This window comes from Magnolia sinica, chromosome 6, assembly GCF_029962835.1.
Source record: "Magnolia sinica isolate HGM2019 chromosome 6, MsV1, whole genome shotgun sequence".
NCBI classification, from domain to species: domain Eukaryota; kingdom Viridiplantae; phylum Streptophyta; class Magnoliopsida; order Magnoliales; family Magnoliaceae; genus Magnolia; species Magnolia sinica.
In genome coordinates, this window is record NC_080578.1 from 86,553,334 (window position 1) to 86,657,817 (window position 104,484).

At 39.2% G+C, this 104,484-nt stretch overlaps 1 protein-coding gene and 2 long non-coding RNA genes across 3 annotated transcripts; all 3 read left to right on the forward strand.

Annotated features, from left to right (window-relative positions):
* The first annotated feature begins 27,002 nt into the window (after positions 1-27,002).
* Positions 27,003-97,414, forward strand: LOC131249002 (uncharacterized). The gene is made up of 6 exons (XM_058249542.1): positions 27,003-27,292; positions 94,706-94,861; positions 94,954-95,081; positions 95,187-95,366; positions 96,390-96,644; positions 97,121-97,414. Exons 1-4 carry the CDS (start codon positions 27,037-27,039, stop codon positions 95,310-95,312), a joined length of 666 nt encoding a protein of 221 aa, XP_058105525.1. The 5' UTR covers positions 27,003-27,036; the 3' UTR covers positions 95,313-95,366; positions 96,390-96,644; positions 97,121-97,414.
* On the forward strand, positions 34,828-38,599 carry LOC131249005 (uncharacterized). The gene is made up of 3 exons (XR_009172594.1): positions 34,828-34,966; positions 35,056-35,177; positions 37,343-38,599. It is a non-coding gene; the product is annotated as an uncharacterized LOC131249005 (long non-coding RNA).
* On the forward strand, positions 71,996-73,099 carry LOC131249007 (uncharacterized). Its single transcript, XR_009172596.1, has 3 exons — positions 71,996-72,065; positions 72,155-72,276; positions 72,394-73,099. It is a non-coding gene; the product is annotated as an uncharacterized LOC131249007 (long non-coding RNA).
* Positions 97,415-104,484: the final 7,070 nt, after the last annotated feature.

Here is a 104,484-nt window from a genome sequence, read left to right on the forward strand (position 1 = left end):
GTATATGTCCAGCAAGATCGACTGTCCAAATAGTGGGCCGCCCGTTAGGGATGGGGTAGGTTGAAAGACTCAGTGATAACCCAATTGGTTTCACCGTTTATTCTGGTCCATTTGCTCCAATCAGGCCGGTTACATAACGGTATCAATTAGTTTTCGAAAGCTTGTAGGATATACCATTCTTCTATAATTGATGATTTATGTCTTTAAACTTTTTAATAATTTATGCAGGGGCCAGTTATGTGGATCTTGGGCATTCGATGCTATTAATATGCATGGTTTCTATAGCAGACCTTTCCCATCTAAGATAGTTGTTGGGGTTGAAAGATACATTACCCTCTTCAAGAAAACGAGGAATAGCCCTACAAGAGGCCCAGTTCGTAAAGTTGGCCCTATACGGTATGGACATCGAGCTCTGAAAAAAGTTTGAAGCCATGAAGTTTGAATATCTTTTCGAGCTCTCTACCCATGCTAACAAGTATGAGTGGATTCTTTATGAGGATAATTAAAGGAATGCATTGCAAAGGACTTATTATCTGGACCTTAATTACGATTTAGTTGTTGTTGAGGTAGCGGCTAAGAGACCGTTTATTTATCCGACCTAAACAAGAAAAGACGTTTAAACCCTACAGGAATGGATCCTAGGAAGAATACCTCTAAGTTTAACAAGGAGTGTTCTTTAGATATTACTCATGGTAGTGAAATTTGTGACCATCTTCTGGAAACTAAATTTATTAACCTCCTGAATTTTAAAAAGTTCCATCAGCTGAATATTTGAAGTGTTGTGCAGATTTGCACAATCCAAGAGATGAAGCGGGGCTCTATCGATTGGACCGAACTGGGTTTCGGTCTAACCTACAGAATGTAAGATTTGTTAGGAGTAGAGCATGACTCTAGCGGTCCAACCAAAGGTGAGTTTGGTCCGACTGACAGATACCGAATCTATTGCACATTTTTGTGTAAGTTAGGGTATTTAAGTCTAGTTTTGATTAGAGCTTTTAAGATACAAGTATTTTCTGGGTGAAAGAGCTTTATACACTTGTAAAGGCATGGGAATGGATTTTTCTCAAGGTCTAGGATTTTTCCTAGGGTGTGCATTACAATGGGAGATCGTATTGCTTCTGTAATTTGAGAAGGTAAGTGGTGTAACTCTAAGGTTTCAATTATGTTGGAGATCTTTGTCGCTTTGTGCCATGGTTTTTTCTCGCAATGGTTTTCCACGTAAATTCGTGTATTTGTAATTGTTGGATTGATTATTTTCTATTTTGATTGTTCTATCTTTGTTGAACGTGCTTTTGCAAAGCGCAGGATTGACAATAGTATTATATTCGAATTTTTAATATCCGGGTTTATTGTGAGTTCGAAATTATAATAAAGTGGTATCAGAGCGTTAGGTTAAGGACGTTTGGAAATTCAGTGAAGATTTCAAGGTTGAAGTTTGATATAAAAAAATTCGATGAGAATAACAATTTTAATTTATAGCAACAAAAGGTTAAGGTTATTCTAGTGTCATAAGGGTTGAGCAAGACATTATTGGAGACTAAATTGGAGAAAATGTCGAAAGACGACTTTAGCGAACTCGGGAAGAAGGCTATGAGCATCATTTGCCTATGTCTATCGAATGAAGTCATATACAACGTTTTGGACAAGGAATCAGCCCAGAGTATGTGGAAGAAACTAGAAGTCTCTTACTAACAAGTTGTTTGTGAAGAAACAACTTTATGAGCTACAGATGAAGGAATGATCCAATTTTCTAGAGTATATGAATTCGTTTGTGAAGATATGTGACGAGTCATTAAGGCTCGGAAAGATGATCAAGGATGAAGATAAAGCGTTACTACTTCTAGTATTGCTTCCTACATCATACAACCATCTCGTTATTACTCTACTATATGGAAAGAGTACACTGAAAGTAGAGAAAGTCATCGCGGCTCTCATGTCTAACGAGGTGAGGAAGAAAACAAACAATGAGGATTCTCAGGCGGAGCGGTTAGTTGCAAAATGGGGTCAAGGACGTGGGAGATCCGTAGAACGATCTTCATCTAACAAGAAGAAGTCTAGATCGAAATTGAAGGCTAATGATGGATGCTTTTACTTTGGTGTGAAGGGGCACTTCAAGAGAAACTGCCAGAAACGGAAGGATGACCTAGAAAGAAATAATAAAAAGAACATAGACAAATCGTCTGGAGTAGAGCAAGAGAGCTCAGAAGGAGACATCTCGATCTCCTCAGGTACGAGTCATCTTACAGATACATGGATACTCAATTCGGAATGTTCATATCATATGTGCCCAAATAGGACTTGGTTCGATACCTACAAGTCCAATGATGGTGAGATTATTTTGATGAGGAATGACACTACATGTAAAGCCAATGGAATAGGGACCATTAATGTAAGGATGTTTGATGGAGTCGTACAGACTCTTAAGTGATGTCAGGCATGTCCCAGATCTGAAAAAGCACTTGATATCCTGGGGTGTTCTAGATAAAAATGGATACACATTCACCGCATCTGGCGGTGTAATCAAGGTCACTAGATGTGCAATGGTGTTAATGAAGGGACATAAAACGATGAATCTGCATCATAAGTTAGTTGGGAGCACAGTTATAAGCAATGTTACTACCACCCCACTCGTAGAATCCGGCACAAATGACACAAATCTATGGCATGTGCGATTAGGGCATATAAGCGAAAGGGGTATGGTGGAACTCTATAAACGGAAACTATTAAATGTAGTTAAGCTGTGCAAGGTGGATTTCTACGAACATTGCATTTATAAGAAGCAATACAAGGTAAGGTTCAAGATTGCTACACATGCGAGAACAGTGTGCTTAATTACATAATTTCAATGTCTAGGGGCCAGTGATTGTACCATCTAAGGGAGGAGCACACGATTCTTTATGAGCTTCATAGATGATTACTCGATGAAGATTTGTCTCTACTTCTTAAAGCACAAGTCTAAGGTGTTCGCCAAGTTCAAGGAATGGAAGGAGGAAGTAGAGAAACAAATGAAAGACATGTTAAGTGTCTCAGATCAGATAACGGTACAGATTATAAAGAAGCAGAATTCTTGCAATTTTGGAAGGAATGGGGCATCACAATGCACTTCTCAACTCTAGGGACCCCACATAAGAATAAGATGGCAGAGAGAATGAACAAAACTCTATTGAAGAAGGCGAGAAGTATGCAATCACATACAGGGCTGTCTAAAAGCTTTTGGGCAGAAGCGGTTAACATGACATGCTTTATTGTGAATCAGTCACCATTTATAGCGTTGGACTTCGAAGTTGAAGAGGAAATTTGGACAAGTAAGGATGTTGATTACTTATGATTGAGTATCTTTGGGTGTCTAGAATATTTCCACGTGCAAAGTAGACAAAGGATGAAGTTGGATCCCAAATCTAAAAAATGCATCCTTATCGGGTATGAGAAAGATGATAAGTGTAACGTCTCAAATTTTCACTGTTTTGGATTTCCAAAAACCCTTGAAAATTTTTCGTTATAATTTGCTCACGTTGTTACTAACTGACCCTTAATACTCGAGATGAGCCTATACACTGGTGGTACCGGATAAGGACTTGTGATATAACGTCGGTATCCTAACTTTGCCAATATGTTGTATGAATTGAAAATTAATAATCACTTGACTAACTATGCACATCAATTGCATTGCATTAGATAGGATGTTACGATTTGGCATTGAAGTCGCTTGAGAGGGAGTGTTGACATTTACAAAATAGGCATTGAAGTCGCTTGCGAGGGAGTGTTGGATTGTAAGGTGCATGCACCATTCCATAATCTCATTCGTGCATTTAACAGGAGTATTTAGGAAATGCTTGATTTTTTGTTTATCATTAATTGTGCTAATTGAGTTGATAACATGTGTAACTTAGAACTAATGAAACCACTGAGTTAACTACTCACTCCCACATGGGACGATCTTTTAAAACACCAACCAGACGATGTTGTTGATGTATGTGCTATCGAGATCTCCAATGGGTGTACTTTATGTGTTGATTTTAGGTATGTATATTGTGGATTGTATAATCCTCATTTGGGCGAATACTACTTTTTCTATTGTATTTTGACAGTTAGTCTTATATTCATTAATTTTTGTTATCTCTACCTTGCTTTGGATTCGCTAATTTGAATTGCACTGTTCTGATCGCTCGTGTGCGAAATGAATGTGAATCTGAATGAGGTAACATGTACATTTTCATTTGGCTCATACTTGGGAACTCGGGACCAGAGTCTCTGTACTCAGGTGCCGATTTTTAGAGCGTTACAAGGTATCATAATCATATGATGTAATCCTAAAATATGTTCCTTAAGATTTAAATGATGATGCGAATGGAATGACACAAATAGCTGCAAGGCTTTGACTATCTGAAGTAATGACAAAAAGATTACTCATGATCTAGAAAATATCACTCTCATTAGTCCAACAAAGAAACATGACCATGGAAATCTCCTCTTAAAGTTTTCCAAGACAATTGGAGGTTCCTCAATCATTCAATACCTGATCAGGCCGAGCAGTAGACTTAACCAATCTATTAGAAGGATTATCCGATATTATTTTTTCCTTGACAACAACCTTTATTGTAAAAGCATCATCGATCTTTTTCTAAAACATTTAGAAACAGATGAAGCAATGATCATAATGGGTTAAGTTCATGAATGCATTTGCAGAGCTCACCAAGCAGGGTAAAAAATGTAGTGGCTTATTTGTTAACAGAGCTATTATTGGTCGTTGATATTGAAAGATTGCATGAAATATGGCATAGGATGTCAAGCCTGATAAAAGCATAGGTCACTCTAGGACATCCTAGTTGTAGAACACCATCATATTGTCAAACCATGGCCTTTTCAAATGATGGACCATTAACTTGATTGGCAGAATATTCCCCCTTTCATCTAATCAGCATAGCTTTATAATCGTTGTACCTGACTACTTCAACAAATGCATTGAAGCTAGACCGGTGAAAGGGGTAGGCTAGGAGGATGTAATCGACTTTATATAAGAAATACATTATTCACATATTTGGAATTCCAAAATGATTACGGTTGACAAGGGAGCCACATTTTCGGAGAGCTAGGTAAAAGCATTCGCAGAAGCCTGTAAATTCAAGTTCCTTATTCTATTCTATGTTATGCTCAAGTTAATGGTCAAGTCGAGTCGATCAATAAAATTTTGAAAACTATGTTGAAATGCATTATGGTAGATAACCCTTGGTCATGGAACAAGACTTTTTTAGAAGTTCACATACTATCTCTCTGATTAGGTTTTTAGCATTAACTTACCCCATAAGAATTTATCAAATTAATGATGATCGAATTAGAAGAATTGGATCATGTCAAGACACGGAGTTTGGATTCATTAAAAGTTCAGAAGACCATGATAGCCAAGGCTTATATATATAATATATATATATATATATATATATATATATATATATATATATATATATATATATATATATATATATATATATATATATATATATAAAGTGAAAGAAAAATCATTCGATGAAGGAACACTTATATGGAAAACTATCATTCCTATTGGTACTAAGAGCCTCATATAGAAAGTGGTCTCCAACTTAAGAATGACCATTTATGGTAAAGTAAGTATTACACAGAGGTTTTTATTTGTTGCAAGACCTCGACAGTTAAGAAGGTAGTGATGTTATTAACGACCGTTGTTTAAAAAAGGTACGTCCTTAATTTGTGGGAATTTATGCAAAGACACACCAAAACAGCTGAAACACCGGCAAAATAAACATGCAAAAGAAGGTTCATCAATAACTATAGGCTCGAGTGTAAAAATATCTCTCATTCAAATTGATGAGATAAGCTTCATTACATCCACTATATACTTAAAAGAGAGAGCTTTGTAAACAATAAACTACAACCATCACCTAACCCACTAAAATGACAAAACTAGCGGTTACACCAAAAGCTAGCAAAAGTCCTTGCTAGGGACAAAAGAAAGTAAGGATGAGGTATTTTTCTTTGGCAGATTATCCAAATTTCGACTGGCTCAAAAGAAGGGGAGCCCATAATAGTTGTTGGGACAAGTGACAAGCAATCCTTTAAGCTTTGACCTTCGCACATAAAAGGTGTTGTTCTTCCACAACGTCATTTTATGGCCAATTTAATGTGTCATTCATAACATACAACATATAGTAGGCATGACCTTCGGTAAGAAACAATAAAAGATAAAGTTTAGAGAGGCAAGTATGAGCTTTTGCCAATGAAGTCCAACTTGTAGTAGTTGTCGATTCTTACACTTGCAAGTAATGACAGAAATCATGGCAAGCAATTTCCAACACAGAAGGTTGTGCATGACTATTGTTGATTGTTAGGGTGCCACGTGTTGCACGCTCATATAGAAAGCAATAAAAAGGTACTCACGGAGCATGAAGAGAATGTGGGAATCACAAACACTTGTCTCCAGAAGATGTGTGTCACGCTAGGATATTTAGATATGTATGTACAACCGAAACTCTAAAGGTAGTCATACTCTCGACGACACATGGTAAACAAGTTAGAGTTGGGCACTGGACGACTCGATTTGTTCGACTTGTTTAGACCCAACTTGACCTGAACCGAGTGGGTGAGTCGATCCGAACTGAGTAGACTTTGTCCAATCCGAAGTCAAAACGAGTCGAGTTCGGGTCACCCAGTAACTCGACTCAACTCAACCTGAAATCTGACTCGATACTAACTGGAATCGATCTGAAACCCGACTAGTACATATATAAAAAAAACCTAGATTTGGTGTTTTAGATCTGAGATGTTGTGTAGTTGATGGAGAGGTTGCCATTCCGGCACATGCACCTAGTTTTTGAGCTGTGATTTCAGCCCACGAATACCCGTCGCACCCGACCCGACTCGATGCTGACTCGACCTGACTCGGTACCTGTGACCAGGTCAGACTCGGCCCGGGTTAGTTCAGGCCAGACCCGGACTCGGATCGGGTTAGGCATGCTGGCGTACTGACTCAGGTTGAGTTCTGGTCAGGTATATTTCAAAATTGGGTCGAGTTCCTGACTCAAGTTGAGTTCTGGTCAGGTATATTTCAAAATTGGGTCGAGTTAGGTTAACCCTAACTCGGTCCGACTCGACTTGATGCCCAACTTTAAAACAAGTATAAGCTACATATACATAAAACACTCAGAGAGCATGCGTAACCTAGTATAAGACTAAGGCATCATACATAGTGACACATGGCCAGATCTAATTGGCCATACGTAACTATATATTCATAAGCGGTAGGCTAGGAGAAGAAAGCCATTTAAAAATAAAAATATGATGATACACATCATCGTAATGGTTAGTTGGTCCCATCTCATAATAGAATCATATCAAGCTAAGGCCGTTAATTGATCAAAACATCAATCCCGAAAGCTAAGGAATCATGTGCAAGGCCACCATCTCACCCAAGTCCATAAACCAGCATATAACAAAGAGCTCTAAGCCGTCGCCAATTATAACGCCCTGAAAATCGAGGGTCGAGTAGAAGTCCAACTCTCGAGTTCCAATGCATCACTTATGTAACATATTTAATGATGATTAAATGTTGTCTGTATTAGTGCATAAAACATGAATAAGATTAAGCCAAATCAGCAAAACATAATCCAGGGACAGTTGTAATACGCAAGCGGAAGACTGAAATGAATATGTATAACTTTATAAACCAGTATAAGTCCCCAAAGTATGTATGCATTGCCAGATCAATAATTACATATATTGTTTCAAATTACAAAATGTCAAAAATGTAATAGTCCACCACACGTATAACCCTAAAGCCCCGCCGATCAGAACGGTTTATGTTAACCTGCCTGAATACTGCATATATGAGAAGGCATCCTCATCGTCTACGAAGTCTGCCTCTGCCTCATCAATCGGGTCTCCATCTGCAGCTAAGACAGAGTCTGGTTGGTGTTTAAAACATCGTCCCGTAACGTGGGAGTGAGTGATCAACTCAGTGGAACAATAAAGCAAAGGTTAACATGTTCTCAATTCAGTCAAGCAGTAATGATAAAGCAATACAATCAAACATCCTTAAGTATTCTGATTAATGCAGGAATGGTTTGTATAAATGATGCATGGCCTGCACTCCCTCTGCGATCTTCATTTAACGGTCGCGCATGTTAGTCACTTCCTCAATGCTCTGCCCAATGCCAAACGGCACATGCAGTGCGGTGCATGAACGTGATTACCAAGTTCTTATTAGTCCTTTTTATACAGCAGGATTGAGAAGCTAAGGTACCTCCCTTATATCAATTTCCAAACAATGATCCATTCTAGGGTCGTCAATCCTAGTAAGTCTCATACGATGTTACGGTTCTAGGTCGGTGCAAAGGGCTCGTTACCTTATCAGTGCAGCCTAGTAAGAGCTCGTCGCCTCTACGCAGTCTTAGGGTACGTTCGAGGTCACTACAAAGGGCTTGTCACCTTATCAGTGTAGGCCGACAGCTCGACTACAATGTCTCATACCATCGTATTCGGTTCACGAGGCTGTGTTGCTCGCTGGATACTACCGGGAGGCTCGTCACCCCAGCGTAGGTCGACAGCTCGATCACGGTGTCCCATACCATCATGCCCGGCTCATGAGTCTTAGCGGATCGAGGTACCAAGGTTAAAGGAATTTTCACTAGTGAGTTTGGTACCTTAGATTCAAGCAGTAGCGTCCATACATGTGAACATACATCGGGTCAATCGGGTTACTTGACGAGCTCGACTAGTACGAGCGCATGTTGAGTTGACCGACATGAAGTGCGTAAGCATTCCGTGTGGCCTAACCACTGCCGACATCCCAAGTATGGCTCGGATTCATTGATCACGTCCTATGTGGTGAAACAACCTCAGCCACTTATTCAGTGCCTGTTACCGATTGCCTGGACTATTCCGTAGTCTCAAACACATTCATTTATAACAGATAATCATACAAGATAATCAGAACAGTAATGGATCAACAATTCCAATCATACAAGCACGTGAGCATTTGATGGATTTCAACTTAAACATGAATTCACACATATGCAGTCCCTAAATAAAACAGACAAAGAATATAAGTTACATGGAGGAAATCATACACATCGTTAAGGTAGTTGAGAATCTCTCCTCCACGCCCATATAAAGTACAATTTATTACACATTTGTTCATTCAGACATTTCTACAAACACTTAGACTACATATTCCAATATACATAACGTATACGACCCTTTTGCCAAGGAATTGTTACACATACAACTAGCATAAACACACAACAATTAATCATGACAAACACACGTTCAAATTCCATACGTATACGACCCTTTCTACAAATACATGGAATACACTAAACTCCATATAGTTCATATATATCTGAAACGCGAAACAAACATCGCATTTGGCATGAGAAATAGCACCCACATCAGTAATAAACCATTAACTGATATTGAAACCTTGAAAACCATAGCCTATATGTTTATAGTCTGCACCTTACGCCGGTAAACGCGTATCGGATTCGTTTTAGACAGTTAGCCTTTGTCAACGGCGGATTGGCAACTTATAACATGAATTAAGTTAGTTATTTCATAACTTACACTATCTAGAACCCTAAAACAGGTTAGGGTTAGGTTTGCTTACCTAAGAACGGAATCGGAATCGCCTGTATAGCGACACAGGAATGGTACTTGAGTGCGTGGAATAGCGGGATCGAATCCCAGGAAGAATCTCCAACTCTCACTCTCACATTCTCTCCTCTCTCCCCTAGGGTTTCTCAAATTCGTATGAGGTGAGAGAGAGAGAGGGTTTAAGGTCCTTATATAGGCCCAGGACTGATGGAAATGGCCCCAGGGCCAAGGTATACTTAGGTTATATCCAAAGGGCGTTTGTTTCAGCCCATCGGAGCACTTCTGGTGGCCCCTTTTCCATGTGCGGTCGGACTTAAGCTCCCTAACCATGGATCTAGGTCGGGCTGAGCTTTCGCTCCGATCAACCATGGCGGACCAGTTTCATTTTAATGGTCACCGGCACTCGATCAGGGCCACAAGTGCATCGACATGTGTGAGACATTTCTCCTGATCCGAGGGTGTATTTGGGTTAGATTCTGACGGTCTGAATCCTTATATTTGGCCCGCAAGTGACACGACTCAGATTACTTAAATTCGAATTTTATTTCTAAATATTTTCACATTTCTCACACACTTTGCTCCGGGCTCAAGTTGTGCATTTCTAGACACAATTAAGACTTGATTTTCGAGGGGTTGTCAAGTCCAGTCATGCAGTCATAATTGTATAGTTTTGCGGTTATCGGACTTTCGACGTGCCATCCAGGTCCGATACTAAGTTTCCAGATGCTTCCAAGAGTAACTGGGTTTTGAGTTGGATTCTAGATTTCAGGGGAATGTAGCGTCAATGATTTTGCACGGTTTGGGTCTTACAGATCATATTTAAAGTGATCAGTGCTAATTTCATAAGTACTCTAGTTTAGCACATGCTAACATTAACCTAATTTCTAAAGGTTTTAGTTGCGGGTGATTTCTGCCTGAGGTGGTACTTGGGTCTTTGTATGAATTTTTCCGAGACGTTACAATCTACCCCCTTAAAGAAAATTTTATCCTCGAAATTAGTACCTTTTCGTACTCCTCGAGAATCTGAGGGTAGTTCTTTCGAACCTCGGCTTCTATCTCCCAAGTAGCCTCTTCTTTCGTGTGATGCGTCCACAACACTTTCACAAGTGGAATAACTTTGCTGCGCAACACCTGTTCCTTCCTGTTTAGGATACGCGTCGGCCACAGTATATATTTAGCGTCCTTGCTTAACTGTACCTACTCCCATTTGATAATGTGGGAAGGATCGGGAACGTATTTCTTCAGCATAGACACATGAAATACGTTATGCACACTCGCAAGTAGAGTGGGCAAAGCAAGGCGGTATGCTACCGCACCCACTCGATCAAGTATCTAGAATGGGCCAATAAATCGAGGCGTAAGCTTCCCCATCTTGCCAAACCGAAGGACTCCCTTCATAGGGAAAACTCTAAGGAATACATGGTCTCCGACCTCGAACTCTAGCGGACGCCATCTCGTATCGGCGTAGCTCTTGTCTGCTCTGCGCCGTCAGAAGTTGGTGCCTGATAATGTCGACTTTCTCTGAAGTCGCCTGAACTAACTCCGGGCCAATCAAGCTCTTCTCGCCAACCTCTGCCCAGCAATGCGGTGCTCTGCACGGGCACCCATACAAGGTCTCATAGGGAGCTATGCCAATACTCGCCTGAAAACTATTGTTGTAAGAGAACTCTGTATAAGGAAGACAATTATCCCAACTGTCCTTGAAATCCAGTACACGGGCCCGCAACATTTCTTCTAAAATCTGATACCCTCGTTCTGTCTGCCCGTCAGTCTGTGGGTGGAATGCGGTACTGAACTTCAACTTTACACCCATCGCTTCCTGGATGCGAGTCCAGAAGATAAATGTGAATCACGTGTCTCGGTCCGACACGATCTCCAAGGAAACTCCATGCAGACGTACAATCTCCTTGATGTATAACCTGGCCAACTTGTCTACAGAGTTTGAAACTTTGATAGGGAGGAAGTGAGCCGATTTCGTCAACCAGTCCACGATCACCCAAATGGAATCATGCCCCTTCCTCGTCTTCAGTAGCCCTGAGATGAAATCCATAGAGATGAAGTCCCACTTCCATTCAGCTATGGGCATGGGCTGAAGCAAACCAGGAGGTCAAAGATACTCTACCTTGACCTGTTGGCACATGAGACAACGAGACACGTAAACTGCTATGTGAGCCTTCATATTGTCCCACCAGTACGACCTCTTCATATCACGATACATCTTCGTACTGCCTGGATACATAGCCATCCTTGAATCGTGAGCAGCCTCAAGAATTTCTTTCCTCAAGTCAGGGAGATTCGGGACGCATAGGCTGCCACGGTAACGTAAGCCTCCATCCGTACCAACTCTCTATTCAGTGTCCTCATCGCTGCTAGCCTGTTCTCTCATCTTTTCCAATAGTTCATCGTCTGCCTGAACTGGGATAATCCTGTCATCAATGAGGGGCTGCACCAGAATATGTGCGATGCCCTCATACGGTTCCCCCACCGTGAGTTTCTGCTTAAAGTCTCACACAAACTCTATTATGTCCCACTCTGCTACCATCAACAGAGCCGCAAACGCCAATACCTTCTTGCGGTTTAGTACGTCTGCCACAAGGTTGGCCTTACCAGGATGATAAGAAACCTCGAACTTGAAGTCCTTCAAGGTTTCCATCCATCGCCACTTCCTCATATTTAGGTCCCGCTAAGTGAATATGTATCTGAGGCTCTTGTGGTCGTAAAAGAGCTCGAACTCCTCTCCGTAGAGGTAATGCCTCTAGATCTTCAAGGCAAAGATGACGACAGCTAACTCCAAGTCATGCGTAGGGTAGTTTTCCTCATGTTTCCTCAACTGTCGCGACAGGTAGGCAATAACCCTGTCCTTCTGCATCAAAACACCGCCCAATCCGACGCGAGACACATCCGTGTATATCGTATACTTGACCCCTTACTCTGGCAATACTAGCACAGGGGCGGATGTCAACTTGTCTTTCAACTCCTGAAAGGCTGCTTCCGCCTTTTCATCCTAGGCGAACTTCAGATCCTTTCGTGTCAACTGAGACAAAGGTCTAGCTATCTTCGAGAAATTCCGAATGAATTGTCGATAGTAACCTGCCAAACTAAGGAAACTCCTCACCTCAGTAACCGAACCAGGCTGCTTCTAGTCCTGAACTGCGACTACCTTAGCGAGGTCCACAGCTATCCCTTCGTTGGACACCACATGTCCCAGGAACTTGACTTTTCTTTCCAGAAGTCGCATTTCTTGTACTTTGCAAACAACTGGTTCTTCCTCAGAGTATCCAAGACTACTCACAGGTGTTCCTCATGTTCTTCCCGACTCTTAGAGTATATCAGGATGTCATCAATAAACACAATGACGAAATCAGAACAGAAATGGTCGAAATACCTTGTTCATCAAGTCCATGAACACAGCCGGAGCGTTCGTAAGGCCAAACGACATTATGAGAAACTCATAGTATCCAAAACTGGTCCTGAAGGCCGTCTTCTGCATGTCCTCATCCCTGACGCGCAACTGGTGATACCCCGACTGCAAGTCAATCTTCGAGAAATACTTTGCCCCCTTCAGCTGATCAAACAAATCATCTATCCTGGGCAAAGGATACTTGTTCTTTACCGTCATTTGGTTCAATCTGCGATCATCAATACATAATCGCAGAGATCCATCCTTCTTCTTTACAAACAACACGGGCGCTCCCCATAGAGACACGTTGGGTCGTATAAAGCCTGCATCTAACAGATCATCGATCTGTTTTCTCAGCTCCTCCATCTCACACGGAGCCATGCGATAGGTCGGAAGAGATACATGTGTCGTACCTGGCACTAGGTCGATGGTAAAATCAATTTCGCGCTGAGGGGGTAGTCCAGGTATCTTCATGAACACATCTAGGAACTCTTGGACCACAGGAGTGCCCTCAAGCACTGGACCATGAGTGTCCTCTAGCATGGAAGCATAACAATCAAAGCGATAGGGCCAACTGACCTGCGCTGGGAAAGTAAAAGTCGTGCCCTCTGGTCCATAAGCTATCACCACTTTACAATCGCAGTCAATCTCTGCCTTCATCTCTGTGAGCCAATCCATACCGAGAATGACATCATAATGATGTAATGGGGTGACAATCAAGTCGAGGAGCGCTGTCCCGCTCCCTACATCTATCGAACACCCCTTACAGATCTTGGTAGCGTCCGAGAAAGTTCCTATAGCGGTAAGGATTCTCACCCCATCCATAGGACTAGTTTCCAACCCTAGCCGCTTGACTGCTGCGCACGATATGATAGAGATAGTGGACCCGGTGTCCACTAATAAAAAGACTGGAGTACCTTGGATATGTGTTGTAACATCAAAAGCCATAGGTAGCGTAGGTGCTACCTCTAATGCTTCAGCTGTAAGTGAGTGCACTCGAGCCTGCTAAAAACGGTTGGGCTGAGGTACCATAGGCCGTTGAGGCGGCCTAGATAGAGGTACGGGTGGCCGGAATGATGGATGAGCTGGTGCCGTGCGTAGAGGTGGTGCCGATATAACTTGGGAAAGCTGGCGGTTGACCCTCTGGGGTGGTGAGAAGCCGTTATCCCTCATCCTGGTGAAGCAGTTCACCTCCGTGTGGCCTGGCTTCTCGCAGTAGGCACACCACACATCAAGTCACCTCACAGGGGCAGGTGAAGCCATCAGCCTTGGCGGCGAATCTGCTTGTGGCCTCTTCCCGAGGAATGGTCTGCTCGGAATCTCTGGTCGCGGCCAAGGAGCCATCGGTTCTCGCATACGGGACTGCCTGTCCCCGTCCTGCTCAGCCCTCATGGACATGCTCACTAGCTCAGAATAGCTAGGTATGCTAGCGCAGCACATCTTCGAGTGAATATCTGGTCGTAGGCCCTCAGAAAAATGCCGCATACGCATCGGCTCATCTATCAAAATCAATGGGGCGCACCTGCCCAACTCCGTGAACATGTTCTCATACTCTGCCACTGACATCTCTCCCTGTCTAAGCGGGCTTCCCTAGCAGCCCGATCAGGGTCATGCCCCGCTGCCGTCGGAGGAGAGCTCTCATCCGTGTCCTAAGCCTCCACTTCTTCTTCCTGTTCTTCTTATATCTCTTCTCTGCTTTCTTCCTTGCTTTCAAACTTTCACTAGCCATCTCATCCTCACTCTCATCGAGTCGGGCTTGTCGCTGTCGTGGCCCACTTTCCATCTGATTGAGAGTAATCTTGTTGATGTAATGGATCGACACCGGCACTTTCGCCCCAAGTCTATAGCCAAACTCACGTGCAATCTTGCATATGAGTCGCCCGAAAGGGAGCAAATCAGACGCTCTAGTGGAGCGTGCAGTAAGAACTATCTGTCGCAGAACATGCGTAGGCACGCACAACTTCTCTCCCTGTCCTACTTGGTACAGGAAATCTACCATAAGATGGGTGCACTCGCTACGGTGTGCTCCACCTGGGGTACACGTTACGTCGAGATGTGGTGGAGAGCGGAAGTCAGTCCGTCATTTAGTCGCTTAGGGAGGTGTGTCTAGGATTCCAAGGTGAGCGTTGCACAAGGAATCGCTGTGGCCTAGGGGCATTCCCTTTTCAACAGGTGCAACTCGTTCAAATTCTTCATCGCTCATGCAACTTCAACCAAGCGGCATCTTACATTAAGAACTCGAGCTTCATTTACCCAATAATTGTGGCCATCCGAAATACACATTACCACTGGAATCATGACAGGAAACGCATATGAGCTATTACAAGTAAAGCTGCAAACATTAAGACAACTAACAAACACAAACACACTATTTACCTACGATACTACTAAGCTCTTAAACATTGAAACACAAACATTCTAAGATAGCAACAAAGTAAATTACTGGGCAACGACATGGACGACTAGACATCTGAGTCTGGCGACGGAGGAGGGGCGCCCTTATCCTGCAGGCAGCACAAGATAGCCTTCAAGGTGCGAGTCACCTTCTTAAACTTGTGCTTCATAAGGGCCCAGACATCGATAATCTCCTGTCGCAAGGCAGCCTGGCCCTCCTCAAGTCGAGCTAAGCGGGCTTCCCTAGCAGCCCGATCAGGGTCATGCCCCGCTGCCGTCGGAGGAGAGCTCTCATCCGTGTCCTGAGCCTCCACTTCTTCTTCCTGTTCTTCTTCTATCTCTTCTCTGCTTTCCTCCTCGCTTTCATACTCTTCACTAGCCATCTCATCCTCACTCTCGTCGAGTCGGGCCTGTCGCTGTCGTGGCCCAATTTCCATCTGATTGAGAGTAATCTCGTTGATGTAATGGGTCGGCACCGGCACTTCCGCCCCAAGTCTATAGCCAAACTCATGTGCAATCTTGCATATGAGTCGCCCGAAAGGGAGCGAATCAAACGCTCTAGTGGAGCGTGCGGTAAGAACTATCTGTCGCAGAACATGTGTAGGCACGCACAACTTCTCTCCCTGCCCTACTTAGTACAGGAAATCTACCATCAGATGGGTGCACTCGCTGCGGTTGCTCCACCTGGGGTACACGTTGTACGTCAAGATGTGGTGGAGCAGGCGGAAGTCGTCCATCATATTGGTCGCTAGGAGGTTGTTGTTTGGATTCCAGTAGGCCAGTTGTCCACAAAGGAATCGCTTGCGGCGATCCCTTTCACGTGCACTCTTCAAATTCTTCTCGCTTGCATGCACTTCACCAAGCGGCATCTTCATAAGCCGAGCTATCAACCCAGCATTAATTGTGGCCTCCCGATCTCTACCTACTGGGATCTTGAACTGCAAGGGCTCCAACGTAGGGCGTAGAAGGCTCAGACTGTGCCCACATTTGCACGGTACTCACCCTCGAACACAGGACCCCACCCGGCCTCAACCAGGCGATCCATCACCAGATATTGCCCAAAGAGCCTCTCATCCACATGAGCTTCAAAGAGGACCCCGTGACCCTGAAATCTCCCATGAGACATATCCGTTAGGAGGATCCTTCCGAGGGGAGCCTTGGGATTAAGCTCCCGCTTGGTCCGTATCTCCCGATCGACATTAGCACTAGTAGCAAAACCTCTAGGCCTCCTTGAACGAGTAGGGCGACTAGGCCCGGCCTCATCCGTAGGAGTCATCGAGAAAGTGGCCGTAACAAGCTCGAATAAGGCCACGGAAAGGGAAGAAATTAGGGAGATGGGATGGTTGAATGGGTTCCCACTACTTATTGAAGCACACAATGGTATTTGTGTGTTCAAGATGAGAAGGAATGAAGAAAATATAAGAGGAATTGTTAGGCTTTGGAATGTTGAGCTACAAAGAGGATTTGTAAGCTCAATAAATGGGAAAAATAAGAAGATGGAAGGTGGGTTTCGATGTAAAGGGTGGAGGGGTATGTGTGTTGAAGAAAAATGATGAAATGGGTGGATGAAGGAGAGATTTGAGAGAAATACCAAAGCTTTTGAAGAAAAAGGAAATCTTGGAGGGGAAGATTATGAAGGGGAGGTGTGTTTGGAAGGTTTAAAATCAACCCAACACACGTCAGTGGGCCATACAGCGCCCTAGGAGCTTCGGCCCGAACCGGCCCGCCTGGCCAGGCCTCGAGGAACCGGCGAGGTCCTCGCCAGTCTCTGGACATTCTGGCGATGCCTCGCCGGTGGGGCGAGGTCCTCCTGCCCCCTGGACTCTAAAAACATGTGGGACCCACCCTGGGTCCCCCTGGAAGTGTTCTGTTTGGCCCCCCGACTCCTTCTTGAGTCGTTTCGTGTCATTTCGTGTAATTTCTTATGTAACCTCATATTTTCTCGATTGTTGAAGGCTGGGAGTGGGTAAATCATGGTCTAAACCCATCGATTGATGGTCTAGAAGTGGTCCGGGGTCGCCTCAAGCGATCACGGATGTGTACAGACCCGATCTCAATAATCGTTTTCGGTAAATTTCGCCAATTGGCAAAACTGGACAACCTAAGCTTGTTTCTACATTTTTTCTTGCACCCACCTAGGTCTAAATGCGTCAGCGCACGTCATGTGACCATAACCCAAGTCCGGTTTAATCCAAATCATGCTCTGATACCAACTTGTAATGCCCTGAAAATCGAGGGTCGAGTAGAAGTCCAACTCCCGAGTTCCAACGCATCACTTATGCAACATATTTAATGATGATTAAATGTTGTCTGTATTAGTGCATAAAACATGAATAAGATTAAGCCAAATCAGTAAAACATAATCCAGGGATAGTTGTAATACGCAAGCGGAAGACTGAAACGAATATGTATAACTTTATAAACCAGTATAAGTCCCCAAAGTATATATGCATTGCCAGGTCAATAATTACATGTATTGTTTCAAATTACAAAATGTCAAAAATGTAATAGTCCACTACACGTATAACCCTGAAGCCCCGCCGATCAGAGCGGTTTATGTAAACCTGCCTGAATACTGCATATATGAGAAGGCATCCTCATCGTCTACGAAGTCCTCCTCTTCCTCATCAGTCGGGTCTCTATCTGCAGCTAAGACAGTCTGGTTGGTGTTTAAAATACCGTCCCGTAACGTGAGAGTGAGTGATCAACTCAGTGGAACAATAAAGCAAAGGTTAACATGTTCTCAATTCAGTCAAGCAGTAATGATAAAGCAATACAATCAAACATCCCTAAGTACTCTGATTAATGCAGGAATGGTTTGTATAAATGATGCATGCCCTCGCCTGCACTCCCTCTATGATCTTCATCTAGCGGTCGTGCATGTCAGTCACTTCCTCAGTGCTTTGCCCAACGCCAAACAACACATGCAATGCGGTGCATGAACGTGATTACCAAGTTCTTATTAGTCCTTTTCATACAGCAGGATTGGAAAGCTAAGGTACCTCCCTTATATCAATTCCCAAACAATGATCCATTCTAGAGTCGTCAATCCTAGTAAGTCTCATACGATGTTACGGTTCTAGGTCGCTGCAAAGAGCTCGTCACCTTATCAGTGCAGGCCTAGTATGTACTCTTGTTACTACGTAAGAGCTCGTCGCCTCTACGCAGTCTTAGGGTACACTCGAGGTCACTACAAAGGGCTCGTCACCTTATCATTGTAGGCCGACAGCTCGAATACAGTGTCCCATACCACCGTATTCGGCTCATGAGGCTGTGTTGCTCACTGGACACTACGAGGAGGCTCGTCACCCCAGCGTAGGCCGACAGTTCGACCACGGTGTCCCATACCACCATGCCCGGCTCATGAGTCTTAGCGGATCGAGGTACCAAGGTTAAAGGGGTTTTCACTGGTGAGTTTGGTACCTTAGATTCAAGCAGTAGCGTCCATACATGGTGAACATATATCGGGTCAATCGGGTTACTTGACGAGCTCGACTAGTACGAGCGCACGTTAAGTTGACCGACATGAAGTGTGTAAGTACTCCGTGTGGCCTAACCACTGCCGACATCCCAAGTACGGCTCAGATCATCGATCATGTCCTATGTTGCGAAACAACCTTAACCACCTATTCAGTGCCTGTTATCGATTGTCTGAACTATGTCGTAGTCCCAAACACATTCAATTATAACAGATAATCATACAAGATAATCAGAACAGTAATGGATCAACAATTCCAATCATACAAGCATGTGAACATTTGATGGATTTCAACTTAAACATAAATTCACACATATCCCTAAATAAAACAGACAAAGAATATAAGTTACATGGAGGAAATCATACACATCGTTAAGGTAGTTAAGAATCTCTCCTCCACGCCCATATAAAGTACAATTTATTACACATTTGTTCATTCAGACATTTCTACAAACACTTAGACTACATATTCCAACATACATGACGTATGTTGCAGATAGCACGTCTTAGGAAAAATCCTTTCGCCAAGGAGTTATTACACATACAACTAGCATAAACACACGACAATTAATCATGACAAACACACATTCAAATTCCATATATATATGACCCTTTCTACAAATACATGGAATACACTAAACTCCATATAGTTCATATATATCTGAAACGCGAAACAAACATCGCATTTGGCATGAGAAATAACACCCACATCAGTAATAAACCATTAACCGACATTGAAAGCCTTGAAAACCATAACCTATACGTTTATAGTCCGCACCTTACGCTGATAAACGCGTATCGAAATCGTTTTAGACAGTTAGCCTTTATCAATGGCGGATTGGCAACCTATAGCATGAATTAGGTTAGTTATTTCATAACTTACACTATCTGAAACCCTAAAACAGGTTAGGGTTAGGTTTGCTTACCTAAGAACGGAATCAAAATCACCTGTATAGCGACACAGGAATGGTAGTTGAGTACGTGGAAGAGCGAGATTGAATCCCAGGAAGAATCTCCAACTCTCACTCTCACTTTCTCTCTTTTCCCTTCTCTTTTCTCTCCTCTCTCCCCTAGGGTTTCTCAAATTCGTATGAGGTGAGAGAGAGAGGGTTTAAGGTCCTTATATAGGCCCAGGACTGATGGAAATGGCCCCAGGGCCAAGGTATACTTAGGTTATATCCAAAGGGCGTCTGTTTCAGCCCATCGGAGCACTTCTGGTGGCCCCTTTTCCACGTGCGGTCGGACTTAAGCTCCCTGACCATGGATCTAGGTCAGGCTGAGTTTTCGCTCCGATCGGGTTTGCAGATCAGCAGTGGCAGACCAGTTTCAGTTTAACGGTTACTGGCACTCGATCAGGGCCACAAGTGCATCGACATGTGTGGGATATTTCTCCTGATCCGAGGGTGTATTTAGGTTAGATTCTGATGGTCTGAATCTTTATATTTGTCCCGCAAGCAACACGACTCTGATTACTTAAATTCAGATTTTATTTCTAAATATTTTCACGTTTCTCACACACTTCGCTCCGGGCTCAAGTTGTGCATTTCTAGACACAATTAAGACTTGATTTTCGAGGGGGTTGTCAAGTCCAGTAATGCGGTCATAACTGTATAGTTTTGCGGTCATCGGACTTTCGACGTGCGGTCCAGGTCCGATACGGGATTTCAGTGTGCTCCCGAGAGCAACCGGGTTTAAGGACGGATTCTAGATTTCAGGGTAATGTAGCGTCAATGATACTGCACGGTTTGGGTCTTGCAGATCATATTTAAAGTGATTAGTGCTAATTTCATAAGCACTCTAGTTTAGCACTTGCTAACATTAACCTAATTTCTAAAGGTTTTGGTCCTGGGTGATTTCTGCCTGAGGTGGTACTCGGGTCTTTATACGGAATTTTCTGAGAAGTTACACCAATTCAATCAAACACAACTCTTTTCAGCTCATTTTATGGTATGAGACCAAAAATGAGGTATGTAAAAATCTCGACTGGACCACATTACAGGAAACAGTGTTGAATGAAACGTGGATCATTAAAAACTTTTTGGGGGCCATAAAAGTTTTGGATCAAGTTGATCTTTGGTTTTTCCCTTCATCTGAGTCTGTATGACCTAATCAACAGGTTGGATGTCAAATAAACCATACAGTGGTCCTTAGGAGGATTTTAATGGTGGATCTCCAATCACTATTGTTTTCCTGTGGTGTGGTCCACCTGAGATTTATATCCCTCTCATTTTTTGTATCACACCTAAAATGATATGTAAAAATGGATGAACGGAATGGATGAAACACATACATCATGGTGGGGCCCACAGAGCACTAACCACCAGCCACCGGGCTGATGGCAGGGGGAGTAGCCAATCCGTTTCCCTCTGTAGGCAGCACTGTGATTTATGTTTTTTATCCACACCGTCCATCCATTTTCAAAGATCATTTTAGGGCTTCATACTAAAAATGAGGCAGATCTCAATTTCATGTGGAACACAATAATGGAAAACAGTAGCGATTGAATGTCTACCATTTAAAACCTCCTATGTCCGATTGTAGTTTTTATTTGACAATTTGACATCCAACCTGTTGATTAGGTCATAACAACCTGGATGAAGGGAAAAAATAAATATCAACTTGATACAAAAATTTTGTGGCCTCCGAGAAGTTGTTAATGGTGTGAGTTCAATCAACACTGTGTGGTCCACTTGAGATTTTGATCTACCTTATTTTCACGCGATAAAATGATATGGAAAAATGGATGAAGGGCATGGATGAAACACATACATCACGGTGGGGCCCACAGAACAACGACCAGTGGCAGGGTCACAGCTCAGCCGATCCGTTTCCTCTCATGTCGTCCTACGCAGCTGTATTGGGAAGTGGACACCATCAATATAGCTTGTACTAGTCGCGCGAAGCTCCAAGTTATATTAACGGTTAAGATGAAATCAAAGTTACGTGCCCCCCGAAATGATGTATTTATTATATCTAAACCGTTCATCCATTTTTTGATATCATTTTAGAGCATGAGCCAAAAAATAAATCATATCTAAATCTTAACCTAACCACACCTCAAATAGCAGTGGATAATAATGTTCATCGTTAAAACATTCGTACGGCCCACCATAAAGTTTATTTTCCATCTAATCTGTTCATAAGGTCACAAAGACCTGGATAAAGAGGAAATCAATTATCATATTGATCCAAAACTTCTGTGACCCAAAAAGGATATCAATGGTAGATGTTCGATCCCCTACTTCATCTACTTTATCTTTAGATCTGTCTTATTTTTCTTCTCAAACCTTAATACGAGCTCTCTAAATGGATGAACGTTTTGGATATAACACATACCACATGATTGCGGGATGTGTGGTTAATGTCACAAGTTCTGTGACCCACCATGATCCAAATCCTCCGTCCATTTGATAGGATCATTTTACAGCTTGATCCCAAAAAAAAAGTAGACATATCAAAACCTCAGGTACACCACAAAAATCACCCGAGATTTAACATTTATCATTGAAAACTTCTTCACATATAATTTGTATCAATATGATATTTATGTTTTTCTTTCCATGGCTGTCTAATCGGTTAGATTGCAAATAAACATCATGTTGCGGTGGAAATCATTATCCCTACTTTCTTTAGTATGGATCGTTTGAACTATGAATCTACTTCATTTTTTGACTCAAGCCCTAAAACGGTTTGACAAATTGATGGACAATTTTGGATATAACAAATACATTATAGTGGGACGCATATTTCCTGCACAAGCCTTTAGAAGGAAGTTTAGGCACTGGAAACCTTGGTGGGCCCACTGTAATGTTTATAAGAAATCACCCAATGTTTTAAGTTCATCTCAATAGTAATGATGTTAGTAACATGGATGGTATCATGTAAACATAAGTCGAAGCCCGAGGGAGGTTTTAACGGTAGTAATTTCACGAATCACTTTTCCTTTAGTGCAGCCCACTTGAGTCTAAGATCATGTTTATTTTTTTTCTCAAGTCCTAAAATGAGCTCACAAAACAGATGGATAGGATAAATTCGTCACAAACATTAGGGTGGGCCTGACTAAGGTTTCCACATCAGGAACTTCACGTCATATCCTAAGCCTTTCCAAGGAAGTTCCTGCATGAGATGTTGTGTGGGGCCCACCACCATGTTTGTATAAAATTTACCCCGTTCATCCGTTTTGTGAGATTATTTTAGGACATATAACCAAATTGAAGTGGATCCAAAATTCAAGTGGGCCACACTAGAGGAAATAATGGGGATTCAGTGAGAACCGTTGACACATTTTTGTGGCTATAAAGTTTTGTATCATGCAAATTTTATTTTATTTTTTCGGTATTTTCACTTCATCCTAATGTTAATGACGTTATCAATGGTTTGTATGGCATATAAACATCAAGGTGGAGCTAAAGAAGGTTTCAACTGTAGGAATTTCTTTCCCCTATTTTCCCTATGGATGTGACCCATTCGATTTTTGAATCCACTTAATTATTTATCTCGTATCTTAAAATGAGTTTGCAAAATGGATGAACGAGGTAGATTTCCGGCAAACATCACGGTGGGCCCAAACTAGCATTCTTAGGCAAGAGCTTCCTGCGAAAGGCTTTGTCAGGAAATCCGCCACCCTGCATATCTCTTTTTCCAAATTATTTCATACCACTATCCAGAAATAAAATAGATAGAATTCTCAGATGGACCATGCTAAAATAGATGCAATTCTCAGTTGGACAATACTATAAGAAGAAATGTAGATTGACCATTAATGGGCCACGTGCTCTTAGTTTGGATGGATACAAAACTTACATAAACATGATGATGGGCCATAGGAAGTTTTTAATGATAGAGCACTCAATCACTACTGTGTCATTCTTCTTCTTTTTTGGGCTTATGCAATAAAATGATATGTAAAATGGCATGGATTTAAAAAAAAACATATATCGTCATGGCCCCACAGTAAGTGATGCACTATCTTGGGTGAGGCCACACCACCGCAACTAATCCGCTCCTAATTTGCAGTGACGGTTGGTCCTTGTTACAATGAGGTCCATCAGGTGCATCTCAATCCACCTTAACTAGAAGACCCCTCATCTTCATATTCCATGGTTGAAAATTGTTTCTTTTATTGAACTTTTCTATTTCATACTTCACGTTTGAACCTTTCAATAACATGCTTCTAATTTAAACTCGAAACATAACATTAGCTCTGATACCACTTGTTGAGAAATCACGAAAGCAAACTCCGAATTCGAATCAAACATAAATGAAATAAACGTAAACAAGCACCACAAAAGAACACATGACTTTTACATTGAAAATCCTTGCGTGAAAAAACTACAACACAAGGTGACAAGCAAATCTGCTATGATAAACAAATCACAAGATATGATTGCACTTACAAATATGAGAATCCCTTGAAAAAAAACATCTCAAGAACCCTAAATTTCTTTCTAGAACTCCCTAATGATGTCTTTAGAATACGTTGATCCTTATTACAACCATATATAAATAGAAAACAAATTGCACAATTACGTAAAATTGTGTACGCCACCAATTTAAGCATCGATCAATCGGCATTGATCGATTTCAGTCTCACATATTCGATCACTCGAACATACTCAAAAGAACCCAGAGAGTTTTCAAATATTTTTAAATTTTTTCGATCTATTGATTTGAAAGTTTGATCGATCGAGATGGTTCAAAATTGTCTAGAGACCAATATATATAATTTGGGGTGCTTTCGATTAATCAATAATCGATCGATTGAACCCTGTTACGTGTACATATTGAAGACATCTGACAACACATCTCACTTGAGTTTTGAATTGACCTCATTTTTTAGCTAACATGGGCCGGCTGAATGTATAAACAAAGTAGATTTCTAGTAAACATATAGTGGACTTGCATAGGTATTATCATTGGCTCTGGCAGGAAATCCCCTCCATAACTAGTACACTTGTCTGTGACCCTGCCTCATGAAGTTTTTGTGGTCCGAGATATGTGGGGCTCGTAGAGATGTCAGTGTCCATCACTTTTGCAAGACAACAATAGGACATAGTTTAAAAAATTACTTAGCTGGACCACACCACATGAAACAGTGAAAACGGAAACATCCACGGCTTAAAACCTGCCGGGAGCAGACCATGATGTTTATATGCCACCTAATCCTATAAACAGTGGGCACAATATCATCGTGATACAGAACTTATATGACCCCACAAAGTTTCTAACAGGGAGTTGTGTGGTATGGCCTAAGGCATTGAATTTGCATTAATTTTTTTGACTCCTTTAATATTGTGATCTCCATAAATGGATGGGGGTGGATTTATCACAACTACTTCTATGGGTCCACATAACTCCCAACCACCCAAGCGAATAGTGGACCGAGTAAGTCTGTACAATAAACTCCGTTGGGCCTACCTTGAATATATTTGGCTTATCCACACCTTACATCCAATTTTTTCAGCTCATTTTAGAAGTTGAGTCCAAAATTCAAGTATACACCAAAATTCAAGTGGACCACACCACAGGAAACAGTAGGGATAACGGCGTTTATTTGTCAGCCAACCCACAATCCAACTTGTTCATAATGACACACACACACATGAATGAAGGGAAAACACAAATATCAGCTTGATCCACATCTTTTGTGGCTCATGAGAAGATTTCAATGGTTGGTGTTCAATTCACACTCCTTTTTTTGTAGTCCACTTGAGTTTTGAATATGCTTCAATTTTGGACTCATATTGTTAAAATAAGCCGTAAAATGGATAAAAAACATGGATAAAAGTACTTAAATTACCGTGTAATGCAACGGCTTACTCCGGCCGCGAGAACTCCCCCGCAAGTGGGAAGCGGATTGGCTGGTGTACCACACACCACCTATATAGCTCGTGTACTGGTGTTAGCAAGTTCTGTAGGTCAAATCATGAGGTATGTGTTATATCCAAACTGTCCATCCAATTTACGAGTTCATATTAATGCTTGAGCCGAAGAATAAGGCAGATCTAAAGATCAAGTGGACCACACTATAAAAAGTGGTGGGGGATTGAATGTCTACCATTGAAACTCTTTTAGGAGTCAGGAAGTTTAAAAACAATATGAAATTTGTTTTTACTCTTCATCCAGGTATTTTTGACCTTATGAACCGATTGGATGGAAAATAAACATTATGGCGGGCCCTACTATTTTCTTAACGGTAAAAATCATTATCCCCTATTTTAGGTGTGGTCCATTTGAGCTTTGGATATGATTCTTTTTTGGATAGTGCTTTAAAATGATCTCAAGAAATGAATGAACCTCGGTATGGATATAATAAATACAACATTGCGGGGCCATGTAACTTTGATATCCTTTGAACGAGTCCGGATCCTCTGTTATTAGGTCAACAGAGAATTCCTAATACCCTAATTCCCATTGGTCCACGTCACCACTCATTAAAAATATAAAAAATATATAAAAACAGCTTCGGACGCCAAACCATTAGGTGTGGTCCATTTGAGCTTTGGATATGATTCATTTTTTGGATAGTGCTTTAAAATGATCTCAAGAAATGAATGAAGCTCAGTATGGATATAATAAATACAACATTGCGGGGCCATGTAACTTTGATCTCCTTTGAACGAGTCCGGATCCTCTGTTATTAGGTCAACAGAGAATTCCTAATACCCTAATTCCCATTGGTCCACGTCACCACTCATTAAAAATATAAAAAATATATAAAAACAGCTTCGGACGACAAACCATTAGGCTAACAGGAATTCTCTGTTGACCTGATAAGAGAGGATCCCGAATCCCTTTGAACCGTTCGTACAACTCGAGCTCGAGGAGCGTTGGCGTCGTCTTCGCACGACACGTATCTACATCAGCTATATAGCTGATGTGTGGTACACCCGCCAATCCGCTTCCCTGCAAGTGGTGTTGGGAGCCAGACCCTAGGGTACATCTCCATGCATGCATCGTGCATTGTGCATTGACACCATCATCATGGCCTAAAAATTAAGTAGACCACCACGGGAAACAATGGTTATTGAACGGCGTACAAATATCAACTCATCCAAGACTTTTGTGGCCCACGAAAGGTTTTTAATAGCAATAACTCTGCTGTTTCATGTGGTGGGGTCCACCTGAAATTTTTATCTGTGTCATGTTTGGGACCATGCTCCACAATATAGTTACAAAACATATGGACGGCGTGGATATACAATACATACATCGAAGTGGGTCCTACGGTCAGGGTCGCACCCACATCAATGGTTCCGGGGTTGCAGCCGCACTCCACAGGACCACAACAAGTACCATCCCCTCTTCTCTTCCCTCAGCAGGAGTCGTTTGGCACCCACAAAATCTTCGATTTCGTAAAAGGTCGTCGAGAAGAGCTGCCGCTGCCGCCGCTCAAAAGGGTAAAACTCTCTCCTCTCCAGCTTCTATTGAAATTACCATTTCTGCCCCTGATTCTAAAATCATAGAGAACAAGATCCCTACTCCCATCAAATTCAACCATTTGGTGAATGATCTATCCAATTCGATTCGAGCCGGTGCTTTTGTGAGGTTAGAGGATGCAGTGGGCCTCTTCAATCGTATGGTCCACGCGCAGCCGCTGCCTTCAATCCAGACCTTTAATCGCCTGTTAACTACTATTGCTAAAATGAAACACTATTCGACCGTGATTTCTTTGCATCGGGAGATGAATTGGTTAGGAATCCCATCTGATATCTATACATGGAGCATTCTTCTCAATTGTTTCTGCTGCTTGAATGGCGTTGGTTTCGGTTTCGCTGTTCTCAGCAACATCCTGAAACGTGGCCATGAGCCAGATGCTGTGACTCTGGCTACTTTTATTAAGGGGTTTTGTATGGAAGGGTGGATTGGGGAAGCGGGTAGTTTCTTTCTGAAGATGGTAGAAATGGGATATCCTTATAATGTGGTGTCGTTCAGGATACTAATCGACGGTCTTTGCAAGTCGGGGAACAATGCAATGGCTCTTGGGTTGCTTCGGAAAATGGAGAAGGGAGCGGGTAAATGTAGTCCTGACCTTGCTGTTTATAACACAATCATCGACAGTCTATGCAAAGATGGGCTCACAAAGGAGGCCCTTAACCTCTTCTCAGAAATGGTTGGTAAAGGGATTCTGCCGAATGTTTTCACTTACAATTCTTTAATTCATAGACTATGCAATTTAGGGCAGTGGAAAGAAGCAATGAGTCTGTTCGAGGAAATGTCGAATCGAGGAATCTCTCCTAGTGTGACAACCTTCAAAATACTGGTGAATGCTCTTTGCAAAGGAGTGGTTAAAGAAGCCTATGGATTACTAGAATTGATGACTCAGAGAGGTGTGGAGCCTGATGTAATCACATACAATGCATTGATGAATGGCTACTGTTTTATTGGCGAAATGGATGCCGCCTTAAAGATATTTGATTACATGGTGTGTAAAGGTCATAAGCCTTCTGTTGTGAATTATTCCGAGGAATGCCTTGCAAGGGATTGAAGCCCGATGTTGTTACTTACAACACTCTTATAGATGGGCTATACCGGGTTCGGAGAATTGTGGCTGCACAAGAGCTCTTCAATGAGATGCAAGCTCATGGACAATGTCCGAATCTCTTCACATACACCATTTTGATGGATGGGCTGTGTAAAAGTGAGTGTCCTGTCGAGGCAATGAAACTACTTAATGAGATGCAAATTAGAGGAATTGAACTAAATAATGAAGTTATTGGTGTCCTTATCAATGGGATATGCGAAGCTAGGGAGCTTAAATATGCGAAGGAGCTTTTCAGTTGGGCCTCCACCAAGGGCTTGGGGAATAATGTTAGGACATATAACACACTAATCAATGGCCTTTGTAAAGAAGGGCTTTTGGAGGAAGCTAATGGATTGTTCTTACAAATGGAAGAGAAGGGTTTCCAACCAGACAATGTCACCTTCAATGCTTTAATTAGGGGCTTTCTACAAAAGAATGAGACCCTCAAGGCAATGCAACTTCTCGGGGAAATGGCTAAAAGACATTTTTCTGCGGATGCATCCACCACAACTATGTTAGTGGGCTTGCTCACAGAGGACGAAGAAGGTCAAGAATACTTGGCAATGCTTCATAAATTTGTGCCCTAGGGCGAAGGAGAGGTGATTTGGTGAACATCGATTCAACATCAACTCTCTCTCTCTCTCTCTCTCTCTCTCTCTCTCTCTCTCTCTCTCTCTCTCTCAAGTTGTAACGGCCTCTCTCAAGTTGTAACGGCCTCTCTCAAGTTGTAACGGCCTATACCATAATTGTAACAATAGTATCTGTTCTGACCACTGATACTGTTAGGGAATACCTTGCTTGTAAGAGGTTGATACACATTTAACTCCTCCCATGTTCCTTTGAGTTCCTGTAATATTCACCTAGCAATTTATCTCCTTGTTGGAAAGAAAAAAACCTCTTCAAATAATTGGTGTGGATTGAGTGATGTTTTTATTTTTATTTTATTTTTTATGAATACATCTCTCATGGATAGAGTTGTACATGAATCGAGTTAGCTCAGTCATCTCGCTCAACTCAACTCGGAAAAGCTCGAAATTGGATTCAGACCGAGTCGAGTTGGTTTTTAGAGCTCGAAAAAATTTCAAGTGGAGTTCAAGCTTGCCTGAGCTCGACTCGACTCAGATTGAATCGGCTTGATGACTCGATTATTTTGATATTGATGTTGCTCGCCTAGTGGTTGATGAAATGACTCAGCAAAGTGTTGTTTCGAGTGCATACATTCTCTGCAGGATCGGCTGGTGGCGAGGAAGGAATGGAATCGAAACAAATCACTACAAAAAAACTTTACATTATAAGACTGCCTCATATCTTGATTTTGCTGTTGCTCATTGTGTGTCTGAAGAAATACCTGTAAAGTGTAAGACCCGAGGCCCCGAAATCTAGTTTGTACACTGGATAGCTGTTGACTATAGGTCCATTGACCTCGAGAATGTTTTGACTTGATCATAATGTTGTTCTGTTATCAAGCCGCAAGCTGTATTTCAATCCGATATTCGAATTTTAAGATACGGACTTAAAATTAAACAATCTGAGAAATGACAATTATGTCCTTATTTTATCTGGCAGAGCCCCACCATCGAGTTTTCAAAATCTGTTAGGTCCAAGAGCCTAACCGTTGTAACCGTAGTCGAGTTACGGAGTTAATGGCGAAAACGCCATGTCTATTGGACACCCGGATTGTAAGTTATACATAGAGACACACATGTATATTTTGAGAAAATATACTCAAATGAACTCGATGTTTTTAAACTCCTTGAAATATGTGAGTTCAAATTACTTAAATAACATTGTTATATTGCTACTATAAGTTTAAACTTTTCAAAAATCATCACAAAACATCCAATAACCCTCCTTTTTAGACAAAAGCTAATTTAAAACCATTTTCAAGTCCATACATATGAAAACCCTTTTGCAACATTCTATTTTCTAGCACTCTTTCTTGTTGAGTGTGAAGTTGAGAAGAAGAAAAAGAAGAAAAGGAAATAGAAGCTGAGGTTGGGAGTCAATCCTCTGATAGTTACAGGTGAGTGCATAGATTAGGAGTACGCATATGTGTACGTTGGGGTTTCCTTCAAAACCCTTTTGCTAGATTTTCATTTAGGGTTAGAAAATTGCTGAAGTTTCTGTTTTAGGGTTAGGTTTTCGCTGGCTTTTCATTTAGGGTTAATAGATTGCTGGAATTTCTGTTTTACAGTTAGATAATTGCTGGATTTTCTGTTTTAGGGTTAGGTTTTCGCTGGCTTTTCATTTAGGGTTAATAGATTGCTAGAATTTCTGTTTTACGGTTAGATAATTGATGGATTTTCTATTTGAGGGTTAGGTATTGCTGAATTTTCTGATTTCGAATTAGGTATTGCTGAATTTTCTTGAAAGCCCTATAAAAGATGAGATTTCTTATTTAGGGTTAGGTTCTTGCTGGAATTTCTGATAGAGTTGGTTAATTTGTTGCTGGATTTTCTTTTCAAGCCTTAAACAGATTAGCTTTTCTGATTTAAATTCGTTAGGTTATTGCTGGATTTTCTTACGAGTATGGCTGGAGTTTCCGAGTTAGGTGATTAGGTTATTAATGGAAGATTAGATGATAGAGATGATTTAATTTTGTTTAAAGTCATACGTATTTCTAACGGTTTCTCTCTGTCCCTTACAATGTCCGTCCGCTACCTGTTTGACAAAATGTTTGAAAGAAATATCCTTCATCCTTTTGATGTAGTTAATTCTTGAGAAAAAACATGCTTATGGCATGAAGTCTTATGGCAGAATAAATCCCGGATTAGATTTAGATTGGCTAAGTCAGGTGCATATCATATGCATGATTCATAGTCGTTGTATCATTGTATGATTGAGAGTGAATGATTCCTCTCATGGTATGGTGATATGGTGATCATCGTGGGTTGTGTTGCGACACACGTTGTGTCTATGATGGGGTTGTGTTGCGACACACGATGTGTCTATGATGGGGTTGTGTTGCGACACACGATGTGTCTATGATGAGTATGTAAACCGTCTAGATACATGATGTATTACATGAAACCCTTATGAGGAACTTAAATGTATGAGGAGACCACATGAGGAAGGTCGTCCTATGTTTGCCTTGAAAACCATGACATATTGTGCTTGTGTGTGGACTTATGCATATGGTGATTGGAAATGCGATTAAACATACTTTGTTATAACTTGAGTTGGACACCACACCGGAAATGTGTAATTCGACAGGACATGATTAGAGGGTCCGTGGGTGAAAGTCCTTAAACCCCGATTAGTACCATTGGGAGCGACCAATGCCTAGACCGGGTGGAAGAACAAAGCGCTGAAATGCCGAAATACCAAAGTAGGCAGCGACTCCCACCGACGCGTGTCGATTGGTTGAGAGGTTTGACCTGACCTGCTTATGGGCAAGCAAAGATAGGTTTTGTATGACGAGCTCGTAAATTATCCGTTATCGTTTTGCCAGGCGACTTATGACTTTTCGCTGTTAGGCAGATAGTGAGGTTCAACACAAGTGGGTCAGACTAGTTCGGCCCGTGAACTATGTAATCACACCTCTGTAGTTGACCATGGTGGAAAAGTCTATACAAGTGGGTAGCAATCATATGCGAGTCCCACCTCTGTTTTAGACTTTGGTGATCCAATTGGGAAATATGGAAAGTTGTGGAAACATTAAAAGAGTATGTATGTTACAAGTGGTTATGCCCTCCGATACGAGGGGCATAACGACCGTTACGACCTCCATAATGGTTGAATTTATTTTTTTCCCTGAAAAGTTTTGGAATAATTTAAATATTCCAAATATGTATTCTTTTTTTTTTTAATTATTTTTAAAAGAACATGTTTATGGTAGCGTAACAATCTACTCTTTTGGCGAGAGTGTTGTATCTGGTTGTTTGGTGAATTTATGAACATGGTTACATGTCTCTAATATTTACACATCACAATTAAGCAATAGAACTAGAAAATGAAAAAAAGGCATAAATAACATGTTTTTTGAAGGAAAAAAAAAAAAAGAAGACCCTCGAAGCTTCTATTCGCCTAAATCGCTTCAATATATGGTTTTAATCCTAAAAAAATATAGTAAGAGTGGTGAAAATCTGTTGTAAAATAATCTAAGAAAGTTTTTCGAATGAGAAAAGTGAAAAAATGAATTTAAATAGAAAAAAGTTGTCATTTTTTTATTGTTATAGGGGTAATGGTTGTTATGCACCATAATGGCCGTTATAGCCCCAAAAAAGCCAATTGCCCCGTTTCATCCCCGTATCGTGTAATGGTCATTGCCATTATGTATACGTATCGGCCTTTATGGCCATATCAGAATAAATACAGAACACTTTACTTCCAGGAATCAAAGCTGCAATCATATGATCAGAGGATAGTGGACTTGTTGTCTAGGGGAAAATTCAAAGGCTGGGTGGCGTAAAACACAAATTGTTCAATAGGTAGAATTTTAACTATCTAGAACTCAAAGTTGTGGTCAAAGGAGAACTATTGGGAGGGGCATTTCTCCCTATTTCTGCTAGTAAAAGAGGTTTTATCAGGTTTTAAGTGGGTTTTTACAGTTGTCTACAAGCCAAATAGATTGAGCTCATGACAATTATTCTGAGCTGAATTGGATTCATGCCAGAGTAAACAATAGTCGCCATGAGTGGTCGGTGGAGACTTCAATGTTGTGAGATTCTCTTTTCAAGAATCAAGTGGCAACCATATAACCAGAAGCATGGGGAATTTCTCAAAATGGATAGTCTATAACGACATGGTAGATTTACCAATGGGCGAAGTAAAATTCACGTGATCTAATGGTCAGACTAGGGTAGTTAAGTTGAAGCTGGATTGATTTTTGCTCTAAACAGATTGGGTTGAAAAGTTTCCTTTAGTTTTTCAAAGAGTTCTATTTAGGCCAATATCCGATCACTGCCCGATCTTTTTAGAGATGAAAGATGAGGATTGGGGCTTGCGTCTTTTTATGTTCGAGCTTGCTTCCTTAGTGGTGTAGGGTTTCTCGAATAAGGTGAAAGTATGTGGGTCTTCTTTCTTAGTTTGGGGTGGGGCCAATCTCTCTTTTCCAGAAATTAAGTTTGCTTAAGGGAAAGATTATTATAATTTATTTATTTTTGGAAAAGAGGTTTTGGAGTACTGGGAGGAGGAATCCTTGAAGAAATTCAGATGCTTAACATAAAAGAAGAGGGAGGCAAACATTCAGTTGATGAAATGGCATGGAGAAAAATTCTTAGGGTGAAGTTCAATGTGAGCTTAGGAAGGAAGAAATCAAATGGAGACAATATTCTAGGACTCTTTGGTTAAAAGTGGGAGGCAAAAATACGAAATTCTTTCACACAATGGCTAGTGTGCGAGCTCGGAACAACAAAATTAAAAGTGTGGTGGTTAGAAGAAATGGTGGTTAGAAGAAAAGTCCAGCAAGGCATGCCCTTTGGTCTTACAAAGAGATTTGATCTAGTGGTTAGAAGAAAAGTCCAGCAAGTTTTCAGTTAAATCTCTCCACCAAATGATCAGTTGCAAGTTAAGTGTCAACGGGGTTAGTCACACAGCTTAATCTTTGGAGATATGGCACTCCTCTGAAGGTGGCTGCTCCAGCTTGTCTAGTGGGAAGTAACAAAGTGCTTACAGTCGACAATTTGCTCAAGAGAAAAATGATTTTTCTAAATGTGTCTTATGTGTTACCAGGTTGAGGAATCAGTGAATCATCTTTTCCTTCATTGTGTAGTTGTAAAGAAAGTATGGGAGGGGTTTCTTGGCATGTTTGGTTCTCGGTGGGTCGTGCTGTGTTCCATAGACTCTTTCTTTTTGTCTTGGCATGGTGGGGGTAAAGGGTAGATCAACATGGAATGGGTGATCAAACCAAAGGCTATTGTGGCAGATCAGTTTCCTTAAAATTGGGCAGATTTTTGTAGTTTCTTTTTCTTTTTCTTTTTTCTTTTTTTACTTTTTCTTGTAATTCTTTAGGCTTTGGCCTCTTTGCAATAAAATCATCAAAGTTCAAGGAAAAAAAAAGAGAGAGAGAGAGAAGTAAAAAGAGAGACATAAATACCTCCCACGTATTGCAATTTAACATGTGCATTGTAAGTGTACCAAATATGACTAGAGGCTACATGATAAATAAAGAGACTAGGTGGGCCATACAACTTTATGGTCCTTATTACTATTATCTAGGTGTGCTATACGATTGTACACCCACATTCGTCAACATTAACATAATTGATGCATGCGGATTTCTTCTCCTTCTGTTTGCTGTAATTTTTGTTTGTTTTAATTAGTTTATGCATGGTTAATCTCCTTCAATCTGACAAACAATTGATTTGCATGTTTAGTTTGAAGTTACAATCTGGTGGTAGTAATCGGTCACTCTGATCTTTCCCCCCTTTTATATAATTTTTTAATACCTTTTTTTTAATGATTGTGATGTCCATGATGTTGATTATGACAATGGTGGTGGTGAATATGGTTATGATGATAAATTGATAATATTGGACTATGTTGTTGAACAACAGATTATGATGAAGAACGTAGCATTGGGATATGCATGTTGGGTGGAATGGCTTTGGTAATGTTGAGTGTGATCAATTGTTGGAATTGTATATAGTGGCTGGAATTTATCATTTATTGTTTATCTCTACTGCCATTATTTTTCAGATTCATGATGAAAGTCAGGCCCTTGATTGAGTGGAATGGCCATGGGATAAGGCTTAGATGACGACGACGACAATGATGACCTCTGCTGCTATTGGATTTTCTACTTGAAGTTCTGAATATATGTTAGTCATGAGTTTTGGTGTTGATGAAGATAGAATGTGGCTTTTGTTTTAAGGCTCCATATTTGATTCGCAGCTTCTTGTTTTGACAATTAAAGAGCTTTAATTGCCCTTTTCAGGAGTTTGCATTTCTATTCTTCATATGCTCAGTTGGTTTTCTGTGGGCTTCTATCCTTCAATCCTTCAGCTCATGGGAGTGAATTTGGTGGTGTTATGCTTGTCATGAGCAGTGGGGTTTTGCTGGGCAGTTTCATATCAAATTCCATGGTTTTAAGCTGTAGTGCAGAATTGCAGGCCAGTAACAGCCCCGCGGATCTGTTGTGATTTTGATTGATTCGTAGAGTTTGGTTGTTATCATCAAATGGAATGGCCCCATGTGCTATTTGTATGGGCTGCTCAGATGTCAGACACCCTTTCAGTGATTCATGCGTTGCAGCATCTTTTTGTTTTTGAATTGATGCAGTTGGAGCCGATTTCTTTCTTACTTCTTCTTACTTGGTTTCTTTCTTTTCTTGTCTTCTTTTTTTATTGGCTGAGTCCAGATGATGTCCAATGTTAATGGTCAAATCTATGCATTAGTGGCTAGCTGTTGCCGTCTGCTCAGGATAGTTTATTTTACAGCGGATTCATTGATGGAGACTAGGTGCAGGCCAGTGGCAGCTTGATTTTTCTCCAATTTTCTGTGCATTCATGGCCTTCTGATGTTGGTATAGTGATGTCTTAGATACAGGCAATTCGTCTAACTTCAAGTAGTTAAAAGTAGCCCACTTGTTTATGCATTGTCAATTTGCAAACTTCATGTGAGAAGCTTTTCCGATCTCCTTGGTATAGGTTTATATACTGATGCAGGGAGGGACATGATGAGGTCGATCACCATTTTCCTCAGGGGATATCTGCTCCGAATCCATGGAGCTCTTTGGACTCCTAACAGAGCTTCGTCAAATTCACAAGGTATAAAAGTAGAAATAATTTCTAATAAATTCAATACAACTTGATTGATGATAAAAAATGAAATTACAACTCTTTAAATAAAGAAGTCAAACCTAGGATGGAGTTTTAGACTTAGACTCCAACTCAAACACCCTAAAAACGTGACTTATTATAAATAGTAAACTTGCTATCTATAGACAACCTCTATTCCTACTAGACCTCATGGTTTTTGGCTAAAATTAGCAAGTGTCCAATTCGGCCCAACCACGTTATTCTTCTAATTTTTCTAAGCCCTTTTCATGTTGGGCAGGACTTCTACAACTCAAATGATCAAAAGCTATACTCGAATTAAAACTTACTATTTATAGTAAAAACGAAATTAAATGGGAATTTTGACTGTCAATCTGATTGAATCTTGCAAATCCGCCGTGGGTAACCCGGCATAGTGGGTTGGTTGGCTTAAGTTGGTTCTCTTACCTCGAAATCATATAATATGTCAAAAAACTCATCCAGGTTTGCGAGATACGACTGTTTTAAGGTTCTGACAGTCCGGATCATTTCTGCCTCCGATCAAGCCTTTTTTGGTCCATCTTTGCCATGAAAGTGTCTGTGACCCGCTCTACATCATATACGCTGGCAGCATGTGGTATTAGGTGCCAGCATGGGGACGGAAATGCTCATTCCTATGCATATGGTCATTATACTATAAAACCCAACTGCCGTGGCTGCCAGTGACCAACTTCTAATAATAACTGGTGGATGATTCAAAATAACTCAATCTCACATATGTTTGCTCTGCTTGTTTGATTTTTCTATGAAAATTCTGTATGGCCGACTTCCATGGTGATTGGAGCAGATTGATTTGGAAGAGATCTTGACATCTCAAGGACCCGTATGAGTCCAATCATGAACTGTTTGTGATGAATATATACAGCTTTGTCACTCAGTTTAGCTCACATCAAAGCCAGCTTTCTATTCATTTCGTTATTCTTACATTTCTTGAGTGTTGCTTATTAGCTGATTTTATACAGAGAGATTTAAATCAATACGGATGTTAGTCCACTTCATAATGTAATGCTCGGGTTCTCGACGATGAGTGACTATCCTCGGGTTTTGAGAACCAGGGTGTTACAGTTGGTGTTGATGCATATAGAATGTGGCTTTTGGTTCAAGGGTCCATCAAATGATTTGCAGCTTCTTCATTTTGACAATTAAGAGCTCTAATTGCCCTTTTGCAGGAGTTGCTCTTCTATTCTTCATATGCCCAGTTGGTTTGCTGTTCGCTATGGGCTTCTATCCTTCAATCCTTCAGCTCATGGGAGTGAATTTCGTGGTACTTTGCTTGTCATGAGCAGTGGGGTTTTGCTGGGCAGTATCCTATCAAATTCCAAGGTTTTTAAAGTTGTAGTGCAGAATTGCAGGCCAGTAACAGCCCCAAGGATCTGTTCTGATTTCGATTGATTCATAGAATTTGGTTGTTATAATGAGATGGGCTGGCCCCTTGTGCTATTTGTATGGGCTGCTCAGATGTCAGACAGTCTTTCAGTGATTCATGGGTTCATTTTGTATTCGAATTGATGCAGCTGGAGCTGGTTTCTTTCTTCCTCTTCTCCTTCTTGCTTCTTTTCTTATTGTTTTTTTTAGTAGCTCAGCGCAGATGATGTCCAATGTGAAGGTCTATCTATGCATAAGCGGCTAGCTGTTGCTGTCTGCATTGGATGGTTTATTTTGCAGTGGATTCATTGATGGAGATCCGGTGCTGGCTGGTAGCAACTTGATTTTGGTCCAAGTTTTTGTGCATTCATGGCCTTCTGATGTTGGTATGGTCATGTATTGGATATGGGCAATTTGTCTAGCTTTGATTAATCAAAGTAGGTCACTTGTTTATGCATTGTCAGTTTGCAAACTTCATGTAAGAAGCTTTTCCGATGTCCTTGGTGTAGGTTTATATTCTGGGCTGGTAGCATGTGGAATTAGGTGCAAGCATGGGGAAGAAAAATACTCATTCTTACTATCATTTTACAATTAAACACAACTGCTGTGGCTGCCAGTGACTAACTCCTAGTTAACAAGTCATAAGTAGTGATAGATGATTCAAAATGACTCAATCTCACATCAGTTTGCTCTGCCCATCTGATTGCTCTAGGGAACTCTGCATGGCCCACTTCAATGGCGATTGGAGTAGATTGATCTCGAAGAGATCCCAACTTCTCAAGCACCCTTATGAGTCCAATCATGAACTGTTCGTGACGAATGCATACGGCTTTGTGACTCAATTCAGCTCACATCTGTGCCAGCTTTGTATTGCTTTCATCATTCCTAATGCATGCATAGACCAAAGATGTTTCTGATTTGAGTGTGCATTTGCATGCCTCCAACAGAATCCATGAAGCCTAACAGAAAAATTCCAAGCAAGCTGCATGCATATAACAAAGTGCACCCTCCAACAGAATCCATGTACCCTAACAGAAAAATTCCAAGCATATAACATCTAATTTTTCTGACCACCTCAATTAAGAAAATAGTGAAGAAGTCTTAGTGGTACCAAGGAACATGAAAGAATCTACATGCAATTGCTGAGTACAAAATGGAATTAAACATCTAACAACTTTGACTAATTTCCAAATGATCCTTTTGATCACTAAATCATCCATCTTTATCACTCAAAAGAATAATGATAACAGTTAACCATCACTCAAAAGAATAATGATAACAATTAATCATCATCTTCCACAGGCGGATGCTTTATTTATTTATTTTTAAGGTAACAAGATAATAACTTTCTCTCAACCTGTTGAGCTCAGTAGATGAAAAACTCAATGTAGAACCTCTCCAGTCTATTCTGTTTGAATGAATAACTTCCAACCACAGTTCTAAAACTTGCTGACTTGACTTGAAACTCGGCCGAGTTAACTTTACTTGGTATGATTTTTGCTGGAAACTCAAATCTGCCAATGACCTGGCTGAGTCACATGGAAACTTGATGAGTTGACTCACTTAATCAACTCAAATCATTCTGACTTACTTTGTATCACTCATCTTGTCAAAGTCTTTTTAATTAAAAGTAAAAATAAAAAATTATTAATGCCTAGAGCTGTGCACGAGTCGAACCTTGGCCAGCAGCCAACCCCAGCTTGAACTCAGCTTGGCTCAGCTCAGTCCTCGAGCTTGATTGGCCAGCTCAGCTTTGTTCGGTCAGCAGCTCGGGCTAGTTTGAGCCGAGTTCAAGCTTGTGTGGGATTTTCTCAAATACATATATTGCATTTTCAATCTCCCACACTTCGAATACAAATCAGTAAAACCACTTTGTAGGCATTCTATCAAACACTCAGTGAACAACATTAAGATCAAGATATAAGTGTAGTCTTACAATGTAAATTTTTATTTATTTATTTTTGTGGGGATTTGTTTATTCAATATTCATTCGAATACTCATTTCGAGATACTTTGATATGAGGGCAATCCAAGAAATAACACTTCGTTGAGGCATTTCATCAAACACTCGGCGAGCAACATCAAGATCAAAATGACTGAATCACCTAGCTGATTTAATCTGAGTTGGGGTTCGAACCGAGTTGAGTCAAGCTCAAGCAAGCTCGAAAATATTTTCAAGCTTCAAAAATCAGCTCGACTCGGTCCAATCCAGTTTGGAGCCGAGGCAAGTGAGTTAACTGAGCTAACTCGACTCATGTATAGCTTTACTAATGCCAAATTGAATAATGCAACCTCTTTAACATGAACTTTGATTCAATAGTGCCCCTTAGGATCCACCTCAATGCAAACTATGTTGGCCCTACCATGATGTATGTGTTTTATCCATGCCATCAATTTGTTTTCTCAACTCATTTTAGGGCATGAGCTAAAAAATGAGGCTGATCCAAATCTCAGGTGAACCATACCACTGGAAGAGTGGTGGTTGAACTCCCACCATCAAAAACTTCATGGGGGCCACAAAAGTTTTGGATCAAGCTGATATTTAATTTTTCCCTTCGTCTAGATCTGTCTAACCTAGTCAACAAGTTGGATGGCAAATAAACATTATAGTGGGCCCTAAGAAGTTTTTAATGGTGGGCGATCAATCACCATTGTATCTTGTGGTGTTGTCCACCTTAGGTTTGGATCTGTCTCCTTTATTTATTTATTATGCCATCAAATGAGCGGTAAAAAATGAATGGATAACATGGATAAAACACATACATCATGGTGGGGTCTAGAGGGCTTTTTCCGCATTTACCAACAGTGAACCGTTCCTGGAGGGGTCACTGCCCAATCCGAGTCCCTTTAACATAATAATTTTTCAAAGATTGGTGTCAATCACCACTGCTTCCTATGGGGTAGTCCACTTAAGATTTGGACGTCTCATTTTTTTATTTTTTTATTTTTTGGCATGAGCCAGCAAAATGGATGGACACGGGCTAAAATACATGCATCATGGTGAGGCCCAAAGAGCTTTTTTAGAGCACCAACCACTACCGACCTCAGTACTGTGGGGTCACTACCAAATCCCAGTCCCTGGCAATCTGTGTCCCACACAGATTGTTTTCAAACAATCTATCTGCTTTTTTTCAGTTTATTTCATGGCATGAACTCCCAAGAAGTAGACCGGAAGATCAAGTGAGCCACAACACAAGAATATGGGGGTAATGATACCCACCGTCTTTTATTTTTGAAAAAACCCCTTTTTAAAGTCCTTTTGGGGTTTTTAAATTTTTTTTTGTTCCCATTTTCCAACCCCTTTGTTGGATTTTAAGGGGTCCCTTCATAAACAAACCGAAGGGTAAAATCAAACCAAAATTATCCAAAGGGCCTTGATAAAAAAACCTTTTTTTGTTTTTGCAAGAAAAAAAAAAAAAAAAAAAAAAAAAAAAAAAAGGGGGGGGGGGGGGGGGGGGGGTTTTAAACCAAGTGCACCACATGAAATCAATAGTGATTAGATATCCACCTTAAAATCCTCCCAAGGCCAAGTAATGTTATTTGTCCAATCTTTTTGAATCATTAGGAAGGAAAAAAAAGCATTTGATAAAACATGCCCCAAAAAGTTTTTAAGGTACCTTATTCCATTGCCCAAGTGGTTTTATTTGGGTTATCCATTTTTGTTTGAAAAAATGATTAGAAAAATAATATCATGGATAAAACTCATCGGGGGCCCAAAAAAACCACCGGCTAAGGGTATGAATCCTTTTTTTTAGCCCCCTTAGGCTTGAAATCCCTCCTCTAATATTTTTAAGAAAGAATATACTAGATTGTTGAAAAATCCTTATTCAAAACTCATTAAAATGAAACGTTAGAATAGAATGGCCTATCTTAGACCTTTTGGACCAAATGAGGTTAAGGTGTACCCCTTTGACCGTATGTCCCCCACTCCCGCCTTCCGTGACCTTCAATCCGTTACTACGGTTTGAAGAAACATTCAACGTGACTTTTCTCAAAAGTTTTAGGGTCCCACCTTCATCAAACATTTTCTAATTGTTTCCTTGAATGGTTCTTTGGTTTCTTGTTTGAAATGAAACTGGCCATACCATGTCCCGACTCACTACTTTTATTAAGGGGTTTTGTATGGAAGGGCGGATTGGGGAAGCGAGTAGTTTCTTTCAGCAATAATTCTTATATTTGATTTAACTTATAGGTCTTTGAAGTTGGGGAATAAGGAATGGCCTTGGGTTCTCCAAATGGAGAAGGGCCGGGGTTGACCTAACCTTATGGTTTTAACCTCAATCACATTCTAGCAAAGATGGGCCACAAAGGATTCCTTTCTCAAATGGATGGTAAAGGGATTTCCGGATTTTTACTTACCTTCTTTTTAGGACTTGAATTTGGGCGGTGGGGAAAATGTTCTGTTGAAAAGTTGGATGGAGGAATCTTTCCAATTACAACCTTAATTAAGTTTTGAAAGAAGGTGATTGAAGCCCGTGGTTCTAAATTGAGACCCGAGATGAGGACCTAATGTTACGAAATCTTATGGATGGCTTGCTTTTGGGAAAGGATTTGGCCTTGTTTTGATAAAGGTGCTAAAGGCCTAACCTATGTTACTTCAAATCAATCGAGGTATTGCAAAATGGGGTACGAGGCTTAACTTTTCCGAAATGTTGAAGGGATTGGGCCAATGTTTTACTTACGTTTTTATTTCGGCTCAAAATTGGGCGAAAGAGTCTTAATGGATGAAACTCATGGAAATGTTCGAATGTCCTCAAAAATTTTAGGACGGGTTGTTAAAAATGATCCCGTTGAGGCAGTGAAACTACTCAATGAGATGGAAATTAGAGGAATTAAACCAAATAATGCAGTGTTCGATGTGCTTATCAATGGGATGTGCGAAGCTAAGGAACTTAAATATGTAAAGGAGCTTTTCAGTTGGGCCTCTGCCAAGGGCTTGGGAAATAATGTTCTGTCATTGTCCATCTACCTTTGAATGGCGCAGAGAACTATTCATCTACTTTCAAATGGAAGAAATTGCCAACCAGCATGTCACCTTCAATCTTTTTAGGGGTTTTTAAAAAAATGAGCCGTAAGGGAATGAACTTCTTGGTGAAATGGTAAAAACATTTTTCTGGATGTCCACTAATCTATGTTAGGGCTTGCTCCAAAGGGTGAAAAGGTAAAATACCTTAAATGCTTAAAAAGGGCCCTAGGGGAAGGAAGGTGTTTGTTGAAAAATTGAACCAGCCATTTTACTTTTAATGTTTTTTGGGTTTTCTACCTGAGCTTTCCAAGTTGACTTTGTAACAAACTTTGATCTTCCAATATCTTTTGAAACCTTTCTGGGAAGGTAAGAATCTAAATGGTAATAAACTACAAAGTTGTTCACCAAATTTACAATATTCCGTGAAATAAAATTCTCTTCTTGTTTTCTAGCTCTAATTTGGATTTTTTAACAAATTAATTAATATTTCCTTTAAAAAAAAAACATTTTTGTTGGTGGCCTCATTTATAGAACTGCAGTCCCTTCTCCATGAAATTCAAAAACTTAACTCACTTAATCTACTCAATTTAGTTGGGCAATAAGATCAACATTTTGTTGACTTACAGAATTTAAGTTTATGTACCGCCATTGGGTAATTTAAAATAACTGTTTTTAAATCTCTCATTCAAAATCTTCAAACCAAATACGGTCTAGACACTGGTAGTGATTGCTTGTGAGACGCCCCTAAACCTTTCCAATACGTTGGCTGACCGAGTTTTTGTGTCAACTCAATGTGTCTTGTTGAGTCCTGACCAATTCAGGCTCATTAGCAAGTTTCCAAGGGACTCAAATATCTCGAGTTGAGTTGATTAGGCAAGTTTTGAGTTGAGTCACTGAGTTTTATAACTATGGCTCCATTAACTGGTTAACTTTGTGCGGAAGGCGGATAAGTATAGTGAGTTGATAACTGATGACTATTTGCTTTATGGTAATGCTGACCTAATCTCATACTAGATGTCTACAATGTAGTTGTAAGACTTACTAACATAATGCCATAATAGGTCAAGTAATAGCTAGATCAGAAGTATAGAGCTGTGATCCTACTAGGATTGAAGATCAATACCAATTGCAATAAATCCAAAAAATTTAACTACATAGTTTTCATGATGCAAACCACAAGATCTGAGAATGAAGAGATGAAGGGAATGGGAGTTATGATTAATCAATGAAGAGATTCATTGCTTGAAGGGTTCGGAGAGTGACGAAATATGGTAGATGGTTGGGAACCAGACCTCTCTCAAGTGTGGCAACTGATCCAGTTTTGCACTTTCCAAATTGTAGGTCTCACTGTAGATAGAGGACATCATGAAAGTCACACTGTTTGGATGATCTTAACTGACTTAATCTCTGTGAATTTGGAGTGCTGATCATTTTCTTTCAAACTTCCATGTGATAGTCGCCAATGTGATGCTTGTGATCACCGAGTTAGAGCATCTTTAGTGCCAAGCTCCATCCAAATTGCGGTACATTGGTTGGATGATCCGGATTGGTAGGAATTTATTCCATGTGTATGGTGGATGAGTACAACTTGAGTTATTTTACCTTTCTCAATTTGGAGAGGTCTTGGATTTGTCCTGTTTTTGGAGCTGCAATCAGAACCTCCAAATGCTAAGTCAGTTAGAAGGCATGTAATCTAATGGAATCAGCATAATTTCTTGATGCATACCAACAAATGTATAGTTGTCGTCACCTGGATTGCAGGTGATTCAGAAAGGCATTACAAGCAAAGGAAAAAACTTCAACATTCCAAAAGTGAATGCTGTGGTAGTTGGCTTTAAACATCTGAATGCAAGAAGAGGTAAAATCCAATTTGTTGAGTCTCTTTAGAAGCTCTTTAGTAAATTATTGAAGCTCACCTTTCAATTCTCCACCATTCATATTTATTGGAGATATTTTTGTGTGCAGCTTGCATTTTTATGCCATTGATGGTCACTTTAGTTTCAAGAAAATAATTAGGGGTGTGTTTGGATGCTCAATTGAACTGACTGCAATTCAAGTCCTTTGAACACAAATTTGTTAACCAGGGCTTGGCACCATTTTAATTCATAGTGACAACCAAACCCGCAATTGCAATTCCACATGTTTCTAGTTTGGACATGAAGCAGAAGTACTTTCGAGTTTGGGTTTGCCCCTCAGGATGTACAGAGTAGTGCAAGCCTGACTTTGGTTGTTGTTTCTTTATCGAGTTACATTGTTGCAATTGGATTCAGTTGAACTTGTCAACACAGCCTAAAGCTACTTTCAAGTCATTATTGTTACTTCTGCAAGAAAGGTTTTCATCATGAAGTCACTTTCTTTTGCCTTTTCTCTAGGGTCTGTCACAAGGTTAACTGGATCTCAGGTTGCTCTATGTGATGCTGGAACAGGTATATGGTACACTGCTACCTCCAATATGTGGTACACTAGGGTAAGATCATTTGGGTCACCCCAGTACATACACTAGGTATGTGTACAGTTTAATATATGAATCAATATTCTAATTTATGTATAAAATGATGGTATTATTATTAGTGGTCTCACATCCATAATACAAGTATAAATCTCTACGTTCTCAATGTACATTGACATTACGACTCAATCCACACTGGGAGTATATAACCATAGTTTCGGATCGGTAAGAGTAGCATCCAGGTTGCAAATGACCCAAAATCCGGATCATGGGATTTGGAACGGTAAACATAAGGTGATTGGTGATTTAGGTAACATTGGTCTCTCATGTCTTCTTGAAGGCAATTTCAATCTAATTATGTTTTCCTTGAGGAGGCTTCTCAATGTCTCCAAGAAAGAGAACCATTTGCAGCATTGAAGATTATGGTTTATTGAGAAACTGTGGATTGAGGTAGACTCTCAGCTGATAATTGGTGCAATGCAACTCCAAGAGAAAGCTTCCATGATCAATCACATTCAATGATCCACATACTATAATCTACAGGTAAGAGCAGAAATTCAGTCACATCTTCCGTCAGTAACGGAGCTGCTTACAGGTTGGAAGACCGTGCCATTAACATGACTTGTGAGACGATCTCTGATGCTCCTCTGGACTCCACTGCTTAGTTTGTTGTTGAAATGAATTGGTATGTCCATGATGTTTATTCAGACACTATCTTCTCTTCTAGATTTTGGATCTAATTAAAACAATGATTTAAGTTTTCAGCATTTTGGTTTAGAGTCTCACGTTTATGATTCAATTTTCTTGAAAAGGAAAGATAGTGATTAGATTGCTTGGATATTCAAAAGAATTGGAATATGTAAATTATTGGTAAAGGAAACATCTAGCTGTTTTTGGATGCTCTGTGAACTGAATTGCAATAATTTGATTCAATTCATAATTGTTGGAATATGGGGAGTAGCACGCAATGGAAGAAATGAAGAAATTTAAAAATGAAAAAAAGGAAAAAACAGATTTGTGGGTTCAAGTGTTGACTTGAATAGTCAATATCTTAGGACAGATTTGCCGCAATTGTTGGGTATTCCAAGTGCAAAAGAAAGGAGATGACAAATTGTCTTTAGTATACAATGAACTCACAAATTCAAAGTTCAACACGAAGATTTGCACCTCGTAAGTGTTGAATATATCTTCAAGAGTCAATTATTGATATGGCTCACGCAAACGTACTCAAAAGGACAATTGTAGGAAGGCATAAGGTTGTAGATAGCTTGATCTAGGAATGGTGTTCTGTCTTTGGACTATGATATCAAGGATATATAGAACTTAAAGGGACATTGTGACCTTCCCGTTATGAAAAAATGGTGCTGCATTGTCCCGTATTTTCCGTATCAAGCTGTATTAACATTGACATTTGATAGCCTAAAGATGACTCGAAAAAAAAAAAAGTTTTCTTTGTTGTGTTTTGTTTTTCCCCCCTCTTTTCCTTTTAATTTCTTTATAGAGGGATTATTTTAAAGGCATTTCTAACCAAATCTAGATCAAATTTGAAGATTTTTTTTTTTTTTTTTTTCCGGGTCTGGTTTTACAAAAATCGAAGAAAAGGTTTAAAAAAATACTTTTTTTTTTTTTTTGTTGCTTTTTCAATTTGGAATCACATCGAAACAACAATATAAATTATTTCGATTAAATATTGGCGGATTTGATTTGGATTTGTGGTGTTTTCCCTTTTTTTTTGAAAATTATTTATTTATTTATTCATGTAGTTATTTTCTGAAAATTTTAGGAAAAACGTTTTTAATACTTTTTTTTTTACTGATTTTTATTTTCATGCTTGAGGAATATTAGAAGACTGGATCTATGGATTTGTTGAAGATTTGGAGGTTTATTTATTTATTTATGTAGGTATTTTCCGAAAATTTTATAAACAAATTTAAATTAGTTTTTTTTTTTTTTCCAATTCTTGTTATCACCTTGAGGAGTATTAGAGGACCATGGATCTGCAGATTTATTAAAGATTTGGGGCCTTTTCTTTTTTTGTCTTTTATTTATTTATTTATTAACACAGGTATTTTTTGAAAATTTTAGAAAGATTTTTAAATTAGTTTTTATTTTATTTTTCTGATTCTTGAAGAATATTAGAATATGGATCTACTGATTTGTTGAAGATTTGAGTTTTTTTTTTTTTAATTTCTTTTTTAGTTACACATTATTTCTAAAAATTTCATAAAAAAGTTTTTAAGTCGTTTATTTATTTATTTATTTATTTTTTATTCTTATTATTTTTTAATTTTATAAATTCTTGTTATCATGCATGAGGAGTATTAGAAGACTATGGATCTAATTATTTCATACATACTTTGATTTTAAAAAATATTTTCTACATTTTTTTTTCTAGTTTCGAGTTAATTTTTTTGAGTAGCCCTATGGAAAAAGAAGTGGAGGATTATCCGTATGGCGGTCCATTTGGCAGTTTGAGCAGAAAGAAACAACTGTTGTTTCACAACTGTAGAGTTTCCAAGGCGGGGGTGTTTTCGAGGGTTCTAATTTTGTTTAGAGATTGGGTTATGTAGTTCTTCTCTTTGTTTTGGGGGTTTCTAGCTACTATGGAGTAGCTTTTTATTTATTTATTTATTTAAAATCTGGCTTTCAATAAAATGCTCATCTTAAAAAAGAAAAAGTTACTTTTTGGGTGTTTTCTGTTTTTTAAATAATTTTAGAAAAATTATATTAGTTCATAGATGATCATATAAGCAATATATGATATCAAGTTCTGACAAATATCAACAATTTATAGAAAAAATAAATAAAAAATCAACACCACACCTTATAGTAGGTTAACCTGTTAGGATAACATTGTTACCAAAGAACGGTCTGATACACCATTCAATACATTGTCAAAACACACAAAAAAAGATAGATTCTTGAAAATCTCAATTTTCCTATTTTCTAATATATTTCCACTTTTTTTTTTTTTTGCTTTAAAAAAATTATGACCAATACAGGCCGATACGGCCTCGATACCAGTAAGCGACGTTGTTCATATCATTTTTCCGCTAGGTCGATACGGTGACCGATACCATCATTCAAAACCATGGAGTAGATGCCCACACTTGATGTTAATCGGGGTTTCTTAGATCGAGATCAGATGAAGATTGCAGAAAACTTGAGCTTGCCAAGACCCACTATCAAAAGTGCAACTTCAAGAGGAAATCTTTTGGAAACAAAAAGCTAGGAATATATGGCTAAAAGAGGGAGACTGCAACACTAGATTTTTCTATGGCTCGATTGTAGAAAGGTGTAGATCCATGGTGTGGAGAATTAAGACAAAGGCAGTCATCATCCTTAAGTCTATTGATGATATTGCATTGGAAGTTGAAATGCTTTAAGAATATCTTTTATTTGGAAGGCATTGAAGTAGGGAATAACCTTGATTGTGTTCCAAGGTTGGTGACAGGGCAAATGAATGAGCCCCTTCTATGCCCTCGCCTCTTTTGGAAGAAGTTGGAGAAGCGGTTTTGTCTATTGCGGTGGATAGTACTCCATGCCATATGGTGATGGGGACATCACGCGCGCATGCACACGCACGCCGCCCCCTACGTACGTATGCAAGGAGAAAGGCCTCACCGTCGATCTGGATCGATGACAACATCCAGGGAGGGCCTCCTAGCTAGAAAACTGAGTTTTGGTTTATTGGAGTGGGCCCGGTAGTCAAGTAAAGCCCATCATGGGATCTCATGATTGTGGCCCACTAGTCGAATTAATCTTATATTTTAGGTTTTGCTTATTAATGTTATTTAGAGTATCATGGACGCTTTAGATTTCTTTGATTAGTTTTTATTTTGGTTTACTCCATCACCAAGTTACAGGTTGCGCACATGGTGCGAGTTTTGGGATATAGGTTTTTTCTTATAAATAGGCACCCCTTGTAGCTTTTTTATTGATTGAATCTTAATAAAAAATTTTGTGTTTTTCTACTCCTTTGAGTTCTCGAGTTGTGGAATCCAATTGGGTGCAAAGCCTCCCTTCATCGAAGGGCTAACTTTCGTGGTGCGAAGCCACATCGATCCCGATTCGCCCCCATCCTCTACCATCTCTATTTCTCATCTTCTACCACCATCCACGCTTCAAATATGTCCTTTATTGCAACAGTTTTCCTCTTTACAGCAGAATTCCAAATTCTGGCCCTGTAGAAGGGCTGAAACTTCGGTGGAGCACCATGCACAGACCACGCATTCGATCGACACAAAACTTGGAAGTTTTGAAGCCCTCCCCTAGCCGACCAGAGCTAAGGAAGCGCTTTCCGCGTTCGGCGCCCCCTCGCACGTGCAACAGGCCTGGCTTGCTGTCCGCGCGCGGGGACTATCTCTAGGTTCAGATTTCCGCCCATTTTACTCCTCTCATACCTATTCTTCCTAACCCTAACCCTAGATTACATTATTTTCAATTTATTTGCCCTTTTTCTTACCCTAGGGTTCTATGAATTGAATTTGGTAAATCCCTTGGATTAAGGACTGATTGTTGTGCATGTGTGGATATTTTTTTACTTCCCTTTTGGTCCATAATTTTACTGATCCAGCCCTAGCCTGTGTAGGTCTAGACCCACAAAGATTCCCCTTGCTTGAATGTTTGAACTTTTGTGTGGGATGTGGAATTTTATGTGATTGTTTCTGAATTAGTATAATCTAAAGCCTGAGATCTTGCATATCATATTTAATTTTCATGTCCTACATCAAATTTGGTATCAGAGCCTAGGGTTCTTATAGGGGAATGCATTACATGTTTAGGGTTTAATTGTTTATGTCCATTACGCATCAATTCTCATCATATATGGTTGTTTAGAGGTCCATAAACCCTGACATAAGCTGCTGAAATTTTCTGTTATCCCCTTATTTGAATTATTTTAGAAATTAACTTAGCTTTCTATTTCTAGGTTTATAAACTTTCTTAATTTGTTTTTAGAAGCTAATTTCCTTTCCTTTTTCTTTTTTTATAAACTAGTTTACTTTCCTTTTTCTTTTTTTAGAAACTAACTTACGTTCTATTTTTAGAAACTTTCCTTCTTTTTTTTTAGGAACTAGGTTGTTTTTTTTAAAAAAACTTTCCTAATTTGTTTTTTAGAAACTTTTCTAATTTGTTTTTAGAAACTTTCCTTTTTCGTTTTTAGAAACTAGGTTGTTTCTTAAAATAAAATTTTAAAAAAAAAAAACATAGAACATTTGCAAGAGTCACTAAACAAGTTGTCCCAGCAGTTTGAGTCTTTGGGTAAGCGTTGGGAACAACATATAGACCAATGCTTTGAGCAATTTGATGTGCGCAATACCCAACTAGAGACATCCGCCAGGATAAACCCCACCATTGGGAAGAGTGCACCAGAGGCTAGTGTAGCGTTACCCACTATGGCCATTCTGGTAGTGGATGAGTTTCGTGATGTGTTTCCTAATGATCTACCGGATGAGTTTCCCCCTATGATGGATATAGGGCACACCAAAACATGGGACATCATACTACCTATAGCCGAGTTTGCGTTTAATAGTTCTGTTGATAAGACCACAGATCTGAGTCCTTGTGAAGTCGTTACTGGTTACAAACCTAGGAAACCTATTGATCTTGTCCCTATGTCGTTGTCCCATAGGCCGTCAGAGTCTTTTGTGCATCAAGAAATCAAGCGAAAGATCAATACTAGCAATGAACATTACAAAATTTTTGCCGACCAATATAAACGAATTAAGGAATTCAATGTAGGGGATTGTGATGGTCCACATTAGGCCAGAGCGGTACCCTAAGGGAGCCATTCGTAAATTACATGCGTGTAGCGCTGGACCATTTAAAATTATAAAACGAAACGGTCTCAATGCGTATGTGGTAGATCTTCCACCTTCCATGGGAAGTAGTTCCACATTCAATGAGGAAGATCTAGTTGCATATCAGGGGACCACTGATACATTGTCCAGCCTATCACCTAACCATCCTGATTCTCCAGACCTTTCTCTTGATCTATGGCCCCCTCCTGACCCATCTTCTCAGCCTTTACCTCTCATACCTACCCGTCCTGACCCATCTTCCCAGCTACCACGTTACATACCTACCCTTCCCGACCCATTTTCTCAGCCTCTACCTCCCATACCTACCCGTCCCAACCCATCTTCTCAGCCTTTACCTCCCATACCTACCCTTCCCACACCCAGAGAGGTAATAGAGGATATCCTGGACTATCAGATAGTTTCAACGTCAGAAGGTAAGTTTCAGAAGTACCTGGTTAAATGGAAGTCACGCTCAGCTTCAGAAAGCACGTGGCTCACTGAGGAGGAGCTTTAGAGACTTGATCCTAACATCTTGAAGTGGTTCAGGAGTTTTATTTCGCCAGTGGCGAAATCTTCGCAGTTGGGGAGAGTTGATAGGGACATTAAGCGCGCACGCGCACGCACGCCGCCCCCTACTACGTACGCAAGGAGGAGGGCCCCACCATCGATCTGGATCGATAATGACATCTAGGGAGGGCCTCCTAGCTAGAAGACTGAGTTTTGGTTCGTTGAAGTGGGCCCGGTAGTCAAGTAAAGCCCTTCATGGGATCTCATGATCATGACCCACTAGTCGGATTAATCTTATATTTTAGGTTTTTCTTATTAATGTTATTTAGAGTATCATGGACGCTTTAAATTTCTTTGATTAGTTTTTATTTTGGTTTACTTCATTGTCAAGTAATAGGTTGCGCACATGGCACGAGTTTTTGGGTATATGTTTTTTCTTATAAATAGGCACCCCTTATAGCCATTTTATTGATTAAAGCTTAATAAAAATTCTGCGTTTTTCTACTCTTCTGAGTTCTCGAGTTGTGGAAATCTTATTGGGTGCAAAGATCTCCCTTCATTGAAGGGCTAACTATTGTGGTGCGAAGCCACATCGATCCTAATTCGCCCCCATCCTCTACCATCTCTAATTCTCATCTCCTACCACCATCCGCGCTTCAAATCTGTCCTTTATTGCAACAATTTTCCTCTTTACAGCAGAATTTCAGATTCTGGCCCTGCAGGATGGCTGAAACTTCGGCGGAGCACCATGCTCGGCACCCCCTCGCACGTGTGGCCAGACCCCTCGGACGTGCGACAGGCCTGGCCCGCTGTCCGCGCGCGGGGACTATCTCCAGGTTCAGATTTCCGCCTATTTTACTCATCTCATACCTATTCTCCCTAACCCTAACCATAGATTGCATTACTTTCAATTTATTTGTCCCTTTTTTTACCCTGGGGTTCTCCGAATTGGAATTGGTGAATCCCTCGGATTAGGTACAGATTGCTGTGCATGTGTGGATGATTTTTTACTTCCCTTTGAGAATCGTTTGTTCCATAATTTTACTGATCCAGCCCTAGCTTGTGTAGGCCTGGACCCGCACAAATTCCCCTTGCTTGAATGTTTGAACTTTTGTGTGGGATGTGGAATTTCATGTGATTGTTTCTGAATTAGTATAATCTAAAGTCTAAGATCTTGCATATCATAGTACTCCAGGCCAGATGGCTTCTCCGGAAGCTTCTTTTACTCATGCTTGGGATATTGTTAGAGAGGATATCTCTATTGATGCTTGCAAATTTTTCTCAGGTGGTCCTATCTCCATGTCCTTTTTATGCACATTGATTTGCTTGGTCCTGAAAATAGCTAACCCGAAGTATCTAAGAGACTTCAGTCCCATTAGTCTTTGCGAATGCATATACAAGGTTTTCTTTAAGATTGTTGCTATGTGATTAGCAAGCATCCTTCCCCATATCATCTTAGAAGACACATGGAACTTTTGTTCAAGGAAGATTGATTGCTAAGAACATTAATATAACTAGTTAAATGGTGAATGAAATTGACCAGAAGGTTTGTGGGGATAATCTCATCTTGAAGCTGAATATGGAAAAGGCGTATGATCTGCTTGAATGGAGCTTCATTTCCTTAGTCCTCCAAAAGTTTGGCTTTGCTCAGAGCTGCATAGATATGATGGAAAGGCGTTGGAACAACTGTTGGTTTTGTATTATTATTAATGGTCGAGCTATAGGTTTCTTCATGTCCTTCCGAGGGCTTTGATAGGTGATCTGATTTCTTCTAGCATATTTATCCTAATAGCGAAAGTTCTGAGTAGGGTTGTCAGAAACCTCATGATATCCGGTGCATGCTAACCGTTCCACCTGCCCTGATTATGCCCTTTGATATCCCATTTTCTCTTTGCTGATGACATGATTCTTTCTCAATGGCAGGCAATCCCTGGTTTAGGAAATGAAGAAATTTCTAGTGAATTGTGAGAAGGCATCAGGACAAAGGATTAGTGCAAGGAAAAGCTACTTATTATAATTCGACAAGTTGATAGGCTCTCATGCTCAGAGCATCACTCAACTGACAGGTTTCAAGCAGACCGCCTTGCCCATGTCCTATTTGGGGGTTCCTCTTTTGAAGGGGAGGCTTCGGGTTAGCCACTCACTCTTCCTTGTTCAGATGACCAAGAAAAATCAAAGGATGGAAAGTGAAGCTGCTGTCGTTGGCGAGGAGAATTACACTAATCATCAAGTATGTGGTAGCTAGCTATCCTATGCATGTCTTGGTTGCTTTTAAAATCCCAATATTCATCCATAAAAAAAATGGAGGTAGTGCTCTTGGATTTCTTTTGGAGTGAATCAGAGGGCAAGAAAAACAGGCATTGGGTTAAATGGGCTAGAATCTTCTTTCCAACGTCGTAAGGAGGCTTAGGGGTAAGAAGGTTGGAGGATGTGATGCAAAGCTTCCGCATTAAGATGTGTTGGAACTTATCATTGGGTGAATCTCTTTGGGAAAAGCTTTTTGCGGTCAAGTATCTTAACTAATTTATCAAAACTGATCGTTATCCCTTAGGCTGGGGGGACTGAAGTTGTGGAAGGACCTAGCCTGGAAGCTTCTGACTACCTTTCAACATTTTAGATTGATGGTTTTCCGGTGTGAGATGGATTTTTGGTCTCAAAATTTGACAGGACTTGGGCTTTTGGCTGGTGCGAATGAAGTTAGAATCCCGGAGCATCTCCAGGATGCCATAGTAGCTATTTTTTGGTTCAGGATGGAGCTTGGAACTTCTTGGATCTTGAGGATGCGGTGCCGGCTGACATTCTTCAGTGCATTCAGGGGAAAAATATAAAGGTCATGGACATGTGGGCCTTGAAATCTTCAGGTAAGTTCTCCCTAAAGTCTGGTTAGGAGCATGTTCGGGCTAAGCGTCTTATCTAGTCATGGACACGCTGGGCCTGTAATAAGTATATTCCACCGAAGCTGGTGGTGTTCTTTTGGAAGGTTATACACAAGGCGTGCTGGTTGATGTGGTTCTTCAATAGGCAGGCATACACATAGCATCCAAATGTGTTTGCTGTAACAGTGATTCTCAGGAATGTAGGCCCTGACACTGTTCCTAGATGTACGAGATTATTCTAGAATGGTAATGCTCTTGCTCAGGCATCTGTGGATCACCTGCAGAGGGGATTTGCTGATCCTGGGACCCATCTGGCTAGCAGTAGCTCTCATACTCTGGATAGAGAGGATTTCTGAGCCACCGTGGATCATCTACGTAGCTTCACTAGAGAGTCCACTTACCAACAGCTTTTACAGCGCCCTGTCAACAGTGGGGAACAGGTGCAGTGCAATAAAAACCTGTTGGTCTAGCAGCTGAACAACGTTCAACCTGTTAATCAGGATGATCTGAATGTTGAATTTCAAGCTTCTTTGGGGGTGGCAGGGGCTGGATAGGTTGAGCTTCCAGGTGCATATATCCTATCATTTTGAGAGCCAGGGCCCCCAGAAAGGCAGGGGAAGGGAGTGGAAGATTCACCGGTAGAGGAGCCACCACATCAGAAATTGGGAATGGAGAGGGAATACTGGTTCAGGCAATGAAATTGGAAGTGTGTGGAGTCTGGTTGGGGAGACAGATTAACAGGTCTCAAATTATGCATCAAAGGAGACTAGTTAGCAATGATGCTTCTGTTCCCCTCTTTCTTTGATCATTTGCATTTTTGTTTTCTTGACATTAGATTAGTTGATTTTCAAAGTATTCAAAGTAAATTGATCAAATTCGCCACACAACTATATGCTTAGTTCTAGCAATTGTTTAAACACCACCATATAAAGAGGTAAAGGATCATCAAGAAGCTGCTCCAAGATTTACTAGGCTAGTAAATGTTAAGGCGAAATGCAATTGGCATGTCTAGTTCTTGGTGCAAGTGGGCCCGTGACAATGTAAGCTTGTCTTTGGTCTTCACCATTAAACCGTGATCAAGTTTGTATACATAAGCTAAGCTGTCCTACCAGTACAATCCGAGATGGTTTTTGTATCAAAATTCTGGTGCATACACAACCAGCCTACCTTTTACTTCTCCAAGTTGGGGCTACTGAATGAAGCTGAAGCATTTCACTAAATCAACACGACAGAAAAGCTGATAGTATTGCTTCATGCCATTAGATACAGAATAACAACACACATGGATATCCAGATATACGAGGAAATCACGATTAAAAGAAGAAAAAGAAAAAAAAGAGAACATCAGGCACTACATTAGTTAACCAGCTGCTGCCACAACTCCAAGAAAAATTTTGGAGTAGCATCCGAAACCAATAAGTATCACCCGATACATATGGGTTTCAGAGCACAACTCACTTAAAACCTCCAAATTCACTTATTATTAGCCTGTATTTGAAGTATTTAGAAATGTTTGTTAACATATTTTAATGTATTTTGTGGACTTACAAGACTATTTTTTACTGAAATTTGGGCATCTCATCCAATATGTAATAGGTTTTGGCAATGGACAATAGGATACCCATTACGCCCACTTCAGACTTGCTGCCAATAGAAGCCAAGCAAATATTTATGACATCGAAAAGAAAAGAAAAGAAAGAAGAGGAAGAAGAAGAAGAGAATTGCAGAAAAAAGAAAAGAAAGTGCCTTGCAAACATTTAAAGGTTGGCATGTAAACTTTAGATCAATACATGGATAAGTACATAAAAGAACAACAAAGGTGTTCAAGTATACATAGGCAAATCTTAGCAAATAAATATACATACATGAAAGGATGATACAATATCAAAAGAAATGCCTTGAAAGTAATCGGCTGCATGGAAAAATTAATTAAATTGAGTATTAGATGGCAACAGTTAAAAATTCAGAGCAACAGTATTAAGAGCTGAAGAAGTGTACGTTGTGGAGGACATCAGAGTAAAAACATTGAATTTCTTCTTTCAAGAAAGAAACCAAAAAAATTCAATCTTCCCTTCAAATTGAAACCCTAGAATCCTCTCTTGCAGATCGAACATAGGGAAGCCAAAATTCCTTCCCTTTTCGCTATAAATTCTAGCTCTCTTCAGAAATTTGCTAGATCTGAGGGAGAACCCAAGAATCCCTCAAATCCCAATGGATTTCAATCTTGAATCCCACAACAACCCCTAGAATAGAAAATAAGGTGAATAAACCGTAAAATACCTCAAAATCCTTTCCTATTTGTCAAATTCCTAACGGATCGCGGAAATCCTTTCTTTCTTGTCGAACTCCTAATGGATCAAAGATGATAAGAAGCAGAACCCCATAAATGAAAGAAAACCTTTTCCAACCAAAAAATGCAATTTTTTCCTATTTGGAAGGTTAGGAAAGATGAGAGGAGAGTGTGTTACAGCTGTGGGAGAGAGAGAGAGAGACCGACCTCGGAGCCCATGATGATTAATTTTTTTTTTTTTTTATCACAGGCTCTCTTTTTTTTTTTTGGCACAGACGGAGCTGGATGGTCCTGTTAGGGGGCTCGTGGGGCCCATCGTGATGTATGTGGTTTATCCACTGTCCATCCATTTTGACAGTACAATTTAGGCCATGATCCCATAAAGGAGGTACATTGAAGCCCCAAGTTGATCACACCACAAACAAATCTCTATTTTTTTCTACGGTGTAGTTCACTTGAGCCTTCATGTGTATTACGATGGGCCCCATGGGAGCACGTTTTTTGGTGGTTTGCGTAGTGAATGGCTTTTTGTGATTCGTCGACTGCTTTTAGCCGTCGGAAAACCACCATACGACTGTTGAATTTAATTTATTTAATTATTTATTTATTTATTTATTTTTTGTAGTGTTTTGGCATAGAAATTGAAAATGTGAGGTATATTAATTCAGCCTATTTCAGGGCTGAACCAATTTTTATTTTTTTTACACGCACACACCCCCACACACTCACGCCTTAGTGGGATTTCACCACCTATGGATACTCGAACCCTTGACCGGGTGTTGAAACTCTTTAGAGTCTACCACTGGAGCAAGAGTAAGGATCTGTATGAGCTGAACTTGATCAAGTTGAATCCAAGCTGAATTAATTAAAAGGATTCACATTTTTCAACCCAAACCCAAACCAAGGACTTTGATAGACCGTGTGAGCTAAAGGTTGACCTGCACTCAAGTTGCAGCCATATAGGGAAGTAAGAGATCGTGGTTTCACTAACTCAAACTCATTGGATTTTTATTTTTTTCTAGTTATATGATTCACTACTGTTTCCTTTAAACCTAATATATGCAGGGAATGAATGTGACATAATCATCATGGCATTACAAGAAATATATCAAAAGCTACTTATTCACACCCCTCTACATAAAATAGTCAAACACTTAAGAAAAGCTAGAGAGAGAGAGAGAGAGAGAGAGAGAGAGAGAGAATGCGGCACCCCTTGAAACCTCACAATCCCAACTTTCAACTTGATAAAAAACTCTGGCAGGACATGGCAAAAGAAAACAGTTTCTTCCCTTGATTTGCATTTCTCTTTGCTATGGCCCATTAGAGTTTTGGATCATGCCAAAAATTGTGCCCATAAAGTTTCGAGGGGTGCTACATTATGTGGACCATCCAAATTATGTGCCCACGACACGTGTGCAAAGGTGCACAGGGTGCTCACATAAAAAGGTGCGCAGGTGAGCATCTCTCTCTCTCTCTCTCTCTCTCTCTCTCTCTCTCTCTCTCTCTCTCTCTCTATATATATATATATATATATATATATGGGAAATGGTTCTATGCGGTCGACCTCATCGAAAGTTCCCATGAGGTCGAGCTGCGTGGGCCCACCGTGATGCATGTCCAACATCAACATTTTTTGAGAACTCATCTCCCATACTATAAGCTTAAAAATCTGGACGATATACGTTATGAAACACCCCACGATGGTCTTCTATATAAATATAATACTCACTTGTGCACCAGTGCTCATGGATTCTCATCAAATTTTTTTGAGAACACTTCTCCCATACTATAAGCTTAAAAATCTGGATGGTATGCGTTATGAAGCACCCCGTGAAACCTTAATGGCCTAACTTTTACCTTATTCCAAAGCTTTGGTAGTCTATGGAAGAAGAAAGATGCAAAGGAAAAAACTATTTTCTTTTGCCATAACCCACCGAAGTTTTGGATCAAGGTAAAAGTTGGGCCGAAATGGTTACATGAGGTGCTGCATCACACGAACTATTTAGATTTTGAACTCATTTCACGTGAGATAAGTTCTAGAAAAGTTCTCATAAGAACGAGTGACAACTAGTGTGCAGGTGAGCATTCTAATATATATATATATATATATATATATATATATATATATATATAAACTGAAACATTCTTTTTGATAAAGGCTTTCCCTTAAAAAACAAGAAAAGTAAAAAAACAATTTTTATAAACATCTATACAATGAGCACATTCCATAACATAAAGAATTGCTTTTCTAATATTAATGCTTTTATTTAGATAGAACACCATTTCGTTATGCACAAAGGGTTAGGTCCATTGGGTTTAAACCCAACAAATGCGACCAACCGGAACGGACACACCTCTCTGGTTTAAAACGAAAAAGCGCAAGTGCGAGTACACTCACAAATAAAGTCCCGCGAGTACCCATACATACACACGCGAGTACACTCACACCGCACCCGCACCCACGCCCAACCCATCCCGTCCCGTCGCGCATGCGCACGCAGACACGGACACCGATACGAACTTGGCTTGGCACGACATGGCTCAGCTCGGCTCGGCTCGACGCGCGCACGCCTGTGGTCAATGGCATATATTATAGCTATTGGCATAGCCCTCCCACAGGACCAAATTCACATGCCCCCTGAATGGGGCTCAAGCCCAAGGAAAAAAGCCTATCTTATAAACAAGAGAAAAAAAACCCACACCTCAAAAACACCAAAATTTAAATGTGGAGGGAAACCACCGAAAATTTGAAAAATCAAATTTTAATATTATTTTAAAACAAAATAGAACAATCCCCTACATGTTTTAAAATAAAACTCTTTCGAATTAAAGCGTAATAGTCGTACAATAGTACCGGTGTCACCATAGACTTGAACCGACATTAGAGTAAGCAAGAGAGGTCTACAGGAATTAGGTGACACCATAATCTTAAACCTGAATCCTTTTAATGTAGATCGCAAGTACATGCCACTCACACAACTCTTCCTCTGCAAGTGATTTTGGGTTCAGTACGTTTCGGCCATACACCATTACCTGGATTTCATGAGTGCTCTAGAGAATTCGCTTAGATTCTCTTATGAAGCGGCCTCTACCTCCACAACCATATCGGTGAATTCCATTAAGTGTATGCATTAATTGTATACACCACCAAATATATGGTTATAGATCCATTAAGAGTTCTAAAAACTCATCCTTCTGCGTTGCTGCTTGCACTATACACCATAGAAGAGGCTCATATAACTCAGTGCAATCGTCTACCTCGTGTCTTGTTGTTTACTCATTGAATCTATCTCATGTGATCTCCACTTATATAGGTTGGGTTGCTGACACTGGCAGCTCATATATTAGGCTCAGCCCCATTCCCTTCGATGTATCATTAACTAACCTTTTAGATAGTCCTTTGGTCAGAGGATATGCTAGATTCTTTTTTGACCTCACAAAGTCAATAGATATGGCTCCATCACGCAAGATGTGTTTCACTATGTTGTGTTTGAGTCTAATATGCCTACTCTTTTCATTATATATCTTACTCTTTGCTTTCGCTATAGCTACTTGACAGTCACAACGAATAGACACAGCCAATACAGGCTTTGGCCACAATGGTATATCAGCTAAGAGATTTCTAAATCACTCGGCTTCTGATCCAGCCTTTTCTAAGGCAATAAACTTGGATTCCATAGTTGACCGAGCGATACATATTTGTTTAGTAGACTTCCAAGAGACTACTCCTCCACCCAAAGTGAAGACATATCCACTAGTGGATTTTGTCTCATCTGAATCACTGATCCAGTTAACATCATTGTAGCCTTCTAATACAGAAGGGAAACCATTATAATGTAAACCATACGCCATACTGCCTTTTAGGTATCTCAAAATTCTAAACAAGGCATTTCAATGCTCTTTTCCAGGGTTATGTGTATATCTATTTAGCCTTCCCACTGTTAAATCTATGTCTGGTCTAGTGCAGTTTGTTAGGTACATGAGGCTACCAATTATTCTGGAATACCCCAATTGAGACAATATTTTCTGTATTCTTCATAAGAGTCACACTATAATCATAAGGAGTATTGACAGGTAAACAGTCAAAATGGTTAAACGTTCTCAATATCTTCTCAATGTAATGAGATTGTGATAATATAATAATACTATTTTTCCTAGTTACTTCAATACCCAAGATTACACTAGCCTCTCTTAAGTCTTTCATGTCAAACTTAGATGACAATAATTTCTTAGTTGCATTAACTAATTTAATATTAGTTTTAAAAATAAGCTTGTCATCAACATAAAGGCATATAATAACATAATCATTTTCAGAAATTTTACTACATACACATCTATCTACATCATTTATATGATAACTATTTGATTTTAAAACACTATCAAATTTTTCATGCCATTGTTTAGGAGCCTGTTTTAAACCATATAGTGATTTAATTAGTCTACATACTTTATTTTCTTTACCTGATATTTTATAACCCTCAGGTTGCTCCATATATATTTCTTCTTCTAGGTCTCCATTTAGGAAAGCTGTCTTAACGTCCATCTGGTGTACCACTAGTTTATATATGGAGGTTATCGCTATTAAAACTTTGATAGTTGTAATCCTAGTTATAGGAGAATATATATCAAAGTAATCTATTCTTTCCTTTTCTTTACAGCCTTTCGCTACCAACCTAGCCTTAAACTTATCAATAGTCCCATTTGGTTTTAGTTTCTTTCTAAACACCCATCTACAACCTATTGGTTTGTTTCCAGGTGGTAGGTTTACAAGTTCCCAAGTGTTATTAGATATAATAGATTCTAACTCATCATCTATTGCTTCTTTCCAAAAGTTTACATCTGGAGAGTTAATTGCTTCTATATAGGTTGTAGGATTATCTTCTACTAAGAAGGTGAAAAAACCATCTCCTAGGTTAGTTTCTCTTCTAACCTTAATACTTTTTTTTTGTTATATCTCTTTTACTGTTTTATCGTAAGCATTTTTACTAGTAGACGCAATATCTGATTCATTGACTTCCTCTATTCTTATAGATTTACATTTCATAGGGAATACGTTTTCAAAGAACTTTGCATCCCTAGCTTCTATAATTGTATTAGGATCTAGAATATTATCCTTAGTTTTTAAAACTAGAAACCTGTAGGCCGCACTAATTTGTGCGTACCCTATAAATACGCAGTCGGTCGTTTTAGGACCTAACTTTCTTTTCTTAGTTTCATGTAATTCTACTTTAGTAAGACACCCCCATACTTTAATATATTTATAACTAGGAACATGATTCTTCTAAAGTTCATAAGGTGTTTGTTCAGAAGGTTTAAAAGGAATCCTATTTAGAATATAACAAGCAAATAGAATTGCTTCTCCCCACATATTTGAGGGTAAGCCTGAACTATTTAATATAGCATTCATCTTCTCTTTTAAAGTTTTATTCTTACATTCTGCTATTCCATTTTGTTCTAGTGTATAAGGAGCTGTAGTTTCGTGAACTATTCCATTCTTTTCACATAATTCTCTAAATTGAGAAGATTCATATTTACCTTCTCTATCTGTTCTAAGTCTTTTAATTTTTATATATAACTGATTCTCAACTTCAATTTTATGTTTGAAAAAAGCATTTAAAGCTTCATCTTTGTTCCTTAACATATAGACTCTAGTGAACCTAGAGTAGTCATCTATAAAAGTTATGTAATATCTTTTTTCACCTCTAGACATGTGATTTCTAAAATCACCTAATTCATGTATCAACTCTAATAGAACAGATGATCTTTTTATTCGTTTAAAGGATTTTCTAATGAATTTTGATTCTACACATGTTTCACATTTATCAAATCCTTCATTAGATATATTAGGTAATAAACATAATCTTTTTATTTTCTTTAAAGATACTACATTCACATGATCTAATTTACTATGCCATAGATAAAAAGGTTCAACGATATAAACAGAACTGAATGCCTTTTTTATTATTATCATTAGATACATTTACAATGAATAAACTATTGCTACAATATCCCTTACCAACAAAAGTTCCATTTTTAGTTATTACAACAAAAGTTCCATTTTTAGTTATTACAAGCTTATCTGAATCAAATACTAACTTGACATCAGCCTTATTGAGGAGTGAACCAGAGACCAAGTTTCTTCTAATGTCAGGCACATGTAAGACATCATTCAACATTAGAGTCTTTCCAGAAGTGAGTTTCAGAAGTACTTTCCTTTTTCCTACAACTAGAGACGTTCTAGCATTACCCATGAACACTTGTTCATCATCTCCTGATACTTAGTAGGAAGTAAACATGTTATAATCCTTGCACACATGCCTAATTGCACCAGTGTCTAGCACCCACTCCAAGTTGTTTACAAAGAAGACTTCTGACACCACAGCTACTACCATGTCAGACTCATTGCCTGTTTCTGTAAAATTAGTCTGTGGCTTATCTTTGTTTTTCTTAAGCCTGTAGGTTTTAACATGATGCCTAGGCTTTCCACAGTTGTAGCAGTTTTCCTTTTTCTTAAATTGATTGTTTGCATTCTTCTTTTTGAGCCTGCATTCATTTGCATAATATCCAGGCTTGCCACAATTATGACAGTTGTCATTTTTCTTATTATTTGTCCGACTTGATTCTACAAGATTCGTCTTTGAATCTATCTCATTTCTCTTCTTTTTTTTGTCCCTGATTCTATTGGCTTCCTCTATTCGTATGTGTACGATAGTGGTTTCTAAAGAAACACCTTTCTTTTTCTTTTTCATTATATTCTTATATTTTTTCCAGGAGGGCAGTAACTTTTCTATTAGTGTTCCTGATAGAAACACTTCATCCAACTTAATTCCTTCTATCGATAGTTCGTGAACTAGACTTTGAAAATCGTGAATCTGATTTGTGACAGGTTTATCGTCTGTCATTTCATAATGAAGGAAATTAGCAATTGCATGTTTCTTAGCACCTGCATCTTCCAATATGTATTTCTTTTCTAAAGCAGTCCATATGTCTTTAGTAGACATGTAAGAAACATACACATCATATAGTTTATTAAATAAAGATTTTAAAATATAATTTTTACGATTATTTTCATCTGTTACTTCAGTTTGATTTGCTGGATCTACAGTAAATGATTCTGATAAAATGTATGAAACTTTTAAGGGTGGTTAATACGAACATTAGTTTTTGTTTCCACTGTTTAAAGCATTGTCCAACGAACAGTTCAATTTGGCTAACTCAGCAGAAGCATTTACTGTTACTGTAGCCATAGTGTATTTAATTCAACTAAATATTCCAACAATTGCATGGAATGTATGGATGAGAAAAATGTACATAGGCCTCATGTGATCAGTCCTATTGTGTTTTTGCATGGGGATTGAGGACACGTACGTTGCTAAGGCGTAACTTTCCAAGTTGGGACACATCTCGAGAGTCATGGCCCAAAAGCACGCCAGACATGCAAAACGGATGGCTACTCCCCCTGCCGTCAGCCGATGGCTGATGGTTGATGCTCTGTGGGCCCCACCATGATGTATATATTTCATCCATGCTGTCCATCTATTTTTCTAGATCATTTTAAGGTTTGAGACCAAAAATGAGATATATACCAATCTCAAATTGACCACATTACAGAAACAGTGTTGAATGAACATCGCCCATTAAAAACTTTTTGGGAGCCATACAAGTTTTGGATCAAGTTGATCTTTGTTTTTTCCCTTCATCTGGGTCTGTATGACCTAATCAACAGATTGGATGTCAAATAAACAGTACAGTGGGCCTTAGGAAGATTTTAATGGTGGATATCTAATCATTATTGTTTTCCTGTGGTGTGGTGCACCTGAGAGCTATATCTATCTTATTTTTGAAACCAAGCCCTCAAATGATCTGTGAAAATGGATGAAACATATACATCATGGTGCGGCCCATAGAGCACCGACCACCAGCCACCAGGATGTAGGCAGGGGGAGTAGCCAAACTGTGTCCCCTGACATGATAGTCCTATCCGTTTGATCGAAACAAAGGCCAAAAGTATAAAGTGGTCCTTTTGAACAAAGAAAGAGATTGGGATAGTATGATCAGTCTGATTTTTGGGTCATCGACCATACACAAATGATTCGGCTGATGAAATTCACAGTGCTCATTTTGGATGGTCAAAAGCAAATGAGATGCAAACTACTCATTTGGACCTCACGATATGCCAGCCGTGACTCAAAACGGCCCATACCATAATTGTAACAATAGTATCTATTCTGACCACTGTTACTGTTAGGGAATACCTTGCTTGTAAGAGGTTGATACACATTCAACTCTTCCTATGTTCCTTTGAGTTTCCAGTAATATTCACCTAGCGATTTATCTCCTTGTTGGAAAGCAAAAAACCTCTTCAAATAATTGGTGTGGATTGAGTGATGTTTTTATTTTTATTTTATTTTTTATGAATACATCTCTCATGGATAGAGTTGTACACGAGTAGAGTTAACTCAGTCAGCTCGCTCGACTCGACTCGGTAAAGCTCGACTCGCCTTAGTTTGAATTTGGATTCGGACCGAGTTGAGTTGGTTTTTAGAGCTCGAAAAAATTTCAAGTTGAGTTCGAGCTTGCTCGAGCTCGACTCGACTCAGATCGAACCTCAACTCGAATCGACTCAGATCGAATCGGCTCAATGACTCAGTTATTTTGATATTGATGCTGCTCGCCAAGTGTTTGATGAAATGACTCAATGAAGTGTTGTTTCTGGTGCATACATTGTCCACAGGATCAGATGGTGGCGAGGAAGGAATGGATACGAAACAAATCATTACAAAAAAAAAAAAAAACTTTACATTATAAGACTGCCTTCATATCTTGATTTTGATGTTGCTTACTGAGTGTCTGATGAAATACTTGTAAAGTGATGTCACTGTTTTGCATTCTGTGTGAAATTGAAGATGCACTCTATGTGTTTAGAAAATGTCGCACAGGCTCGAACTTATTCGAGCTTTTGATTGAATCAAACCAAACTGGCCGGTTAGGCTCAAGAACCGAGCATAGCCGAGTTTGAGCTGGGGTTAGCTACTGGCTGAGCCGAGCCGAGTTGTGTCAAGCTCGTCTCGGTTCAACTCATTTACAACTCTACCCATGAAGAATCCTAAACCTTATTTGCCATATCTAGAAATATCTTTAACAAACATTTCCATACTATTCCACAAGCACGTCACAATCTGAGCATTGTCCTAAATCCATTCATCATATTTACTTCTTTTCATCCAATTTCTCCTATTGTTCCCCTTGGTTGTTAAGACTTGTATAGATTTAGAATACTGGCCATTTAACTTGAGAGTGGATATTTGAACCCTCAAAAAGTCATATGGATTTACGAACCTGATTTTTGCATTCTCTTCATATCCATTACAAATAGAGGCAATAAAAACCAGAAGAAATGGATGTACAATGCTTATAGAAGGACTAATGCTTCTGGAAACTTGAATGCTTCAGCCACACAATCCAACACAATGCATACACAATACAGGGTGCACCAATCAGCCCATACACCTTAACTAAATACTAGAAAGAACTATGATCACGTACACATTACCACCACCATTCACACATAGGCCATTGAAGAGGCTAGTGCACTAGAAATAACCCTAAGTTTCTTAACAAGACATTAGCACAAGAGGAGATAAAGGAAAGGAAGAGAAGGTTTTTAATAGGTAAGGGAAAAGAAAGTGATTGGAACTTGATCGATTACCGCTCTAATACCATCTAGTTTGATGCAAGAGAGAAGAAAAAGTGGAAAAGGGAAGAGAGAGAATGGGAAAGGAAGAGAGAGCTATTGTTGGACGTCCCCCACCCTGTTGCTTATATTTACTCAAATCATAAAACAAAGTCTGTATCCAAATTTGGAACCTCCCTTTCAAATTTTGGATAAACAAAGTGTTCACAGAAATCGGGGCTTGTATCAAAATGGTAGCAGAGATTGTTCTGTTGTTTGAATATTGTGAGAAAATTCGTTTTGCTAGAATCTAAAGTAGGGAAGAAAAATCTGCAAATGGTGCCGAAAAATATTTGAATAGAGTAAAAAATGAGAGCATTTTTGTAAAGTTGCAGAAGGAATCTCAGGAGTTGGTTATAGGTGTAGAGAAAGATAGCTCGAGCTCGTCGTTGATAGTGAATCTGGACGTCGAAGATGATGGAACACCATATCGAGTAATGGATGATAAATCATTGTGTTGTAAGTCCCTCATTGGTGGGCAGAAAGGTGGGGGGAATAAAAGAGGTGTTGATGCGTGGTAGTAATGATACCAATGTCAATTATGGCTGAAGTTTTCAATGGGTGTGGGTCTCTTTGGGGGGAGGGGGGGGGGGGAAGACGCTTCGAACGAGAGGTCAAGCAATAAGCGTAGGGTACTTTTCTTGTTTTAATGAAGGAGAAGAGAATGGTGACATGTGGTGGTGATGTCACACACAAAAAAAAGAAGGTGAAGTTTTGAAAGGAACTTTTAATGTGGGCCTCTCATTGCGTGTGGAAGGTGTCTCGCGAGTGGTTCTATTAACACAACTGGGAGCCACACATGTGTGGTTTGCTTCACATAGATGGGGGAAAATAGTGACGGCACATGCTTGAAATTAATATAACTATATGGTGGTTTGTCTCTCTTTTTTTTTTTTTCGGCTTCGAATTGCTAGGAGAAAGAGAATATCTTCAGGAGCAATCAAACGTTTCCATTTCGAAATTATTGGAGGATTAGATAGAGTTTGGAGAGCGCAATGGGGTCTACGTTAAACTGTAGATAGTTGAAAGTTCCGACCAAATGAGGATGATTCGTAATGGTACTCTGTCGTCATTGTTAGATCTATAGAGGCAAGAGGATGATGAAGAGGCATTGACATAGAGTTTGGCAATGGTTGATCTGACAGTTTCTCATGAGGTGTAGAAGAAAGAGAGGAGCTCAGCAAAGAGAAGGGAAAACATAATTTCTCTATGAAGATAATAAGTTGGAATGTGCGTCATCTGGGGTGTCCGTAAAAGAGGGCACATATTAGGAATAATTGTAAACAATACAAGGCTTAGATAGTAGCTTTCTAGGCAAGGTATTTCGTATAGGTAATGGTGGCCGTAACGGTCACCACCGTTACCAATATGGGCATCGGCTATAACGGCCGATACGAGGGGCAAAACAACCATTACGACCTCCATAATGGTTGAATTTATTTTTTTGCCTGAAAAGTTCTGGAATAATATTTAAAAAATCTAGAATAATATAAACATTCCAAATATGTTTTCTTTTTTCTTTCTTTTTTTGAACATGTTTATGGTAGTGTAATAGTCTACTCTTTTGGCGAGAGTGTTGTATTTGGTTGTTTGGTGAATTTATGAACATGGTTACATGTCTCTAATATTTACACATCACAATCAAGCATTAGAACTATAAATTGAAAAAAGGGACAAATAACATGTTTTTGGAAGAAAAAAAAAAAAAACCCTCGGAGCTTCTATTCGCCTAAATCGCTTCAATCTATGATTTTAATCCTAAAAAATATGGTTAGAGTGGTGGAAATCTGCCAAAGAATAATCTAAGGAAGTTATTAGAATGAGAAAAGTGAAAAAATGAATTTAAATAGAAAAAAGTTGTCATTTTTTTACCGTTATGGGGGTAATGGTTGTTATGCTCAATAATCGCCGTTATAGCCCCAAAAAAGCCAATTGCCCTGTTTCATCCCCATATTGTGTAATGGTCATTGCCATTACGTATACGTATTGGCCTTTATGGCCATATCGTAATAAATACAGAACACTTTACTTCCAGGAATCAAAGTTGTAGTCATATGATCAGAGGATAGTGGACTTGTTGTATAGGGGAAATTCAAAGGCTGGGTGGCGTAAAACACAAATTGTTCAATAGGTAGAATTTTAACTATCTAGAACTCAAAGTTGTGGTCAAAGGAGAATAGTTGGGAGGGGCATTTCTCCCCATTTCTGCTATTAAAAGAGGTTTTATCAGGTTTTAAGTGGGTTTTTACAGTTGTCGACGAGCCAAATAGACTGAGCTCATGACAATTATTCTGGACTGAATTGGATTCATGCCAGAGTAAACAATAGTCGCCATGGGTGGTGGGAGGAGACTTCAACGTTGTGAGATTATCTTTTTAAGAATCAAGTGGCAGCCGTATAACCAGAAGCATGAGGAATTTCTCGAAATGGATAGTCTATAATGACATGGTAGATTTACCAATGGGCGAAGTAAAATTAACATGATTTAATGGTCAGACTAGGGCAGTTAAGTCGAAGCTGGATTGGTTTTTGCTCTCAATGGATTGGGTTGAAAAGTTTCCTTTAGTTTGTCAAAGAGTTTTGTTTAGGCTAGTATCCGATCACTACCCGATCTTTTTAGAGATGAAAGATGAGGATTGGGGCCTACGTCCTTTTATGTTCGAGCTTGCTTCCTTAGTGGTGTAGGTTTTCTTGGATAAAGTGAAAGTATGTGGGTCTTCTTTCTTAGTTTGGGGTGGGGCCGGTCTCTCTCTTTTCCAGAAATTAAATTTGCTTAAGGGAAAGATAAATTTTATTATTATTATTATTATTTTGTTTTGAGAAAAAGAGGTTTTGGAGAACTGGGAGGAGGAATCCTTGAAGAAATTCTAATGCTTAATGTAAAAGAAGAGGGAGGCAAACTTTCATTTGATGAAATGGCATGGAGAAAAATTCATAGGGCGAAGTTCAATGCGAGCTTAGGAAGGAAGAAATCAAATGGGGACAATATTTTAGGACTATTTGGTTAAAAGTGGTAGGTACGAAATTCTTTCACGCAATGGCCAGTGCGCAAGCTCAGAACAACAAAATTAAAAGTGTGGTGGTTGAGGGGGAAAGGGTTGAAGGGAAAGCAAGGGTATGCGCATCGATGGTAAAACTTTACAAGGAGCTTTTGTCTAGGGAAGATTGGTAAAGACCAACACTTGATAATCTCCCTTTGGGTTCTATTTTGCAAGAGGCAGTAGAGTCTCTAGAGGAATCTTTCACAGTTAAGGAAATAGAGGCAACCATTTCGGATTTGGTGAGCGAAAAGCCTCTGGTCCTGACAGCTATCCAATTGCATTTTATCAAAAGTTTTGGGATCTATTAAAGGCGGATGTGATTGATTTTGTAAACGAATTTAAAAAATGAGTATTAGCGGCAGAATTAGGGGCCACTTTTGTTGAACTAATCTAAAAAAAATAGAAGGGGAAGAAAGCTTGAGGGATTTTATACCAATTAGTCTTTTGGGGGGCCCTAATAAGATTTTGGCAAAAATCGAAGCTTCAAGGTTTCGAGTAGTAATGGGAGAAGTGATATCCAGGTCACAAGGGTCTTTGTAGATCAACATTAGATAATGGACAGCGTGTTGATAGCTCATGAGTTATTGATTCTTGTAACATGAAAGGTATAAAGGGGTTATTTGCAAATTGGATATTAAAAAAGCTTATGATCATGTGGATTTGGACTTTCTCTATCATATGTTGGGTCATTTGGGGTTCAGAGAGAAATGGCAATCATGGATTCATGTTTGTGTTAAATCAGAATTTTTTATTTTTTTAATTATTCTGGTTAATAGTTCTCCAAAGGGCTTTTTCAAGCGTTAAAAGGGTTGTGTCAAGGAGATCCTTTGTCGCCATACTTGTTCATGGTAGTTATGGAGGTGTTGGGCAGGATGATTGATAAAGGAGTAGCAATTAGTCTAGTGAAAGGTTTTAAATTTAATAATTATCAGTTTCAAATATCATACTTACAATATGCGGATGATACGTTGTTTATGTGTGAGGCAAACAAATCAAAGGTTGATAATCTTCGGATGATTGTAGTATGTTTTGAGGTGGTATTGGGTTTGAAGGTTAATTCCGGTAAAAATGAATTATTGGAAGTGGGTTTCTTTTGGTAGGATCTTTGGGTGTAGGGAAGGTTCATTTATGACTACATATCTTGGGTATCAATATGTATAGGGAAGCTGGCCAAACACCTATATGATAAAGTAATCGAGAGATTTGAAAGAAAGTTATAAGTTAGAAGAGATGGCACTTGTGTTTGGGAGGAGGGTTAATGCTAATTAAGGTGGTGATGTGTAACTTATAAGTCTATTACATGTCCTTATTTAAGTATCCGAAAGCGGTGGTGGAGAAGCTCGACAAAATTAGGCAGGATTTCTTGTGGAAGGGGGCAAAATAAAAGCATAAGTTTCATCTTTTGAAGTGGGAGGAAGTATGTTAGCCATGGGATAAAGGAGGAGCCGGTCTTAGGGTCTTGGGAGATATGAATTTAGCATTATTGGGTAAGTGGGTGTGGAGGTTTGGTGTTGAAGATGATAGTTTATGGAGAGAAGTAGTGGGAAGAAAGTATGGATTTCAAGAAGCTTCTTGGTCGATTAAGGCATCATCATTGTATAGGGCATTGTTTCTTTGGAAAGTGGTGACCTTGCTAAAAAATTAGGTTTGGGAAGGAGTGGGGATTTCTTTGGGTACTGGTGAAGGGTGTAGATTTTGAGAGGATGTTTGGCTACATGATAAAAAATTGAGGAAGTTGCTCCCCCTTTTAGCAGTGCTTTTGCAATAGGTTAACGTGTCCGTAGCAAGGTGTTATTCTTTCCAAGGAGCCTAGGAGAAACTTAAATGAGGAAGCAGTAGAGGAGTTGTTGAGATTGTTGGAAATGTTGAGCAAGGCGTGCCCTTTGGTCTTACAAAGATAATTGATGTGGTGGTTAGAAGAAAAGTCCGGCAAGTTTTCAGTTAAATCTCTCTACCAAATGATCAGTTGTAGGTTAAATGTTAACGAGGTTAGTCACACAGCTTAATCTTTGGAGATATGGCACTCCTCTGAAGTTGGGTGCTCCAGCTTGGTTAGTGGGAAGTAACAAAGTGCTTACAGTCGACAATTTGTGCAAGAGAAAAATGATTCTTCTAAATGTGTCTTATGTGTTACCAGGATGAGGAATCAGTGAATCATCTTTTCCTTCATTGCGTAGTTGTAAAGAAAGTATGGGAGGGGTTTCTTGGCATGTTTGGTTCTTGGTGGGTCATGCTGTGTTCCATAGACTCTTTCTTTTTGTCTTGGCATGGTGGGGGTAAAGGGTAGATCAATATGGCTAAAGAGCTTATCATGGAATGGGTGATCAAACCAAAGGCTATTGTGGCAAATCAGTTTCCTTAAAATTGGGCAGATTTTTGTAGTTTCTTTTTCTTTTTTCTTTTTTTACTTTTTCTTGTAATTCTTTAGGCTTTAGCTCCTTGCAATAAAATCATCAAAGTTCAAGGAAAAAAAAGAGAGAGACATAAATACCTCCCACGTATTGCAATTTAACATGTGCATTGTAAGTGTACCAAATATGACTAGAGGCTACATGATAAATAAAGAGACTAGGTGGGCCGTACAACTTTACGGTCCTTATTACTATTATCTAGGTGTGCTATATGATTGTACACCCACATTCGTCAACATTAACATAATTGATGCATGCGGGCTTCTTCTCCTTCTGTTTGCTGTAATTTTTGTTTGTTTTAATTAGTTTATGCATGGTTAATCTCCTTCAATCTGACAAACAATTGATTTGCATGTTTAGTTTGAAGTTATAGTCTGGTGGTAATGTTGTTGAACAACAGATTATGATGAAGAACGTAGCATTGGGATATGCATGTTGGGTGGAATGGCCTTGGTAATGTTGAGTGTGATCAATTGTTGGAATTGTATACAGTGGCTGGAATTTATCATTTATTGTTTATCTCTACTGCCATTATTTTTCAGATTCATGATGAAAGTCAGGCCCTTGATTGAGTGGAATGGCCATGGGATAAGGCTTAGATGACGACGACGACAATGATGACTTTTGCTGCTATTGGATTTTCTACTTGAAGTTCTGAATATATGTTTAGTCATGAGTTTTGGTGTTGATGAAGATAGAATGTGGCTTTTGTTTTGAGGCTCCATATTTGATTCGCAGCTTCTTGTTTTGACAATTAAAGAGCTTTAATTGCCCTTTTCAGGAGTTTGCACTTCTATTCTTCATATGCTCAGTTGGTTTTCTGTGGGCTTCTATCCTTCAATCGTTCAGCTTATGGGAGTGAATTTGGTGGTGCTATGCTTGTCATGAGCAGTGGGGTTTTGCTGGTCAGTTTCATATCAAATTCCATGGTTTTAAGCTGTAGTGCAGAATTGCAGGCCAGTAACAGCGCCAAGCATCTGTTGTGATTTTGATTGATTCATAGAGTTTGGTTGTTATCATCAAATGGAATGGCCCCATGTGCTATTTGTATGGGCTGCTCAGATGTCGGACACCCTTTCAGTGATTCATGCGCTGCAGCATCTTTTTGTTTTTGAATTGATGCAGTTGGAGCCGGTTTCTTTCTTACTTCTTCTTACTTGGTTTCTTTCTTTTCTTGTCTTCTTTTTTTATTAGCTGAGTGCAGATGATGTCCAATGTTAATGGTCAATCTATGCATTAGTGGCTAGCTGTTGCCATCTGCTCGGGATAGTTTATTTTACAGCAGATTCATTGATGGAGACTAGGTGCAGGCCAGTGGCAGCTTGATTTTTCTCCAATTTTCTGTGCATTCGTGGCCTTCTGATGTTGGTATAGTGATGTCTTAGATATGGGCAATTCATCTAACTTTTGAGTAGTTAAAAGTAGCCCACTTGTTTATGCATTGTCAATTTGCAAACTTCATGTGAGAAGCTTTTCCGATCTCCTTGGTATAGGTTTATATACTGATGCAGGGAGGGACATGATGAGGACATACAACACATTAATCATTGGGCTCTGTAAAGAAGGGCTTATGGAGGAAGCTAATGGATTATTCTTGCAAATGGAAGAGAAGGGTTGCCAACCAGACAGTGTCACCTTCAATGCTTTAATTAGGGGTTTTCTACAAAACAGTGAGACCGTCAAGGGAATGCAACTTCTTGGTGAAATGGCTAAAAAACATTTTTCTACGGATGCATCCACTACATCTATGTTAGTGGGCTTGCTCACAGAGGGTGAAAAGGTCAAGAATACCTTGGAATGCTTAATAAATTTGTCCCCTAGGGCGAAGGAGAGGTGATTTGTTGAACACCAATTGAACATCAGCTCATTTTACTTGCTGTAATGAATGTTGCTGCTGGTCGTCCGATATCTTCTTCAGAGCTTTCCTACATGCTGCACTTTGTAAGAATATCTATATGCATCTTCCAATATCTTCTTGAAAGCTTTCCTGCACGCGACATTTTGTGAAGACATCTAAATGGTCAGTGAGAACTGCACAAGCTGCTTCATTCCAAATTTAGGCAATATTCCGTGAAATAACCCAATTACTCATTCATTAGTTTTCTAGCTCTAATTTGTAGATTTTTTTAGACAAATTAATTAGGATATTTCCTTTAAAAAAAAGAAAAAGAAAAAACATTTTTGTTGGTGGCCTCATCTTTCTAGAACTAGCGATGTAACCCTTGCTCCATCGATAATTCAAAAACTTAACTCGACTTAACTCTACTCAATATCTAGCTGGGTCGGGTCAACTCGAAGACTCAACGAGTCTTTAGTTGACTTGACTAGATATTTAAGTTTAGAAGTATCCAGCCTATGTGGTATATTTGAAAATAACATAGTTTTTAAATACTCTCATTCAAACACAAATACGTGTCATAGCACACTGGTAGTGCACTTGCTTGTGAGACGCCCCCGCGTGAACACGCGGTTTCCAAGTCACGTTGAGCTGACCGAGTTTTTGTGTCAACTCAATGTGAACACGCGTTTTCCAAGTCACGTTGAGCTGACCGAGTTTTTGTGTCAACTCAATGTGTCTTGTTGAGTCCTGACCAATTCAGGCTCATTAGCAAGTTTCCAAGGGACTCAAATATCTCGAGTTGAGTTGATTAGGCCAAGTTTTAGAGTTGAGTCACTGAGTTTTATAACTATGGCTCCATTAACTGGTTAACTTTGTGCGTAAGGCTGATAAGTATAGTAAGTTGATAACTGATGACTATTTGTTTTATGTTAATGCTAACCTAATCTCATACTAGATGTCTACAATGTAGTTGTAAGACTTGCTAACATAATGCCATAATAGGTCAAGTAATAGCTAGATCAGAAGTATAGAGCTGTGATCCTACTAGGATTGAAGATCAATACGAATTGCAATAAATCCAAAAAACATTTTTTGTTGGTGGCCTCATCTTACCAGAACTAGCGATATAACCCTTGCTCCATCGATAATTCAAAAACTTAACTTGACTCAACTCTACTCAATATCTAGCTGGGTCGGGTCAACTCGAAGACTCAGCGAGTCTTTAGTTGACTTGACTCGATATTTAAGTTTAGAAGTATCCAGCGTATGTGGTATATTTGAAAATAACATAGTTTTTAAATACTCTCATTCAAACACAAATACGTGTCATAGCACACTGGTAGTGCATTGCTTGTGAGACGACCCCACCTGCGTGCACACGCAGTTTCCAAGTCACGTTGAGCTGACCGAGTTTTTGTGTCAACTCAATGTGTCTTGTCGAGTCCTGACCAATTCAGGCTCATTAGCAAGTTTCCAAGAGACTCAAATATCTCGAGTTGAGTTGATTAGGCCAAGTTTTGAGTTGAGTCACTGGGTTTTATAACTATGGCTCCATTAACTGGTTAACTTTGTGCGGAAGGCTCATAAGTATAGTAAGTTGATAACTGATGACTATTTGCTTTATGGTAATGATGACCTAATCTCATACTAGATGATTACAATGTAGTTTTAAGACTTACTAACATAATGTCATAATAGGTCAAGTAATAGCTAGATCAGAAGTATAGAGCTGTGATCCTACTAGGATTGAAGATCAATACCAATTGCAATAAATCCAAAAAATTTAACTACATAGTTTTCGTGATGCAAACCACAAGATCTGAGAATGAAGAGATGAAGGGAATGGGAGTTATGATTAATCAATGAAGAGATGCATTGCTTGAAGGGTTTGGAGAGTGACGAAATATGGTAGATGGTTGGGAACTGGACCTCTCTCAAGTGTGGCAACTGATCCAGTCTTGGACTTTCCAAATTGTAGGTCTCACTGTAGATAGAGGACATCATGAAAGTCACACTGTTTGGATGATCTTAACTGACTTAATCTCTGTGAATTTGGAGTGCTGATCATTTTCTTTCAAACTTCCATGTGATAGTCGCCAATGTGATGCTTGTGATCACCAAGTTAGAGCATCTTTGGTGCCAAGCTCCATCCAAATTGGGGTACATTAGTTGGATGATCCGGATTGGTAGGAATTTATTCCATGTGTACGATGGATGAGTACAACTTGAGTTATTTTAACTTTCTCAATTTGGATAGGTCTTGGATTTGTCCTGTTTTGGAGCTGCAATCAGAACCTCCAAATGCTAAGTCAGTTAGAAGGCATGTAATCTAATGGAATCAGCATAATTTCTTGATGCATACCAACAAATGTATAGTTGTCGTCACCAGGATTGCAGGTGATTCAGAAAGGCATTACAAGCAAAGGAAAAAAACTTCAACATTCCAGTTTGAGAGAGGTCTGGTTCCCAAGGTTAACTGGATCTCAGGTTGCTCTATGTGATGCTGGAACAGGTATATGGTACACTGCTACCTCCAATATGTGGTACACTAGGGTAAGATCATTTGGGTCACCCCAGTACATACACTAGGTACGTGTACAGTTTAATATATGAATCAATATTCTAATTTATGTATAAAATGATGGTATTATTATTATTGGTCTCACATCCATAATACAAGTATAAATCTCTACGTTCTCAATGTATATTGACATTACGACTCAATCCACACTGGGAGTATATAACCATAGTTTCGGATCGGTAAGAGTAGCATCCAGGTTGCAAATGACCCAAAATCCGGATCATGGGATTTGGAACGGTAAACATAAGGTGATTGGTGATTTAGGTAACATTGGTCTCTCATGTCTTCTTGAAGGCAATTTCAATCTAATTATGTTTTCCTTGAGGAGGCTTCTCAATGTCTCCAAGAAAGAGAACCATTTGCAGCATTGAAGATTATGGTTTATTGAGAAACTGTGGATTGAGGTAGACTCTCAGCTGATAATTGGTGCAATGCAACTCCAAGAGAAAGCTTCCATGATCAATCACATTCAATGATCCACATACTATAATCTACAGGTAAGAGCAGAAATTCAGTCACATCTTCCGTCAGTAACGGAGCTGCTTTCAGGTTCGAAGACCGTGCCATTAACATGACTTGTGAGACGATCTCTGATGCTCCTCTGGACTCCACTGCTTAGTTTGTTGTTGAAATGAATTGGTATGTCCATGATGTTTATTCAGACACTATCTTCTCTTCTAGATTTTGGGTCTAATTAAAACAATGATTTAAGTTTTCAGCATTTTGGTTTAGAGTCTCACATTTATGATTCAATTTTCTTGAAAAGGAAAGATAGTGATTAGATTGGTTGGATATTCAAAAGAATTGGAATATGTAAATTATTGGAAAAGGAAACATCTAGCTGTTTTTGGATGCTCTGTGAACTGAATTGCAATAATTTGATTCAATTCATAAAGAGTAACAAAACTAGAGTGGCAAGGTAGCCTCATTCTATTCATAATTGTTGGAATATGGGGAGTAGCACGCAATGGAAGAAATGAAGAAATTAAAAAAGGAAAAAAACAGATTTGTGGGTTCAAGTGTTGACTTGAATAGTCAATATCTTAAGACAGATTTGCTGCGATTGTTGGGTATTCCAAGTGCAAAAGAAAGGAGATGACAAATTGTCTTTAGGATACAATGAACTCACAGATTCAAAGTTCAACACGAAGATTTGCACCTCGTAAGTGTTGAATATTTCTTCAAGAGTCAATTATTGATATGGCTCACTCAAACGTTCTCAAAAGGACAATTGCAGGAAGGCATAAGGTTGTAGTTAGCTTGATCTAGGAATGGTGTTCTGTCTTTGGACTATGATATCAAGGATATATAGAACTTAAAGGGACATTGTGACCTTCCCGTTTTGAAAAAAATGGTGCTGCATTGGCCCATATTTTCCGTATCGAGCTGTATTAACATTGATATTTGATAGCCTAAAGATGACTATAAAAAAAAAAAAAGGTTTTCTTTGTTTTGTTTTGTTTTTCCCCCCTCTTTTCCTTTTAATTTTTTTTATAGAGCGGGATTATTTTAAAGGCATTTCCAACCAAATCTAGATCAAATTTCAAGATCGAAACATTTTTTTTTTTTTCATCAAATCAAAGAATTGAACCTCCCGGGTGCGGTTTTACAAAAATCGTAGAAAAGGTAAAAAAAAAAATACTTTTTTTTTTGTTGCTTTTTCAATCTGGAATCACATCGAAACAACAATATAAATTATTTCGATTAAATATTGGTGGATTTGATTTGGATTTGAGGTGTTTTCCCTTTTTTTTTTTGAAAATTATTTATTTATGTAGTTGTTTTTTGAAAATTTTAGGAAAAACATTTTTAAGTACTTTTTTTTTTTTTACTGATTTTTATTGTCATGCATGAGGAATATTAGAAGACTGGATCTATGGATTTGTTGAAGATTTGGAGGTTTATTTATTTATTTATTTATGTAGGTATTTTCTGAAAATTTTATAAACAAATTTAAATTAGTTTTTTTTTTTTCCAATTCTTGTTATGACCTTGAGGAGTATTAGAGGACCATGGATCTGCTGATTTATTAGAGATTTGGGGCCTTTTCTTTTTTCTTTTATTTATTTATTTATTTATTTACACAGGTATTTTTTAAAATTTTCAGAAAGATTTTTAAATTAGTTTTTATTTTATTTTTCTGATTCTTGAAGAATATTAGAATATGGATCTACTGATTTGTTGAAGATTTGAGTTTTTTTTTTTTTAATTTCTTTTTTATTTACACATGTTTTTTCTAAAAATTTCATAAAAAAGTTTTGAAGTCGTTTTTTAACTTTTATTTTAATTTATTATTATTATTATTTTTTAATTTTATAAATTCTTGTTATGATGCATGAGGAGTATTAGAAGACTATGGATCTAATTATTTCACACATGCCTTGATTTAAAAAAAAAAAAAATTCTACATTTTTTTCTAGTTTCAAGTTAATTTTTTGAGTAGCCCTAGGGAAAAAGAAGTGGAGGATTATCCTTATGGCGGTCCATTTGGCAGTTTGGGCAGCAAGAAACAACTGTTGTTTCCACAATTGTAGAGTTTCCAAGGCGGGGGTGTTTTCGAGGGTTCTAATTTTGTTTAGAGATTGGGTTATGCAGTTCTTCTCTTTGTTTTGGGGGTTTCTAGCTACTATGGAGTAGCTTTCTTTTCTTTTTTTCTTTTTTTTTTAAAATATAAATTTGGCTTTCAATAAAATGCTCATCTTTAAAAAAAAAAAAAGAGTTACTTTTTGGGTGTTTTCTGTTTTTTAAATAAATTTAGAAAAATTATATTAGTTAATAGATAATCATATAAGCAATATATGATATCAAGTTCTGACGCATATCAACAATTTATAGAAAATAAAATAAAATCAACACCACACCTTATAGTAGGTTAACCTGTTAGGATAACATTGTTACCAAAGAACGGTGCGATACACCATTCAATACATTGTCAAAACACACAAAAAAAGATAGATTCTTGAAAATCTCAATTTTCCTATTTTCTAATATATTTCCGCATTTTTTTTTTTTTGCTTTAAAAAAATTCTGACCAATACAGGCCGATATGGCCCAATATGGCCTCAATACCAATAAGTGACGTTGTTCATATCAATTTTCCGCCAGGTCAATACGGTGACCGATACCATCATTCAGAACCATGGAGTAGATGCCCACACTTGATGTTAATCGGGGTTTCTCAGATCGAGATCAGATGAAGATTGCAAAAAACTTGAGCTTGCCAAGACCCACTATCAAAAGTGCAACTTCAAGAGGAAATCTTTTGGAAACAAAAAGCTAGGAATATATGGCTAAAAGAGGGAGACTGCAACACTAGATTTTTCTATGGCTCGATTGTAGAAAGGTGTAGATCCATGGTGTGGAGAATTAAGACAAAGGCAGTCGTCATCCTTGAGTCTATTGATGATATTGCATTGGAAGTTGAAACGCTTTAAGAAAATCTTTTATTTGGAAGGCATTGAAGTGGGGAATATCCTTGATTGTGTTCCAAGGTTGGTGACAGGGCAAATGAATGAGGCCCTTCTATGCCTTCGCCTCTTTTGGAAGAAGTTGGAGAAGCGGTTTTGTCTATCGCGGTGGATAGTACTCCATGCCATATGGTGATGGGGACATCATGCGCGCATGCGCACGCACGCCGCCCCCTACGTACGTATGCAAGGAGGAGGAGAGCCCCACCATCGATCTGGATCGATGACGACATCCAGGGAGGGCCTCCTAGCTAGAAGACTGAGTTAAGTAAAGCCCATCATGGGATCTCATGATTGTGGCCCACTTGTCGAATTAATCTTATATTTTAGGTTTTGCTTATTAATGATATTTAGAGTATCATGGACGCTTTAAATTTCTTTGATTAGTTTTTATTTTGGTTTACTTCATCGCCAAGTAATAGGTTACGCACATGGCACTAGTTTTGGGGTATAGGTTTTTTCTTATAAATAAGCACCCCTTGTAGCTTTTTTATTGATTGAAGCTTAATAAAAATTCTACGTTTTTCTACTCTTCTGAGTTCTCGAGTTGTGGAAATCCAATTGGGTGCGAAGCTCTCCCTTTATCGAAGGGCTAACTACCGTGGTGCAAAGCCACATCGATCCTGATTCGCCCCCATCCTCTACCATCTCTAATTCTCATCTCCTACCACCATCCGCGCTTCAAATCTGTCCTTTATTACAACAGTTTTCCTCTTTACAGTAGAATTCCAGATTCTGGCCCTGCAGGATGGCTGAAACTTCGGCGGAGTACCACGCACAGACCGCGCATCTGATCGACATGAAACTTGGGGGTTTTGAAGCCCTCCCCTGGCCGATCAGAGCCAAGGAAGCGCTTTCTGTGTTCGGCGCCCCCTCGCACGTGCGACAGGCCTGGCCCGTTGTCCGCGCACGGGGACTATTTCCAGGTTCAGATTTCCGCCTATTTTACTCCTCTCATACCTATTCTCCCTAACCCTAACCCTAGATTGCATTACTTTCAATTTATTTGCCCTTTTTCTTACCCTAGGGTACTATGAATTGAATTTAGTAAATCCTTTGGATTAAGGACTGATTGTTATGCTTGTGTGGATGATTTTTTTACTTCCCTTTGAGTATCGTTTGGTCCATAATTTTACTGATCCAGCCCTGGCCTGTGTAGGTCTGGACCTGCAGAGATTCCCCTTGCTTGAATGTTTAAACTTTTGTGTGGGATGTAGAATTTTATGTGATTGTTTCTGAATTAGTATAATCTAAAGCTTGAGATCTTGCATATCATATTTAATTTTCATGTCCTACATCAAATTTGGTATCAGAGCCTAGGGTTCTTATAGGGGAATGCATTACGTGTTTAGGGTTTAGTTGTTTATGTCCATTATGCATCAATTCTCATCATATATGGTTGTTTAGAGGTCCATAAACCCTGACATAAGCTGCTGAAATTTTCTGTTATCCCCTTATTTGAATTATTTTAGAAATTAACTTTGCTTTCTATTTCTAGGTTTATAAACTTCTAAATCTGTTTTTAGAAACTAATTTCCTTTCATTTTTCTTTTTTTAGAAACTAGTTTACTTTCCTTTTTCTTTTTTTAGAAACTTACTTTCTATTTTTAGAAACTTTCCTTTTTTTTAGAAACTAGGTTGTTTTTTTTTAGATACTTTCCTAATTTATTTTTTAGAAACTTCTCTAATTTGTTTTTAGAAACTTTCCTTTTTCGTTTTTAGAAACTAGGTTGTTTATTTTTATTTTTTAAAAAATAATATAAAAAAAAACATGGAACATTTGCAAGAGTCACTAAACAAGCTGTCCTAGCAGTTTGAGTCTTTGGGTAAGCATTGGGAACAACATAAAGACCAATACTTTGAGCAATTTAATGTGGGCAATACCCAACTAGAGACATCTGCTAGGACAAACCCCACCATTGGGAAAAGTGCACCAGAAGCTAGTGTAGTGTTACCCACTGAGGCCATTCTGGTAGTGGATGAGTTTCGTGATGTCTTTCCTGATGATATACCGGATGAGTTTCCCCTATGATGGATATAGGGCACACCAAAACATGGGACACCATACTACCTATAGCCGAGTTTGCGTTTAATAGTTCTGTCGATAGGACCACAAATCTAAGTCCTTGTGAAGTCGTTACTGGTTATAAACCTAGGAAACCTATTGATCTTGTCCCTATGTCGTTGTCCCATAGGCCGTCAGAGTCTTTTGCGCATCACATTCATTCATGGTATCAAGAAATCAGGCAGAAGATCATGACTAGTAATGAACATTACACACTTTCTGCAGACCAACATAAACGTTTCAAGGAATTCAAAGTAAGGGACTCTGTGATGGTCCGCATTAGGCCGGAGCAGTACCCTCAAGGAGCCGTTCGTAAATTACATGCGCGTAGCGCTGGACCATTTAAAATTATAAAACGAAACGGTCTCAATGCGTATGTGGTAGATCTTCCACCTTCCATGGGAAGTAGTTCCACATTCAACGAGGAAGATCTAGTTGCATTTCAGGGGACCACTGATACATTGTCCAGCCTATCACCTAACCATCCTGATTCCCCAGATCTTTCCCTTGATCCATGGCCCCCTCTCGACCCATCTTCTTAGCCTTTACCTCTCATACCTACCCGTCCTGACCCATTTTCCCAGCTACCACGTCCCATACCTACCTTTCCCGACCCATTTTCTCAACCTCTACCTTCTATACCTACCCGTCTCAACCCATCTTCTCAGCCTTTATTTCTCATACCTGCCCTTCCCACTCCCAAAGAGGTAATAGAGGATATCTTGGACCATTAGATAGTTTCAACGTTGGACGGCAGATTCCAGAAGTACCTGGTTAAATGGAAGTCACGCCCAGCTTCAAACAGCATGTGGCTCACTGAGGAGGAGTTTCAGAGACTTGACCCTAACATCTTGGAGTGTTTCAGGAGTTTTATTTCGCCAGTGGCGAAATCTTCGCAGCTGGGGAGAGTTGATGGGGACATCAAGCGCGCACGGGCAAGCATGCCGCCCCCTACATACGTACGTAAGGAGGAGGAGGGTCCCACCATCGATCTGGATCGATGATGACATCCAGGGAGGGCCTCCTAACTAGAAGACTGAGTTTTGGCTCGTTGGAGTGGACCCGGTAGTCAAGTAAAGCCCATCATGGGATCTCATGATCGTGACCCACTAGTCGGATTAATCTTATATTTTAGATTTTTCTTATTAATGTTATTTAGAGTATCATGGACGCTTTAAATTTCTTTGATAAGTTTTTATTTTGGTTTAGTTCATCGCCAAGTAATAGGTTGCGCACATGGCGCGAGTTTTGGGGTATAAGTTTTTTCTTATAAATAGGCGCCCCTTGTAGCTTTTTTATTGATTGAAGCTTAATAAAAATTCTGCGTTTTTCTACTCTTCTGAGTTCTCGAGTTGTGAAAATCCAATTGGGTGCGAAGCTCTCCCTTCATCGAAGGACTAACTACCGTGGTGCAAAGCTACATCGATCCTGATTCGCCTCCGTCCTCTACCATCTCTAATTCTCATCTCCTACCACCATCCGCGCTTCAAATCTGTCCTTTATTGCAACGGTTTTCCTCTTTATAGCAAAATTCCAGATTCTGGCCCTGTAGGATGGCTGAAACTTCGGCGGAGTACCACGCACAGACCGTGCATCCGATCGACACGAAACTTCGGGGTTTTGAAGCTCTCCCCTGGCCGACCAGAGCCAAGGAAGCGTTTTCCGCGTTTGGCGCCCCCTCGCACGTGCGATAGGCATGGCCCGCTGTCCGCGGGCGGGGACTATCTCCATGTTCAGATTTTCCACCTATTTTACTCCTCTCATACCTATTCTCTCTAACCCTATCTATAGATTGCATTACTTTCAATTTATTTGTCCCTTTTTTTACCCTAGGGTTCTCTGAATTGGAATTAGTGAATCCCTTGGATTAGGGACTGATTGCTGTGCATGTGTGAATGATTTTTTACTTCCCTTTGAGTATCGTTTGTTCTATAATTTTACTGATCTAACCCTAGCCTGTGCAAGCCTGGACCCGCACAAATTCCCCTTGCTTGAATGTTTGAACTTTTGTGTGGGATGTGGAATTTCATGTGATTGTTTCTGAATTAGTATAATCTAAAGTCTAAGATCTTGCATATCATGTTTAATTTTCATGTCCTGCATCAGATGGCTTCTCCGGAAGCTTCTTTTACTCATGCTTGAGATATTGTTAGAGAGGATATCTCTATTGATGCTTGCAAATTTTTCTCAGGTGGTCCAATCTTCATGTCCTTTTTATGCACATTGATTTGCTTGGTCCTGAAAACAGCTAACCCGGAGTATCTAATAGACTTCAGTCCCATAAGTCTTTGCAAATGCATATACAAGGTTTTCTTTAAGATTGTTGCTATGTAATTAGCAAGCATCCTTCCCCATATCATCTTAGAAGAACATGGAACTTTTGTTCAAGGAAGATTGATTGCTAAGAACATTAATATAACTAGTTAAATGGTGAATGAAATTGACCAGAAGGTTTGTGGGGATAATCTCATCTTGAAGCTGAATATGGAAAAGGCGTATGATCTGCTTGAATGGAGCTTCATTTCCTTAGTCCTCCAAAAGTTTGGCTTTGCTCAGGGCTGCATAGATATGATGGAAAGGCGTTGGAATGACTGTTGGTTTTGTATTATTATTAATGGTCGAGCTATAGGTTTCTTCATGTCCTTCCGAAGACTTTGATAGGTGATCTGATTTCTTCTAGCATATTTATCCTAACAACAAAAGTTCTGAGTAGGGGAGTCAGAAACCTCATGATATCCGGTGCATGCTAACCATTCCACCTGCCCTGATTATGCCCTTTGATATCCCATTTTCTCTTTGCTGATGACATGATTCTTTCTCAATGGCAGGTAATCCCTGGTTTAGGAAATGAAGAAATTTCTAGTGAATTGTGAGAAGGCATCAGGACAAAGGATTAGTGCAAGGAAAAGCTACTTATTATCATTCGACAAGGTGATAGGCTCTCATGCTCAGAGCATCACTCAACTGACAGGTTTCAAGCAGACCGCCTTGCCCATGTCCTATCTGGGGGTTCCTCTTTTGAAGGGGAGGCTTCGGGTTAGCCACTCGCTCTTCCTTGTTCAGATGACCAAGAAAAATCAAAGGATGGAAAGTGAAGCTGTTGTCGTTGGTGAGGAGAATTACACTAATCATCAAGTATGTGCTAACTAGCTATCCTATGCATGTCTTGGTTGCTTTTAAAATCCCGATATTCATCCATAAAAAAATGGAGGTAGTGGTCTTGGATTTCTTTTGGAGTGAATCAGAGGGCAAGAAAAACAGGCATTGGGTTAAATGGGCTAGAATCTTCTTTCCAACGTCAGAAGGAGGCTTAGGGGTAAGAAGGTTGGAGGATGTGATGCAAAGCTTCCGCATTAAGATGTGTTGGAACTTATCGTTGTGTGAATCTCTTTGGGCAAAGCTTTTTACGGTCAAGTATCTTAACAAATTTATCAAAACTGATCGTATCTCTTAGGCTGGGGGGACTGAAGTTGTGGAAGGACCTAGCCTGGAAGCTTCTGACTACCTTTCAACATTTTAGATTGATGGTTTTCCGGTGTGAGATGGATTTTTGGTCTCAAAATTTGACAGGACTTGGGCTTTTGGCTGGTGCGAATGAAGTTAGAATCCCGGAACATCTCCAGGATGCCATAGTAGCTATTTTTTGGTTCAGGATGGAGCTTGGAACTTCTTGGATCTTGAGGATGCAGTGCCGGCTGACATTCTTCAGTGCATTCAGGGGAAAAATATAAAGGTCATGGACAGGGATGATTGATTCATATGGGCCTTGAAATCTTCAGGTAAGTTCTCCCTAAAGTCTGGTTAGGAGCATGTTCGGGCTAAGCGTCTTATCTAGTCGTGGACACGCTGGGCCTGTAATAAGTATATTCCACAGAAGCTGGTGGTGTTCTTATGGAAGGTTATGCACAAGGCGTGCTGGTTGATGTGGTTCTTCAATAGGCAGGCATACACATAGCGTCCAAATGTGTTTGCTGTGACAGTGATTCTCAAGAGTGCAGGCCCTGACACTGTTCCTAGATGTACGAGATTATTCTAGAATGGTAATGCTCTTGCTCAGGCATCTGTGGATCACCTGCAAAGGGGATTTGCTGATCCTGGGACCCATCTGGCTAGCAGCAGCTCTCATACTCTGGATAGAAAGGATTTCTGAGGATTTCTGAGCCACTGTGGATCATCTACAAAGCTTCACTAGAGAGTCCACTTACCAACAGCTTTTACAGCGCCCTGTCAGCAGTGGGGAACAGGTGCAGTGCAATAAAAACCTGTTGGTCTAGCAGCTGAACAACGTTCAACCTGTTAATCAGGATGATCTGATTGTTGAATTTCAAGCTTCTTTGGGGGTGGCAGGGGCTGGATAGGTTGAGCTTCCAGGTGCATATATCCTATCATTTTGAGAGCCAGGGCCCCCAGAAAGGCAGGGGAAGGGAGTGGAAGATTCACCGGTGGAGGAGCCACCACATCAGAAATTGGGAATGGAGAGGGAATACTGGTTCAGGCAATGAAATTGGAAGTGTGTGGAGTCTGGTTGGGGAGACAGATTAACAGGTCTCAAATTATGCATCAAAGGAGACTAGTTAGCAATGATGCTTCTGTTCCCCTCTTTCTTTGATCATTTGCATTTATTTTTTTCTTGACATCAGATTAGTTGATTTTCAAAGTATTCAAAGTAAACTGATCAAATTCGCCACACAACTATATGCTTAGTTCTAGCAATTGTTTAAACACCACCATATAAAGAGGTAAAGGATCATCAAGAAGCTGCTCCAAGATTTACTAGGCTAGGAAACGTTAGGGTGAAATACAATTGGCATGTCTAGTTCTTGGTGCAAGTGGGCTGGCCACAATGTAAGCTTGTCTTTGGTCTTCACCATCAAACCGTGATCAAGTTTGTATACATAAGCTAAGCTGTACTACCAGTACAATCCGACATGGTTTTTCTATCAAAATTCCGGTGCATACACAACCAGCCTACCTTTTACTTCTCTAAGTTGGGGCTACTGAATGAAGCTGAAGCATTTCACTAAATCAACAGGACAGGAAAGCTGATAGCATTGCTTCATGCCATTAGATACAGAATAACGACACACATGGATATACGAGGAAATCACGATAAAAAAGAAGAAGAGAACATCAGGCACTACATTAGTTAACCAGCTGCTGCCATGACTCCAAGAAAGATTTGGAGTAGCATCCGAAACCAATAAGTATCGCCCAATACATATGGGTTTCATTTCGGAGCACAACTCACTTAAAACCTCCAAATTCACCTATTATTAGCCCTAATTTGAAGTAGTTAGAAATGTTTGTTAACATATTTTAATGTATTTTGTGGACTTACAGAACTTTTTTATACTGAAATTTGGGCATCTCATCCAATATGTGCTAGGTTTTGGCAATGGACAATAGGATACCCATTACGCCCACTTCAGACTTGCTGCCAATAGAAGCCAAGCAAATATTCATGACATCTAAGACAAAAAAGAGGAAGAAGAAGAAGAGAATTGAAGAAAAAAGAAAAGAAAGTGTCTTGCAAACATTTAAAGGTTGGCATGTAAACTTTAGATCAATACATGGTTAAGTTCATAAAAGAACAAGCTGTTCAAGCATACATAGGCGAATCTTGGCAAATAAATATACATACATGAAAGGATGATACAATATCAAAAGAAATGCCTTGAAAGTAATCGGCTGCATGGAAAAATTAATTAAATTGAGTATTAGATGGCAACAATTAAAAATTCAAAGCAACAGTGTTAAGAGCTGAAGAAGTGTATGTTGTGGAGGACATCAGAGTAAAAACATTGAATATCTTCTTTCAATAAAGAAACTAAAAAAAATTCAATCTTCCCTTCAAATTGACACCCTAGAATCCTTTCTCTTGCAGATCGAACATAGGGAAGCCAAAATCCCTTCCCTTTTCGCTATAGATTCTAGCTCTCTTCAGAAATTTGCTAGATCTGAGGGAGAACCCAAGAATCCCTCAAATCCCAATGGATTTCATTCTCGAATCCCACAACAACCCCTAGAATAGAAAATAAGGTGAATAAACCGTAAAATATCTCAAAATCCTTTCCCATCTGTCGAATTCCTAACAGATCGTGGAAATCCTTTCTTTCTTGTCAAACTCCTAATGGATCAAAGATGATAAGAAGCTAAACCCCAGAAATGAGAGAGAACCTTTTCCAGCCAAAGAACGCATTTTTTTCCTATTTGGAAGGTTAGGAAAGATGAGAGGAGAGCGTGTATAACTGTGTGAGAGAGAGACCTTGGAGCCCATGATGATAAAAAAAATATATATATATCACGGGCTCTCTTTTTTTCTTTTTTTTTTTGGCACCGACGAAGGTGGACGGCCCTGTCAGGGGGCTCGTGGGGCCCATCGTGAGGTTTATCCACTCTGTCCATCCATTTTGACAGTACAATTTAGGCCATGATCCCATAAAGGAGGTAGATTGAAGCCCCAAGTTGATCACACCATAGACAAATCTCTATTTTTTTACTATGGTGTGGTTCACTTGAGCCTTAATGTGTATTACGATGGGCCCCATAGGAGCACTTTTTTTTGGTGGTGGCTGCTGTGAACAGCTTTTTGTGATTCGTCGACGGCTTTTAGCCGTCGGAAAACCACCATACGATCGTTGAATTTAATTAAATTATTTATTTATTTATTTTATTTGTAGTGTTTTGGCATAGAAATTGAAATGTGAGGTATATTAATTCAACCTGTCAGGGCTGACCCTTTTTTTTATTATTTTATTTTATTTTACACGCTCACGCCCCCACACACTCACGCCTTAGTGGCATTTCACCACCTAGGGATACTCGAACCCTTGACCGGGTCTTGAAACTCCTTAGAGTCTACCACCGGAGCAAGAGTAAGGATCCGTGTGAGCTAAACTTGATCAAGCTGAATTAATTAAAAGGATTCATATTTTTCAACCCAAACCCAAACCAAGGACTTTGATAGACCGTGTGAGCTAAAGGTTGACCTGCACTTAAGTTGCAGCCATATAGGGAAGTAAGAGATTGTGGTTTCACTAATTCAGACTTGTTGTGTGTGTGTGTGTGTGTGTGTGTGTGTGTGTGTTCTAGTTATACGATTCACTACTGTTTCCTTTAAACCTAATATATGTAGGGAATGAATGTGACATGATCATCACGGCATTACAAGCAATATATCAAAAGCTACTTATTCACACCCCTCTACATAAAATAGCCAAACACTTAAGAAAGGCCACACACACGGAGAGAGAGAGGAATGCTCACCTGCATACCTTCTTATGTGAGCACCCATGCACACCTTTACATACGTGTCGTGGGCACATAATCTGAATGGTCCATGTGATGCGGCACCCCTTGAAACCTCACAATCCCAACTTTTGGCCTGATAAAAAACTCTGGCAGGCCATGGCAAAAGAAAACAATTTCTTCCCTTGATTTGCATTTCTCTTTGCTATGGCCCACTAGAGTTTTGGATCATGCCAAAATTTGTGCCCAAAAAGTTTCGAGGGGTGTTGCATTACATGGACCATCCAAATTATGTGCCCACGACACGTGTGCAAAAGTAAAAAGGTGGGCAGGTGAGCATCTCTCTCTCTCTCTCTCTCTCTCTCTCTCTCTCTCTCTCTCTCTCTCTCTCTATGTGTGTGTGTGTGTGAAACGGTTCTATGCAGTCGACCTCATGGAAAGTTCCCATGAGGTGGAGCTGCGCGGGCCCCCCATGATGCGTGTCAAACACCAATATTTTTTGAGAACTCATCTCCCATACTATATGCTTAAAAATATGGACAGTATACGTTATGAAGCACCCAATGATGGTGTTCTATATAAATATAATACTTTTTTTTTTTTACATGCGCACACACCCCACACACTCACGCTAGTGGAATTTCACCACCTATGGGTACTCGAACCCTTGACCAGGAGTCGAAACTCCTGAGAGTCTACCACCTGCGCAAGATACCAAAAAATAGGGCGAAGCCGGCGGATCTTGGAAGGTTTTGCTACGGATTTTAGTTGCCATTTTAGCTACGGATTTTAGTTGCAGCTAAAACCAAATAAGCTGTCGTGAAACCAATTTTTTAACGGTGGACGTGCAATTCACTATTGTTTTCGCATTGTGTGGTCCAACCAAGCTTTAGTTCAGCCTCATTTTTTGTCATAAATAATAAAATTATGTTAAGAAATGGATGGACGGCATGGATGAAACAAATCGATCATGGTGGGGCCCACAAAGCCATACCAGATCCAAAGATCAAGTTACCGTTTTGAATTTGTTTTGAAATAATGTGAGTTTTGTATTTGATTTAAAATAATGGTGACTTATTCATAACAATAGTGGCAAAGATTTAGAGTTATCCAGACCATCCAAATAATCGGTCTAGTTGTAAATGGTAAATGTTTATAATTTTATTATATATAATCATAACCATCCAGAAAATGGTCCCATGCATATACGACTGTTAATATAAATTGTGTTATAATTAATGGAAAACTCACGGAATTCGGATTTAAATTCATTATCATATCCAAAAGAGGATTTCTGATGAGCGCCATTTCATCTTCCATCCAAAATCATTTTCGAAGGCCATTTCCGTCGAGCGTCGTTGCCGAGCATCATCTTCCATCGAGTGTCGTTGCCGAGCATCATCTTCAAATAGGTGAGCTTCTCTTTCCCCCACCCTCAATCTTCAATCTGGATTTGAAAGACGATGCTCTAATGAAACTCATACATCAGGATGGCCCTCTGTAACTAGCCCCACACATACATCTCAGCTATACTTTAGACGTTTTTGTTGATGATGCTGTCCATTTGTGAGGGCGATCCCGATTTTAGGGCCAAGGCATCTACATGGTGGGATTCTCAAGATCGATGGACTGGATCACACACTCATGTGCAAGACGGACCTTGATATCAAGCTCGTGTGCAAAATGACCCATGTCTCTTAGCCGGGCCCGGGTACGGACCCGGTCCATTGTCAACTTGACTGCTAGAGGATAGCTCCCTAGCCCTTCATCTTTCCAGAATAGCATAGATTCACCATTGTTAACTGAAAGCTTGAAGCTATCTAACAGAAAATTCCCCCATTTCATATACTTCTTCCTCCCTTGTTATATTTTAGGTAATCTCATGTGGGGTGCTTTTGCATTTGTTAGTTCTTGAAGTCTGTGTGGTTATTTGTGGTAATTTAGATTTGAATCGGTTTGGATTCTATTGCAGATTATTTTTCTCTTATACTCTCATATGGGCGTACCTCTTTTTTAAATTTATTTATTATTTGGTGAAAATCAATGAGGATTTAGTATGGTTTGGCTGGATTTTTTTTATATATAAATTTTTTACACCCATATGAATCTGTTTGGATTTTGTTGCAATTAGTTTTCTGTTTACAGAAGGGAATCTCACATGGGTATCTCTGTTTTTGAAGTTTCTTTGATTTTTTTTGGTGAAAATCAATTTGATTTTAGTAGATGTGTAGTTGTTGTTTTTTTTTTTTTTTTTGCTTTTTGGAAAATCAGTGAAATTTGGGATGTTTTGAAGCAATTTTATGCATATTTTTCGATTTCGATGTTCATCAAATTTGGATTAGTTTAAAAAAGGAGTATTATGTGGGTTTTTTCTATTATATGTAACAGAATCTCATTTGAGTGCTTTTGCATTTATCAGTTCTTCAAGTCTGTGTAATCATTTGATGTGAATCCATTTGGATTCTATTGTAATATTTTTTCTATTGTCAAGAAGGAAATCTCATATGGTTCTCTCCTTTTGAACTTTCTTTGATTTGGTGAAAATCAATGTGACTTTAGGATGATGTGTGGGCTGTTTTCAATTGTTTTGGGATGAAAAACCAATGAAATTTGGGATGTTCTTAAGCAGTTTGATGCATATTGGTTGAAAAATGAAGTGTTATGCAGATTTATTATAATTTTTTGTGGTTTAGACGATGGAATCTCATGTGGGTGCTTTTGCATTTATCAATTCTTAAAATTTGTGGGATTACTTGATGTGAATCAATGGGTGTTTTTGATGATTAGTAGTTGCTTTTGGGTGATCTTGGACTGAAACCAATGGAATTTGGGGCACTTTCAAGTTATTTGATGCTAGTTGATTGATTTTAGTGTTATTTGGACTTGGCATAATTAATGGAGTGTTGTACACATCATTTATGTTACATGTAAGCGAAGCTCATGTGGGTACTTTTGCATTTGGCAGTTTTTGAAGTTTATGTGATCATGTTATATTAATTGATGGGAATTTAGGATGATGGGTACTTGTTTCCGGGATTTTTTTTTTGGACCAAAATCAAGGGAATTTGGGATGTTCTCAAGCAATTTGATGCATATGTATTGACCCAGATGTTCTTCATACTTGGATTATCTGAAAAATGGAGTGGTCATGTAGATACTTTTCTGTTTATTAGTTTTTGAAGTTTGTGTTTATTTGATGAAAATCAATGGGAGTTCAGGATGCCGGGTACTTGTTTTCAGGTGTTTTGATTGGAACTAAGGTAATTAGGGGCTTTTTCTAGTTATCTGATGCACGTTGATTGATTTTAATGTTTTTCAGATTTTGATTACTTGAAGACATGGGAGTTCTATATGGGCTTTCTGTTATTAAAAGGACATCTAATGTGAATACTTCTCCTTTTGTCTATTTTTGTAGTTTGTGTGATTATGCAGTGAGAATCAATGATAGATTAGGATGATGTGTACTTGTTTTCAGGTGTTTTTTGGACAAAACCCAGTGGAATTTATTGGTTTTTCTTCTCTGTTTTTAATTATTTGCTGCACATTGAGTGATTTTGATGTTCTTTTGAATTTCAAATACTTAAAGACAAAGTACTTGTACATCTTTTCTGTTGTATATAAGGAAATCTCATGTGGTTACTTTTATTTGTTTTTGAAATGTTCTTGATTATTTGATGAAAATCTATGGGAGTTTAGTGTGATGGATACTTGTTTTCAGTGATTTTTGTGCTGAGAGATATGGAGTTTTGGGTGTTTCAAGTTATTTGATGAATATCCATTGATTTTGTTGTTTAGATTTTCAATTATTCTACACTGTTTTGGTTGATAGGTTGTTATTTCTAGCAAGTTTCTTGCATGATACCAATAAAAGATTTGGGGGACAACACAGATGCACCTCCAAATTACATAAATGCCCTTACATTTAGTTTAAAAGCCTTCCCATGTCCTTAAATAATGCATAATTTTAGTGATCCATAAAACTAATGGTGTGAAGACCTTTTCCCTGGTTTATTTCATTATATATATCAGAGATATACTAATACATATGACCCAGGAAATGCATGCGAATAGTGGAAGAAGTTTGCAAGACGTGGGTGACAGGTGGAGAAGCATAAAAGGAGAGTTATTTGAAAATCTGACAGACTATGGTGCCTTTTTTTTTTCTTTTTTTTTTCTTTTTGTTTTAAGGACAGAGTATGGTGCTTGATATGAATGCATTTAGAACTTCTACCCATGGCATATACTGCTCAGTTTTACCCACTCGCCATCAGTAAATGCTGCCAATTTTAGCCGCTCACAGGATTTCTTGCCAGAATTCGGTGTGCCTTAATGAACACCCAATGTAACTAGCAAATGATAAACCTGCCAGGATTTTTATTTTATTATTATTTTGTTATATATATATTTATTTATTTTTGAAAGGGCTGTTGTTGGTTGAGGATTTGGATCCTATAATGTTGAAATTTAAGGATTTCATTGGAGTTTTTTCAGTATATTTGAGTATGGAAAGAAGCTGAATGATAATTGAAGCTGCAAATTTGAGAGAGAGAGAGAGAGAGAGAGAGAGAGAGAGAGAGAGAGAGAGAGAGAGAGCTGATGTTTAGTCTGTTTTTGTACATGCTCCCATGATGTCTACTCTGTGAGTGTTCCTTATCCAGGACTAGTGGGAATGGCAGCCCTAGTGGCAATGACAGCCCTGGGGAAGGAGATCAGAAGAGACCGAGACGTCCGTATCAATTGAAGACATTTAAGGTTGAGATTCGTTTTGCCGCTCAAATCCCAATGAAAGCCATAGCGAATGCTCTGCGAGGTCATGATTCAGAGAGCTCTCAAGAAGCTTTAAGAGTGCTTGACATCATACCAAGGCAGCACACAGCAAAGCAGTATGTAATTTCAGTTTTTTATTGTTGGCATCACTTCTTTTTTTTTTTTTCCTTTCATGAAATTGTTAACATAGCTGGTAATTCCAGAGGATGCCTACTTGTACGGCAATCGTATTTCAACAATGAGCCTTGCAGGCAATCGTATTTCAACAATGTGCCTCGCAACTTCACTGACATAGGAGGTGGTGTTGTTGGCTGTCGAGGTTTCCATTCTAGCTTCCGCACTACCCAATGAGGCTTGTCTCTGAATATTGGTATCTCCTTGGACTGTTTGTGGACGTGGGGTTATTGATATCCATGTGTTTCTTAATTGCAACACGTGTTTGACAATATCATTTTCATCACTTTTTCATCAACTACCATGTGCAGATGTGTCTACAACAATGATTATAAAGCCAGGACCTGTTGCAGATTTTCTAGTGGCTAACCAAAATGTTTATATTTTTCTTTTTGGTAGCATTTGAGTGTGTGCTGCTCAATGGCCACCATCCATGTTGGAGTGTAGTTTTGGTTTCTTTTACAGATGTATATGAAGTTTCCTATTAATTGTTGTGGGGCTTTTTGGTGTATGGGTTGTTGTCCATCACAAAACATACTAAAGCATGGACATTTTCTGCATGTAGTACTGAGTGTAGGAAAATTCTATATCATGCTCAAGACAAAAAAAAAAAAACTATGGACCTAGCTTGTTTCTTCTTCAAAGAGCTTATTTTCGTGACATTTTTGTAGTTGTATGATTACATATTTATAGTTAATACATTAGCGCTTGTGTGTGTGTGTGTGTGTGTGTGTGTTCTTATAAGGTATGGGAGAGCTCAAGCTATGGATTTAATTGGGTTTGGTTGGGGTCTGTCAAACCATAGGGCCCAATTAATAATTGGGTTGGCTGTGCTTTGTGCTTACACTGACCTGCTTAAGCATGTTCTACAACACATGTTTTTTAGGATTTGCGTGTTTGTGTGTGTGTGTTTATGTATTCTTATAAGGTATAGGATCTTGTTTATGACAGGAAGACTTGTGGTATGGGAGCTGGGCGCAAGCTCAAAACACATAGGAGGAGACAAAAATGGGCTGACAAATCATACAAGAAGAGCCATCTTGGAAATGAATGGAAGAAACCATTTGCAGGTTCTTCCCATGCCAAGGGAATCGTTCTTGAGAAGATGTATGATCTATTTCCTGACACCCATTTTATTTCCCTTCACCACTACACTCTTTACCTTTTTATTAAAAGTTCATTAATAAATTTGTATGCAGCGGAATTTGAAGCTAAGCAGCCCAACTCTGCTATCCGTAAGTGTGCGAGAGTTCAATTGATTAAGAACGGAAAGAGGTTAGTAGCATTCGTCCCCAATGACGGTTGCCCTAACTACATTGAGGAAAATGTGTGAATTGGTCCATACATGTTTGTTTTTTTTTTTTTTTTTTTAAAAATTATTTTTTGGAAGTTCGCCTTAACTTTTTTGTCTTCCTTTTTTCCCCCTTTCCAGGATGAAGTTTTGATTGCTGGATTTGGCCGTAAAGGTCATGTCGTTGGAGATATTCCTGGAGTCAGGTTCAGGGTCATGCAAAAAACAGCCTTGCATGTAGATGTATCCTCCTATACAGTTACATAATGCATCCTTTTGGGGACTATACCATTGGACGGAGCAAGGCATGTGAAAATCTAAGTGGGGCTCATCTTGCTGCTTTGGTATGACTTCAAAATTTCTGCAAGGCTTTCTATGATATCCAAAGCTTCTATATATCTCTCTCTCTCTGTTTTTTTTTTTTAAATATCCAATCCAAATATTTAGAATTTGGATGATATATTTGATTTCTTCCTTTCTATTGTGTAGACTTACTTTCTCAAATAGGTTGGTTCGTTCAGGGCCTTGGAGAAATGGGTATATTTAGTTTTGGATGTGTGTGTCAACTATCATTTTTTATATAATTGACACCTTTTATCTTGGAATATGATTTATGAAGTAGCATATGAACGCAATCCCCATCAAAATCCACACCTACGGGAGTGCAAATAGGAGGATTGATCTTAACAGTATGGTCGTCATGCACATAGACAGAAAATGCTTGCAATGATTGTTTCTGAGTACTAGGTGGCCTATTAATGAAAATAATGTCTCCGTCCATAATACGCCTGTTTATGATTTGACCAACTTTCAAATATGTATGCCCTTTTGAACCTTCCCTAATTGCATAAGTGGCTGAACCATCTCTGTATGTTACACATAATTTGCCATCCACTAGTTTCTGTAAATTATCTATGTTGTATGCCGTGACCTTCTCTTCAAATGTGATCTTTTGATCTAGTTCTAATGGTAAACTGATTTCATGAATCCCTTTATATGCATTCCCAGTAATCACACTACGAGAAGAGAACCCTGATCCCTTCCTGATAAACAGTGTCCGCATCTTTTCAAGCCATGCCTTTGTAGAAGAATCATCAACCTCTTTAACAGCCCCATACTTCCTAGTAATGTCATAAGGTGCCTTGTAGGATGATAAATGAAAATAAGATCAGGAAATACCAAAAAATAAGTGAACGAGCCTTCATTTCCTCTCTAACTACCTCAATCCAAGTCTTTTTTGGTTTTCCTCTCATCCTCTTTACAGGAATTTCTGCACGTAACTGATGTTGCTCCATTTTTCAGCTATGCTTTGATTTGATTTACTGCAGTATGTTTCATCTCCAGGATTTTCTTAAATGCAATGAATCTCGCTTGCAACAATTGCCTTGCCAAATCTATGATCCTATTCCGTTGGGGGAGGGTGCTGGTGCCGGGTGGATGAAAGGGGTTGATTCCATGGCAATGCCTGAAGGTTCTACATTGTTTTACCTGATTCAAACAGGGCTTGCTTACACACATGCTGCAGTTGGAGTAGTAGTTTATTTGAGGCAGGAGTTGTCATCGGTGAAAGATGTTCCTGTCCTTATTGCAATTGACCAGGTAAAACCAAATGCACCTCATTCCAATTTCATTGCTTTCTATGGTATTTTATAATTATGAAAACTGTAGGGAAGTTGCCCAGAAAAAAAGAGAGAGTAGAATTTATAGGCCTGTTGCGCCAGGCCCATGGTTGTTCTAAGATGCAAACCATTGATCTTGGGGCAAGTCATGGATGTGATGCCTCAAGGTTCTTCCATGTTGGAAGGTCTCAATCCTTTGATTAATGTCCTACAAATAGATGGTTAGAAAAAAAATGCCTTCTCTCCCATCCATGGTTGGGCTGATCAGATCAATAGTTTGGGATCACCCAACCTGGGCCCACTCGTATAAACTTACTGCATTAGGATATTCACATCCTGGTGCATCAGACTTCATTATTCCTCCTGAGTTATCTTCTTGCTTAAGCAATTCTTTTTGAACAGTAAAGTCTAAATGATGTAATTATTCCCCCATCTTTTCTATTCTTTCTTCTTCAGTATAATAGCTGGTATACATTCAGTGGGTATGAGGAACCAGTAACACCTCGTTCTTGCCATCCAATCCATGCAAGGGAAATCTCAACGGTTAGTATTACAATCTTTTTATTTCATTGTTGCAGATTATGTACGCAAGTCAGTATTGAAAAATTTCTTCTCATCACTTGAGTTTCATTAGTTCCATTTACCTTCAAACTACATCTTCATTGAATTTTTCATGGTAATTCCATTGTGATGTATTGAGAGAAAGATGGACATGATAAACTGGATCCTTCTAACTAGGTGTCACACCCACTTCGAATCACACATCAGACTCTTGTTCCCCCTCCTGCTTCCTACTAGTTTAAATTTTGAAGCAGATGCTTCCCTGCCCATGCACCTGAATCTGTTGCCGCTTTGTTTCATGCTTCATGCAACTATTTATCAACATTGACATGGGTTATTTTTGTCTTCTTCCATATGCAGTTACATGTAATGCAATCCCAAGATAGGAGATAAAAATGACTGTTGTCTCCCAGAAGCCTAAGGTGCCTTTTATGATGGAACAGAATTGCAGTAACCCAATTCAGTGAAGCAGAAATGACCAAACTGGCACTAGCCACCCCAAATTTGCAACATGGAGCTATTCTCCAAACATACTGAAGAAAAATTAGAGAATGCGTCAACTACAACCATGGTCAGCTAACTTAATCTACGGCCCATCTTCACAAGAAAATTTTCAAGGATAGCAACAGAAACAAAAATTCGAAAGGCATAAAAGAAAGGGTTGTACCTCTGGGCCAGTTGGAGGTGAGATAAGTTATTTTGAGTTAAACCTGGATTTGGGTGTTGTGAATTTTCAAAATAAAAGGATTGTTTTCTCTTGGTTGTGTCTTCAGTTGACTCCTGGTTGTCTCATGGTGCCTTTTAGTGACTAGTTAGTCTTTTAGTGAATAATGTGGTGGAAAGTTAAAACCAAATCAAGAGACGCTATGAAAGGACATGTAATTATGGGTGTGTAATTGAGACTATTTTTGTAAAATCAAATACACTCGATTTTTGGCTTTTGTTTTTCATTCTCTGAGTTCAGGTTGGTAGACATATTAGAGCAGATATTTTGGTTTTCATGTAACTTGTACTTTTTCCTAGGGTCAAATGAATGCAATTTCAGGGTTTTCCCACAGTTCTTGAGTTCAGATTGGTATTTTTGAGCTCCTGATGTCTTATTCATGCACTTCAAAAAAAAAAACACAAATCATAGTATAAATTGTGTTTTTTTTTTTTTTTTTGTATAACTGAGTCTTTTATTCTGAAGTTGAAATCATGCAATTCTTGGGTTTTTCATTGTTTTATAGTCCAGATTGTTGATTTTGGACTCCAGATTTTGGTTTTCCATAGATATTGTGCAGTGACCTAAATCCAAAAATTATTAATGCAGCAAACTAGCATGGGTTGCGGACCTCTGTTCATCGATCTGGCAGGTCCTAAAGTGGATGGTCATGTATAAAAATAGACTGATAGGACAATCTCAACTTTGTTAAATTTGCAGGTTTATTTCTTGTTTTTATCCTTTGGATGCCCATTTTCTGTTGCCAAATTGGTTGGCTAGGATTATTTAATCTGCATGACTTCTGTGCTACAGCCTCTCCATGCAAAGGCCCATTTGATGAATGGTCCATATCTTATCAATATGTATGGTTTTTAAACATCAAAATTCTATGCCTGCGTTGAACACAGATACCACGCCTTTCCTTACAGAAATTTGGTGGTATGAGTTTGTACATTTGATAATGGTCGGTTGGCAATTTGATGATTACATAATTTTTGGATTAGAATTAGTAATTTTGGAGTACTGAAAAAGAATTCATGCACGGACCTTTTTTATCCCTTTATTATCAATGAAGTGCTTTAATTGTCACTTTGTTGCAGGATACAACTAAGTGCTTGCAAAATATCTTAGCTTTCAAAAGCAGGTATTTTATCTCTTCATCCTTATAAGCTTCCATGCCTTTCTTTATTAGATGTCAACAAAAGAATTACTACTATGTTATCAATGAATTGCTTTAATTGTCACTTTGTTGCAGGATACAACCAAGTGCTTGCAACATATCTTAGTTGTCAAAAGCAGGTATTTTGTCTATTCATCCTGTGAGCTTCCATGCCTTTCTTTATTAGATGCAACAAAAGAATAACAACTATGCTTTACCTTCTCCACCCTCGCTGAAGTGCTGATATGGTCAGGAAAATGTAGAATTTATTTGAGAAACACGTCTCTTGATTGAATTATCATCATGGAAGGTCTTCATTGCTCGTCATTTCTTCTCTACTTGTGATGAGTTTGAGAGATTATATTCATTTTGAGGTTTGGTAAAAAGACATTGTACCTTTAATCAAATGTAATAAATCAAAGGTATGCCATGCATGTGCTTTTCTATTGTGTAGACTTACCTTCTCAAATAGGTTGGTTCTTTCAGGGCTTTGGAGAAATGGATATATCTAGAAATGGATGTGCGTTGATCAGTGCACATCCATTTCTAGATATATCCATTTCTCCAAAGCCCTGAACGAACCAACCTATTTGAGAAGGTAAGTCGACACAATAGACAAGCAAGAAATATATCATCCAAATTCAATGGATGAGATAAATTGCATTTAAAAAAAAAAAAAAATTCATGACAATCGCCGACGGATGATATAAATTGCATTTAAAAAAAAATAATTTATGACAATCGCCGACGGCTAAAAACCTTAACCGTTGCTCTTACCATTGAAGACACCGACGGTCGGTTTTAATCCGTCGGCGAGCACCCTTTACAGACGGATCTTGCGACGGCTAAAATCTGTCGGGGAAGGTCATTTCCGACGGTTTTTAACTGTCGACGTTTCCCCGTTTTCTCGTAAACCCTATATAAATATAATACTCACTTGTGCACTAGTGCTCATGGATTCTCATCAAAATTTTTTGGGAACTCATCTCCCATACTATAAACTTAAAAATCTAGATGGTATGCGTTATGAAGCACCCCAAGAAACCCTAATGGTCTAAGTGGAATTTCACCACCTATGGGTACCCGAACCCTTGACTAGGCATTGAAACTCCTTAAGAGTCTACCACCAGAGCAAGAGTAAGGACCCGCCTAACTTTACCTTATTCCAAAGTTTTGGTAGTCTATGGAAGAAGAAAGATGCAAAGGAAGAAACTATTTTTCTTTTGCCATAGCCCACCAAAGTTTTAGATCAAGGTAAAAGTTGGGCCGAAATGGTTATATGAGGTGCTGCATTACATGAACCGTTCAGATTTTGGACTCATTTCACGTGAGGTGAGTTCTAGAAAAGTTCTCACAAGAAAGGGTGACAACTAGTGTGGACTCATTTCACATGAGATGAGTTCTAGAAAAGTTCTCACAAGAAAGGGTGACAACTAGTGTGCAAGTGAGCATTCCAATTGACATATATATATATAATTGAAACATTCTTTTTGATAAAGGCTTTCCCTTAAAAAAGAAAAAAAGAAAAAAAACAATTTTTATAAACATCACATTCCATAACATAAAGAATTGCTTTTCTAATATTAATTAATGCTTTTATCTTGATAGAACACCGTCTCATTAGGCACAAAGCGCTGTTAGCAAGCACATTATTCAAAAGCCTAAATTTGTTACTGAAGACTCACGCCTTGCCAAGCAGTATACATTCCTCCTAGTGAATTGGGGTCAGTCGATTTTTAAAGTTTTAAATAAAGAAGAATATCAAATCTCAACTGTTGAGGCATCTTGAACCAACAAAGAGGACACACATGGTTAATCTCAAACCATTGAATTATGCATTCAACATTAAAAAAATGTGAGCATGGCATACGTATGACCTCCATCCCTGTACACAACTCATTTAGATAAATTGTACATTTGATCTTGTCTGACTCTCCTTTGTTGAACCTCATCCTCTCCAACACTTCAACTGAAGATCTTAATGCTGGTACTATACTAGCCCTCCCTTCATAAGCCAAGTCCATTGATTCTCTTAGGGCCTCAATCAGTGTCTCATCTTCGTCTTCGTCTTCTTCTTTGTCATCGTTGTCTTCTTCTTCTTCTTCAACCAATATCAAAACTTCAAAGTTAGCAACAATGTGTACCATCTTCCTTCCCACTTCATGGGCCTTCTTCACTATGTCACTAATATTCAAGGCCACTGATTCAACACAATTTGTATGAACATTCAGGTGGGACCATCTAAGCAACATGCCTTTTAGATGTCTCGGCTTCCAAGAAATTGTGGAGATCATTCGAGAACATCTCCACCACTGTACGAAATTCCTCCTCGGATCGATGTCCCTGTACATCTATCCGTCTGTAGTATTCTTTCAACTGAATTTCTATGGATAGTGTGGGCACTTGGGATTCACATACTATTTCATCCAATTTTTCATGGACACTTTGCCAATAAAAACGGATGATATTTCCATTGTGGACCATGTATGATTCATCAATGGGCAAATCAAATTCATTGTCGGAGGACATGTCCAAGTAATCTTCAATGGCAGTGAACATGTCGAATTCATCTTCAAAGGTGGTGGAAGGGTTGAATTCAGCATGGGATGGTGTGACCGAGTCTTCTTGAACGATGGACATGGTTGGTGTTGTGTACTCACCTGAATTCTTGAGTTGAGAAAGAGATAGGAAAGAGAAATTGGATGATGAAGAGAGAGAGTAAATTTGGTTAGGAAGAAAGGGTCGTCTTCTTTATCTATGGATGGTGTTTCCAGGAGCGCGGAATTCCCGCCAAAGACTTTGGCAGGCAATTCATGCACTGGGATGAAGGTGGGGTCCACTCTGATGTTTGTGAGAAACCCATCCCGTCCATCCGTTTTGTGAGCTCATTTTAGGACATGCCACCTAAAACGAGAAAATCAAGTGAGGCACACGAAAGGAAACAGTGATTATTCAATTACCACCGTCAATCACTACCGTTTCTTGTTATATGGCCCACTTGGGTCTTTGGAACTACCTTGTTTTTGGGATCTCATCTAACATGTTCGGACGAAACTGATGGACAGAGTGGATTTTACGCAGGTAATGCGGTGGGCCCCACAAAGCTCTATGTACCGGGAAATCATTGTATCAAGGGTAGCACGATTTGGTGCCGTGATGTGTTGGGTGATGTGGGCTCACTCTAATTTATGTGTTTTATATTTACTCCATCCATCCTTTTTTCCAGCTCATTTTATGCTATCAATAGAAAGATGAAGCAGAAGCGAAGCTTAAGTGGATCACACCACGTGAAAGAGTGGGAATAATGACATTCATGGTTGAAACTTTCTTCAGCCCAATGTAAGTTTATTTGCCAAACCAACTTGTTGATAAGATCACACAGACCTGAATGGAAAGCACAAAACACCAGTTTGATTTAAAACTTTTGTGGCCCTCAAGAAGTTTTTAATGGGGCACATTCAATCAAGGTTGTTTTCTATGGCGTAGTCCACTTGAGCTCCAGAACTGCTTTATTTTTTATCAATTCATTCCTAAAATAAGCTGTCAAAACATATGAATGATGTGGATATAAAACACATAAATCAAAGTGGGACTCAAAGCTATCAAAACATATGAATGGTGTGGATATAAAACACATAAATTAAGGTGAGACTCACAGGGCCAACATATCACCACCCTACCCCGGCAGTGGTGTGGGCAACACCACCTGATCAGCGGTCCCTAACTGCATATGCCAGCGGAAATTGGATTGTAACTCATTACGCTCTTATCGTACTGAGTAAACTCAATTGGGCCCACCTTGAATGTATGTGATCTATCCACACCGTCCATTCATTTTTCCATCTAATTTAAGGGGTCGAGCAAAAAATTGAATCATATCCAAAGATCAAGTGGACCATACCACAGGAAACAGCGGGGATATGATATCCACCGTTGAAACCTTGCTAGGCCCAACAATGATGTTTATTTGTCATCCAACCTGTTCATAAGATCAATCAGACATGGATGAAGGGAAAAAATAAATATAAACTTGATCCAAAATTTCTGTGGCCCCCAAGAAATTTTCAATGGTACACGTTCAATTCAACTGTTTCCTGTGGTGTGGTCCATTTGAACATTGTATATGTTTCATTTTTGAGTTTATGTCCTAAAATTATCGTAAAATGGATGGACGGAGTGGATAAAATACATAAATCATGGTGGACCACACAGAGTTTACTCAGTACGCTAAGCATGGTGAGTTACTCAATACGCAATCCGCTTCCATGCCAGCGTGGCCAAAAGAGTAATATCCAAGCAACGTTGTAACACATAGTACGGGAGTTCCCCAACACAAAGTGCTGTGGGGCCCATCTCAATGTCCTGGTGAAATCCACTCCATTCATCAGTTTCATTGGCTCATATTACAATACTATTCTAAAACTGAATCAGATGGAAGATTAAGTCGGTCACATATGAAGAAACAGTGATAACTGAACGTTGAACATTGAAATCTTATTAGGTACACAGAGTTTTGGATCAAGGTGATATTTGTCTAAATCCCTTCATCCCGGTGGCAATCACCTCATGAATGGATTACATGGCATACGGTGGGCCCAGAAATGTTTTATGGTAGGCATTTCCACCCGACTGCTTCCTGTGGTGTGGCCCACTGGATGTGTTGATCATAACATCCGATTATGGGAACGTAAACTTCACAATATAGATTAATCGGATTGTTAGGAAATAATATTTTGTACATGTTAATTCAAGTTGCATCCATGTGTGAAATCTCTTATTACCTGTGTATCATCAACCATCACGATCAGACTATCAAACTTTCCTCCCGATGATTTCACAGAGCATGTTGCATGACTTATTGCATGGGACGTATGGATGGGAAAGATGTACATAGGCCTCCTGTGATCAGTCCTATCGTGTTTTTGCATGGGGACTGAGGACACGTACATTGCTAAGGCGTAACTTCCCAAGTTGGAACACATCTCGAGAGTCATGGCCCAAAAGCACGCCTGACATGGAAAACGGATTGTCTACTCCCCCTGCCCCAAGCCTATGGCTGATGGTCGATGCTCTGTGGGCCCCACCATGATGTATGTGTTTCATCCATGCCGTCCATCTATTTTTCTAGATCATTTTAAGATATGAGACCAAATATAAGATACATACCAATCTCAAATGGACCACATTACAGCAAAAAGTGTTGAATGAACATAGACCATTAAAAATTTTTGGGAGCCATACAAGTTTTGGATCAAGTTGATTTTTGTTTTTTCCCTTCATCTGGGTCTGTATGACTTAATCAACAGATTGGATGTCAAATAAACAGTACAGTGGGCCTTAGGAGGATTTTAATGGTGGATATCCAATCATTATTGTTTTCCTGTGGTGTGGTGCACC

What these genes read in the sequence shown, in the direction of transcription:
- LOC131249002 (XM_058249542.1), top strand. Translation starts at nt 27,037, where the DNA reads ATGTTTGGGACCATGCTCCACAATATAGTTACAAAACATATGGACGGC. An exon ending in CGCTGCCGCCGCTCAAAAGG is followed by an intron (nt 27,293 to 94,705) that starts GTAAAACTCTCT and finishes TGTTTATGACAG; the next exon opens with GAAGACTTGTGGTATGGGAG. An exon ending in GGAATCGTTCTTGAGAAGAT is followed by an intron (nt 94,862 to 94,953) that starts GTATGATCTATT and finishes ATTTGTATGCAG; the next exon opens with CGGAATTTGAAGCTAAGCAG.